Below are 144,179 nucleotides of genomic sequence, written 5' to 3' on the forward strand. Positions count from 1 at the left end.
CAGGCTGCTGCCGCTTAAAATCAAAAAGGTGGCAGAGCAGTTTTTAAACTAAATCTTGGGGGAAAGCCGACAGGAGATGAAATGTCTCTGGTTCGGGAGGACTTGTCTCAAAGAGATGAAGGGTTAGCTGCTATTTTTCTACCGGGTAACGGACCAGAGTTGTCCATTGTGAAGGTGACAAACAGTATGGACTGTCTGCCAGAGTCTCGAGATGGCAGGAGGAAGGTGGCGGGCCTAGCTTGCCTGGGAAACTATAGATGTTTGTATGCAAATGCTAGAAGTGTTCGAAGTAAAATTGGTGAATTGGAATGCTTAGTGTTGGGAGAAAACATAGACATTGTGGATATTTCAGAAACTTGGTGGAATGAGGAGAATCAGCGGGACACGGTGATTCCTGGATATAAGCTATATCGGAAGGATAGGGAGGGAAGGGTAGGAGGTGGGGTGGCTCTGTATGTCAGAGAGGATATACGGTCCAGTAAGACTGAGGTCAGAGAATTAGATTCACTTTTAGAAATGTTTTGGGTTGAAATAGAGGGCCCAAAAGGAAATTTAACTATGGGAGTTTGTTATCGCCCACCAAATCAAAAGAGAGAGGACGATTATAATATGATGGAAGGCTGATGATGGAAGGCTGTGTCGTAATAGGTGATTTTAACTACCCGCAGATTGATTGGGTCAATATGTGTTCTGTGTCGTAATAGGTGATTTTAACTACCCGCAGATTGATTGGGTCAATATGTGTTCTGGTCGAGAGAAAGAGATTGAGTTTCTTGATGCTCTCAATGACTGTGCTATGGAGCAGATGGTCTCAGAACCTACCAGGGGTGGGGCAATCCTGGATTTGGTCCTAAGTAATGCCCAAGACTTGGTGAGAGATGTAAAAGTGATTGCGCCACTTGGGAGCCATAATGTTATTGATTTCACCGTTTGTATAAATAGGGAGTTGTCCAAAAAGACCGCCACAACCAAGTTTAACTTTAAAAGGGGTAAATACATTGAGATGAGGAGGCATGTGAGGAGGAAACTGAAAGGAAAGGTACATACGGTCAAAACCCTTGGAGAAGCTTGGATGCTATTTAAAACTATAATCCTAGAAGCTCAGATAAAATACATACCACAAGTTAGGAAAGGCACAAACAGGCATAAGAAAAGGCCTGCATGGTTAACAAACAAAGTAATGGAAGCTGTAAAAGGTAAGAAGGACTCCTTTAAGCGGTGGAAAACCAGTCCAAGTGAGATTAGTAAAAGGGAACACAGGCTGTGGCAAATCAAATGCAAGACTGTGATCAGGCAGGCAAAAAGGGACTATGAGGAGCATATTGCAAAAAACATAAAGACCAACAATAAAAATTTCTTCAAATATATTAGAAGTAGGAAACCAGCCAGGGAGGCAGTGGGGCCCTTGGATGACCATGGGGTAAAAGGATTACTGAAGGAGGATAGGGAAATGGCTGAGAAGCTAAATGAATTTTTTGCCTCCATCTTCACTGTGGAAGACGAGAACTTTTTGCCTGCCCCAGAACCACTAATTTTGGAAGGGGTGTTGAAAGACCTGAGTCAGATTGAGGTGACAAAAGAGGAGGTCCTACAACTGATAGACAAATTAAAAACTAATAAGTCACCGGGTCCAGATGGCATACATCCGAGAGTTCTGAAAGAACTCAAAGTTGAACTTATGGATCTTCTAACAAAAATCTGTAATCTTTCATTGAAATCTGCCTCCGTTCCTGAGGACTGGAAGGTAGCAAATGTCACCCCCATCTTTAAAAAGGGTTCCAGAGGAGATCCGGGAAATTACAGGCCAGTCAGTCTGACTTCAATACCGGGAAAGTTGGTAGAAACCATTATCAAGGACAGAATGAGTAGGCACATTGATGAACACGGGTTATTGAGGAAGACTCAGCATGGGTTCTGTAAGGGAAGATCTTGTCTCACTAACCTGTTACATTTCTTTGAGGGGGTGAACAATCATGTGGACAAAGGAGACCCGATAGATGTTGTTTACCTTGACTTCCAGAAAGCTTTTGATAAAGTTCCTCATCAAAGGCTCCTTAGAAAGCTTGAGAGTCATGGAGTAAAAGGACAGGTCCTCTTGTGGATCAAAAACTGGCTGAGTAATAGGAAGCAGAGGGTGAGTATAAATGGGCAGTCTTCGCAGTGGAGGACGGTAAGCAGTGTGGTGCCACAGGGCTCGGTACTGGGTCCCATGCTCTTTAACTTGTTCATAAATGATTTAGAGTTTGGAGTGAGCAGTGAAGTGGCCAAGTTTGCGGATGACACTAAATTGTTCAGGGTGGTGAGAACCAGAGAGGATTGTGAGGAACTCCAAAGGGATCTGTTGAGGCTGGGTGAGTGGGCGTCAACGTGGCAGATGCGGTTCAATGTGGCCAAGTGCAAAGTAATGCACATTGGGGCCAAGAATCCCAGCTACAAATACAAGTTGATGGGGTGTGAACTGGCAGAGACTGACCAAGAGAGAGATCTTGGGGTCGTGGTAGAGAACTCACTGAAAATGTCAAGACAGTGTGCGTTTGCAATAAAAAAGGCCAACGCCATGCTTGGAATTATTAGGAAGGGAATTGAAAACAAATCAGCCAGTATCATAATGCCCCTGTATAAATCGATGGTGCGGTCTCATTTGGAGTACTGTGTGCAGTTCTGGTCGCCGCACCTCAAAAAGAATATTATAGCATTGGAGAAAGTCCAGAGAAGGGCAACTAGAATGATTAAAGGGCTGGAGCACTTTCCCCATGAAGAAAGGTTGAAACGCTTGGGACTCTTTAGCTTGGAGAAACGTCGACTGCGGGGTGACATGATAGAGGTTTACAAGATAATGCATGGGATGGAGAAAGTAGAAAAAGAAGTACTTTTCTCCCTTTCTCACAATATAAGAACTCGTGGGCATTCGATGAAATTGCTGAGCAGACAGGTTAAAACGGATAAAAGGAAGTACTTCTTCACCCAAAGGGTGATTAACATGCGGAATTCACTGCCACAGGAGGTGGTGGCGGCCACAAGTATAGCCACCTTCAAGAGGGGTTTAGATAAAAAATATGGAGCACAGGTCCATCAGTGGCTATTAGCCACAGTGTGTGTGTATATATAAAAAATTTTGCCACTGTGTGACACAGAGTGTTGGACTGGATGGGCCGTTGGCCTGATCCAACATGGCTTCTCTTATGTTCTTATGTTCTCACATCGTTATATAAGAAGAAATTTGCTAAGTACCTGAGAGAAAGCCGCTATGGATTGTGCCAACAGAATAATAAAATTATCTTCAGAAACTGATGAAGGGATGTGGCTAACGTTTAAACAACTATTAAAAATACAGGGAGGAAAGGTGGAACTAAAGAATTACAGTATAGATATAATTGGTTTCAACTGCAACAAATTAAGAGTTTGGTGGAACAGGACATCAAAAATGAAGATATAAGACAAGAGCAAACAGAATAGGAAAGAATGCTGTTGGGCGAAAATGAAAAGTTGATTTCAAGAATTTATAAATTACGTATTATTGAAATGGTCTGCAGAAGATGAAGTAGTTAAATCTCAAATGATAAAATGGGCAATCAATTTTAATAAAGAAATACAAATGGAATCATGGGAATATTTATGGAAGAATTCTATGAAGATATTGACATGTTACAACATTAAAGAAAATTGCTTTAAAATGCTATATAGATGGTATATGACACAAAAAAACCTGGAAAATGAATAATCAAGTGTCAGGTAGATGCTGGAAATGTGAAAAACATGAAGGATCTTTCTATCATATGTGGTGGACTTGTGAAAAGGCAAGACAATTTTGGCAAATGATTCAGAAAGAAATGTCAAAAATTTTAGGTTATGACATTAAGAGGTCTCCAGACTCTTTTACAAATGGAAAGCTTTCCAAAACAAGATAGAGCGATGGTGTGGTATCTACTTTCAGCTGCAAGGACATTATATGTGCAGTTATGGAAGCAGAATAAAATACCAGAAAAATGGGATTGGATTTTAAAAGTTATGTCTTGGAGTGAAATGGACAAACTAACAAGAATCTTGAAAGATTATGACTTGGAGAAGTTCAGAAAGGAATGGGAGAAATTCCAAAAATATGTTGAAAAATACTGGAAGGTAAAGGGACATTTAGTGATTTTTGATAATAGCTGAAGTTTTGTGGAATAATGGACTAAATCTTGTTAAGAAATAATTTTTATATATTATAAATGAAGATGGACATGTAGGGTTTGATTTTTCTTATACTCATTCTTCTCTTTTCTTTTTTTATTGTGATAAGGTTTTAATATGAAGATTCTTGGTTTGATAAAATTATCTTGTATTTTTATCAATTTAAGTAAACACCAGCGGGGGTCATAAAAAGGGGGGACAGGAGGATGGGGGGAAAGTGTATTGTATTGATATATAATTGGTATTGATTCTTTTTAATTTTTGAATATTATAACAATATATTGCAAATTAATAAAATTGTTTTACACAATAGAATGCAAGGCAGCAACAACAACCAGAAAAGTAGCCATAAAATTAATCTCAGCATCAATAAATTAACTTTCTGATAAAACCATTCTTGGGAATGTGCCATCTACCACATGAGGGTATTATGACTGCAAGCAAGAATTAAAAGAAGTATATAAACTTCATATATCTATCTATCTAATTCTCAACATGACCACTTCTTTGGATATTTAAATCTAGAGAGTGGAGCTATGAACAGATAAGACAGATCTTTCTACAAACCTGAGAACACCCCCCCCAGGCTTTCAGAAAAATATGAAATCTAAAAAAAAATACAATGGGGCATAACTCCCAAAATAATAGGAATACCGGTAGCTTTAAGAAATAAATGCCCTCTGTGGCAGTTGCTAGCAACCACAACAGTATTGCAGCCTTCCAGTCTTTGTTTCTGCCACTAAAAGATGAGGGAGGGGCATGGTCCTTCCAGGACTGTTTTGGTCTTTGAGGGAGGATGCATTGGGGCCAAATCCGGCAGTATCCACCAGGCAACTTGCTGCCACCTGACTTGCATGGCTCACCCAATTGCTTGCTACTATTCAACAGCAGCCACCCCTCAAAAGCTGGCATGATATAGCAGTTAGAGTTCCAGTATAAGATCTGGGAGACCTAGATTTGTATCCCGCCCATCTGCCATGGAAGTTCACTGTGCAGCCTTGGACCAGTTACACATCCTCAGTCTAACTTACTTCACAGGATTGTTGTGAGGATAAAATGGAAGCGAGAAGAATGATGTAAGCTGCTTTCTGTGGAAAAAAGCAGGGTATAAATTGTTAAATAATAAATATTACAGAAGGGGAGAAGCCATTAAAATATTGATGGGTGTATTGGTGGGAGGGTGAAAAGGAGAAATTGAGGAAATGGGGATTGTCAAGAGGAGGGAAAATGGAAACAGTGTGTTGAGAAGGATAGAGGGGAATTGAGGTGCCCCCTACAAGTCCTTGCAGGTTTTCCACTGTGGGACTGGGTCTGGCCTAGCTCAGTGACTGGAATCACATAGAGTTTTGTCAGGGAGAGGCTGCCAGAGGTTGTGAAGGAGAGAAAGTGCCTATGTCCCTCCATATGTTCCTGTCCCTGAACCTCTCTCTAAGCAAGGGTTGAAGAAGATGGGAGGGGAAGATGGTGACCTGTGCGCTGCTGTGTCACTTCTGGAAGAAACCTGGAAGTGGCATAGGGTAGCTTTAGGAATCACCAGAAACTCTGTGCTACCTCAGAAGTGACACAGCAACATACAGGATGCTGCACCTCTGCATGTCCCTGATCCTGATCCTCCCACCAGTTGCCAGGTATGTCCTGGTAACCTTAAGGAAAACTGAAGACAGGTAACGGAAGGTTGGCTGGTAGGTGGGAAGAAAAGAAGAAAGCTGGAAAAACCACTACCTAGTGGTATGAGCTCCCCATAGAGATCTGGGCCCCGCAGAACCTGTTATAGTTCCACAGGGGCTGTAAAATGGAACTACTCCACCAGGCTTTTAGTTGAGGGAGTGGACATCTCACTGGATGTGCCCCTCCTGCTCAAAACTGCTCAAACAGTTTGAATTATTACTGAGCAGACCTAGTTATTTAAAATTTGATCAGACTCAAAGAAACTGTATTTGCCATCTTAACATTGATATATGTTATTTAACAGTTCTAAATCATAATTTTAGACTCTTTTAAAAAATCTGTTATGATTTTACGCTACAACTCACCCTGAGCCCACTTTGGCAGAATGGGCAGGATACAAATCATACTAATAAAGAGAAGGGAGAGGTGGTTGGAATTCTTGGGGAAAGCAAAGAGGAAATAATGGAAAATTATATGCCCCAACCTTGTGGGTCTCCTGCTTTTTACTTTCTAAACAGAGGCCACGAAATTGGGTTTTGGAATGCTGAACCTATAAAATCAAAAGTGGTATGTTTCTAGAGTTTCAGATAGGATTGCCAGCTCCAGGTTGGGATATTCCTGAAATAGAGTTGCCAGGTCCAATTTAGAAAATATCTGAGGGCTTTGGGGTTGGAGCTGGGAGATATTCCCATTCCCTAAAAATAAATAAATAAAAATACAGCAGTGCAGTTCCCTTGAATACAGTTTTCATTTCCTCCTTCTCTTTTTTGCATTCAATTGGTTCCACAGCAGCTGCACTTCCACTAAAATGAAAGTGAATTCACACACACATATACAAAAAAACTCTCTCACACACATACACACACACACAAACATACATAAAGCAACCAAAACAGTTTGCTTGCCCACATTTTTGTGATCTTCCCAGATATAAATAGCTTCACTCACCAGAGTTTCTGAATGTAACAATCTGCTGTATTTCAACCAATTTACAGAAAGAGAGAGTGCATTCACACTGCACTAAATGTGTTTTGCAACTGGATTTTTACTGGGTAAGAATAGCAAAAATCCACTTGTAGAATACATTATTTAGTGTAGTGTGAACTCGCTCAGAGAGTGTATCCCATACTCAGGTTCTAGTTAACTCTTTACTATCCCTTTTACTACTCAAACAGCTTCTGAAGGGAATGCAAAATGAACAGAGGGATTGCTCTCTCTCTCTGTCTCTCTATGCCCGTCTCTCTCTCACACACATGGCTCATCCTGCTCACCCCTCTCATAGCTTCAGTCTAGTTGAATTTGAAGGCACATACACCCCCAGGCCTCAGATTCAGTGGGAGCTCACAAGAGCGCAGCTCCTGAACCTTTCTGAGAGTTCCGCCTCCTCCTTCTGAGAGTTCCACCTCATTATCCATTGAATAGTATTGCGGCTGCATAGCAATCCCTGGATGAGCTCCACCACTTATTTTTCTACAAAACAACCCCTGCACACACCTAACAAAACAGAAGCAGTTGCCAACTTCTGAACCTGCCTCAGATCTAAAGGCATATCATGGCTGTTGGGGTGGGGCTTCCCCCCACTGGCCAGCTGGAGGAGCCTGCAAAACTGGGGGATCCCCCACCCAGATCGGGGGACTGGCAAGCCTATTCTGGAGATTTGGGGGGTAGGGCTGGGGGAAAGCATACTTGGGAGAGAGGTGTATAATACCATAGAGGCCAGAATCTAAAGCTGCCATTTTATCTGGGGAACTATCTCTGTAGTCTGGAGATCAGTTATGACTGCAAGAGAACTCATCTGGATGCTGGCAACCTGTGTCAGAGATGAATGGTCTTTCTATTGGGAAAAATTCCAAGCTTGAAAGTTCATGGACATTTGTAGTAGTGACAGACTTCACATTTCTGGGATCCAAGATCACTGCAGATGGTGACTGTAGCCATGAAATTAAAAGACGTTTGCTCCTTGGGAGGACAGCTATGGCGAACCTGGGCAGTATAATAAAAAGTAGAGACATCACCCTGCCAACTAAAGTCTGTATAGTTAAAGTGATGGTATTCCCAGTAGTAATGTATGGCTATGAGAGCTGGACCATAAGGAAGGCCAAGTGCAGAAGAATAGATGCTTTTCAGATGTGGTGTTGGAGAAGACTCTTGAGAGTCCCTTGGACTGCAAGAAGATCAAATCAGTCAGTCCTAAGGGAAATCAACCCAGACTGTTCACTGGAAGGTCAGATGCGGAAGCTGAAGCTCAAATACTTTGGCCACCAAATGAGAAGGGAGCACTCCCTGGAGAAGATCCTGATGCTAGGAAAGACAGAAGGCAAAAGAAGGACGACAAAAGATGAGATGGCTGGACAGTGTTACTGATGTAACAAACATGAATTTGAGCAGACTTCGGAGGATGGTGGAAGACAGGAGGGCCTGGTGTGACTTTGTCCATGGGGTCGCAAAGAGTCGGACTCGACTGTGCGACTGAACAACAACAACAAAATCATAATAGGTGCTCAAGTATTTTTATCTGAGGCCACTGAAGCAGGTAACTTATTCTAAATATATTGTGGCATTCTGGGCTTTTGCATTCTACAATGGATGCAAGACTGAAGAATTTGTTCTATATGGTAGGTTACACCAAGCATCATGTTTTTGACAGTTTTATCCTATGGCCTCAATACACAAGCTTTTTACATGTTTTTAATTAAGTGAAATCACACTTGCTGGAATTTTCCCTTCTATACAACTCCTGTATGAATCAAGACCCCAAAAGATCTGAAACTGTGAAGCTAAGTTATGTGCAATGTCTAAGTGGACAGAGATTTGTTTCCCAGGAAGACCAGAATCTTCCAGAGATATAAACAAAGATCTTCCTTTTGAAAATTACACTAGACTGTACTAAATATATGCTGAAAGGCCTAGTCTCAGAATTAAGTCTTTATTATTCTAGGTATTCTCAGGGCTTTTTTTGAGCAGGAACACACAGGAACGCAGTTCCAGCTGGCTTACTTTCAGTGAGTGTAGTCTAATATGTAAATGAATTCCTGCTGGGCTTTTTCTATAAAAAGCCCTATGTTGAGCAATGGTAACATCAGGAGGTGTGTCCTAATATGCAAATGAATTTCTGCTGGACTTTTTCTACTAAAAAAGCCCTGGGTATTCTCATAAAACCAAACTGGACAAATATATAAACACCAGAATGGCTTTCAGTTAGGCTTCCCAATCCCCAGGTGCCAGCAGGGGATCCCCTGGTTTTACAGGCTTCCCCCCTCCCCCAGCCAGCTGGCTGGCGGGGGAAGCTCCACCTCCACAGCCATTAGGCACCTCCAGGAACGATTCCCATAGGGAATGATGGGGAATTGATCCGCGGGTGTCAGAGGCTCTGGGGGAGCTGTTTTTTTAGATAGAGGTGCCAAATTTTCCATATAGCATCTAGTGCCTCTCCCCAAAATACCTCCCAAGTTTCAAAAGGATTGGACCAGCGGGCCCAATTCTATGAGCCCCAAAAGAAGGTGCCCCTATTCTTCATTATTTTCTATGGAAGGAAGGCATTCTAAAAGGTGTGCTGTCCCTTTAAATGTGATGGCCAGATCTCCCTTGGAGTTCAATTATGCTTGTCACACCCTTACTCCTGGCTCCGCCCCCAATGTCTCCTGGCTCCACCCATAAAGTCTCCTGGCTCCACCCCCAAAGTCCCCAGATATTTCTTGAATTGGACTTGGCAACCCTACTTTCAGTGGTTTACAAATAGGTACCTCTTGGCTGACCTTAGCTAAAGTAAACTGACTTCATTTAACAGACTGTAGCTGGTTGTATTTTGGGTTTTTTTATATGGCAAAACTGATGTTAGAGGGTGGCAGTGAATCTAGAGGCAAGCCTTTAATGGGCATGTTCCAAAAACATTAAACATGTTTTCTATGTATGCTAAGAAACCGTGGGAAAGAGAGATATTATGGTCTTACTCATGCCCGCCCTCCCTGTTCCTACATTACAATAACAGGAAGGCTATAAAATGCTTAGGGCAGGAACAGTATCTTGAACTGGGGTTGTGGATGGTATGAAGGCATAAGGGTGTTTTTGGAATAAATTATAATAGGGAACTGCATAGTATTAACACATTTCATGGAAATACATGAATCTATGGGAAGGCCAGCAGCCTTTTTATGTAAGGATTTGTCAGACACAAGGATCAACAGATTTAATGATGAATGCAAGTATGGTGCCATTAAATGAAAATAAACACGAGTACAGTCAAAAGACCACATGCTTGATTTCATCTAAATGTTTTGGATTTTGTATGATAGCAACTGGTGGTAATAAGAGAAGTCTTACTCCATTTCAGAGCCTAAGGTCTGTCACTATATCACTTGTATAAAAGGCTTAATGTATGAAGGAAAGGAGCTAGTGGCTCAAGTCTGTCTGAAAGCTATACTATCTGGCCTGTAAACTCTGCTCCATGATGTGAAATATTATGCAAAGAAGGTATTCTGCACATGTTCAGGGGATGGTGCTTTTCTATATTATTACTACACCATCAGGAGACCCACAAGGACTTGCAGGAGGGATCTCATTTTGGCCTCCCACAATATTTCTTCTTTCCTTTCCCTGAAAGCCCCTGTAGCCTCTCGCCTTTTCCTGCTTCCATCTCACCTTCCCACCCAACAGTCAAATTACCTTTTATCTGTCTGCTGTCTTAAGCTTTTCCTGCTTCCTAACCTGGCAGCTTGTACCCAGGAAAAATATGGCCCAGTTGCATGGTGCCAGACACTAGGCTGAGCTTAGTTGTGTGGTGCTGGCCTCTAGGCCAGGTCCAGTTCTGCAGTGTGTAAACTGCCAGTCTTGATGCAGAAAAGTGCATCTGTTCTACCCAAACTCTGCACAGTACAGGGGGAGGCAGTGTTCAAGCCCCATGCAAGGTGAGGTGGCACCCAAGTCTTTTGTGAGGTGAGGCTAACAGCACCCAGCCAATTGGGGGTGCCTCTGTTTGGGATGATAGAAGAGCCCCGTGGCGCAGAGTGTTAAAGCTGCAGTACTGCAGTCTTAAGCTCTACTCACGACCTGAGTTCGATTCCCGATGGAAGCTGGGTTTTCAGGTAGCCGGCTCGAGGCTGACTCAGCCTTCCATCCTTCTGAGGTCGGTAAAATGAGTATCCAGCTTGCTGGGGGGAAAGTGTCAATGACTTTGGAAGGCAATGGCAAACCACCCCATAAAAAGTCTGCCGTGAAAACAACGTCACCCCAGAGTTGGAAATGACTGGTGCTTGCTCAGGGGACCTTTCCTTTCCTCTTTGGGATGAGGGTGTCAACAGGCAGTCTTTATCTTCCTCTCTCCCTCCTTCCATTTAGGGTGGGGAAAAGGTGGGCCATTTTTCACTCCCAGTTTACCCTTGCTTCCTCCTTCAAAGGCCAAAATTTGCAGGCAGAAACCAAGGCTTGCTATATTATGTAGTTCAGTAGGAACAGCTACAGAGACTTATTTATCCTTTTAAACTGGGGTAAGACCTAGTACTTTTCAAATCCTTTCCAACCATGGTACTAATATGTATAAGCCCTTCTCATTGTGTAAGTTCCACTTAAAGATGTTACTTTAAAAAGTTAAGCATTTTTGCCTGCCACCAAACTGTGCCAGCTAAGTTTTAAAAATAAAATGTAAAAACAGTGTAAAAATTGTTCTCTCTATACATAAAAGCTGGAACACAATATCATGACAATGCATGGTTCCCCTGAAGTGATGGTTTCTGGTCTGGAGCTAAAATTACTAATTATATATTAGTAAAAATACTAATTATTATATTGTATCAGTAAATAAGCATAAATGAAAACTAGGGAATTCCCTTGCTTGAGGAGGAGGAGGAGGAGAAGAAGAAGAGGAGGAGGAGATGATGATTGGATCTATGTTCTGCCCTTCACTCATGGTCTCAGAGCAGCTTACAAGCTCCTTTTCTTCCTGTTCCCACAACAGACATGCTGTGAGGTAGGTGGGACTGAGAGAACTGCTCTTGAGAGAACAGCTCAGAGAGAACTGTGACTGACCCAAGATCACCCAGCTGACTGCAAGTGAAAGAGTAGAGAATCAGACCATGTTCTCCAAATTAGAGTCTGCCACTCTTAACCACTACACCAACTGGCTCTCAAAATAAATAAATAAATGAATAAATAACACTTTCTTCCAGCTCAGTTTAGCTTGGAAGATGGCTCCCAGCCTCAACATAGTTAATCTGACTACCTGAATCAATGTCATGGTAACATCATGACTAGACTACTTCAATACACTCTACATAGAAGGACAGCAGAATTGTCTTGGAAAAGGATTTGGAAATTGTAATTAATTTGCAATACAGCAGCCTGTTACTCAGTGGAACAGGCTGTAGGAGTCATTTAAAACCAGTTCTACAAAATGTGCTCAGGCTTCCATTTGGTTTCTAGACTGAATTAAAAATGATGCTATTGAGCTTGAAAACTCTGAATGGCCTAGACCAGAGTTGTTGAACTCATTTGTTCTGAGGGTCAGATCTGACATAAATGAGACCTTGTTGGGCTGGGCCAGGCCATGTTGGGCCAGGCCATGTGTATACCTATTTAAGATTAGATAGCAGAGATATAAATTTTATAAAGGACATAGACAAACACAATTAAATATTTTTTTAAAAAAAAAAAACCAAAAACCTTAAAGCATGCTTAGAACATTAGCACTTGTTGGTCTTAAAGTTGTTTCCTTTGTATCCCATGGAATATGTATCTGTTCTGTATGTCCTTTGCAATGTTCTAAAGTTCCAGTCATTATAGGGATAACACTGTGTGTAATGTACTGAGAACCGAGACGGTTGGAAGGCAACATTCTTTATTGTGAGCACATTACAAGAGAGACAGCACGCGGGCCGGGCCCCGCTTATATACATTGCCCGGAACTGCCCCCCTGGATTGACCCGGCCAATCCTGGTCCATCCGAACTTCCCGCCACAGGACTTGGTGGGCGGGGTGAATGGCGAGCTACATCCGGGGACCATGGGGTCGCCTTCTGTTGGGCTCGCCATGCGGTACACTCTAAAGTCAATACATAACACTGTGCTTGATTCCCTATTGTCTGCATGACCTGGGAAGAAGATACTGACTGCTGTCAATCAAGGTCTAGAAGCGGGAAAACCTGTTTTGCTTGTTTGGTCAGTTAGTCAGGTGATTTCCTTTGTTCAGGCAGAGAGGTCAAGAAGAAGGAGGAAGTAGCCTCCATTAAGCACATGATCTTCTAGTGTAAGCATGTAGTTCTATAGTGTTTGTTATTTTCACCTCCCAGTACCCTTTCCCTGTAGAAATAAATATGTTTTTGCTTTTTCATGTTAAATGCTTCTCAATGATTATTTGATCCAGTGATCCATTGCTCTGTTTGAGATAAAGAAATAGAATTTCAAACAGAATTCCCTAACAGTTGGGCCAGGCCAGGCCATGTTGGGCCAGGCCTTGTTGGGCCAGGCCATGTGTATACCTATTTAAGATTAGGTAGCAGAGATATACATTTTATAAAGGATATAGACAAACACAATTAAATATTTTAAAAAACAAACAAACTTTAAAACATGCTTAAAACATTAGCATTTGTTGGTCTTAAAGTTGTTTTCTTTGTATCTCTCCCATGGGATACAGGGAACTGAGCAAAGGAAGTTCTGGCTCTTTCCTTCCTTCCTCAGGGGACCAGGAGGGGGAGGAGCCTCAGTCAATAGAAGGAAGAGAGCTTGGCTCAGTAGCTCTGCTGTGTGATTGAGAAAGATTGGGAAAATAAGCTCTGCCTTCCCCTCTTCCTCCCCAATGGAGGAGCCTCAGCCGATGGAGAAAATAGAGTTTTTGTTGTGTGACTGAACAAGCCTTGCAAAGCAAGCTGTTATGCAGAAGGAAGCAAAAGATAGCGAGAAGGAAGCAGATAGCAGCCAATTGCTCAGGGGCCTGCTAGGAGCCCTCTGGAGGCCTGATTCAGCCCCCAGGCCACATGTTTGACACCCCTGACCTAGACCCAGGATACATCAAGATACAATTTGAAACTACTCAGAAGACCTTTATCAGAGGCTCTGTTGGATGTTCCTTGTCTTTGTTAACTAATTTCAGGTGTTCACAAAGTAGATACCAACACAGATACAAAATTACTAGAGGAAAAACAACATGAAAATACACAAGTAGATAACACAACTCCACTTTAGTGTCTATTGACTATTTAGGTGGGACATCTTCTAAAACTAATTTACAGCTAGGCTTCCCAGGCACCCACTGGGGGTGGCAGTTCCCCCAGTTTTGAGGCCCCAAACCCACCGGCACAGGGGGGATCCTTGCCCCCCAAAAATCCCATCATATGCTGCAGCACATGGTGCAATAATGTCACCTGGAAATGGCATATCATGCCAGGCACGTTGCATGAGGATGCTTTAGGAATTTGGGGGGAAACTCTATGGTTTTGCATGAGGACACTCTATCAATTTTGGGGGGGACTCTATGGCACCATAGAGTTTTTGCCAAATTGCTAGAGTAGCCCTGTGCAAAACCACAGAGTATTCCACAAATTCCTAGAGTGTCCCCACACACATGTGCAAAAAAAGTCCTCCATCAGCAGCCAGTGGGGTCTTGGCAACCCTATGTACAGCATTATTAACATATGGACTACCAGGTTTTTCCTATGTACTTGGCCTTGTAAGGGACCTGTATGTTTCATTTAGCATTGGAAAAAAGTTGCTTGTCTTTGTATAGCATCCAGTGATCCCTCTAAACTGAGTTAGTGTGAGCTAGCCCACAGTTTTTTAGCCTCTGGCTCACATATTTTTGTCTTAGCTCACAAAAAATAGCCCCAGAGCAAATTAATTTATGCCATAGCTCACAACTTTAATGCTAGTAACTCACAAAGTAGAATTTTTGCTCACAAGACTCCACAGCTTAGAGGGAGTATTGGTAACATCCATTTTTGGTTCCTTCTTCCCAGAGGACCACGGAAACAACCTAATACTAGACGAGGAACTTCTCATTTGGCTCCATAGAGACAACCTGGCTCACTACACCTAGCAGCTGAAGAGTTGTGTAAAGATTTCCGCTTTTACTGTGAATAGAAAGCTAGAGAGCCAGTTTGGTGTAGTGGTTAAGTGTGTGGGCTCTTATCTGGAAGAGCTGGGTTGGATTCCCCACTCCTCCACTTGCACCTGCTGGAATGGCTTTGGGTTAGCCATAGCTATCGCAGGAATTGTCCTTGAAAGGGCAGCTGCTGTGAGAGCCCTCTCAGCCCCACCCACCTCACAGGGTGTCTGTTGTGAAGGGAGAAGATATAGGAGATTGTAAGCCGCTCTGAGTCTCTGATTCAGAGAGAAGGGCAGGGTATAAATCTGCAGTCTTCTTCAAAAGACAGAATATACATGAACTTGAGCTGAACAAAAACATAATGGCTCATCAACAACAACAAAATTGCTCTACACCCTGTGATATTCATCATTCCTGTTTCAACAATATCTGGGGGAGGACATTAAAAATTGTGTGAAACGGTTTTTTTCCTTCCAGATGAGATCAAAAAAAAAAAAAAAAGAAGCATTGTCTTAACTTTGAGTTGACTTTATGCTATCAATGGGTACCCAAATTTGACTGTGTGGCATCTGGAAATTATTTTCTTGATTACATCATCACTCTTAAATTGGATTAGCATATAGACAATAAAAAGAGCAATACTTAAAAAAATGTGCCAAAAATATTTTGCAACCAAATGCTATCTATAACAATTTAGGTCAGTCCTAGGGGCAATAGTATAGAACTTTAATATTTTTAAAAATTGGTAAGTCAACATGAAATAATTGTGTAAAGTAATGAGAATGTAATGTAGTATCCACTGATATGAACCTTTGGAGTTTTTGCACCTGCTGGAATGGCCTTAGGTCAGCCATAGCTCTGGCATAGGTTGTCCTTGAAAGGGCAGCTGCTGTGAGAGTCCTCTCAGCCCCACCTGCCTAACAGGTGTCTGTTGTAGGGGAGGAAGGTAAAGGAGATTGTGAGCCGCTCTGAGACTCTGAGATTCGGAGTGGAGGGCGGGATATAAATCCAATATCTTCTTTTTCTTTTTGGTAAGTTGTTACCTACCCTTAATAGGCATCACGTTATTGGCTTGGCTCCAACAGAGCCAAGGATGAATTTCTGCCCATAGGAAAGATTTCTGCCCACACAGCATGACTTTATTACCTTTCATTCTTGCAGCACTCCCAGATGACTTCAAAATGATCCCCTGTCCTTCAGGAGCAGCATTTAGGGGACATATGGGGCTGTAACAGGAGATGGAAGGTAAAAAAGTAATGCTCCATGGACAGAACTCCTTGTGTTCATGGAAATGCTTGGCTGGATCCAAACCACTGGCTTTATTAACAACTTGCAGATAACTCATTTATCTGACACTCCTGAATTTCTTTCTTTCTTTCTTTCTTTCTTTCTTTCTTTCTTTCTTTCTTTCTTTCTTTCTTTCTTTCTTTCTTTCTTTCTTTCTTTCTTTCTTTCTTTCTTTCTACAAAGTTCAAGTTCTAGGGGATGGCCTGTCCATAATGAGAGAAATCAGAAAAATCCAGGAAAGAGTTAAGCTGATCTGATATTGTAGAGGAGGAAGTTTAACAATGTAATGATGAGAGACTGTGCTGAACTATATAAAGCTATGAGATCAGACTTAAAAACTCCACCTCAGAATCTTGAGCCACAAGCACAACTACCCCACAATGTACTGACATCAAAAGGGTTTCAAGAGAAGAAATACTTGAGCCTCAGCTGTACTGCAGAAAAACTAAAACCCAAGAGAAATTTGGAGAAACATTCGGCTTTACTCATAGGCAGGAATTGCTTTATAAACCACCACTGGGAATGATGTTACAGTGGAGTTCAACAGCAAGGGAAAGGAGGCAGATTTTTTGGACAGCATTCTGTGTTTTGAGCCTATTGGGTGAGTATTAAATCTTGGGAAACCCCTTAAAACTGATGACTGTTGTTTCATGCAGAGACAGAAAAGAGAAAAATGGGTGTTCCTGCCTGTGCCACAATTCTTGGAATATTGGAGAAAGTTTATGCTGTTATTGTTGTTTGTTTGGGAGCTCAGAACATCTTTGTGTTTAAACATGAATGCATAGCATGTAATAAAGAGAAGACGCACACCACTAGAAGCCCCAGAATTAATGGCATACAGAAAAGGAATTTTGCAGGTTGCTATAAATATAATAATAATAATAACTTTATTTTTATATCCCGCCCTCCCCCGCCAAAGGCCAAATATGAATCAGCCACCCATATACAGAGGTGAAATGTGGAAGTATATCAGATGCATATTTTTTGTTCATTACCTGGCAGTGACCCATATCAAAATTCCCAAGGATGGCTGGCAATTTCCAATGTACCTGGGACTCACATCCTTTTAATTCTATATAACAGGAAATCCCCGACCATTTGACTGAAAAAAATAGTTTATCAGATTCTACAAATAGTAACCTTGCAACTGTAAGGAACCTCTACAACCTAGGGCTTAACCTACACAGAAAAAAATTGTCAGCACTGGAAAATCAGTGTGGTTTTTTTATAGGCAATTCATTTACAAATGCCATTATCAGATCAATGTCAGACTTAAAAAGCAGTTAGAATCATTTATCAAAACTATTATTTATGCATAATCTTCCCCTCAAAATAATGATAGTACATTGGTATTTTGTATGTTTTCTCAAGCAGATCAGAAGGTTCTGTGAAGTGTCTGTGAGTAATAAAGCAGCCAGACTACTTTAGTTTCTTTTAGTCACTAGGTCCTGGATAGTAGATCCTTTCAAACAATTCACCATGTTGTGTTGCCCCCTTATAACATCTACTGCAATTTTTAGTACTCCAAAAATGATCATGTTTATGCTGATCTGAAGCTATCTATTTAAAGACATTTCATTTTTGTATTATACATCCACTAATCTTTAGGGCCAAGAATCTGTTCACTGCTTGTATTCATAAACTGTGAAGAATAGATGTGCATCTCCAAATGCTCAGGAACATGAATGGATCTGTGCTGAGAATCTGCCATTTGCCATGACATGCATAGCCACTGCTCATTTAGATACGTTTGTCTTCCCTAGTGAAACATATGCATGCATAGCCACTGCATAGCCACTGCTCATGCATAGCCACTGCTCATGTCTTCCCTAGTGAAACATATAACATGAATTGGTTCTTTTGGGCGGGGGGGGGGGGGCAACCTTCATTTCATCTTTGGCCATCCTTTTGATCCTATGTGGTTAACTGGCTCTTGTAAAATAACATGCATTTAGGCTTAGAAATCAAAATAATTTGTGTCTTGAGAAGAAAAAATAAAGACATACTTTGTGTGGCTCTAATGGGAATAGGTAAAATAATAGAATATGTTATCTTGAGCTATCTTTGATTTACAAACAGTGGAGTGATTTGCAGAAAAGTAAGAAATGACACTGTGACTACTCAATATCCTTGAAAAATCTGTTAGATGGTTTTGGACAAGATATACATACTTAACAGCTGCTGTATTGGCCAATCAAAAACAGACATTTGCTTTAATTCAAATAACATTTAGCTCCGACAATATCTTGTGCATTTTTAATTAGAACTGTTAAGAAAAAAACTCAGCAATAATAAAACTTCTGTGATCATAACTGGAAATGTGATCTAAGTACATTTTCATATGTGCTTCAGTCTGTTGTTAAAATGTGAAGACAGAATTATCTACAAGGTATCTTTTATATTCTTGTCATCCAGCATCAATTACACGTAGATATAACATGTGCAGTACAAGAAAGACTTCCATGTGCTTTTAGTGTCATGTGTGAAAATAGTCTCCTGACTGACTTCATAGCTTTATTTTCTATTTTCCCTGTATTTTATGGATTTATTATTTCTGCAATATCTGCAAGTACTATATTGAATGTAATTAGATCTCTCTGAGATGTTCTATTTCATTGGAAAAATAACCAACTCTCCAATCACCTAAAAAGAAACCTACAAATTCATGCTTCAATCCACCCAAGTTCACTGAGAGGGTAATGGCAGTCCACACATGGAAGCCTTTTCATGTTTGTGAGGCCAGTGTATATGCAGATACTAATTTGGATTTCTGGATGCACATTTCCATCTACTTCTTGATGCTCTTTGAAAAGTCTGAATATCTTTTTTTTTTTATGTAGATTGGAACATGCATCCAGGGCTACTAACTGCTATGTGTAACTAGAGCAAGACTGAATCCACAGTTAAAGAGGCACTCCAAAAAGTGCTTTTCATACCAAAAGAAGCTGCACAGTGGGTTCTGTTTTTTGGCTCCTATTAATACCTGGCAACTGTTCTCAATGAGGTTGTTTTACACCTGTGTGACTTGGCTCCTTCTTCTCCAATATGTTAGTAATACTTTGACTTCTTTGGCCTATTGCCTAGAAATGTGCACATGAGAAGTTCTATCACAAAGCTAACGCAGTGATAGCCTGCAAGCATACAGCATTTCATAGATAAACTTTCTACATTCTGCTCCTCAGTAAGGCTGAATTTCCACATTTGGGGGAAGGGGGTAGACAAATATACCATGCAGTCACCCTACCAAATGTCCCCCAACTACAGAAATTAAAAAAATGAGTAAATAATTGTCTGTTTCATGTTCTAATTGGATAATTTATCATGGGAGTATACCTGCAAATTACTCACATACCTTAAAACTTTAATCACCTAGCAAAGATTAATTCACCATTGAAGATACCACAAGAGTCATAAATACCCCTAGCATGTAGCTCACCAACACCATTTGCTTAGCTAATAGCTAAAATGCAGTAGATCTTCATCTGTTCAGTACCTGGACAAGAAACCTTCTGGAAAACATAATGCACACCGCCTTGAATTCCATGGTGAAGAAAGGCAAGATATACATGTAACAAATAGAGTCAGATTAGGTGAGACACTCCATTGTCTGATTGGACCCCTTCACTATATTCAAAATGCTAATATGAGCTGCATGGGGCCCCAAAGTGGATCCAGGTCACGTAGTGGGAAAACGGTATAATATTCTCTATCAAATTGATTATGCCAATCAAAATCAGCCTCCCCACCCACAGGCTTATTTGTCTTCAAAGAAAAAAAATGGGGGCTAATGATAATGTGGTGGGGGTGATCTCAATCAGCTTATCTTCTATAAGCATTTTAAAATGGTATGTATGTCTGGTATTTGCCTGGGAGAGCACTACCCTCTGCTGAGAATAACCTACTGGTGGTCTCTGGCCCTAAAGATATTCAGCTGTCACTGATCAGAGCCAGGGCTTTTTCAGCCCTGCTCCAACTTGGTGGAACTCTCTGCCAAATACTACCAGAGCCCTGTGGAACTTAATGCAATTCTGCAGGGCCTGTAAGGCAGAGATGCTCCACCAAACTTTTGGCTGAGGACAGCAATAGTTCCATCATAGCTGGGCCACCCCTCTTTTCTTTTCTTCCCTCTATCTTCACTTTGGTCCCCCCTCTCCTGCCTGCAAGACAGCAGCACAGTGGAGTAACAAAGGAATAGCTGATGCCATCTAAGATAATGTAGCCAATTCTCAGGGTTTTTTGTTATTCTGTTTTTAATATTTGTACATTGCCTAGAGCCTTACATTGTAGGAAACATGTGATCCATAAATTGAATATATAAATAATAAATAGACAAAATATGGAGGATCTGATAACAGATCTCATGTCTGGTTTCACCCTAAGAAGAAGAAAAATACAGATTCAGCTGAAGATGGATTTTTTTAGCTGCTCATCAGTTGGTAGTAGGAACCTAGAGCAGGCTTCAGGCTTCCTAAAGCAATAAGGAGCCATCTCATGTAACAAAATCTATTTTCTTCAAGGTAATTGAGCTGTTATTTCACACCAGGCGCTGAGCACCATTTAGAACCAAGTTCAGGGTCACCCAGCTTTTGGCAGGCTCCATGACCAACTGATTGAAGGCACACTCCTTTATGGTATCTAGGAATTTTGTCTCCTTCCCATGACCTAAACAAACATTTAATTAGTCAATGTGGAACTAGCTAAAGTGAACTATTATTATACAACTTTCTCCTTTAGTTACCTCTCTTATTTCTTTCCTATTTCAAGATCATTATCAAAGTTTTGGTCAGACAGTCAATAGTATGTCCCCAACAGTAAGAAACAAGAAACCCACTACATAACAGCCATCAAGAGTATTATATCGTAAAGCTTGGCTATATTGCAAAATTGATAACAATAGATTAGGTTGGTGGTCAACAACCCACAGATATAAATTACAATACTCAAAGGTCTTGTGCTAACAAACCACGGTTTGTTAGCACAAGATTTGTGGTTTGTTATGGCTGGAAGAGGGAGGGAGAAGCATTTAAATGCTACCCCCTCCCTTCTCTAGCTGAAGAGCTGTCCATTGTATCCTATGGGCCCATAGAATACAATGGAAAGATCAGGCTGCAGCTGTGGCACAACCCTAGAGAAGGGATTTAAAGTTCAGGGACAGTTCATGGGAGGCATGGTTTGTAACTGAACCATGAACCAGCCTGGTTTGTCATTTGGTTCGTGCCCATCCCTAGTGTGTGTGTGTGTGTGTGTGTGTGTGCGCGCGCACTCATCTTCAGGTCATTATATATTTCTGATGGTGCCTTCTATTTCAATCCTTAAAAGAGTTATACACTTCTATACATCATACACCACTATACACTGTTGACTTCAATAGGCTTAGAAAGGTGCAAGTCTGCTTAGGACTGCATTGCTATCATTCAACAAATAGTGCCTCATAGGACTACTATGAGGGAGAGGTGGTATAATTAGCATAATGTCCACATAATCTGAACATGAAATTTTGTACAAGTTACACAAGTGGGATACTAAATTTAATTTTGCCATTTAAAATGTAAATATACTTGAAGACTTGAATCCTGACCTCCTTTGCTGTTTCAGAAGGCACTTCAACCTCTGTAAGGGGGACAGTTTCAACAATTTCCCTTTATCTAGCACTGCTTTATCTAAAGTTTCCCATTATCTAGCACAGCTGCTCAAGAGAGATATTTGGGTTCTGCCCAAGATCTACATATACTGGACTTTGAATGCATTCCATTCTATCAAAATGTATACTAGAACAAAACATTAATAACATTGTTAATCATCATGGATTACATAGTTAATAAAAATAATAGACACATTGCTGGAACTGAGGTGTATTCCTATTGTAAACATTGATATTCTAACATTATTCAACCAACTATTCCCAAATTATTTCTGATTCCAAAGGTTGTAGATATTACAAACTCCAGATGTTCATATGATATGTTATTCATTGGCTGAAAAATAAGCCAGTGTGATATCAGTCTTTGGGCCAAACTTTTTAAAGTGGGGGGAAGCTTTATCAATTGTGTTTGAGCAAGGCTTAGTGTTGATTAGGTGAGGGTGTTTGCTGCCTAACAGGGTGATCTCATGGTTTAACCTAGCATGATTCTTATATCCTGTTTCCCTCCACCCATATTCTCTTTGCCCATTTCTTTGCTTCTTCTGTGACTGCAGACCCCACACCCATATCCTGTCTGGGGCCATGTAGAAAAGGGAAAACAGCCTGGGAGGGGGAAGGAATAGGATTTGATCAGATATTTCCATTGAAAAGGCAGCCCCACCCTTTTCCCATGGGGAAGGAGAAGAGCAAAGCTAGAGGGGTCATGAGTAATGTAGCTCTGAGTCCCCAAAGGTGGTGCACATTAAAACTGCTGGCAGAATATTATGTAAATAGTAGTAGGGAAACCATGTTGATTCAGTTTAAATTCTGGCCTCTTAGTTTCCATTAGTTTCCCATTTCATCTAACCCATGAAAGTCTGGATCTGAGCCTCATTACTGTCAGTACTGTATTGTATCAATGTGATGGTGTTTAGCCAGCCCAAGACTTGAGGGAGAAAAGTACTTCTTTCTCTACCTTCTCTGTCCCACGCATAATTTTGTAAACCTCTCTCATGTCACTCCACAGTCAACATTTCTCCAAGCTAGAGTCCCAAGTATTTTAACCCTTCTTCATAGGGAAAGTGTTCCAACCTTTTAATCATTCTAGTTGCCCTTTTCTGCACTTTTTCCAATGCTATAATATCCTTTTTGAGGTGCGGTGACCAGAATTGTACACAGTATTCCAAATGAGACTGCACCATCGATTTATACAGGTGCATTATGATACTGGCTGATTTGTTTTCAATTCCCCTCCTAATAATTCCCAGCATGGCGTTGGCCTTTTTTTATTGCAATCGCACACTGTCTCGACATTTTCAGTGAGTTATCTACCACGACCCCAAGATCTCTCTCATGGTCAGTCTCTGCCAGTTCACACCCCATCAAATTGTATTTATAACTGGGATTTTTGGTCCCAATGTGCATTACTTTGCACTTGGCCACATTGAACCTCATTTGCCATGTTGACACCCACTCACTCAGCCTCAACAGATCCCTTTGGAGTGCCTCACAATCCTCTCTGGTTCTCACCAACCTGAACAATTTAGTGTCATCTGCAAACTTACCCAATTCACTGCTTACTCCCAGTTCCAAAACATTAATGAACAAGTCAAAGATCATGGGACCCAGTACTGAGCCCTGCGGCACCCCACTGCTTACCATCCTACACTGCAAAAATTGCCCATTTATACTCACTCTCTGCTTCCTATTAATTAGCCAGTTTTTGATCCACAAGGGGGCTTGTCCTTTTACTCCATGACTCTTGAGCTTACTAAAGAGCCTTTGATGAGGAACTTTATCAAAAGCTTTCTGGAAGTCAAGGTAAACAACATCTATTGGGTCCCCTTTGTCCACATGTTTGTTCACCCCCTCAAAGAACTCTAACAGGTTAGGGAGACAAGATCTTCCCTTACAGAACCCATGCTGAGTCTTCCTCAATAACTTGTGTTTACCAATGTGCCTACTCATTCTGTCTTTGATAATGGTTTCTACCAATTTCCCCAGTATTGAAGTCAGACTGACTGGCCTGTAACTTCCCGAATCTCCTCTGGAACCCTGAACAGGATGGGTCATTCAGTAAACAATAACATAAGATTAGGACTGTAGAAGCCTATAACCAAACAGAAAACTTAAAAAAAAAACAGAACTGAAGCAAAACATAAATATTAACATGACACATTAAACAATGCAAAAATCACATAGTAGAATCCTACTTACAGCAAGCTATACAGAGTAGTATTAATCACAGTCCTTAATATTTACCCAAGTAACTCTGTGAACCATTTTTTACAGTGCGACCCTATTACCTGTGTAGAAGATTCTTCTTGAATAATTTAATACTGCACTGTTCGCAGAAAGTCATCCTTCCTAAATGCATCAGATAGACCATTCATTAAGTTGGGGGCCAAAACAGAGAAGTTGTTGATTTTGCCCAGGGCTTTTTTTGTATAAAAAGTCCAGCAGGAACTTAGTTGCATATTAGGCCACACACCCCAATGCCAAGCCAGCTGGAACTGTGTTCCTATGTGTCCTGCTAAAAAAAAAGCCATTATTTTGCCCATTTACAGGTTGGCATCTGCAGAAGGCTTGCTCATATGAGTAAAACTGTCATTGGCAGAATTCAGGGGAGAGGCAATCCCTCAGATAGGAGGGAACAAGGCCAGGAAGGACTTTGTATGTGACAACCAGTACCTTGACTAAGCCTTATAACTAATGGACAGCCAACTGAGAGTCTGCAGAACAGGATTAATATGCATATTCCATCTCACTCACAATAATAGTCAAGTTGCAGCATTCTGCACCAATTGGCGTTTCCAGGTTGATTTTGAGGGGAGACCAATGTACAGTGCATTACAGTAGTCTAGTTTTGATGTTATTGTGGCATGGAACTAAGCAGTCATATCTGCCATAGCAAGGTGAGGGTCTATCTTACAGGCTAGTCTGAATTAGAAAAAAGCATTTTTTGCAGCTCCTTTAACTTGCTTTTAAAAAACCAGCTGGCAAATAAAAGCTGCTTCCATACAGGCCCTTCATGGCCTTGGTCCCTCACAAGGATTCATCCCCACATGAAATGCAATGTGCTCCCACAATTTGGGGAAACTTCTACATGTCATCATGTTCTTCCTAAACACAACTGGTTGGGTTCCTGGGCCTTTTAACATTGAGACAAAAGAAAGAAAAATCTCTTGTGCGTCTGGGAAGGTGAACAGAGCTGAGTTCAGCCTTAAAAATGACAACATTCAGCTTTGTATCCTGCACACCCCCCCTTTGCAGACTTCAGTTTACCACAGCTGGGCCACAAGTGGGCCCAACATGATTGCTGGCACATCAGTACCTCTGTGCTAACACAACAGAGGGGCAGGGAGTGGGAATCAGGCACAGAACTAAGCAGCATGGGGACAGGGAATGAAGGCACCATCTTTGCCTGCTTCTACCTCACTTGCTGCTGCTTCCACAGCACAGTTCAAGTAGCAAGAGAGAAAAGGCAAAGTTATAAACAAAGCAAAGTCATAAATAAACGAACCAATGGCTGCTTCTGTGGCTCCCTTGTGGAAACATCTGAAGATCTGGCTACAAGTGTATGCATCTGTTATGGTGGGAAGTACGCTCTCCTCAAAACAGTGCTGGGAAGGACTTTTCTTACAGGCTTAAAAGGAAGGAACTGCAGCAGGAAGAAGATAAGAAAGAGGGACTAGCAACTGATTGGAAGTATGACATGCGTTAGTAGTACTATTTATTTTAAAAATGCTAATATGGCAAGCAAGCACTATTGATAGTTAACAGAGTGACCATCTTCATTAACACTGATAGTGTATCTAACAGAGGGAGCTCATACCTCAAAAATCTTGTTCATCTCTAAGGTGCAACTCGAATTTAGCTGTTCTAATGTAGTCCAATACCATTCTCTGAAACTATCTCCAAACAGTTCTTAGCATTATGGTTTTACTCATATTTTCTCACCAGTTCTTGTAACAACCCTGTAATGTATGTCAGTATAGCTAAGAAGCTCTCCACTGTGCCAAACTATGAGGGCACTTGCACTTAGGAGAATAATAGATGGTAATCCATATTATGTTTCAAAAACAGTTCAATTGTTTTTCATCAATGTTTGCTGTTGTTATTTTTATTTAAATAAGGAGATTTTTACCAAAAAAGCCAATGAAGCCTGTTATGGTATGTTCTGTCAGGGAATATGAAAAAATGTGAGCTCACAATTGATTATGTAGAGGCAGGGCTTTTTTTGAGCATGAACGCCCAGGAACGCAGTTCTGGCTAGCTTGGCATCAGGGGGTGTAGCCTAATATGCAAATGAGTTCCTGCTTGGCTTTCTCTACAAAAAAAATCCTGTGTGAAACAATGGTGATGTCAGTGGGTGTGGCCTAATATGCAAATTAGGACTGCTGGACTTTTTCCTACAAAAAAAGCCCTGTGTAGAGGACATTAAATACACAAACTTCCTTTGATAGGCTTGAGGCCCATGGTTTCACTCCACAAAGATTAAAGTTTTTCCATTTGTCCTTGTGCAGACAGATCATAATACAGAGCTTCTTTTTGACCGTGTGAAGACAGATCATATGTTGATGCTTTTCAGTAACTATTTAATTCAATCTGGGATAAATAACTTTGTGTCAAGTTATTGTTTTCTTTGAATAATCGAGGGGCAGGACTCTGAATAAATAGTGTTTTGCTATAGTTTGAAGAATGCAAAGAACATTCAAATCCTGCAAAAAGGTTGTTCCTTTCTTCTCTCTCTGACAACTAGCTGCTCCAGATGCTAGTTATTGCTCAAGCTTATTGCTTCTACTTGGCTTCCATTGCAAACCCCAGAGTGCTATCAAATTTATAGCAATAAAGAAAACAAGCTATGCAGAAGAACAGCTGTGATTATTTGGGGAACCCTCCCCAGTGATACCTCAGGGCTCATCTTTCAGTGTCCCTTGAGCTGGAACCTTGCAGAAGACTTTGATACTTTTCAGTATTAGTTTGAAAGTTACAGAGGAATAGAGAAGTAGCAAGTCTTCTTTGGCAAGTCTTGCTCATTTCAGCACACTCTGGACTACAGCACTGGACTACTGAATCAGTTTGGTGTAGTGGTTAACAGCATGGACTCTAATCTGAGAGAATCGGATTTTATTCCCCCACTCCACCACCTGCACCTGCTGGTGTGACTTTGAGTCAATCATAAGTTCTCTCAGAGCTGTTCTATCAAGAGCTCTCTCAGCCCCACCTACTTCATAGGGTGTTTGTCGTGGGGATGGAAGGGAAAGGGGATTGTAAACTCCTCGGAGACTCCAAGTGAAAGGCAGGATATAAATCCAATCTCCTCCTCCTCCTCCTCCAATTGTTAAATTCACTCTGTGAAAGAAACTGATCTTTTGGTAGTTCTGCCTACTCAGTTTTTTAAGATGAAGAAATAATTGCGACCTTCTTTTATAGTGTTTTCAGGGAAGCAAATCTTTTCCAAGAGGCTCTAGTGATTTCTAAATACCTGGGAAACTTCAAAAGTTTTTGTCAGGCTAATTGTAGTAGTTTGGGAGGTCAAGCTTTAGAACTGTAAACATGTAAACGTGCACACAAATCTTAAACATACACACATTTCTTGAATTTATTATCCTTCATCATGGAATCATGCCTCCTGGTCTTGAAGTGCAGAAATGGCTTTGGGGAAACAAACCAAAACATTTTTTAAACTATTTATGTAAAAATTGAGCATAAAACTAAAGTTCACATTCATAGGTAACAACATCTGCAGGCTGTGTTTAGCTTTCCTTTTAAAGGTCTCAAAATACATTTTATACAAATAAAAGGATGGAGAATTCAATTTTTCACTTCTTTACTATATAGCATGCTGAGCATTTCTAGAAATCTCAACAGTTATTTTGCCATATGTATAGCTAATGATGGCCACTTTAAAATCAAAGAAAACCAGCGTCTTCTTTTACCAGCCTTGTTCAATCTAACATACTCCAAGCCTCAACTTTCCAATCTGGGACCCACCTTTGATGTCCAGGTGGCAACACTGGACCCACTGAGCTGCCAACATATTAAAGAAATCACATGACATCAGTGTGTCAGTACAGGAAGAACTAATGTTAAGATCTTTCTGAAAGGAAAGGGGCTCCCCATGGAAAGCATGCACACATGGAGGCATGGGAACAGGACAAGCCTGGGCCTGGGGAAAGCAAAGAAAGCAAACAGAGGTATTGTGAGGGGGGAGGTGTCTCTGAGCCTACCTATATGATTTCATATCACTAGCCAACTGGTCCTCTGGGGGGGCACCTTGATCTCCAGGCCTGCACACTGGTGGCAGATCTTTCCAAAAAGCAGCAAAAATTCCATCTCTGTATCAGGTGAGGTTCTGCAACCCCACTGAGGGTTCCAAGTTGGGTTGAAGACCACTGAGTCATTGAACTGAGTGGCTGATTTCCAACTACAAAATCTTTTCATCCTAAAATGACTCTGCCTATTTTGCCTTTGTTGGAGGTGTAATAAAGCTAATTTAAATTGTTACCCTTTTAAAATCTCACCGACTTCCTTTTTCCAACGTCTCTTAAAGAGGCAGTGGTCCGGCCCCTCTTAAAAAAGCCTAACTTAGACCCAGCCGAATTGGCACACCATCGACTGGTCTCAAATTTACCCTTTTTGGGGAAAATTGAGAAGGCAGTAGCATTACAGTTACAGAGTTTTCTGGAGGATGCTTCCGTCCTAGATTCCCACCAGTCCGACTTCTGGCCTGGTCATGGGACAGAGACAGTTCTAGTCGCCCTAGTGGATGACCTCCAGCAGCATCTGGATCGAGGTGGCTCAGCGGTACTGATGTTGTTAGACCTATTGGCTGCATTCAATATGGTCGACCATCAGTTGCTAGTCCACCGCCTCACCGACACAGGGATTCAGGAACTAGCCTTCAGTGGCTTTCCTCTTTCCTATGTGGTTGGGGACAAAGGGTGTCAATTGGGGGAGAGTCATCGCAGAGACACCCACTTAATTGTGGTGTGCCTCAGGGGGCGGTTCTATCCTCAACACTGTTTAACATTTACATGCAACCTCTTGCCCAGACGTATGGGCTGGGTTGCCATCAGTACATCAATGACACACCGCTCTATCTACTGATGGACGGCTGACCTGGCGCTGTCCCAGAAAACCTAGATCAGGCATTGAAAGCTGTGGCTGGCCGGCTTAACCTGAGTTGACTGAAGCTGAATCCAACAAAGACAGAGGTCCTTTGCCTGAGTCGTGGCGGCCTAGGCAGGGAAATCCCCCTACCAGCCTTTGATGGGGCGCCACTGTCAACAGCGCCCAAGGTCAGAAGCTTGGGGGTGCTGTTGGAAACCTCCCTGTCAGTGGAGGCCCAAATAGCAGCAACTGTGAAATCTGCCTTTTTTCATCTGAGGCAGGCGAAACAGTTGGTTCCCTTCCTCGACCGTCGCGACATGGCAACTGTGATCCATGCAACGGTCACCTCGAGATTGGACTACTGTAATGCCCTCTACTTGGGGCTGCCTTTGTTGTGAACCCGGAAACTCTAGCTAGTGCAGAATGCGGCTGCTAGGCTGCTATTGGGGCTGCCCAAGTGGAAGCACATACAGCCAGCACTGCAGGAACTGCACTGGCTACCAATAGCGTACCGGATTCGTTACAAGGTGCTAGTTATTACTTTTAAAGCCCTGTATGGCCGAGGACCCATTTACCTGAGTGACCATCTGTCCCCGCACGTTTCCCAGCAGGTACTAAGATCTGGATCCTAACATCTAGTGATCCCCAGGCTGAGGGAGGCGAGATTAGTGACCACCAGGGATCGGGCCTTTTCAGTGGCAGCCCCATCCTGGTGGAATCAACTGCCGGAAGAGGTTAGGGCCTTGCACAACCTCACCTAGTTCCACAAGGCCTGTAAGACCATCCTCTTCCAGCAGGCCTTCAACCAACCATAGGAGAATTCTGGAATAACCGCCATCCTGTAACTATGAGGAACATCTAATGTGTAGCACCAAGCTGTATACTGTTTTAACCTATGTGTTTTAATTTATATATTTATGTGGTTTTACTGTTTTATGCCTGTGATGTAAACTGCCCTGAGCCTGCCTTGGCAGGGAGGGCGGGGTATAAATTGAATTAAATAAATAAATAAATAAATCCGTTGTCTTCCTTCCTGTCTACCTAAGGGCTACCAACTATTCCATTTTATTCTTTACTGTGGTTCTTGAAGGACAAACTGTTAGCTTTGAGGGAAGAAAGATAAGCTTTGCATGAACCATACTGTTTATGAAGGTTAAAATAAGGAGCATGTAGCATGATCCTAAACAAGTTTACTCAGAAGCAAGTGCTTCCCTCATAAGTGCACTTGGGAATGCAGTCAATCTGTTTAAGAGATCAGTTGTATATTGGCTGTGTGTGGGAAGAGACTATTGTACAAATTTTTGAATACTGTGAGATGTACTTCTGGCAATGGAGATCCATCGACTCAAGTTCATCTTCACTACATTATGTTGAACAAAATAATGAGTAACAATACATCATGCTACAGAGACAACAATTGGGCAGGCATGTCATGAGCCAACACTGAGTGTCTGGATTTGATTTGGTTGTATTCAGGTTTGTTTGTTTTTTCTGGAAAAAGAGGTGCTAAAACTCTTAAGAGGGAGATGAAAGAGAAATACATTTTTTGAGGATTCTTTGAAACATTATTTTTGTGCACTATGGACTTACCTCTACTTTAAAGCAGTTTCCAAACTTTACACAGTCAAGGAGTGTGCAAGGAATGCCCTGCCAAGGCCATGTGGGCCTTAGTGCAGGGGAAGAGCCAGCCAGGGGTACAGCCAAGAAACTTCAGCTCAGGCCCACTGGGCTGTGATCCAAGCTGCACTTACCTGGGAGTCAGCATGTGAGTAGCAGCCAGAAAACATTAGGTAGGCTGCAGTTGATTTTCTCTCTCCCACCCCAAACTGCCCCAGACTGTCCCCAGGCTCACAGCTGCACCTTGCCCTTGGCGAAAGCAACAAGTCCCCCTGTGCTGTTTGGCTGCTTTCCCACTCACCTGCAGCCACTACCAGGTATCCCCTCATTTATATATTATTTTAATATTTTTGTGACATCACAAGTGACATCATGCTCCCCCTGTGCCCCCATGAACCTTTTAACATTTTTTGATAATTTTCTTTCCACAAAGAGATTCTGGAACTCTGTTCCACCACATTCCCCCAGGGGGGGAAAAAAGCCCTGGTCATATTGAAACATTTACTAGATCTCATTTAACCCTATTATTGAGGTAAACAAAATGGAGTACATCACATGCTCTGAAATATGTCTACATATGCCCTTAATTCAAATTAAATTTTCATCTTCAATGGATTTGGCTTAATCCCCCCCCCCCCCAACAGCAACTTTGGCTCCCACCAACTAATAATGATCAACTCTCTTTCCTCACATGGGGTTATGGCTACTGTGTGCACTGCAGTTCTAATGCAGCCCTTCTTAAAACTGTATTTAATTTAATTTAATTTTGTGATTTATACCCCTCTCTATCCTGCCATAAATAAAACAATAAATAAAACATATCCAATTAAACATAACGAATTTAAGATATCTCAAAAATATAATACATACAGATTAAAATAAGAAAACCGTAACTCCAACAATGGTACAGCCTGAGGCCATAGTTCAGCAGTTTTTACAATTTCAACTAATTAACACCACCTAGCACAACTTCAGGTCATTGACACCACTTAAGGTTGTGACTCAGACCCTTGACCCATCTGAAGCACATGGATAGTAAAGTGTTGGGGAAAGGTTTCAGAGGACGCCCAGTAGATTAAAAGCTTGGCGGAAGAGCTCCGTTTTACAGGCCCTGAAGATATGCAGGCCCCAGGCCATATAGGACCTTAAAGATAAGGACCAGCAACTTGAAATGGATCCAGTACTCAAGGGGGAGCCAATGTAGTTCACCCATGTACTTATCCTCCTCAGGGGTATCAAGTGGAAGAAGTATGCCTAGATACATGTTGCTGGTAAAGTGTTTTACAAATAGTTTCATGCAGCTAATGTAAAGCAACCTCTAAAAAAGGCAGTAAGATGAAAAAATTCACAAAAATAACACCTAGATGTCACCTCTTAGCCAATACATGAAATATATATAGATTAAAGTGGAATGTTTGCTTGTTTAGAATGTTTCCATGCCATCTCTTTAGTCCTGCTCTATCTTCCCTCTCTCTGCCATTCTGCCACCTAGGTCAGTTCTCTGCGTTTTCTGCCTGATATAGACTGTAAACCCACTCAGCAGACACCCCATCATTTTTGCATTCACTGTACCTCCCAGCACATTGTAGGAGGCATGTAGAGATGGGCATAAACTGGTTCACAAACTGAAGTTTGTGATGGATTTTTATCAGTTCATGGTTTGCGAACAATTAAATTTGTGAATTGCCTCGTCCCAGCCAATACTAGGATCTAGGCAATGTACAACAAGAAATACACATAAAATCAATAAAACCAGTAAATTTTAAAAACAGTTGCAACCCAATGGACATTTTTTATAATGTGCTATTGTTCTGCTTTCTAGGCATTGGGAGCAGTCCCCCCTTAAGTGGAGGGGGGAGGGTGCTAGCCCAGTAAGTGTTGCTTTCCTCAAGCAAAAGCCTGGTGGAACATCTCTGCTTTACAGGCCCTGCAGAATTGTAAAAGATCCCACAGGGCCCTGGTGTCTTCCAGCAGAGAGTTCCACCAGGCCAGGGGCAGGACCGAGAAAGTCAAGTTGGTACTGAGTTCTGCTGGGCTTGCAATTCCCCTTGCTTGGAGTGTGATTGTCTTGTTGAACTGGCACCGCCCAAATGGCACTGGGTTCTGCAGGACACTAATACATTGCACTGGTTCTGCTGGGCTTGCAAAAATGCCCCACCACCTTTCCACTGCAGCGATTATCTGGTTTGACCCTAGTCACATTGTCTCTGGTTCTGTTGGGCACATTGCATTGGTTCTGCTGGGCTTGTACAAATGCCCCCCCTTCAGTTTCTGCTGCAGAGATTCTCTGGAACTTTGATTCTGTTCTGCTAGGCTTCTATTGCCCTTGCTTCTTTAACTATTTTCCCTCCATTGAGAACAATGGAAGATGAGGCTCTTTCTTAGGAGGGGGCCATAATTTGAGCCCCATAAATCCAATACTCATCTGGCTTGGAGGCCAAGTAGAGGAGAGGCAGTTGGAGATCCCTGAGAATTTGGTGTCTCTAATGCACTGGGGAGCCATTCTACTACAATATGAACCTCACAACCCGTTTGTTTAGCTCTTAAATTTTCATGAGCTTGTGGTTTACAAACTGGGCATGCCATGAACCATAATGAACTGTATTTTCCTGGTTCATGTGAGAAAAATTCTCTGCTTTTATGTGATGAATTTCTGTGCAAGAACTGCCCACTATGCTGAGAAAGCCACTGTAGAAAAAGATTTAAATTATCTTCCATTTCCACTTACATTCAGCTAGAAAAGGTTAAGCAGAAGTTGTTAGTATTTATATAGAGCCATTTGTATATCATGCTTTGCAAAGTTCGTTGAAGTATAAAAAGACACTTAATCCAACAATACACACCTAAACACAGTCATATCCTTCTAAATCTATTGAAGTCAATGGAGTCAGAAGGGTATGTTTTAGAACTACACTACAAGCAACTTATATTCAAAGAAAAAGTGGCTGCCACTCTTTGTTATGTCTAAAGTGTAATCAGTTGACACACAACTCCTCACCTCTATTCTTCCTTTCCTTCTTCTTCCTCCTTTCTTCCCTTTTCCCCCTCCTACTGTTACTTCTTACTAATTTGACTGAATTGCTGAATTTATTCAAAACTGCTAATTTTAGAAGCTTTTCTTACAGCTAACTTTGCACCAACAAAATAATATGTTTAATTTTCTGGATTTCATAGAGGAGTGTCACTGTTTATTCTTCTTATTAATTCACTCTCCATTATACTTAAAGATAATGGAACATTTCATAATCTCCTAGTTTAAAAGTGTGCTAGGTGCTGTGTCAAACACACAGTGGCAGGCTCCCTTTATGGAGGCTTCACAATCTTGATGTAAACAAACTCAGCATAAAGGAGTGATACTCAGTAGTTTGGAAGCCAAATGTGGCTTTTCTGAGCATCATTCCTTAAGGCAGCATCCACCCTGTGTTTCAGGAATGTGGGCAGACCCCTTAAATAGCTAGAACTGTGGTTGGCAGTTGGTTCCCACCTTGAACCAGCTGCCAACAACAGAATGGAAAAGCTATAAACCTTCCTGAAGCACATGCTAGGGATGGAAATAAAATGTGGAGGTATTTTGTCAATGGTAATTATGAATGTGGCTCTCTGTGACCCACAGATAGTACCACTGCTATTAAGTTTCTTGAAATGCAACCCACAGGTAAACTTCAGGAGAAAAGTTTTTCCTCCTGACATATAGTTATATGAATTTGGGTGAGAACTTTTGTCACTTCCTGGCTCTTTGTAGTAGCTGGGATGTGTGAACAAACTTCTGCTATTTCAGTTATTATCTGCATTGGAGGATTTTACAAAAGGGGTAATTTATGCCTGTATTTAGTTTTCTATAATAGGATATTACATGCAGCTTGGATAAACAATGGCCTGTTTAGTAAAATGTGTTCACAGTGCTGTAGGAAGGCTAGCCATTATTATCCACTAATTAAAGAAGAAGAGAAGAGATTGTATTTTTACCCGTCCTTCAGTTGGAGTCACAGAATAGCTTACAATCGCCTTTCCTTCCCCTCACAACAGACACCCTATGAGGTAGGTGAAACTAAGAAAGCTCTTTTGAAAACTGCTCTTGAGAGAACTTGTGACTGACCCAAGGCCATTCCATGTGAGGGAGTGGGTAATCAATAAACCTGATTTTCCCCTACTGGAGTCCACACTCCTAACTACTTAACCAAACTGACTCTCCAAACATATATTGGTGCAGAAATTTCCATGAGTATCACCCACCCCTTTGATTTCTATATGGTAAGCTCACTTACATTATATTAAACTGGTCAGAAATGAAACCTAAATTGAAAACGTATTTAAAGCTTGATCAAAAGTGTCCTTTTCTATAGCTGACCTAGACTTAATAGGGGAAGATTAAGCAAAGAGAATGACTGATACCCACATGACTCTTACATGTTTCTCTTATTTGGAGAAAGCTTGTCGTCTGTATGAAACAATCACCTTCCTCTCTTTGCAAACCCAAGAATAGAAACTGTGAACTCTGCTTTTGCTACTACATTGTAGATCTTCCTTGTAATTAAAGCAAAGTTTCATACAAATCTATGTGTTCTATTGGCAAGAGTTACTTTAAATGGCTTCTATGCTCAGCATATCCCATCTGTTGAGGTTTCCTGTCTGTACTTAAGACAAAATAGAATGTTTGTGATGCTGTTTTAAAACTAGCCCTAAACATAGTACACATTGGGTGCCAAGTCTCAGCCTGGCATCAGTATAAACTGTAAATCTCTTGACCTGATTTTCTCTTATGAAAAACATGATTCCATAAGCCTTTTCAGTCCCCATGAAAGGGCCCATTGCTCCTTCCATATCCCTTGGCTGGTAGCTGGAGAACAAAAAAATACCACTGCTACTGGATTTGGGCTAATTGAACAAGGATAGCTAATGTTTTGAGCAAGTCTGCCCTGAACATGTAGCCTGTGGTATTTTTGTAGCCTATGTCCTAAAATGGTGTGTAAATGCTTTACAAATAGTTTAGATCCTTATAATCTATAACAATATCATGGTAGTACTGGAATGCATTAAGTCTCCATTCTTCTGCAGGAAATGATTTCAACTACTTTTGTATGCCAGCTATCAGCCTTTGTTTCATTTGTTTGTTTCTGTTTTTTTATTATTGAGAGCCAGTATAGTGTAGTCGTGGTTAAGAGCAATGGACTCTAATTTGGAGAACTCTGTTTGACTCCTCACTCTTCCACATGCAGCCAGGTGGGTGGCAACAGGTCAGTCACAGCTCTCTCAGAAGTCTCTCAGCCCCACCGACCTCACAGGGTGCCTGTTAGCCGCCCTGAGCCTGCTCCGGCGGGGAGGGCGGGATATAAATAAAAATTGTTGTTGTTGTTGTGGGGAGAGGAAGGGAAGGCAATTTGTAAAGCACTCTGAGACTCCTTTAGTAGTAAAAGGAAAGGTCCCCTGTGAGTCAACCTCGAGCCAGCTACCTGAAAACCCAGCTTCCGCTGGGGATCGAACTCAGGTCATGAGCAGAGCTTAGGACTGCAGTACTGCAGCTTTAACACTCTGCGCCATGGGGCTCTGTATTAGTAGTAAAAAGCAGGGCATAAAAACCAACTCTTGAACTCTTCTTATTTCACCCTCTGCTTTTTAGAGTTGGAAGGGACTTCCAGTGTCATCTAGTCCAACCCCCCGCACAATGCAGGAAACCCACAAACAAAAGGGAGTTGTAGCCATGAGGAAAGGGGAGGGAGCTTTTAGTACATAACAGTGAAGCTGATGAGAATTGGAAACATACATTAACAAATATGCAAGCAGTTTTTTCAGGATGATCCTGATGACAAATTTTTATTAGTATGGTGAATCATAGAATCATAGAGTTGGAAGGGACCTCCAGTGTCATCTAGTCCAACCTCCCACACAATGCAGGAAACCCACAAACACCTCATTGCTGTCAGATGGCTATCTAGCCTCTGTTTAAAAACCTCCAAGGAAGGAGAGCCCACCACCTCCCAAGGAAGCCTGTTCCACTGAGGAATCGCTCTAATGGTCAGGAAGTTCTTCCTAATGTTGAGCCGCAACCTCTTTTGATTTAATTTCAACCTATTGGTTCTGGTCCTACCTTCCAGGGCCACAGAAAACAATTCCACACCATCCTCTATATGGCAGCCCTTCAAGTACTTGAAGATGGTGATCATATCACCTCTCAGCCACCTCCTCTCTAGGGTATACATCCCCAGCTCCTTCAACCTTTCCTCATAGGACTTGGTCTCTGGACCACTCACCATCTTTGTTGCCCTCCTCTGGACCCATTCCAGCTTGTCTATATCCTTCTTAAAATGTGGTGCCCAAAACTGAACACAATACTGCAGGTGAGGTCTTACCAGAGCAGAGTAAATCAATACCATCACATCATGTGATCTGGATGCTATACTTCTGTTGATACAGCCCAGAATTGCATTTGCCTTTTTAGCCACTGCATCACACTGTTGACTCTTGTTCAGCGTATGATTCGCTAAGACCCCTAGATCCTTTTAGCACATACTACTGCTAAGACAAGTCTATTCCATCCTATAACCATGCATTGGATTTTTCCTACCTAAATGCAGAACTTTACATTTATCCCCATTAAAATTCATTTTATTGATTTTAGCTCAGTTTTCCAGCCTGTCAAGCAGTGGTGGGATTCAGCCGGTTCGCACCGGTTCTGCAGAACCGGTACCTAATGTGCTATCAGTTCGGCAGAACTGTTTGTTGGCTGGGCGCCTGATGTTGATTTTTATTACTTTTTTTGGCCATCGCTGCTTCCCCCTGGCCTGGACAATGGAGCCTCCAGCAGCCCGCCGCATCGCGGCGTGGCTGCCGGGGAGATTTTGCCCCCTCCGGAGGAGAGAGAGGGCAATCTAGCGCGCTTTTTGCGCGTTTGCAGGGGGCGGGGCTTCTGTGTGCCTTCGGAAGCCTCCGCTCCCTTCCTCGCAGTTCTCTTGAGTTGCTCGGCGAGAGGGAGCGTTCTTTCGACGCTTGCAGCCGGCATCGGGAGGATTCGCTGCCCGGTGGGTCGCTAACCTTTGGTCGCCTGGCGACTGCCAAACGTGCGGCCCTCGCCGCGCCCCCAAAGCCCAAGAGGGAGAGGCGCGAGGCTCAGTCCCCCTCCCCAAACCTTGCAGAGAGGCGCCTCTCGGGCAACTCGGGACACGCATTCGCTCCACCGCCCGGGAAATCTCCACCTCCTATAGCCGCGCGTGCCACCATTGTGCACCAGCCTCGTGCTCTCCCTTACCTTCTCCCCTCGGGATGCCCGGGCGGCGGTGGCCTCCGTTGGAAGCAAGCTGCTAGTCCCTCACAGCTCGGCAGCCTGGGGAACTTCTGCCTGGCCCGTCGCATGCTCCCGGTCTGTCTCTCCCACGCTTCCAGTGAATGTCAAAGAAGTCAAACAGTCCACCCCTCTCGTAGTACCTCCGGAGCTTGCAAAAACAGCACCACCCTGCACACAGCCGAGCCAGAAGCCGGGGGAAGCCAGAGGCCTGCCCACCTGGCTGGCTCTCGGGCGGCTGCGATGCTGGTCCCCGCGGGGCTCCAAAGTCTTCATGGCGGGGGAGAGGGGGGGTTGGACATTAACTTCTGCCCCCCACTTGCCTCACAGACACAAAGTATACTACAAGGGGCAAACGACAGATTCCAAGGCCAGTTTTATCATTACCCCCCCCCCCCAAAGCTCCTGCTATGAGGCGAGGAAAAGGAAAGGTCCCCTGTGCAAGCACCAGTGTTTCCGCCTCTGGGGTGACGTTGCTTTCACAACGTTTTCACGGCAGACTTTTTACGGGATGGTTTGCTATTGCCTTCCCCAGTCATCTACACTTTCCCCCCAGCAAGCTGGGTACTTTTTACCGACCTCGGAGGATGGAAGGCTGAGTCAACCTTGGGCCGGCTACCTGAATCCAGCTTCCGCGGGAATCGAACTCAGGTCATAAGCAGAGAGTCCAGACCACAGTACTGCTGCTTTATCACTCTGCACTATGACCCCCCCCCAAAAAAGAAACACACACCCAGTAACGCAGAATGTTCTGAAAGCCAACAGAAACTAAAACTATCCACATCTCCAGAAGAGGCCTCTGACAAAGTAAGAGTGATTTCTAGTACTCTTTTTTAAAATCCATATTTAAGTAGACCCAGGACTGAAGATGCACAGGACTGAGAAGAATTAAACACTATACACTATAATCATTTTTTGTACTTAAGCTTTCTGTTCTGTGAAAAAGAAAATGCCCTTTATTTGAAGCTAGCCTGGCTGTCTCAGAATTCTGGACTGTGAATTTCCTTACCCAGTTTAAGGCTAGTGAAAACTTTATTCTGCGCACTAATTATGAACAAGATGGCAGGTTGAACTCTGGGTTTTACTACTAAGTAAACATGGAAGTTAAGCTTGATTCACAGTACATTATTTTTGTGGTTGGTTCACAGGATTGGTTGCCAGCCTCCAAATAAGACCTGGAGATCTTGCAGAATTACAATTGATCTCCAGATCACAGAGAGAACAGTACCATTGGAGAAAATGGCTGATGTGGAAGGTGAATTCTGTGGCATTACAACCCACTGTGGTCCCTCTCCTTGTAAAACTGCTCTTCCCAGGCTCAAATCTCCAGAAATTTCCCAACCCAGAATTGGCAACCATTTAGAATCATAGCATAGGAAGACACCTCCAGGGTCATCTAGTTCAACCCCCTGCACAATTCAGGAAGTTCACAAAAACCTCTCTCCACGCTCACCCCAGTGACACCTACTCCACACTCAGAAGATGGCAAAACACACACACACTCCAGGATCCCACTCCAAGCTTGCTGGGGGTAAAGTGTAGGTGATTGGGGAAGACAATGGCAAACCACCCCATAACAAAAAGTCTGCCAAGAAAACATCATGATGTGACATCACCCCTTGGATTGGTAATGACGTGGTGCTTGCACAGGGGACTACCTTTATGTACACACCACAGACAGCATTCCTATGTGCACTTACCTCTGTGTAAGGCCCATGGTATGCATTTGGTCTTCTGGATGAGCAGAGTGGTAAAGCTGCAGTACTGCAGTCACAGCCCTCTGCTCACAACCTGAGTTCGATCCCAGCGGAAGCTGGTTCAGGTAGCCAGCTCCAGGTTGACTCAGCTTTCCATCCTTCCGAGGTCGGTAAAATGAGTACCCAGCTTGCTGGGGGGGAAGTGTAGATGACTGGGTAAGGCAATGGCAAACCACCCTGTAAAAAGTCTGCCGTGAAAACGTGAAAGCAACATTACCCCAAAGTCAAAAATGACTGGTGCTTGCACAGGGGACTACCTTTACCTTTATATACATATATACATATACATATATATACATATATATATATTAGGACATAGAACCTGTTGTTAATTTATTTGAATCCCACCACTGCTGTCAAGGTCATCCTGTATCCTGTTTCTGTCTTCTTCTGTGTTTGCAACCCCTCCCAATTTGGTATCATCTGCAAATTTAATAAGCATTGCCTCTATTCCTTCATCCAAATCACTGATAAAGATGTTGAACAAAACAGGTTCCAGGACAGATCCCTGAGGCACTCCACTTGTCACTCCTCTCCAAGAAGATGAGGAACCATTCACAAGCACTCTTTGGGTGTGATCTGTCAACCAGTTACAGATCCATCTAACAGGATCCAAACCACATTTTACCAACTTGTCAACAAGGACAGTGTGCGAAACCTTATCAAAAGCCTTACTGAAATCAAGATAAACAATGTCTACAGCATTCCCCTGATCCAGCAAGGTAGTCACTTTCTCAAAAAAAGAGATCGGGTTAGTCTGACATGACTTGTTCTTGAGAAACCCATGCTGGCTCTTAGTAATCACATCCATTCTTTCTAAATCTGCAGGCATGTGTACTACACACATATTGAGTATTATAATTCAGGACATTCAGCCTGCTGTTTCAAGCACTTGGCTCTGAATATTTGTTCTAGATCAATTTTAAGATAAGCCAGGCTTCTTGGCAGACAGACCCTATCCATTTGCACAACAGAATGTTCTTTTAATAAGGCTTGTGGTTATAAATAAACAACTTACCCAAACATAGGGAAATAATTGATTTCTTGTTCTGTGTGTAATCTCTTAAACTGCAAATAAATAAATAAATCAAAAATCAAAATGAAATTAAAAACCCACAAATTATTATAATTACCAATTTCAAACTTTAAAGGGGATGATTTAGATAAATCTTTTTTTTTCATTTAGTTAGATATTTATACCTTGGTTTTCTCCCCAACAAGGACACAAAATGGTTTATATCTCCTCTCCTTTAACCTCACAGCAACCCTGTAATGTAGGTTAGGCTGAGAAAGAGTGACTGGATCAAGGGCTCCCAGCAAGCTTCTATGGCAGAGCAGGGATTCAAGCCTGGGTGTCCCAGATCCTACTCCATCAGCTACACCACAGAGGAACCATGAAATCAAAGTCTTTTAACTAGAGCACCCAATAGGTTATTCTAGAATTATAATATTGTCACATAAAGGACATTTTCAAAGAAATAAAAAGGCAGACATTGTGATATATGAGAAGGAGCATAGAAGTGGAAACTTTTTAAATTAGAAGTTTATTTCCTCCAAGTGCAATTTCACTCACTGAAACATATTCCTCCAGACTGGCCAAAGATTCTCTAGTATGTTTCAATCCCCAAAACTACACAATGTAAAAACAAAAACATTATCCCTCTCAACAAACACTGAATATGAAAACTAAGATTATAAAAAACACAAAATAAAATAAACAAATATGAAAACTACATATTTGGGGGGGAGGAACCTAATGTGATCTTATGTAAATAAGGGGAAAGTTATGTGGAGTAACTCAGCAAGTGGGCTTTGAAAAATTCAGTAAGTTTAAAAGTGAGTTCCACTTCAAACAGTTTGTGAATGCCTGGTTTAGTCAATATCTGAGAGTAGATCCCTAGTAAATCTCTTTCTTTTCTTTTCCAGAAGATCAAGTTTCAGGTGATGGTACAACATCCACTCCTACTGCATTAACTTCTTATTCAAGAGTTTCCACCAATGTAGCATCAACAGCAGCAATCAACTCCCTTCCAACAAAGGCTTCCACTGCCCCTACAAATAGCGCTCAAACACCAAGAGGTAAAAGGGAATTGATATTGGCCAGATTCCTAATCTTCCTCTTTGTTTACAATTTACTCAGTAAAAGTTTTGCACCTACCACAGAGAAGTACAACAGAGGCCATTTTCAGCAAGTGATTCTTAAACTGAAAGCTGCAGACAGACAAAAGTTCTGATGTTTTTCAGAACAGCAAATGTGACAGATCTGCAATCTTAGAGTCCTGAGGCTTGAGAAATCTGTCACAGTCTGCATTGCTGCCCTGACCTGGGTGACCTAGGCTCCCCAGTCTTGTCAGATCTTAGAAGCTAAGCAGAGTTGGCCCTGGTTAGTATTTGGATGGGAGGCCACCAAGGAAGTCCAGGGTTGCTACACAGAGGCAGGCAATGGCAAACCACTACTGAATGTCTCTCATCTTGGAAACCTTACAGGATTGCTATAAATTGGCTATGACCTGACAGCACTTTCCACCACCTGCACTGCTATCCTTTGTAGAGTTATGCTACTTAAATCCTATAGTCTGAATGAAATTTCAGCAGTTTCCATACTGGATTGCAGCTTTGAGTAACTGGGAAGTCAATCTTCCACACTATAATCCTGACAACACTTACTATAACAAATTATTATGGAATTCCAGTCATTGTCATGCTATGGATTGGTTCTAGAAGTTCTCACACATTCATATTTGTTCTCTTTCCTCTCCCTGTCTACCATCCTCAGCTATTTCAAATGTCACCACCAGCCCTTCAAATCTCACTTCAACAGAGAATGTAACACTTGTTACAAACCCCCCAGCAGCAGGCAATACAACATCTGCTCACAGCAATGGGACAATCACCTCATCCCTGACTTCATCTACACTTCTGCAAGCTGTTTCTTCAACTGATCAACCAAATAACTTCTCTGACTCACTTAACACAGCCCAAGCTGGTGACAGCAGTATGATGGTAAGAAGCATTAAGGATTTTGACTTCTGATCAAAATATAAAGGAAGGGGAGAACAGAATAGTCTCAGTGTTTGGAATTCTATGTTAAATCTGTGATCAAGTCATTCATTCATTAGATGGTCTCACTTATTAATAAGTACATTTGTTCAGCCCCCATTGGGAAATATTTGCAAATTCTAACCCTCTTCCAGTCATTCACATTATTAGGGCTAAGCCAAAGTGATATTATTAGACTGTGATTCTTTCAGGAGCCCAAAGGCATGTTTACAACACTGCTGCACTGCACTTCTCACTATTTCCCTCAACACGCATTCAGATTCTCCTTCCTGGCACCTGGCATTCAGATGGATGTCCAGAATGGTGATGATGTTCCAGAATGAACAGCTCTGGTTTTCTGCTGTTGTCATACTGTTTGCTTTTAGTTGGGACATAGGAGTTACTACATAGCCCATCAGAGAAGATTATTTGATGATGTCACTAAGGCGAAAGGAAGTTAATGCAGGTGGAGGGCAATGCTTCCTAAACAGGCATTGCCTTTTCTTTGAATCAGATTTGTTCACTCTTAGATATATCATTACATAGCAAATATTCACTTTTTCCTACGAAAAAAGATACATTTTAATGACAATGCAGTTGGCGATTGGAGCTATGGAGGTGTTCCAATTGGCATGAAAAAAATAAGAATTGGGGGGGGGGTGTTGCAGGAAACCCCTGGAGTATCACTTTTGTACAAGAAATGTGTGCTTTTGGACATTTAATGCAGCCATACTCTTAATGGATGAATTTCCAGTTCAGTTAGAAAGGTCCCCTTTGCATCTGAACATATCTCTTGACTTTGCTTTCTAAGCTATAGTGAGTTCACCTTATGCTCACTAGTGATGTGCCTTTCCTTACTATCTCCTAACCACAGCAGATGCTGGGATGATTTCAGATTTCACATTCCTCAGCCTGCAAGTTCCCATTTCAATTTCATTTTCCCCTTATACAGATTTAATTTGAGAGGCTGTACTTTCATACTATAATCTATTTCTTCATACCACATTATCCTCAAATACGTATTTTCAACATTAGTTGTTGAATACAGCATTATACATGTATTAAATGAGAAATGTACACTGTATGTATAAATTGTATATAAAATGTTCAATAAGTTTACGCAGTGCAAACAAATCTGCAACACCAACAGACAATAGCGGACAACTGAAACTGTTGACAATAATGTAAAAAATGTTAAAAGAAACAAAAATAGGGCATTTTCACTCATTCTGATGCAAATAGAAATTTTCCATGAAGAGATGGTTTGTGACTCAATAGTGTATGCCTTACCATATTTTGGGAGGTAGATTCAGAGGAATTGGGTATTTGAACTGAAACTGGTGCTACAAAATCAAGGGCTTGTTGGATAGTATAGACATTTAGGACATTTATGGTGGTTCTATCACATGACTCAAAGATTTCTAACACCCTTCTTTTTGAAATGATAACAGTGTTGTTTCATTCTGTTTTCTAGGGCAACATCACATGCTTGAATATCAAACAACTGACTACTTCTCATGTGATATGCTTGAAACTCAATGAGACCTACTCATGTGTAAGTAACATCCAGATGGACAGAATCTATAATAACAAGAAGATTCTGGATTTATAGCCCACTCTCCACTCCGAATCTCAGAGTCACAGAGCGGCTCACAATGTCCTTGATCTTCCTTCCCCACAACAGACATCCTGGGAGGTGGGTGGGGCTGAGAGGACTCTCACAGCAGCTGCCCTTTCAAGGACAACCTCTGCTAGAGCTATGGCTGACCCAAGGCCATTCCAGCAGGCGCAAGTGGAGGAGTGGGGGAACTGACCTCCGCTCCTCCACTGAACTGACCACAATGCAAAAGGGTTTAGGGGCAGAGCTTGTTGCTGTAGAGGCCTTTCCCAGGTTAAGAAAAGAGTACTTAATGCTTGTACTTTGTTTTAACTTGCTTTGTAGTAAGAGGTGCCTTTTGACGTCTTTGCGCACACAAAGGATTTCAATTTTAGCTTGGCCCATCTATGCTCTTCCATTCCCATCACAGCTTCTGAAATTTGACACACACACACACCAGATTGGGGTGCATTGCCTAGGTGCATCTGCATATAACATTTAACAATTATAAAAGGTTATTGATTTCATTAAGACTTTTCAGGGTGCTGAGTGTTTTACAATTCTTATTTCATATGTTGTCACAACCATGCAGGGAAATTGGTCCCTGGGTCTGCCACATTCCAAACAACAGATTAACTTGCAGTTCTTTGTAGCAAGATCCTCAGGCAAACGACTTGCCTCCCCTCCCTTTCTTGCTCAGATCTCCTGTAGTCCACCTACCTGAACCTGGAAGACCACTTCATTCAGCCAAAATAATATCCTTGTTTTACCCAACACACACAGTTTTTATATATAAAGGGGTGAATGGCACACTTCTTGCTACTGAGACACCCTTCAGTCTCTGATCTATGTTATTTGGGATTGTTGATTTTGATGGGATGAACATATGAACATATGAAGCTGCCTTATACTGAATCAGACCCTTGGTCCATCAAAGTCAGTATTGTCTTCTCAGACTGGCAGCGCCTCTCCAGGGTCTCAAGTCTCCGGTTTTTCACACCTATTTGCCTGGACCCTTTTTTGGAGATGCCGGGGATTGAACCTGAGACCTTCTGCTTCCCAAGCAGATGCTCTACCACTGAGCCACTGTCCCTCCCCTGGTTATAGAACTGAATTCATTTTATATTAATGATTAATTTAGACTGAAGAGAGATCAATAGTTCCTCAGTTAGATTTGGACAAAGAGAGCTCAGTCTTCACATCAAGCTAAAGACTTGCTGGAAGTACATGGGGTCCCTTCCAACTGATGAAAAATTAATGCTGTATCAGTGGAAGAGTGACACTGAGTCTGTATTCACACTGAGTTCTTGTCTTCCATCCTGTAAACCCTCTGTCAGCTAGCATTATAGAAGGCCTGTTTACATTTGCTGGACATTTATCAACAATAATCATGCTGAACAGCTCCCTAGGGAGTGTATAGCTGTAACACTAGAGCCACCTAGTGGAAATATCCGTGGAAAAGCAAACCTCATACAGTTGGGTACACTTAATGCATTTGTTCTCATGATCCTTAAAAAATCAGTTTATCTATACCTCACTCTATTTATTTGTTAACTGGTAGAGTCTGTTATATCAGTGCTTAGAGACATGAAGCATTTATCACTTTTAATTACAAAGCTGTATACATTGTTATGTGTGCCCTGCTTCTCCTCATAGTGAGAATTTACAGGGGCTAGTGTGTACCTGAGCTAGTTTCTTTCAGAGGACAGAGCACTGAAAACTTATGGCATTTTTGTGGCATTTGCCCTGTTTACAAATATACAATCTGAGCAGAGGTAGAGAAAAACAGGCACTCCTACAGGGCAGCAGATCTGCTCCCCGACATCAGATTTCAATAAAGAGAGAATCCTCCAAGGTACTCCAGCCAACCCTCAGCAGTCACTTTCTGATTCTCTCTCTCTCTGTCCCTTCCTGGATCAAAACTAAACTTTCTTTACATCGACACACACATGCCATCATCACTTTAAGCTAGGATAGAATTTTATCTCTTCCAAGTCCTAATGGAAATGAGCAAAACAGTTCCTAAACTCTCAAGGCCCATTAAGAAAATATCTAAATCATTAAGACACTTTACTCAACCGTTTGTCACATGGATTAGGATTGCCAGCCTCCTGGTGCAGCGGAGAGGGGATTCCATGCTCACAGCTGGCATTTCCTGACATCACTTAAAAATGTTTGTCAACATGATATCATTTCTGGTAAAACCTGGAAGTGGTGTCACACCTCTTCAGAAACTGACTTCTTGTTCCAAACTTCTGTGCAAATTATCTGTCTTGGAAAAGCTTCTCTGGTGTCTGGATGGGGATCCACCTGGCCATGTCATCAGGGGGGAAAAGGCCACCACAGCCCTTATTGCTCAAGCCCCAGACCCAGTCAGAGAAAAATTGGCACCTAGAGCCTACTTACCCAGACAGCTCAGGCAATGTCAGGGGAGAGAAAGGTGGCAAGGCCATCAGTGCTGGCCACCCCTGTCAGACCCAGAGGCAAGGAATAGACAAGTAAAGTTGGAGATCTTTATTCCAGCATCATAGGCAGATACAGGCATTGTTGGAACTGGCTCTCCTGCCAGTTCCCTGCTCTTATAACCCCTTGCCTTGACCCGTTACAATTCAAGCCAAGCACGCCAAGCTGCAGCAGGGATTTTGCGCGGGTTCCCTCCTACTCTGTCATCATCCCAGGTGCTTGTTATCTACCCCCTCGGCCACATCTCCACCAGCTCCCTTGACCTTGGTTGCATAGTAACGTGCGAGTTTCCAGACATGCCACCCTCCCTCTAGATAAGCAACAGGGATGCTTCAAAGCAGTCAGCTAGCATAGCAAGCACAAGCGTTAGCATTGTATAACTGTTAGCAATTTGGATACATGTGGCAAGAGGAACAAAGATGGAGTGACTCTTGACAACCCCAGAGTTTCAAGTGGCAGGAACAGACTCAGCTCAGGCCCAGCAGAAAATCCATGATGTGGCAGGGCAATGACTGACCTCCACAAAGGCTGTGGCCCATGCAGGTTGGCAGCAAGCTCCACAGCCTCACAGCAGCAGCCGTGCCACAGAGCAGAAGCAGCCAGGTGGTGGTAGCCTTCCCAAGCCTATTCCCAGCCCAGATGTGGTTGAGACAAGTGCACCCCATACCAAGGAGTGATAGGTGCAGGGTTCAGCTCTGCAGTCAGCCCAGGAAGCTCCGAACATAGAGTGATGGAGCAGCCCTGATGGACATAATTGGGAGTCCTGGGGAAGTGAGGAAGGAGGGACTTGGGCAGAGGAAAGGAAAATAAAAGGAGGGCCCCAGTTGGAGGTTGGAAAGGATGACAGCTGGTCACCAGGGCTTTTGCCAGTGGAGTTTCAGCCAAGGGGAGGAGAACAAGGGTGAACCAACCCCTCCCCTGTCTTTCTGAGACCTCTAAGGGTACTCCAGGGGCCAAAACCATGACAGCCTGAAGGCAGAATGATCTGCAGAGGGAACATGACACCCAGCTTCTCACTCTATCTCAGCTATTACATACTGGGAAAACTGAGAAGTGTGTCTGGGTTGTGAGCAGATATACGACTGATAAATTTCACTGTTTTACCATTGGCCTTTCTTTCTTTGTAAATTAGTTTACGTCTCTGTTTAAAACAAAGGAAATTTTATCATTCTCTCAACAGCCCTTCCCATGCAAAAAAAAAAAAAAAGGAGCATTTTTGCTTATGTCTACTTAACAGAAGTGTGTGAGTAGTCTGACTGGATTTTATGTTAAATCCTTGTGTCCTGGCCATAAGGCCTTTTGTGCTAGATAAAATTCTGTGTGGTATAACATTTTTAAAACTGTGTGAAGAACAAGATTTTAGAAAGAACAATGATAAGACCTGCTGGATCAGACCAATAGTCCATCTAGTCCAGTATCCTTTCTCACACAGTTACCAACCAGTTCCTCTGGATGGCCAACATCAGGATATAGAGGCCAAGGCCTTCCTCTGATGATGCCTCCTGGCTCTGGGATTCAGAGGCTGTGCCTCTTAATGTAGAGCCTTTTGTCCCAATATGCATCACCTTACACTTACCAGCACTGAACTTCATCTGCCATATTGTCGCCCACTCATCCAGTTTGTGGAGGTCCTCTTGTAGCTTTTCATATTCAGCCTTGGTTTTCACCATTCAAAATAATTTCATGTCATCCAAACTTGGCCAGTACACTATTCACCCCTTGTTCTAGATCACTGATAAATAAATTAAATAGTACCAGCCCCAATACTGATCACTGCTTATTTCTCTTCATTGTGAGAACTATCCATTGTTTCCTACTCTTTGCTTCCTGCCATTTAAAAAAAAGTAAAGGTAGTCCCCTGTGAAAGCACCAGTCGTTTCCGACTCTGGGGTGACGTTGCTTTCACAACGTTTTCACGGCAGACTTTTTACAGGGTGGTTTGCCATTGCCTTCCCCATCTACACTTTCCCCCCAGCAAGCTGGGTACTCAATTTACCAGCCTCGGAAGGATGGAAGGCTGAGATAACCTGGAACTGGCTACCTGAACCAGCTTCCACTGGGATCCAACTCAGGTCGTGAGCAGAGGGCTCCGACTGCAGTACTGCAGCTTTACCACTCTGCACCACGGGGCTCTTTCCTGTCATTTAGCCAGTTTTTAATCCATAAGAGAACCTGTCTGGTTATCCCATGACTGCTAAGTTTACTTAGAAACTGGAGAGCCAGTTTGGTGTAGTGGTTAAGTGCGTGGACTCTTATCTGGGAGAACCGGGTTTGATTCCCCACTCCTCCACTTGCACCTGCTAGCATGGCCTTGGGTCAGCCATAGCTCTGGCAGAGGTTGTCCTTGAAAGGGCAGCTGCTGTGAGAGCCCTCTCCAGCCCCACCCACCTCACAGGGTGTCTGTTGTGGGGGAGGAAGGTAAAGGAGATTGTGAGCCGCTCTGAGACTCTTCGGAGTGGAGGGCGGGATATAAATCCAATATCTTCTTGGCGAGGTACCTTGTCAAAAGCCTTTTGAAAGTTCAGGTATATATTATCTGCCAGGTCACCACTGTCTACATGCTTGCTCACTTTTTCAAAGAACTCCAAAATGTTGGTGAGGCAGGACTTCCCTTTGCAGAAACCATGCTGATTTTCCTTCAGCAGGATTTGTCCCCCTATGTGTCTAGCAGTTCTATCTTTGATTGCAGTATGGTGGGGAAAGGAGGAGGAGGATGTCTGCAGTGTGAGGCACAAGAGCAGAGTTATGAAATGCCCATGCATCTCTGTTATTCTGCCACTCACTTCTGCCACAACATCTGCAACCCTTGCTCCTGTTCCTTTCCCCTATAACACCTGTACAGAAACACAGATACAACAGCAGTTTTGCCGGGGCCTCTTTCCCCTTCATTTTCCTCCCTATCTAATCTGTTCTGTACACAGCTTAGCAGGAAAATGAGGGAATGCATGTTAAAGGGCTAAAATAGTGAACAGGATATTATATAACAAGGAGCTGGCTCATTCTGTTTTAAAAATGTGGTTGAGGTCCACCTTCCTGCAAATGGTGGCAATTAGAAGAGTGTTTGGATGAATGCTTCACCTGCAGCCACCAAAGTTTCTCCGTTAAATTGGATTAAAACAGTTTTTGTTCTCCAGGTTAATGGGAAAAGCCCTTCAAAACCATGAGTCATAACTGGAATTAGCACGACATCATGTGGATATCTGTCTTTAAAGTGGAGGATTCCTGCATTCCATGCGGGTGGGGTGGGAATATCTGTGTGGAAGCAGCCAAAGTCCAATTTATTTAATAGGACAAATCCTAACAGCTGAATCAACCCTGGCGATCAATGGGGTGACAGATGTCACAGCCAGATTGCCCTCACATCCTAAATCCTAACGAAACTTTCCCATGAACTAACTTTATATCAAGAAAATGTAATCTCAAGAAAACGTAGACCAGGTCTGTGCTTAGTGGGTAAATACTAATGTTCTCTTGTTTTGCTTGGAGATGGAAAGCTGGAGCCTGAACATAACAGGAAAAATGGGCAAAGAACATTTGCCAGATGACTTAATTCTTTCAGAAACAGCTGTATTTTCCATGTTGCAACTTCCCCAGTGGACATTTGGGAGCAATTTGTTTATAGTTCTCAGTAATCGCTTGTCACACCATGAGGAAAGCCCAATAGTGGAGTAATGCTAACCATATATATAAAAGAGTAGGATGATAATAAAAATCACAAGAGCATAGATATGGCATGTGAAACTAGTAACTGTGGTAGTATAGCACAATGGCTAGGAGACAGAGCTATTTGAACCAGGAAGTCCCTAGTTCAAGGTTTACTTTTACTATCAACTTATTAGACAGGCAAGTTTTACCCTGCAGTTCTGTGTGTACAATACAGGGATAACATTACTGACCAACCTTAACCGACTCTTGTAAGGCTTCTGAGACAATTAAATGCTTTGAAATTCTAATGAGCTTTATAAATAGCAACTATTACTAATGCTTCGGCTTTTGCAAATGCACTGTGAAAATAATTCTAAGCCGGTCTAATCAGAATCTTACTTGGGTCTATTGCCCCCAGATAAGTGTTCTTAGGATTCCAGTGTGTGTCAGTTGCTACAAAGAAGGAAAATTTGTACACATGGGTTGAATTGTATCATGTTAATAGATAAAAACAGGGATGGAAGAAGAATATCAGGGATGGGGCAGGAGAAAAGTAAAAGTGGAGCAATAACTAATGTCAGACATAGGCAACCCAGGAAAAATAAATAAGGCTCTGGACACAGTAAGCACCAAATAGCTTATAACAAAAAATCATTTGGAGAGTGGAAGCAGGGCAGGCAGGAAGTTCCACCAGTCTAGATAAGAGATGTTCAGAGAGAATGGCTTTTCCCAAACAAAACAATAGGCAGCCAACAAACAGCCTGGTTCAAACAATGATAAATTTTGAACATTTTAAAAAGGAAGTGCACAACATCACATATATAGCCCATTCATTCTCAGTCTTTTCCCCCCAACATTCTGCTTGGTCCCTTTCACAAATGCTGAATAGGAATATACACTTGGGATGGGCACAAACTGTCTCATGAACTAAAGTTTGTGATTAATTTTGGCCAGTTTGCAATTCACAAAGTGAAATTCGTGGCAGGTCAACTGGCATGAACTTTCCATTAACTTCAAACTGTTCGTGGTGGTTCATGACAGTTCATGAACAGATATATTTCCAGACAGGCTGTCTCCACTCGAATCTAAATGTTTACCAAATATCAAAGCAACATGGGGGCAGAACTTGGAGACCATGGAGAGAAGCATGTGTGACTTTGTTGTCTTTAGTCTTTCTCTGTGACTTTGTTGTCTTTAGCTTACATAGATCCATTCTATCCACTCCTGAACCCTGTGCCTGAAAAATGACCACCTGTCATTTTCCTAGAAAGCATTTTCCTGGGGGGGGGGCATAATTCAGACCCTGGAAATCCAATCCTCATCAAACTTGGATAGTAGGTGGAGGAGAGTCAGCCAGAGATACTCTGCAAGTTTGGTGTCTCTTGCACTTGGGGAAGGGGGGGAGCATCCTACTGCATCACAAACCGAACCAGTTTGTTTGGAGCTAAAAGTCTGTGATGGTTCGTGATTCATGAACAAGGCACATCACAAACCAAACTGCATTTTCCTGGCTTGTGCCCATCCCTAATATGCACTGTAGTTGGAAATTTGTCACTGCATTAAAAGAACAACATCGCAATATTAATTTTGTCATTATTTTGTCCATAATCTTCTGTTTGGCTTGAAGACAAGTAATCAAAAAGTATTTGGAGGAGCTTTCTTGATAGACAGATTATCAATATATCTAATTCATAACGTTGTCCCATCTGTGGATACCTAAATTCAGAGACTGGAGCGGTTTTTATTCTCCAGGTTAATGAGCAGATAAGACAGATATTTCTACTGAGAAAAGGACCAGGTTTGCAAAACACACAACAAAAATAATAGGAAAAGTACCTGTACCTTTAAGAAAGGAGAGCTCAGTTGGCCATTGCAGCCATAACAGTACTGACAGTCTTCAAATCTTGATTTCTGTCAGTAAAGGCAGGGAAAGAGGTAAGGTTCTTTCTATGACTGTTTTGGCCCTTAAGGAATGCCTCATCAGGGTCAGCAAGCAAAACCCAGGGGATCATGTGACTTGAATGACTCACCAAGGCCCAGCTGCTTGCTACTGTTCAATAACAGTCACAAAAGCCTGTGTTGTGTAGTAGTTAGATTAGGGAGACCTGGGATCAAATCCTCACTGTCATAGACCTTGGGCCAATCATACATGCTCATCCTAATCTACTTCACTGTGAGGGGGGAAATGGAGGAGAAAATAATTATGTAAACACTTTGGGCCCCCATTTTGGACAAAGCTGGAGTATAAATCCAATAAATAAATAATATAGCTAAAGATTGGGACAGATAAAAGGAGGGTTAGTTGGTCAGTATGAAGGAGAGGAGAAAACAGGGAAAGAGGGCAATATAAGGCTGCCAAAAGGAAAGAGGATATAGTATGGGAAGGGAATACAGGGGAAAATAAGCGACCCCTGCAAGTCCTTGTAGGTTCCTCACTTGTTACAGTCAAATTCAGATGTAACATTCACACTCTCAAGTGTCACTTGGGCAAATTCTACACCTATCCTACAATTCCAAGATTTGAAGCCTTCCTCAGACCTAAGGAGGCCTTCCTCAAACTTCAGTAGCTCTTCCATTGCAGGAGAAAAGACTCTGGATGAATGCTCCTTGGAAGATGGTTGGATCCATCCCACTATCTGAAGTGATCCAAAGAACAGAGGTGTCAAGTGAGAATAATGTGGATCTCTGGGTGGAGATTCTCCATTCTGAACCTGTCATGGATGTGACTTTCCATTTGTAGTTTACTTTGGCATTGTCAACTTTTTCTATAATGAAAGCTGGTTTTTATGTTGGTGTTGTCAACTTTTTCTATAATGAAAGCTGTTTTTGAGTAATGACAAATATTTTGGGCTACCCCCATGTTGCCTTGTTCTATCCTTGAAACAGAACATGAACTAGTAAGAGGACCAGAAATGACACTATCAGCATTGCGATGAAAAATTTTATGAAATAAATTTTGGGCATTGCTATTTTATTCTGGTTGTCACTTGATTTTTAAAACTATTATTGTAAGTCAGCTTGAAGGAAAAGGAAAGGCAGGATATAAAGATTTTAATACTGAACTACTTGTTGGAGACTCCTGATTTATACAATCAAGAAAAACCATGAAAAAACTTCTGAGTCATCAAACCTGCCCATGCTAGAATGTTTTGCTACTTTAGAATATTTATTTTTAGTCCTGTTCTAGCTGAGTTTGGCCCTGATCGCAACCCAGAGGACATGTATATATTGTATTCCAGAAGTTCCATCCTGTTTGAAACACAAATTGGCTGAAAGGAGGGAAAAGCTTTCTCCTCTTTCTCCCCCATCTCCTCCCACTTAAGAGTCATAATTGTTGGAAGGAAGAGGGACTTTATTTAAATCACTGTGTGGGAAGACTTTTCCCTTTGTGAAACCTGTGATCAAAACAACCATCTCAAGTGCTCAGGGCATTTCTGAAACAGGAAGACAAGCATTTTTTTGTTATTTCTCTCATCCTCTGCCTGGTGACAATGAAAAAAGAGATGATTCTTGTGATGGCAAAACAAAAAGTCTGCCTTTGCCTCATTCAGTTTTCTGGTCTTAAAGAAGGCACTTCTTAAAAAGATTGCAATTTTATTGATCAGCTTCAAAAAATTAGACTTCTAACCCAATAATTTTTTCAATAGATATCCATAGATGTTAACTGTCTTAGTCAAATTCTATCTTTTAGGGTGATTTACCTACCACTGGGAAGCCTGATCTTGTTCACCCATAGTAGCGATCATAATACAAACCAACTAATATCTGTATTGTATAATAAAAGTTAAAGAGAAAGTCAGCTTCTTTTTTTATAATAGCTCCTTTTTCTTTGGCCATTTGTAGCAAGAATTTAAAGAGAAGAAAGGAACCCACTTTAAAAACATGATTTGTGAAAAGGAGTCAAATCAGTGTGACATCAAACTGGCAGATTCAGAGTTGAACAAGAAATGCATACTGCTGGTTGAAGTTAACAAGAAAGGTCAGTGGGGATTGCTTACAATTAAGATGATTTGAATTTACTAAGTTTTTTCCCCTGCATTTTAAGGACTAAGTGGTTTGCTATATCGGGGGATTTCTGTTTCTGCCTGTTTGGGTTTAGGAAATTCCTTGCTTCACCCTCAGAGTGGAGAGTGTTGAGTTGTTGACCATCAGATAAAATGTAAGTACATAACTGACTTTGGAAAGCAAGATACATCTTTCAGACTGGCTTTTCTCACCTTCTCTGTGGCATCATCTGTGCCTTTAAAATGTAATGTCTTTGTAGTGTCCTTGACATTCTTACAGTCATGAGTATATCAAAACTAGTATCTCATGTTTGGGATATGTTACAATAAAGCATTAAACTAAAGTTGTGTTTGAAGAATATTTGACTGATGGCTTTGGAACTTGCCAGCAAATCATTTCTTCCACTGAGCAGCCCATTCTAGTTATTACTTCTTGCAAATAACATTGACAGTTCAGCACCAGCATTGTATTACATATTTTTCTCAGTAAAGATCATAAGTATTTTCACATACCGTGCCAAAAGCTTCTGTAGTCACTTTGGGATATGATTGTAAACTAGGGTTGCCAACTCTGATTTAGAAATTCCTGGAGATTCCTGGGGGGGTGAAGCTTGGGAAGGGTGAGATTGGGAAGCTGAGTGAGCTAAGCTGAGATGTGATGTCCTAAAGGCTTATCCTCTGAAGCTACCATTTCCTCTTGGGGAACTGATTTCTGTAGAATGGAGATTAATTTTTCCAGCCCCCACCTGGAGGCTGGCAACCCTATCTACATTGACTATAATGCTTACTCACATTACAACTGTTTTCTGCATGAACAATAGTATCACAGGCAATGTGTGAGAGACTCAATAAGAATTTTAATTTTATACATGAAAACATATGATGCCTTTAAAGCATCTTCCCTTTTTGAAAGTAATGCATACCAACTATATATAAAAGATGGATACTAGTTTAGCCATATAATTAATCCAGCTTTTTGATTGTTTTGGAACCTACAGGTGCAGATGCACTAGATGCTTTCCTACAGAAACAAAGTGCTTTGACACAGGTAATGAATGTGGGAAATGTGATAGGTGTAGTAAAGAATCACAGTATCAAAGTATTTTAGAAGTTGCATGAAATGCCTTAGGAGCTAATGTCTGTCAAGGAAGTTGTACAGATGTATGGATTTGGTTTTTTCCTGTTCAAGAACCTAAAACAAGGGCATTATAATCACAAGCACACACCACTACTGCATGGAAGTCTGGTAGACCAAACTACAATTAACCATATTTACTCTTATAACAATGTGGCCATTTAATTAAGCACCTCCAAAACAATCACACTTATATTGTCTCAGTTTTTCCCTCATAAACAAATCTCGATTCCTCTTTTCTTGTTTTGGGTAGCCCATATGTCTCTTTCCTAGTGGTATAAAGAACCTTTTATTATAAATTATTTGTCCTACCAGATTACTGATTGATACTTGGTAGGTTTTTACCCAAAGAAGTAACTGCCACCAAGGTTACATGAGGGTCAGTGTTTTCAAATATTTTCCTTCAGAAATGGCACTTTAGGCACACTTAAACAATTAAACAGTGTTCAGATTTATTTGAACAAACTGGCAGGGAAGGGAATCGATACTTACATAGTGTTTAGGATTTGAAATTGATAAAGGTTAAGGTAGTCCCCTGTGTAAATACCAGTCATTTCTGACTCTGGGGTGACGTCACATCACGACATTTTCACGCAGACTTTTTACAGGGTGGTTTGCCTTCCCCAGTCATCTACACTTTCCCCTCAGCAAGCAGGGTACTCATTTTACCGACCTCAGAAGGATGGAAGGCTGAGTCAACCTTGAGCCAGCTACCTGAACCTAGCTTCCACCAGGATTGAACTCAGGTCGTGAGCAGAGAGTTTGGACTGCAGTACTGCAGCTTTACCACTCTGTGCCATGGGGCTGCTTTGGAATTGATAGACAAAGTTAAATTTATTTACAGAACTGTATCTTATAGCGCTGAATACACAAGAGATGTTTTGAGACGTAAGGCTGTTTTGCTTTCACTGAAAGTATTACAGACGTTACAAAGCTTTTGCTTGAATAGTACTAGTTCTTTATGTTTCCTTTTGAATTTAATATTTGTTGGTCACACAGACTTGAGAATGTGCTCAGCTTTATCCCTTTGTGTTTAAGATGAGGGTTTTCCTACTAAACCCTTTTCTCTGTCAAGACCATATTGTCTTCTCCTTAAGATCAATAATTCTGTCTTTTGGCATGTTTAGGACCTTTCAATGCCACTTCAAACCATTTGCCAAATCCTTATCTTCCAGATTTACAGTCTCTTCAGGCTGGATATTAAGCTTATAAGTGGAGAACTACTTCTCTTCTCAAGTTGTGTTTTTTTTGTTTTACACACCAAGACTAAAGTATTTGAACAGTCTCTTCCAGAGTTTATCCTTTTTCCAAAGCCACATCACACTGGCTCTGAAACAGACTCCACTTTTCAGACTCCTCTCACCAGACCAGAGAGTCTCCCAAGCCACCACTCTCTTTTCCAACCAACTCTCCAACTGCCTGTCACATACCCCTCTACATTTAGCTGCAGTTCTTCAGTCAAAGCAAGTTCCATGAGCTGTCAATCAGTTCAGTTAGCTCACTCTCCCCCAAGAAGTACTTCCTATAAGCATGCATCTGCTTGCTGTCCATCACAACTTCATTTCACGATATCGTAAGATAGCAATCAGTAATATAGGGCAGCTAAATTTATGAGGATACCATTTAAGAAAAGCTATTAAATGCAAAATATTTTCAGAAAGTTTTGCACTGGTACCTTGAAAATCAAGATCTTCCATGTGGCTGAACATTCAAAATATCTGAAACCAATGAAAAGGCATGGATGGCCCAGGTTAGCCCAATCTCATCAGATCTCAGAAGCTAAGCAGGGTCATCCCTGGTTAGTACTTGGATGGGAGACCACCAAAGAAGTCCAGGGTCTCTACACAGAGGCAGGCAGTGACAAACCTCCTCTGTTTTTGTATCTTGCTTTAAAACCCCTACAGAGTTGCCTTAGGCTGGTTGTGATTTGACAGTACTTTCCACCACCATTAAATGCAAGAGGTTTTCAGGAGGTTTTGTACTGGCACCCTGAAAATCAAGATCTTCCATGTGGCTTCTTGCTGAACATTCAAAATATCTGAAAGCAACCTTTAGGTCTACATACATATGTGCTCAGCTATGACACATGCTATACTTGTCTGTTCATCATATGCCAACTTTTTCTGTATGTATGAGCCTTAAACAAATATAACAAATAAAAATAATTAAACACATTATTTATTTAAATGCTTATATCCTGCCTTTCCCTCCATTCCCAGAAACTCCAAGTGGTTTCATATCATTTTCTCTTTGACTGTATAAATGGGTTATATGAAAAGATCTTCAGAGAGAGATACTATGGTACTATGTAATCATCACCTTTGAGTTCTGCTGTGGAGGTGTGTGGGAGTGGGGGTGTGATTGTCTGCTGCAGGGATTTGACCAATTATATTGCTAGGTTTATAACATAGTGCTTTTAATAATGGTCCCCAGTAGTAATTCAGAGCACTTTTTTGGCCCTTGACATCTTCAAAGCATGTTAATACTTTAATTAGTGAATCCTCATGACTCTAGTGAGGCTGCTCTCTGCCTGTAAAGCTGGATTCCAGGCAACTGTAAAAATAGCTCTGAACTGCTAAATGTACCCATAGCCGCTGCAGGTGTCTTGCACTAGGTCTTAAGGAAGCAGAGCTCTTGTAATGGATGAAGAGTAACTATTGGGGATACTTAGAAATTGGATGTGAGAGAAGAAATTGTAAGAATCATTCATGAGGCGAGATGGGTGACACCTAGGTAGGGTAATAGAAGACTGGAAGAAATGATTAAGCTGCAAAGCACTTAACAGTGTGCAAGCTATTCTTTAAACTGATCTAGGCTATTTTTAAAAGGAAACATCATACTTAGACTTTTACAATTAAAAATTAAGAGAGTATGAAAAAGGTCGGATTCAAAGACAAATTTCATTTGACTCAGATGCTTTCAGTATCAGAAATAAAACTGCAATATTAGAGAATCAGTCTGTTAGCTGGTTTTCGTTGGAAGTTCCATGGGAACTTTGGGGCTGCAATGTTCCCTCTCTCTATTTAACTGGGATTAAATTCTGTGAGGGTTTTTTTCCATATTTCACCTCTCTCGCAGGTTTCAGAGATATGGGAGAATAGGTGCTTGTTCTAGAGTCTGTAGGCAAGGGAAACTAAATCATCTGCCCCCCAACCTTATCTCACTATGCTCCATTTCTTTCAGCACTCCCCCCCTCCCAATGTAGCTGATGCCCCATACTGGTTCAGGGAAAAAATAGGCTTCAAGCACCTGACCTGTACATTCTAGTTTTGTTTAAAAACAATTCCCCATACAGTACACACCCAGTTCTGTTATCTGTAATCAGAAAGGAATTTGGGGGTGGGGGGAGGTTGGAAAGAAAGATTTTTACTTTAAAAGTGAAAGTGCTGTTATGTGAAATTTCAGACATTGTGACAGTTCAGATCATGAATCAGCTTTTCTCTGAGTTAATTTCTTCCTTCAACAGATGATCTGGTCTTTTCTCCTAATTGATTTCTCATATCTTGTCTCCTTTGGTGAGGTCAGACTGAATAAGGCAGATGCTTCTGAAAATTTTATCTATATTTCTCTATCCATCCCTCCTTGGAATTAAAACTGAAAAAAGAAATTGAACTGAGTATTTTGGATATAAATAGGAGTTCCTAAGAATGTAACATGTTTCCTGTTTATCATATTTTTGGCTCTGTTTTATGTTTTTCCAGCTAGGGATACAATATGAAAAACATGGTATTGAAAATCACAAGAGCTATACCCGGAAGACACTTATTGCCTTGGTTACCACTGGTCTGCTGCTAGCATTTCTGGGATTGGCTGGATACTGCCTTATGAAACGACGGAGCTGGAGCCCCATGGGAGAAAGGCTGGTTAGTGCTTATAGGTGGCAAATCAAATAGAGAAAGTTCTAAAATGTGAATCCATTGTGAAGGACAGAGTGCCAGTATTACTACTAATTCTAGAGAATCACCACTGATTAAGACCTTGAAAAAGCCATAATCTTTGCTAATGGTTGAAGTACATGGATGAAAATGAGAAACAGCTACAAAGCTTACAATTTTATGGCTTTTCCCATAGCTTCTGTATACCAAGAATATATTTTAATAAGCTAGGAAAATTGAAGACTTTGCAACAGTCATGCCATCAGCACCAAATAGAGTTCCAGGGCCCCAGAACATGAACTCTTTAGAGGGACCTCCAAATTAGTCCATAGCTTCCATTACCATCTAAGGTAGGGGTATAAGACCAGTAAGTAATTGTACTGCTGTCCAATAGTTCCAGGAACAACCATACTGTGTCCACATTGGGAATAACAGAGTCATAGTCTGCATCCAACTGTTAGTGGATATTGGGCTGCTGATGTGCTATGGCAATCATCTGGAAATAGATTTTCCTGTTGGAACAAGAGAATCTAGCTGAGAATGATCACTACAGCCCATCAATGTGTGGATGAAGCTATACTCTTTTTCTCCCCTTCTGATAATATAGGCTGTGTGCCTGTCAACTGTAGAAAATATATATCAGTATTGTTTTCAGCTTTAATCCTTTTTTTTCCCCTCAGTGATTAAAAATATACAAGTCATAAATACAAGTCATAAATACCATATTTGCTCCTGTATTGTTAGGTTTTAAAATCAGGTTCTACAATATCAGTAGTAAATAGACCCCCACAAATTATTAATGAAGGGGGCATGGTCAGTGACGTCACTTCCAGTGATGTCACCAGAAACTGTGCCAACCCCATGCATAATTAATGAAGGGGTGTGGCCAGTGACATCACATCCAGTGACATCACCGGAAACTGCGTCATCAGGTTCATGGCCCCAATGACATCACCCAGGTCATGACTCCAGAGTCACGTGACTGGAAACTGTCAAATGGAGGATGGAAATGACTTATTTTGGGGGTACCACCATGATGTAGCCACCCCGCATATTTAATTAAGTGCCTCCCATCAGGAGGTGTCCTGTCTAGCCTCACCCCCACGTAACCTAGCCCTGCCAGTCACCATCTATGCCCCACCATGACATAGCTACCCTGCATGTTTAATTAATTAAGCACCTCCTCCAGGAAATGATGTTATTGACTCACACCACATGGCATAGCCAGGCCAATCAGCATCTACTTCCACCCAGCTGTGACGTAGCAACCCTGAATAATTGAGCAGGCTGGAAATCACATATGTAGCCCCCTCCCCTTCCCCCTTCTCCAGCGCCACCCATGCAGCATCATTGAACTTCCACCTGTGGCACCCCACCCCGGAAATTGGGGGCTGCCACTGAGAAGGCCTGAGTAGGTCCATGTGACCCCTCTAACAACACGCCCAGTCACCCCAGCCAATAGCAAATAAGCTGGGGCCCAACCCCACCCCCACCAAGTTATTTTAGAAAAGAAGCAATTTGTGCTTGAGCACACGTGCATAGGCTCTTGCTGAGAACATGGAAAATCCTGCCAGGTCCCAGGTAATCATCACACCACCGCCATTGGGGAGGCCTAGCTTCAACAACATTGGTGCTCCTGCCAGGCAACTGGAATTTGACATCCCTTCTGCATCTACTACATACTTTGGTGGAGTTGTCCCTATTCGCTGTACTTACCTGGTCTCCAATGAGGCTGCGGAGATGCCCAAGCACCCTGCAACTCCAGAGGTAAATGGCAGAACAGAAAATACGATGATGCTTGGGGAAGCCAGCATGATGTGTGGATGGAGCTTTCCAGCCGCCCTGAAGATGAGATGGACTTGGGAATGCCCAACCCGCTGTGGTGTATTTACCGGGACCCTGCTGAGCAGTTTGAAGATGCTGATGAAACTCCAGAGGGAGGTGAAAATGAAGAGGTTTTAGACGAATCCATGGAACAAGAGAATGCGGTGTCAAACTCACAGGTAAAGCAGTGTTTGTGAATGGGTGTATAATGAAGGCAGGTGATGGACTTTTTCACTGAGCTGTTCTTTTTATTTTATTTTGACAGCTTGATGAGAATTTTATCCAGACTTTCAGTAATCTTCACATCGGTAAACCTGTTGACGTGAATCTATCATGTGCATCGTGTTTCTGTACCAAAGTTACCCAGTGCAACAAGAAAAGGAAGAATAAAATGAATAATAAGAGGAAGAGGTAGTTCTGTTACAATAAAGACATTTGTTTTATAACCTTGTGTGACCATTTCTGAGTTAAGCAGGCGATGATGGGGGCAGTTGAAGAAGAGGATGTTTTAAGGCAGATGTATTATACACCCAGAGAAGCAGGGAACTTTGGCGGGGTGAGGCCTCTCTTCCAGGCAGCCAAAAAGCAGTGTAAAGCTCTCACTCAAAATCATGTTACTAACTGGCTTTCAGAGCAGGATGCTAACACATTGCATAAGCAAGCCCGCGTCCACTTTAAAAGAAACAAGACCATGGTTTCTGGTCTTGATGCCCTTTGGCAGGCGGATTTAGTTGATATTCAGAAATTTTTCAAAAATAATGATGGCTACAAGTACATTTTAACAATGGTTGACATATTGTCTAAATATGCCTGGGCTTTGGCCTTAAAACACAAAACAGGGAGGATGGTGTCGAAAGCCCTTAAGGAAATTTTCAAACAAGGTAGAATACCTGCCAAGTTTCACACTGATGCAGGTAAAGAGTTTCTAAACCAGTCTGTAAGCAGCGTGTTAAAGTAACACGGAGTCCACCACTTTTATACCCATAATGAAGTCAAAACAGCTATTGTGGGGCGTTTCAATCGAACATTAAAAACAAAAATGTGGAGGTATTTTACTGCCAACAACACCTTCAGATATATTGACGTCCTGCCGCTGCTTATTAAAAGTTACAACCACAGCTTTCACAGGACAATCAGAGCCCGTCCTGTGGATGTAAACCACACCAACACTCATACCGTGTGGAAAGTACTTTATGGAGACTGTGTTGGGGCAAATGTAAAGGAGAGGCCTTTCATTAGAAAAGGAGATCATGTGCGTGTGTCTAAAAGCAAAGTAGTTTTTGTAAAAAGATATGAACGGAGTTTCACAGGTGAACTATTTATAGTAGAACAGGTCATCTGTAGAGGCAAGAGGCCTGTGTACTTGCTCAAAGATTATGCCGGAGACCCCGTCATAGGCTCATTCTATCCTGAAGAGCTACAAAAAATTAAGAGCAAAGCAGACACAGTGTATCGAATTGAGAAAATCTTAGCCTCCAAAGGCAGAGGAAAGAGAAAACATCTACTGAAGTGGTTAGGGTGGCCTGATAAATTTAACAGCTAGGTTCCTGCTTCTCAACTCTGTGATCCTATATTAAAAAAATGGCTGACAGCGGCTTCTTTACCACCCTCCCTAGCAACGCATGCGCAAGTGTTTTTCCACAGAACACTACCGCAGCCTTTAATAATAATATTTTATTTATATCCCACCCTCCCCACTGCAGCAGGCTCAGGGCAGCTCACAAAATATGGCATAAAAACAAGGTTACAATAATAAAACATCATATCCTACAATATACAATTCACGATATTTGCTATTACATTAAAAACATTATAACTAAAACCATCAATTAATTAGATTCTAACATTTTCAGGTGCTATATTCTAGATGTTCTCCTCTTGTAATTTATGATGACCGTATATAATAGGCTAGGATCCATATTAAGAGATGGCCAGCTGAAAGAGAATTGTCTTGCAGGCCCTACGGAATTGAGCAAGACTCCGCAGGGCCTGCACCTCATCTGGTAGTTGATTCCACCAGTGTGGAGTTGCGATTGAAAAGGCCCTTTCTCTTGTCATCTTCAATATGGCCTCCTTCGGCCTGGGGATTGTCAAAAGATTTTGTGCACCTAATCTCAGTACTTTCTGGGGCACATATGGGAAGGGACGGTCCCTAAGGTAGGCAGGTCCTCGGCCATATAGAGCTTTAAAGGTAATAACCAGCACTTTGTAACAAATCTGGTATACAATTGGCAGCCAATGCAGTACGCGCAGCCTCGGCTGTATGTGCTCCCACTTCGGGAGCCTGGCCGCTGCATTCTGCACTAGCTACAGTTTCCGGGTCCGGCACAAGGGCAGCCCCATGTAAAGGGCATTACAGGAATCCAGTCTCGAGGTGACTGTTGCATGGATCACTGTTGCCAAGTCGTCACACCCTAAGAAGGGAGCCAACTGCCTTGCCTGCATAAGGTGAAAAAAAGCAGATTTAGCAATAGCAGCTATCTGGGCCTCCATTAACAAGGAAGGCTCCAGTAGTACCCCCAAGCTCTTGACCTTGCACGCCACTTTCAATGGTGCACCATCAAAAACTGGAAGGGGAATTTCCCTTCCCAGACTGCCACGACTCAGGCAAAGGTCCTCTGTCTTCGTTGGATTCAACTTCAACCTACTCAGCCTGAGCCAACCTGCCACGGCTTGCAGCACCAGGTCCAGATTTTTGGGGGTGCAATCAGGCCATCCATCCATTAGTAGATAGAGCTGGGTGTCATCAGCATATTGATGACACCCAAGCCCATACCTCCGGTCAAGCTGGGCAAGGGGGCACATGTAGATGTTAAACAACATCGGAGAGAGCACTGCCCCCTGTGGCACCCCCACAATCAAGTGAGTGCCTCTGGGACAGTTCTCCCCCAATCGCCACCCTTTGTCCCCGACCATCAAGGAAAGAGGAAAGCCATTGCAACGCCAACCTCCAAATCCCTGCATCGGCGAGGCAACGGATCAGCAACCGATGGTCGACCGTATCGAACGCAGCTGATAGATCCAACAATATCAGTACTGCCACGCCACCTCGATCCAGATGCCTCTAGAAGTCATCCACCAGGGCGACCAGGACAGTCTCCATCCCATGACCCGGGCAAAAACCGGACTGGTGAGGATCTAAGACGGAAGCGTCATCCAAATAACTCTGCAACTGTAGTGCTACTGACCTCTCAATGATTTTACCCAAAAATGGTAAATTCGAGACCGGCCGATAATGTACCAAATCGGCCGGATCTGATGACACCTTTTTCAAGAGAGGGCTGATCGCAGCCTCTTTAAGAGGTGTTGGAAAATGCCCCTCTAAGAGGGATCTATTTACGATGTCCCGTATAGGACTTCTAAGATCCCTCTGGCAAGATTTAATTAGCCAGGAGGGACATGGGTCCAAATCCCAAGTTGTTGGGTGAGAGGATTCTGTCAACTTCCTCCAAGCTAAGTGTGTCAAAGTGATCCAGAACTGAACAAGAAGACAGGCACGGAGCCTCGAGTTCTTGTACTGTATCCAATGTGGCAGGAAGGTTGTGGCGGAGTGATGCAATTTTATCTGCAAAAAAAAATCACAAAAGCCTCACAACCAATCTCTAATTCCCTAACATTTGGCCTGCCTTGAGTCAGTGTCGTAAGATTCCGAATTTTCCTAAACAATTGTGCCGGGCGTGAATTTGTAGACGCAATCTTGGCCACAAAGTAATTCTTCTTTTGTGACTTTAATTGCCATCTCATAGGACCTCATAAACTCTCTATAAGATTTTCTAGTTGCTTTATCTCAAGTACGCTGCCATTGCCTCTCTAACCGTCTGAGCCCATGGAGCCAGCTTAACAAGGGGGTGTAGAGGGCATCGAGGTGCGATCTTGTTGATGGCCCTGGATAGTCGGCCATGCCAAGACTCAACCAGATCATCAAGGGAATCGCCAGGGAACCAGGGATCCCGTAGAGCCATTTGGAACTGCTCAGGGTCCAACAGACTTCTCAGGCAAGCCAAAATAGGCTCTCTGCCCAAACGGGCTTGGGGTGGAGCATCCACATGAGCCTTGAGGGCAAAGCGGTTCGACCATGGCACCGCCTCTGCAGTAATACCGACCACCAAAACCCCAGCTGCAAAGACCATATCTAACATGTGCCCCGCCTGGTGAGTGGGTGTTGTAACAAATTGGGAGAGTCCCAGTGTTGCCATGGATGACAATAGATCCATCACCTGACTGGAGGTCGCGTCATTGGCACGGACATTGAAATCGCCCAGGATCAAAAGCCTTGGGTACTCCAATGCCAAGTCTGTTACCGCCTCCATCAGGGATAGTAAGGCGCTGGCCAGTACGTTAGGTGAACAGTACACTAGCCAGATCGCCAACCCCTCCCCCACCTCCCACTCCAGACCGGCACATTTTATACCATTGATCATTGGATTTTAAACAATTTATTGGTAGCATATGGTTACAAAACTTATCTATTTCTTAATTTTTTTTCTTTTTTCACATTAACCCATATGACATTTCCATCCCCCCTCCCTCCAATGTTGACTTCCCCGAGGTTATAAGTTCAAATCCATACTAAAGGCACTTCTGACTGCTCAAAGTTCCATATATATATTCTTACAACTAAAAAATTGTCCAATATTTCTTTACTTTCCAAGTTTTCTCCATATATCCTTTAAATTTTCTCCACTCCCTTTTGAATATCTCTAGATCATAGTCTCTTAGTGTTCTGGTTAATTTGTCCATTTCACACCACGATAAAACTTTCATGGTCCATTCCCATTTCTCTGGTATTTTTTCTTGCTTCCAAAGCTGCGCGTACAAAGTCCTAGCAGCTGATAACAGGTACCAAATTAAAGTCCTGTCTTCTTTTGGGTATTTTTCTAATTGTAATCCAAGTAAAAACGTCTCTGCAATTTTCTTAAAATCATAGCCCAAAATTTTGGTGATTTCTTGTTGTATCATCTTCCAAAATTCTTTCGCTTTTTCACATGTCCACCACATATGGAAGAAAGAACCTTCATGTTTTTTACATTTCCAACATCTATCCGACATTTTCTTACTTATCTTAGCCAATTTTTTCGGAGTCATATACCACCTATACATCATTTTAAAACAGTTCTCCTTAATGCTTTGACAAGTTGATATCTTCATTGAGTTCTTCCAGAGGTGCTCCCATGTTTCCATTTGTATTTCTCTATTCACATTAATTGCCCATTTGACCATTTGAGACTTTACTACTTCTTCTTCTGTAGACCATTTCAATAATAACTTATATACTTTTGATATCAATTTTTCATTGTCACCTTTCCAGTTCTGTTTGTTCTCGTCTAATTCCCTCTGATTTTATGTCATTTTCCATCAAGCTTTTAATTTGTTGCATTTGAAACCAGTCATAATTGTTATTTAACTCTTCTGAGGTTTTTAATTCAATTTTGTCTCCTTGAATCTTAAGCAGTTGGTTATATGACATTTCTCTTTTTTCTTCAGAATCAGCTGTTATTTTTATTAGTTCTGCTGGCACTATCCATAGTGGTTTTCTCTCGTCCCCGTATTTCTTGTATTTTATCCAAGTATTTAGTAATGTATTTCTGACATAGTGGTGAGAGAAAAAACCATCCATTTTATTCTTCCCATAGTACATGTATGCATGCCAGCCGAATCTATTTCCGTGAGCTTCTAACCACAAAGGTTTTTTGTCTAACAGCATTATCCAATCTTTTATCCATGTCAAACAAACTGCATCGTGATATAGTCTTAGATCGGGAAGTTGAAAACCTCTCTCTTTGGCATCCGTTAAGATCTTCATCTTTATCCTTGGTTTCTTTCCGGCCCAAATGAAATCAGAAATTTTCCTTTGCCATTTGTTGAATTGTTTTGCTTCTTTTACAATCGGGATGGTTTGAAACAAATACATTATCCTTGGCAAAATATTCATTTTGATTGCAGCTATCCTGCCCAGTAAGGATAAGTTGAGTTTATTCCATTTCATCAAATCTTTGTCCATCTTACACCACAGTTTTTCATAATTGTTTTTGAATAAATCAATGTTCTTCATTGTTATCTCTATTCCAAGGTACCTAACTTTGGTTGTGACTTCACAACCTGTCACCTTTTGTAGTTCTTTTGTTTTATTTGGTTCCATGTTTTTACAGAGGAATTTCGATTTCTCCTTATTTATGTATAATCCTGCTAGTTCTCGTACTCTTTTATCTTAGCTAACAGCAGTGGTGACACTTGAACCGGATTCTCCATTATGAACACTATATTGTCTGCAAAAGCTTTGTATTTATAAGAGAATCTTCTAATTTTTAGACCTTCTATTTTTTCATCTTTTTGAATTTGTTGTAACAGAATTTCAAGAGTCATTATAAACAACAATGGTGATAGCGGGCATCCTTGCCTTGTTCCTTTACTCACTTTCAATTCTTTGGCAAGGTCTGCATTTATACACAATTTTGCATGCTGATCTGTATATATTGCTCTTGTCATTTTTATAAATTGTTCCCCTAAATTAATTTTTTCCATTACCGCAAACATAAAGTCCCAATTTAGGTTGTCAAAGGCTTTCTCTGCGTCAACGAAAAATAAGGCCACTTCTTTTTCCGGGTGCTTTTCATAGTATTCCACGACATTAATAACAGCTCTTACATTGTCCCTTATTTGTCTTTTAGGAAGAAATCCCGCTTGGTCTTTGTTTATAAAGTTGGTCAGGTATTGTTTCAGTCGCTCTGCTAAGATTCTTGTATAGATCTTATAGTCATTATTCAACAATGAGATTGGTCTATAATTTTTTACGTTTGTGCTATCTTTATCTTCCTTAGGAATCAAAGAGATTACAGCTTCCCTCCAGGTCTTTGGGGTTTTCCCTTCTTCTCTTATCGTGTTTAACAACTTCAACAGTTTGGGTGTTAATTCATCCTTAAGAGATTTGTAGAATTTTGATGTAAATCCATCTGGCCCTGGAGCTTTACCCTCTTGCATTGCTTTTATTGCTGCTTCTATTTCAATTTTCTCTATTGGGTCATTTAAGATCTTTTTCATATATTCCGTCAAAGGTGCCACCTGAATGTTTCGTAGATACTCTTCCACTTTTTCTTTACTTACGTTCACACCCTTGAATAAATTTGCATAGTATTTAAAGAATTCTCTTTTAATTCCTCCTTGATCCACTACTGTTTTCCCATTTGCCGTGATTTTATTTATAGTCTTATTTTCTTTCTTTCTTTTAATTGCCAGGCCAGGTATTTACCAGGTTTGTTTGCACTTTCAAATGATTTCTGTTTCAAATTTTTTAAATTCCATTCTAGTTCTTTATTCAGCAAATGTTTAACTTGGGATTGTAATATCGTAATTTCTTTTATTAATTTTTTCTTCCCTGGTCTTTTTTTTAAGTCCTTTTCTTTTTTATTTATTTCATTTTGCAGTGCTGACAGCCTTTCTTCTCTTGCTCTTTTGTCTTTATTATTCAATGTAATTAATATACCCCTCATTACTGCTTTATAAGTGTCCCATACTGTTTGATACTCCATATCATCCGTTTCATTTATTTGGAAGAATGCTGCAGTCTCCTTTTCTAAGAATGACACAGTGTCTTTATTTTGTAGTAAATCCTCGTTAATTCTCCATCTTCTTGATTTTCTTTGCAATTTTGTGGACCAGCATATTGGATTATGGTCCGCCCAAACCTTTGGAAGAATCTCAATTTTTTTTGTTATGAGGCCCAAGCCTTGGGAACCCCACAACATGTCAATTCTGGAAAAAGAATTATGCCTTGCTGAGAAAAATGTATAGTCTCTTACCTCAGGGTTGAACTTTCTCCAAATGTCTTCTAGATTTTCCTGTTTAATCAACTCAAAGAAAGAATTGGGCAGCTTCCCTTCTTTATCATTCTTCTTTGGACTTGATCTGTCAAGGTTATTTTGTATTGTCCCATTAAAATCGCCCATCATCAATACCTGGTCATAGGTCTCTTCGTCCATTTGTCGATTTATGTCTTTAAAGAATTTGTCTTTCGCTCCATTGGGTGCATAAAGTCCTAGTAATAACGTTTTTTTCGCCTCTATCGTCACCTCAACAGCAATATATCTTCCTTCTTTATCTTTAAAGATTAATTTTGGGTCAAGTTGTTCTTTAATGTAAAAAACCACCCCTCTTTTCTTTTGCTCTGCTAGTGAAAAAAATTCCAACCCCAAATTTCTATTCCACAAAAATTTACTGTCCTTGCGTTGTATATGAACTTCCTGTAAACAAATTATATTACATTTTTGCTTTTTAATCCAATGAAATGTTCTCCTTCTTTTCTGTGGTGAATTTAGTCCATTTATATTCCAAGATAGTAATTTGTACTCCATTATGATGTTGGTTCTTTATTTTCTTCAAAAAAGCTATGCATCTCTTGTTCACTTCTTATTGTAATCCTTTTGCCATTTTGTTCAAATCCAAGACCCTCTGGTATTATCCATCTATATCTTGTGCCCTCTGCACGCAACTGATCGGTTAGTTTCTTGTACTTTTTCCTATCACTGATCACTTCTCTTGGTAGCTCTTTCATTATTTTAACTCTGCTCCCTTCTATTGCCCAGGCTTTTTGGTACCCTTTCCTCAAGATTTTCTCTGCCACCTCTTTTGATCTTAATCTTATGACGATGTCTCTTGGCAGGCCTTTATTTTTCGCATAAACTGAGTTGACTCTGTAGGCACCCTCCAACATACTCTTAAATCTGTCAGGGTCTTCTTCTATGTACTCAGTGATGATATCCACCATATAGCCTTTTAAATCTGTCTCTTCTTTTTCAGGTACCCCTCTTAGACGCACTTGTGACTCCAGCAACTTACAGTCGTGTATTATGACCTTTTCTTGAATTTTTAGCAAGGCAGAGGCCTGTGTATCCACTTTCATCTCTACCTCTTTCACTTTATTTTGAGTCTCTTCCTTAAAACTCTCTATCTCCTTCCTAAGGTCTCCAACTTCTTTTTTAATATCTTTTTTTATTGCCAAATGCAATTTGTCCATAGCTTTTAACATTTTTGCCTCCAGAGCGTCAAATTGAGACTGCATCTTGTCAAATGATTGGGCTCTTGCACGTGTTATTCTTTCTACTGACATATAAAAAATCACCAAACCTTAAAAAAAATCCCCACATAAAGTTTATCATCCAATCCAATAGCTTAGAGCCAGTTCTTTCAGATGAGACTAGTTTCGTTTTTCTCCCTTCTTCCTGAGCAAAGATATTGAATTTTAACAATTTTGACAGTTTTTCTCCCTTTTAAAATGGCAATCGTTATTTCTCTATGGTACAGTTCCAGCCTAGAGAGGTCTCTCTTCGTCTTTCTTGGTCTGAGTCTTGGACTCAATTCCTTCCTAGTTCAAAGGTCGGATGTCACAGCTCTTGTTATCCTTATAGGCTCTGATTTATTGTCCAGCCCCTTTTAGTTTCACTTCCTGTCACAGCTTAGACTGATCTCGTGTCTAGTCTCGCAGTTTTTTGAGCTGCATAAAGAAACCGCAACCACAAAAATCCACAACAATATGTCTTTTCTCCAAATATCTTTGAAGGCAATTATTTTTACGGCGTTCAATTTTCACAAGCTGAATTCTTTTCCTACTATGCCCCCACTCAGCTCAGTTCATTCAAGGTTCTGCAGTTTATGGGCATATATACACGGCAACTCTCTTTTCTTTCTTCTGCGTCACCAGCCTCCGACTGCCAACTTTCACTCTTATCTTGAAGGTTTTTTTTATTTTTTGCTGTTGTTCACTTCCAAAGCCACAGAGCTCAGCTTAACAAGGTAAAAGTTTTTTTTTTCCATTCAATTATGCTTTGCCTTCGTCTGTTGTTAATCCACTCAGTGTTTAAACTATATTCAAAGTCTCTCAGAGTGAAGATAAGAAAGATGAGTGTACCTTTTAGATGTTCTCAACTCCCCCGGCTGCTATTTTCTTGCAATTAAAATCAGTCCTTCTAGAGTGCTTGGATTCCGACAGCCTTAAGTGACCGAAGTCACTTTAGAGTCACTGCAGACGATGGTTGACAAATTCCATTGCCGGACATCAAGAACTGAAGGAGTCAGCTTCCTGACTCCTCCAGATCGATATCAACAGCATTAAAGGAAGATAAGTCGTCTTGGGTTAACCCTTGCCTAGGGTTAATGAGCATAGACCTTATCAGGGGTCTTTAATACCCTGAACAGTGACAATAAAATCCCCCTCTGTTAGGGAGCTGCAGACTGTCTTCCAGCCAAACAGGAAGTCCTACCATTGATCATTGGAGTCGGGAGAGTCCGGAAGAAGTAATCGTCTCGTATGAATAGTGACACCCCTTCCCCCCACCCACTAGTCCGTGATTGGTGAAAGACTGAGTATCCTGGGGGAGCCATCTGGGGGAGAGCTACAGTCTCCCCATCTTGTACCATCTCATAAATGGCTTTTATTCACAGCGGGTCAGAAGAATGCACCAAATCTGAACTGGACCTATTCCAAATAGCCCCAACGCAAACCAGCATTGAGAGATGTCTATATATTGAAGTTCCTCCCCTGACTGCTTTGTCAGAATCAGCGCCACTTGACTTTTTCATCGCTGGAAATGGAGATTATATGGATTTAAATAATACCCTGCTTTACCTGTGCTGCAAAATTGTGAAAGAAGATGGGACAGACCTTGACAGAAATGCAAGGGTGAGTCTGGTGAATTGCCCTATTGCCTCCATCTTTAGCCAGCTGGATGTGACTCTGGGAGACAGGCTCATCACGCAGTCGCATAACACATATCCATACAGAGGGTTTATAGAAGCTGTATTGAATTACACCAATGATACTCTGAACACTCAGTTCTTTGCAGGCCTGTTTTACAAAGACACAGCTGCTCAACATGAATCAACTGCCCTGGATGGAGACAACACAGCGTTTGCTAAAAGAGCAGCTTTACGGGCTGAAAGCAGAAAAATAGATTTGCTGGGTCAGCTTCACAGAGACCTGTTTTTCCAAGAAAAACTGCTCTTAAATGGCGTGGATGTCAAAATTAAACTGACACGCAGTAAAAATGCTTTTTGTCTCATGGCAGATGATTTAAACAGGGGTTGCAAATTAAACATCTTGTCTGCTTCCCTTTTCGTCAAGAAAGTCAGAGTAGCCCCTGGTGTCCGTTTAGGCCACACAGAGGCGCTCTTCACAGCTAATGCCAAATATCCTGTGGACCGCGTGGGCATCAAAGTGTTTAGCATCCCTGCAGGAAGTTGTGTCAGCAACCAAGAGAATTTGTTTGGGGGGCAATTACCCAAGCTGCTGGTTATTGGACTGGTGGATAACGAGTCCTTCAGCAGGGCCCATAATAAAAACCCATTTAACTTTAAGGATTATGACATCAATTTCTTTGCTCTCTACTTGGATGGAGAACATGTACCCACAAAACTACTGCAGCCGGACTTTGGAGGTGGAAACTGCGTGAGGGAATACATGCAGCTGGTTCAGGCTACTGGTAAACATATGAAAGACAGATCTTTGTTAGTAAACCACGAGGAGTTTGCACAGGGCTACGCGCTCTTTGCATTTGATCTTTCCCCAGATCAGGAATGTGCAGACCACTATTTCTTGATTAAAACTGGGAACCTGCGGGCTGAAGTGCGGTTTGCTAGAGCATTGCCTCACACTGTCAACATGATTGTCTATGGTGTTTTTGACAACATTATAGAGATAAACCACAGGCAAAATGTTTTGTTTGGCTATATGTAACATGGACACCCTGCAGCTAACAACTGTGTTATCTACTAACCCTTACACCAAAAAGACTTTCTTGGGAGTGTATCCAAGCAACTGGCTCCCCAAACAGAGAGTGGATCAAAGACCAGCAGGGCTAGTTGTAAATATCCACCCACATGACCTCCCTGGAGAACATTGGCTTGCCATATACTTGGGTGCAGCGAGTTCTTTGATTCGTATGGACATGCGCCTAGCAGTGTTTTATTTCCTAAATCCATTGTGAGATTTTTGAGAAAAAATGCCAAAGAGACTGCATTCCAACCCAGGCAACTATAGGCATCTGACTCTGTGGTCTGTGGATATCACTACGTATTTTCTCTACAATTGCGGAGTAAAGGACTTTCTTTTGAGCAGATTCAAGAGCTGTACTCTGATGATTTAGCACAGAATGACCAAATGGTGGAGCAATTTGTAAAAAAGAAGGGCATGCCCAGGCCTGTGTATCTTGTGCAACTTCTTTGTGCAACCCCAGGCCTGTGTATCTTGCAGTGAGTACCACAACAACAACATTGTATTTCAATAAAGCACCCCCTTATGGGCTTAAAACCTGACCTTTTCTCCGTTCATTTTTTAAAAAAATCTAAAAAACAAAATTTCTTTTAATTAAAAAACATTTATTTACATGATTACAAGGTTATTCAGCCAGGGTGTGTGACAGCTTTGTGTTTTATAGATGCTCTATGAGACAGCTGTGGCATCTCTGGAATGGAGGTGGGGTTCTTTAGGTATTCCAAAGCATGGCGATTAGCCGTGTTGCCTACAACAGAAGATGGCACATTTAGTTCAGCCATAGCCTTCATGAAAACATCCCAGTCTTTAGGCTTGTGATGTCTAGGCAGATCATGTGTTTGAGTGACAGCCTTCACCAAATCCATAAGATGAGATCCCTTTATATTTCACCTCGATATACAAAGGTTCCATTGCCATCCCAAGAAGAAATAATTTTGTTCTGTTTCATTTTGTTTAACAGCATCTCTGCCCGGTTCTTAAACCTGTCAGGCAAGCTGTCTATTATTTCTTGGAAGACCACATCAGAACTTGTATTGGTTTCTCCAGAGGCTGTCTCTGGATGAGGCAAAAATAGGTTCAGTTTAGATTTTTCAGTTTCCCCCTGCTTCACTTGAGCTAAATATTTTTGCAGCAGAGTTTCAAATAGGCTTACTTTTTGAAACTCTGTTAAATCTTGCCTTCGAAGAACACCCTTCATTTCAGTATCTAGGGAATGCACTGCATTGGCTCTGATGTTCTCTTTAAAGGGAGGGGAGTTGCTTAATTGTTCCAGCTGATGGCTAGGAACCAAGTACATTTTTTCTGCATATTCCATCACCTGCTTGTTAAAACGCTAGTTAAGAGAGGAATAGCAAAGCTTAACAGAGGCCCTATAAATCAGCCAGATTGTTTCACCAGCTGTTTCCTCTTTCAGTGGTACTCTCTTGTTTTTAATGAAATGTCACCTTTTCCTCAACATGCACACGTGGTGAAAGAGGAATTGTGAGGAAATGACCCCTCTTTCTCCACTACTATAGTCTCAAGCATGGTTGCCAGGGCGCCTGGAGAAGTGAGCTTGCACCCGTCTGGCCAGAGAGTGCGAGTAAAGCCATCCAGGAACTGAATGGGACTCATGTGTACAAGCAGCCTAAGTGTATAAGTGTTCTAAACAGGCACAGAGTGCTTGCCAACATGCACGGACGTTTCCCCGCTACTGCATGGAGTCCGCCATGGTGGGGAAGAAGCTGCACCGCCACGGAGCTGTCCAGGCGACCGGTGTTGAAGCGCTAAGCATGGAAGCCACTGTGTTTCGCTAACACCACTTGTAGCCATCTTCCTGCCTGGCTGGACTTCATTCCTTCTCAATGGGAATCTCACGTACACACCTTGAGTCATTCCTAGCCCGCAAGCAACCCATCCATTTTATGAATGGATTAATAGCTCGACTGTTGATCCTAATTGCTCAGTAATATCCTGAACAGTAGCTCTGGTCTAGGAGATGATGAGAAAAGAGGAAGGATCTCTCCTGTCACATCCAAGCCTTTTGTCTACACCGGGGATACCTAGGTCAATATCTGATTCCCTATTGTCACATTCCCAGATAATCCCATCTCATCCCAAGCACCCAGCCATTTCCATACTGATATCACTGGAGCCGCCCCAGGCCCTGTCGCAACCTGGAAGTTTCCAGGGTGCCCAGGACAAAGGTGAAGTTCATTGTCAAAGCATACACCCAATCAGGTGTCACCAAAGACTCACCATTGGTTCAGCCGATGTCCAGCCTTCGTGGTCATCAGCAGAACCTCCCAGTCACCTCCCATCCCCTCGGGACTTAGGTGACTCTTTATAACCTGTGGACTAGCTACCCACAGGTGTGCTTCTATTCAGCAACCCATTTCCCGCTGTGTAGATCCATCCCCGATTCCTGATCAGTTTCGGGTCCTCCTCCATTCCCTCACTTGTTGCCATTGGAGTCTTCCTTGGAGTCTGCGAGAGGTAATATCGCCCTGTATGTCTACCCTTATATGTACCCCTATCGATCTATCTTTATTTCCTTAGACCTGTGTGAATGTGTGATTGTTTTGTATTTTTATCTTGTATGAAAGAACTATTTTTCACAATAAATTACAATTGATTTTATTAAATTAGAGTCCTTTTATAGAGCATTTACTCTCTGGATGATTGAGCCTGGTATACATTTGGTAAAAAGATTCCTATTAAGCCAGGTGTCCACCTAACTAATTCCCCAACCTCGTTTTGAGGGCATTTGGCTTAACAGAATGTTCCCTTTTAAAGTATTGAGCGCAATTTCTGAGAGAGCTGCGGCCAGATCATCTGAAGCTTAGCATAGAATGGCTTTCTTTTGTTGTGGGGTAGTCTTGATAAGTAGTTTTAGGAGGGGCAGATTCCTCTTTATACGGCTGGACATATTGACCCTTTGGAGGATTTGGAGGTGAGAGACTGTTTAGTGTACCGTCTGTTTCCTTTTGTGACCACTGGGGGCTTGTTTTGTTTTTAAGACATACGCAGCAGGCCAATGAATCTGGCGTGCACGCATTTAAATCCACCACCAGATACCCATAAGATTTTTGTGTTGCATCCTCAAAGGCCTCCAGAAAAAATTGGGACTTCCCCAGGTATGTTTGGTGGGCTGAAGTAGCAATCTGTAATTTGTCCCTGGGGTTTTTAAACAGAACCAGGTATTTTGTATTTAAACTTACGGTTCTAATGCTTTTTCCATGAAAGAAAATATTCTGAGTAATAAATATAATGCTCAGATTCCAATGATGTAAAGGCTCTCTCAGTTTCAGGGTTTTGACAAGCAGAGTCCATCAAATCATCCACTATAATCAGACTTACTTTATTAGAGGGGAACAGTTGATCATCATTTAGGGTTTCAGACAGCCCTTCAACAAACTTTACAGACATGAATTTACAGAAAGTACATGTTGAGCATTGTCCAAAATACTTTTTACAAGGACGCTCTTGCCACAATTGCTAGGCCCTGCCAGTACTGCAGAAAATTGATGTTTCCACCATACATCCATTTTTAAAACCATATGGCAATGTTCTGTATTTGTCCACAAGGACCCTCTTATCATAAATGACTTTGAGGGTTTTCTTAAGTGACCCTATCTCAATAAGCCACTGATTCTTTTTCCTTATGATGGAGGGTTGCTGGATTCTGATCTCTTTAGATGCCTGCTCGTCGGTGTAATCTAAGACCAGATCCTTCAAGGTGTTAAAGTTAATTTTTTCACAATTAGAAACATTGAGGGTGATGCCTTTGGTTTTCATGCACACCTTTCCACCCAACAATTTGTAGCCATAGGTTTTAGAACCTGCTGACGTAAACTCTGTGATATATTCATCTGGTGGGAGATCGGATGTGAGATCACCTAAATAATGTCTGAGAGCCGGAATAAAATCCCCCTCCCGTCTGACAAAAATGACTGAATTCGTGTCATGGTAAATGACGCGGTCCTGCAGCCTGTCTAAATTTCATACAATTCTAGCCATGCATAGGATGTTGTAAAACATGCAATCAGAAAATTCGTGTTGCCAGCTAAGGTAACTGTATCTTTTGCGTGTTTCCAGGACACGCTTGCTGTTTTATCGTCAATTATGTGAAACCCTGACACATCATATGCTGGAGAAAAGGCAAATTCTAGAAGCTTGGTAGCATCCCTCACTATGGCAGTGTTTACCAAGTTTGAACGCTGGCCAAACCTGCCCCACAAGAAATTTAAAAATAATTTTGCAATCTGCCTCTTTGCAGGATTGACAGCTATGTGTTCAGGACTCAACTGAACACCCTCTTTCTCTAGGTAATCCTGTATGTATTTGGCCCTTTCCCCCTCATCTGTACACCAGCTAGGATAGCCAGAAGACTCCAGTTTTTGGCAAAGATGCACTTTAATGTATTCAGAAAACAGGTCTTCAGAGCTTTCCTCAAAATGCCACACCTCGCTAATAGACATGATCTGATACCCCTTCTCAAGGGCCTTCATCACTTCCACTGTGCACCACACACCTTCTAGCACTCTTTCCAGTGAAGAATGCATACAACGCTCTTGTTGCTTAGTCTCTGCACATGTGCAACAGAGGGGGAACAGAAGTTTGCCCCCCACCTTGTAGAGTAACACAGGGAGAAAGAGACGTCGAGGTGGCACCACCTTCAGTTTGATCAGGCCAAAGTATTTTGATTCTGGGGCAAAGTCCTTATAAATAATTTGGGGGTTTCCAATTGGATATTTCTTTGTCTTGTTGACAAAAGGGTACAGGCTGGTGAAATCATACTAATGTATTTTTTCACCAACTTCAGCATTGTAATAGAGGTAAATGGCATTTGTTCTGCCCCCAAAGGGAGCATCTCTGGGGATAGATAGATAGATAAATTTATTGTCATTGTTCTCCACAAAAAGAGAGCAACGAAATGAGGTGCTCTTCCACAGTGGTGGGAGCAGTGGTGATGGAAATTTCTTCTCACTCAGAAAGCCTCCAACCTCCCTGTCAGCTGTAACCATCTCCCTCCACTCGTGTTGCCATATGGACCTAACAGCGTACCCATGGCTTTTCAAGTAACTTTCTTTCCTCAGGGTTCTATAGTGTAAGTCAGCAAAGGATGAATCTGTCAGTGGGTTTCTATCATTGGGGCTGTAGCATGTGGGGCAACCATGGAAAAAGCACCCATTAAATTCAAAGGCTGTTGGCCACCCCCCAACCACCGCATAACCATCAAGAAAATAATTTCCTACTTTTAGCTCGCCATCTTTCAGGGCGTGCTGCATCTGGAGACCCTCCTTGTGCTCAATATACATTAGCCACTGTACGGATGGGGTTGAAAGACGTTTTTCTTGCCTGTGGTAATGGTCATGTGGCAGGAGGGCAATTGTATCAGGTTTCAAAAACATGTACCTATACATTGCCATGCACAACCCGGCAAGAGTTATGTGGTTAAAGGGGTCAATTTCTGAAATGGATATAATTTCCTCCCTGTACAAGAGACAGGCCTTTCTCAGGATTTTAACATCCTGTTGACAATAATAGGACAGATCTCAAACGTCGACTGCGGGGTGACATAATAGAGGTTTACAAGATAATGCATGGGATGGAGAAAGTAGAGAAAGAAGTACTTTTCTCCCTTTCTCACAATACAAGAACTCGTGGGCATTCGATGAAATTGCTGAGCAGACAGGTTAAAACAGATAAAAGGAAGTACTTCTTCACCCAAAGGGTGATTACCATGTGGAATTCACTGCCACAGGAGGTGGTGGCGGCCACAAGTATAGCCACCTTCAAGAGGGGTTTAGATAAAAATATGGAGCACAGGTCCATCAGTGGCTATTAGCCACAGTGTGTGTGTATATATATATAAAAAAAAATTGCCACTGTGTGACACAGAGTGTTGGACTGGATGGGCCGTTGGCCTGATCCAACATGGCTTCTCTTATGTTCTTATGATCTTTTTTTAGGTTAAATTCATTGTTTTTGTTCTTCATGTACCAGGAATTAAACTCTGCTTTCTCACCCTTCATCATGCTCTCAACACCATAATCCTCCATCCTAGGCATCGCCCCAACATACTCCCAATTAGCAGCTGTGTTAAAGTAATGGGGGAAGAACCCCTTACATCCAGAGAAGCCCATGGCCTGCGGCAATTTGGCCAGCTTCATTGGCAAGAAGTTTAAGCTATTCAGAAATCTGATGCCTAGCTTCTTAACCATGATGCACATGAGCTTCCCCCCTTGTGTAAGCGGTTTGACTTCCATCTTTTCTACTAATAATTGCCTAATGATAAAGTAATTATCATACCGCTTCGCATTATGCGCTAGGAAGTTATATTTCTTTAATTTCTTGTCGATGAGTTTTTTAACAAAGCTTGACACACAGCCCTCCCCCTTTGAATTCCCAGGTATCACTTTCCTCTAGCCCCATTGCATAGGTATAATTTGGAATATGTATGCCAGTCTCTTGCATACATTCGAAATCGTAAAAAATTGTTGCCAATTTCAACCTTTTTAAGAGAAGGCATGAAACAGCGGTGGCTATTTATATCCCCAACATGCTCTTTGCATTGCTTGCACCAGCAAACACAGTATGTGTGCTTCTTTGGAGCATAGGATTGGAATGATTTACAATATATTTTGATCCATTGGCAAGTTTGCAAGATGTCGTTCCCACTCTCCAACTTTTTCTAGGTAAACCTTTGGTGTGTCAGGGCTAGGGGACGGTTTTTGTGGGGGTGACGAGGGGCCTTGTTCAGCAGCAGCATTGTTATTTTCCAAATTGGAGGTGGCAACAGGCTCTGCCTCTGTGCTTAGAGGGGCACTGTCATGACCCAGACCTGCAGGCAGCGACGGGCAGCTTCTGTTGCCCTGGCAATCGGCCAGGACGCGGGCTGCCGTCTGTAGTGCTTGCAAAGGGAGCTCAAGCGTTATCTTAACAGTCCTAATTGGTCTTCACCATAAATCAGTCCAGCCGAAGGGAGTAGCAAAGCACGGTGTCAGGAATGCAAAGGGTCAATAACCGGGGAAAGCAAGCCGAATATATCCAAAGTACTTAGCCAAGTCGCAGAGTCAAAGCAGGGTCCAGTGTCCAGTCCAAAAGTCAAGCCGGGTCGGGAACAGACAGGTTTGCTCAGCAGGCAAGAGGGTGCAGGGCGCGGTCACGTCCGAGGGTGATCATTTGTTGCCAGCACAGTTTGTACTGAGGCCAGGATTCCAGATATACTGTGCTGGCTAATTAGCTTGTTAGTATTCTGGGCTCAGATCCCTCCTAGCACGCCTGCGTGCCTCTCTACGCCTGTTCCTGAACTCCAGCCGTCTCCTCTCGCGTAGCCGGTCTCCAGGTGGTGGTGATTCAGGAGGGGATGAGCTAGTGCTTGGTGTAGCCTGATCGGTTCCAGGTGGCCCCTGCTGCTGGCTTGCTCCTTCGGGACTTACGTCCGATGTTGGTAAAGGCATCTGCACAGCAGGGGCTGGGTCTGAAGCAGGCACCTGCTCCGAGTCAGCAGGGGCAGGCATGACAGGCACCATGAACTGAATTATCATTTGCACACTCAGAGACAGGAATTGCATTGTTATTCGGCAAAATGGAGGTGGCAGCAGGCTCTACCTCTGTGCTAAGAGAGGTTCCATCACCTGTGTTAACATTTGGCCTCTCAGAGGCCCTGACTCTGCTAAGAAACCTTAAAAGAGAGTCACTTTTTTTTTGTCTAGATTTAAACTTTTTTTGCATTCTTGAGGCGCTTTTTAAGGAAAAGTTGCCAAACTTTTCTCAGTTTCAAATGCTTGCTTTTCCTTTGGTATGTGTGATGAGGCCCTCTAACCTGCCCCGCACCTATCTGCAGGGCTCCCCCATTTGGACATACAGTAGAACTTTGTAAAATTCTTTCAGAGCCTTTCCAGAAACCAACAAGGCTGTCTTTTAAAGCAGCATTTAAGGGATTGCAACAGCCATCTAGCCCCAAAGAATGAAAGCTTGTGGCTTGGCCGTTAAGTATTTGCACAGCAGCTGTTGTAATGCCAAGCAATTTCAACACAAGCTCACATATCTCGCTAAAAGGGACATCTGTAGTGATATTAATGCGGGGCTGACAGCCTCTAACCTGGCTTGCACCCCTTTCCCTGCTTTTACACATCGAATCAGTTTGTAAAATAATTTCAGAACTTTTCCAGAAACCCATAAGGCTGCCTTTAAAAGCAGCAATTAAGGGGTTGCAGGAACTGTCTATACCCAATGATTGAAAACTGTTTGCATGGTCAGCAATTGTTTGCATTCCAGCTGTTGTAGCCACCAGCAATTTTAGCATGCGCTCACATGTGTCCCTAAAAGATGCATCCACATTAGCATTGTCAATTTTCTGTTTCTTAGAGGGTGGTTCAAAAGCACCCTTTTGTAGGTGTTTACAGTCTGTTTGGTTTGTGTGTTTTCTTTTCACTTTACCACATCCTTTTGGCTAGGGCGAGGTGAATGATCCTTTCATGGAAGTCTGCTGCTTGGATTGCTGTGCTGATGTTTTGTGGCCGCGTCCAGACCTCAGCAGGATGGAGATCATTGTGCTCTGAGGATATCTCTGGTTTGTGACATCTTTAGGAGAGAAGATTGAATGAAAATAAAATACCAGCATGGCCAAGTCTCAGCAAAAATATTATTAACACAGCAAACCAAAACAGCCATGCAGTTTATACACACACACACACACACCTTTCAGGGTTCCTTTGTGTTTCATAGTGACCCTTAGCATTTGCTGGCCTACTATGTTTAGCTTTGAGCCCACATGTGCTTCATCAGATTTGCGCTTTTTTTTCATCTACAGTGCCGAGAGTTATTACATGGGCACAAAGTTAAAAATCATTTCCCCACCATATAAAACTTAAACATTAAGCTTGCTTTTTAAAATGAAAATCCAGAACAGTGAAGCGAAACTTAAAATTTACCAGACAGTGGTTTCAGGTGTCTCTTGGTTTCCAACAGGGATAAGGGAGGAGGGAAATTTTCCTTAGAAGGCCCATTATTATCTTTGTCAGGGGCATGCTGCCCTAATGGAAAAAAAATTAGCTTTTTCAAACTGGTTTTTTAAAAAGGAAAAAGCCCTTAAATTAATTCACCCTCCACCCTCATATACAAAGGCAAATCAAATATTTACTACATGGTATTTTTGAACGTATCATTTTCCAGCATTCTTCACAGCTATGTGGCCTCCTCTGGCCTGCATATTAAAATGCCAAAAATATGAAATATAATGCAACCACCCCATTTTTAAATTATCCCCCACCACAAACCCCTCATATAAAAACAACAGCAAACTGATTTTAAAACTGAGAGGAATGCAAAATATACCTTTGTTTTTTGAAGACTTTTCTTCTGCCATATTTGTTCTTTTTAAACCCTAAGATTTACAAACAATATTGAAACGAACTGATCACAAATAAACCTTTTTACAGCATTAAATTATTATCCCCATTTATGAAGCTTAAGACAAACACTCAAGGTAAAAAAGTCTCCCTTTAGTGCCTCTCTGTGAGCTGGAAAGGGATGTGACTGGCCACTTAATTTAATCAAGAAAAACTGAAACAGCCAATACTCCCCCTCCCCAGTCATTCATTTTCAGCCAAAGGAAAGAAAATGGCCTCTTTTTTAAAAGCATACTGTAAAATATATAAAACAAACCTCTGCCATTCAAAAGAGCCATCATAAAGGGTAGCTAAATACCCTTGCAGCTTGCAATGTCTGTTAAATTAAAAAAACAGGAGTAGATCCCCTCTTTCTTCTCATTAAGCATGCTTGGGGCAAACAGGCCATAACTAGCTGTTTTACAGGCAGTGAAAGAATTCAAAGAGACAAAATTTACAAGCAGTATTAATTTCTAATAACTTAGGAAAAAGAGTAGCACATGGCTTACCTGCAGCCTCAAGATAAAGATGTCTTCTGACCTTCTCCTACTCTGGCCAAAAAGAATGTGACTCACCCCCTAATCTAATCAAGACCAACTGGCCATTACTGTGTGTGAAGGAGCGCTGTGATTGGTTCCCCCAGCCATTTGACTTGCTAATCCAATAGAAATTGTCCATGAATTGTAAAGGTAACCAGTTTCCATCCATGTGACTGCAAAATCCCCCCCTTCCTTTCCCCTCCCACACAATCTCAGAGAAGAAGCAGCCATGGTTTCAGGAAGCACATGGGAAAGAATACACTGCAAAATATATATATATATATATATATATATATATATATATATATATATATATATATATATATATATATATATATATATATATATATATATATAAATGCTGGCAGATTTAATCAGAGTGACTTATTATCCAACTCGGGGTTTGATTGGGACTGACCAGAGCATGCTCTGGATACCTTAAAACACATCGAAGCCTTATATTTTGCCGCTGAAGATGATGCCTTCTTCAAAAAATGAGGATTACTTCGCATTCTGTCCCTTGCGGACAGGTTAGGCAGCAGAGCATTAGTTTGAGAGTTAATAAAGGATCACACAGGGAAAAACCCCTTCAACCATAAGTAATTCTTTCGCCTCAGAATTAGTGAAGGAATGTTGGGGGATTGAAAGGTAAACAGAATCCTCTGCATTTGAGACTGATCATTAAGAGATTCAATGGTAATCAAGTCAATTTTGTGATAGTTCAGATGAAGAAGTTCACGGAGATGAGATTTAACTAAAAGTTTACTTCTCCGGCATGGGGTCTTCCTGCCATAAGGACAAACTGTGATGCATACCTTATTGCGCTGTAGAACCAATTGTTACACGTTCCTTTCATGGCCCACACTGACCTTAAACGCCGTAAAGGAGCTCGAGGATCCACATCCTGTGTTGCAGACGGACACCACTTTAAAGGGGCTAAAGCTCCAATAGAGGTATCATCCAGCTGGGCTAAGTGAACTTTATCCATTGACACTGATAATCTCTTTATTTCCAAAGAAAGGTCAAGAATTTGATTTTCTAATCCCTTTAACTTTTTAAAGATACATTCCACTGTGCTTGCAATCAGGGTAATTGGGGCGAGCTCGTCTGAAGACATGGATCTTTCTTCATTATCACAGCATATTTGTAACTCATGCTGTCTCTGCTGCACCTTTAAAGCCCCCACCCCAGACTGGAGTTGAGAGTCTACGACATCTTTGTGGTCAGACTCATTAGTCAGTTCATTAGTCAGTTTCTCCTTTTCTGCTGGCTCTAACTCGTCTTCTAGAGGGGAGAAGCGATTTGATGTTTTAATAGCAAATGATGGCAGAGCAGATTTGGACTTGTTGTTTAAGGTAAAAAAGTCCTCTATCCTTAACTGTTTGCAAACTGGCAAAGAAACAGATTCCTCCTCCACTTCTCTTGGCTGCTTGCACAATGCCATTAAGAGGGTTCTGTTGGATGGCAATTGGCACTATTCTGATAAAAAATATATAAATAAAACAAATACCAAACAACTAATGTCTTAAAACTTACAGATAAAAATCACAACATCTGCTAAGAATATCATGAAATGTCTTTAAAAGCGACATTTGTCAGAGCCAATGCTGTACCCGACTGCACTCCACCATGTTGCTTTGCAGGAGTTGACTTAATTTCAGCCTTCAGTTAGATTCACAGTTCAAATTAAGAGACTCTAGAAAAACTTGTCTTTGAGGGACAACGTAAGACATCGTAAAACTTTGTAAAACATCAGCTGTAGTTCGTTAGCTGCAGCAGCTTCTGAGTCAGAAAGGGAAAGCAGAAGCTTATTAACTGATTAAACAGACAGAGCTTGAAAAAGACAAAATAAAATACCAGATAAATGGGACTGGATTTTAAAAGTTATGTCATGGAGTGAAATGGACAAACTTACAAGAATCTTAAAAGACTATGATTTGGAGAAGTTTAGGAAGAAATGAGAGAAATTTCAAAAATATGTTGAAAAACAATGGAAAGTAAAGGAACATTTAGTGATTTTTGATAATAGATGAATGGAGTGGAACAATGGACTAAAGTTTACAAAGAGAAAATTTTTCCTTTCAAAAATGAAGATGAACTTATAGAGTTAACTATTCTTATTTTATGTTTTTATTTCTTCTGTATTGTCATAAGATTCTAAAATGGAGATTCTTGATTTGTTAAGTTACCTTGGTTTGTTTGTTTTTTAATTTTAAGTAAACACCGGCAGGGGTCAAGATAAAGGGAGGGAGGAGAAGGGGGGGAAGTGATGTATTGTTTTTATTCTGTATTATTTTTAAAATTTCTTATAGACTTCTATAACAATATATTGCAAATTAATAAAATTGTTTTAACTCGAGAAAGACAAAATAGCTGCACCAAAAATTTAAAGTGAGGTGATAAGATAAGACTATTTAAAAGCAATTCTATCAAGGCAAGATAAAAGTTAGAAGATTGAAAACAACTTAGCGTTTTTATTTCTGATGCAGCATATATCTTCAGATGTATTTAATTGAGACTATGGGAGTTGGAGGAAATGAAACTACGTCCAACAGAACCTTATATTTGCTCCCCAGCTTCCTTAGGTCATTATGCTTTCTGTGGCAAAATGCCCCATTATCTATCAGACTTAACCATTCCATGTCATCGCAGGGCATTTATGTTGGCTAGACTAAATGCGTTTCCCTCCAAAGTTTTACAAGGGAAATATCATTAGGCGACAGACTCTGTTCCTGTGGAGCAAATATTCCCGACTCAATTCAGCATATATTGCTTGATTGTTCCTTTTATCATAATCTCTGTGAAGATTTATTTTGCAAGCTTTTTTTTCTCCCCAGATTTGTCTATTCTGCCACCCTGTTATTATTTATTGAACAATTCTGAAAGGGAGGTTAGTGAGGCTGTGGCAAAATTTTTGGCTGACATTCTTAAATTTAAATCTGACCATGTATGAATGCATCTGTAAGCTCGGTTTCATTTTGATTTTATCTCCAATGTTTACATTTTTATATTCTGTGCATTTTTATTTGCAACTGTTATGCCATTATAGGTTTGGTATGGTATGGTATTAATCAGAATGCAGCTTCCTCCCCTGCAACACCCCTTCCCAAACTTTTTTTTTAAAACAGTAGCCAGTAAATATGGGGGCTAACCATCCTAGGAATTTTTAAAATGCTGCCAGATTTCATCAGAGTGCAGGCCCCCCCTCCCTTGCAACCACCAGCCCTTCATTTCACGGGGGCATGCCTGGGCATGTAATAATAGCACTGATGTCTTTAAAATGGTTCCTTTTTATTTACAGGCTTTTTTTTCATTTACAGACAGTGAAAAAAGGAGTTGCAGTCTATTTACAAGGTTTATTTCAGAAACAGACAGTAAAAAGCAGCTGCAATATCTCTTTTATTTACATCACAGAAATGACATTTTTTCTGGTGCAGAAAAAATGAACGAAAATGCAAATCTTTGATATAGCCTTGAACATATTTAACCATTGCACTGTCAGAGTTTTTCAAAATTGTTTCAAGAGTTTTGCGTGAATCTGAAGCGTCTCCAACTTTATTCAATAAATAAAATATTTGGTCCGTATTCTCTTTAGTGAAGAGCAGACATTTCAATGAATAGGCAACCGAGGTCACAACTTGCATTATCGAATGTATTGACATTTCATCAATTACAAATTTCACCTTGCAGTCTACTATTTGTTCAGACCAAGAAACACATGCATGAGATTTCTGTCCAGGCAATTGAAACTGTCATCCTTCACAAGAATCACATAAAAATTCATTGATACAATGTATTGTTATTGAATAGACCACAGCACGAACTAATGCAGACATTGCTGATTTCCGTTTTCAGGTGGTATACAGTCAGAATATTCAAAAACTTCCATTTCTAAAAGCGTTCTCATGGCAATGACACGTCCCCTGGGTGTCATGCCAAATGGAATTTTTTACTGTTCCTGTTAAAAAGACATTTGTTTTAACTAAAAAGACATTTATTTTAATTTTACAAACCTTGACAAGCTTCACACCCACCACACAACTCAACAACTGGGGTCCACACCTGCGTGGAGATCTTCGCCTCTGAAGGCTCTGTGGCTTCAGCCAATTTTAAATCTGGAATTTGTGGCTCAATGCCGGCAGAATACTAGAAAATTAAAAGCAGGGTTTTTTTCAGTTAAAAGCACTATGCAAAGTCTGTTTCCAATAACCTTTTCTACTCCCACCCACCCCCCATCCCCCTTTCCCAAATTACCTGTGCCATAGAGTTCTCGCTTGGAATCAGCTCTTGGGAATCAGGAATCTCTTGGAAAACCTGGGTGCTGTAGGGAATAAGTTCCTGAGTGTCTGGGAAATCTTCCAGGAGGCCATTTTTAGCTAGCATGTCAGCTGCTGTCTTCCCGCTGTCCATACTAACATGTGTCTCTTCGTCAAAAACAGGCCCCGGGAAATGGAGCCAGGAGGCCATTTTTAGCTAGCATGTCAGCTGTTGTCTTCCCGCTGTCCATACTAACGTGTGTCTCTTCGTCAAAAACAGGCCCCGGGAAATGGAGCTTTGTGGGAACAAATTCTTCATCCTCAGAACTGCTCACATATCTCCCTTTAAAATTTTGTCTCACCAATGGCGGCAGGCTGGAAAGTACCAAGGGTCTGGCAGGAGTTTCCATGTTCTCAGCAAGAGCCTGCGCATGTGTTTTCAAGCTCAAATGGCTTCTTTCCTAAAATAACCTGGTGGGGGTGGGCCTCAGCCCATTTGCTATTGGCCAGGGGTGACTGGGCATGTTGTTAGAGGGGGCACATGGACCTACTCAGGCCTTCTCAGTGGTGGCCCCCATTTTATGGGGAGGGGTGCCACAGGTGGAAGTTCAATGATGCTGCAGTGGGTGGCGCTGGAGAAGGAGGCAGAGGAGGGAGCTACACATGTGATTTCCAGCCTGCTCAATTAATATTCAGGGTTGCTACGTCACAGCGGGGTGGACGTAGACGCTGATTGGCCTGGCTATGCCACGTGGTGTGAGTCAGTAAGGTCATTTCCTGGAGGAGGTGCTTAATTAATTAAATATGTGCGGTAGCTACATCATGGTGGGGCATAGATGGTGAATGGCGGGGCTAGGTCACATGGGGGTGGGGCTAGACAGGACATCTCCTGGTGGGAGGTGCTTAATTAAATATGCGGGGTGCCTACATCATGGTGGTGCCCCAAAAATAGGTCACTTCCTTCCTCCATTTCATGCAGTTTCTGGTCACGTGACTCTGGGGTCATGACCTGGGTGACATCATTGGGGCCATGACCCTGATGACACAGTTTCCGGTGATGTCACCTGAAGTAATGTCACTAGCCATGCCCCCTTCATTAATAATGCATAGGGGTCTATTTACTACTAATATCCTTGTATTTCTACTGTACTAATGGTTGTTTCCCATTATTTAGCTAACAGATTGTGACAATAAAGAACATGAAGAAAGAGCATATTTTCCTTGATACATTTGTTAACTTTTATTTCTGTTTATTCCATCTTTAAAGTTATTTTTACCCTTCTAAAGAGCTCCTAACTTCACCAGTTCTATTCAAACGCCACTAGTTATAGTTGTATTTTCCTAAGTTGTGATGTCCAGCTATTGTTACATAAATCCAGTAGTTGAACTGTCTAACTACATATTATAAGTTTTGTATCCTTCAACCCCCAGTACCCTCTTCTAACAACTACCAGAGAAGGGCAATTTGGAGAAGCACCAATTTGGGCAAGCACTCAATCATTCTGCACCCATTTCCATTTCAGCTCCAATCCCAAAGCAATTTTAGCCCTCTTGAGTTTTCCTTATAATCTAAATCTAGGAGACATGTACATCCGCAAAAGTAAACTCCCAAGATAAATGGGATTCTGTGAATAACTGATAGTGCAGTCCTAAACAGAGTTATATAATCCATGGATTTAGAAGTGCGTATGTTTAGGATTGTACAGTGAATTTCCCTCATTCCTCTTGGCGGAGAGGGCAGGGTATAAATCGAATTAAACATAAACATATGGTTGCATGGAGAATAAATGATTGAGCACATTAACTATGTGGATGAACAATGTCTGTAGCTTTGTAGAGTCTCCATTTGGATTGGGACTGTGCAGGGATAGGAGGGACTTCAATACTTCCATCCCCACATGTCTTTGTTGATTGAAACTGCCTCCTCCCACACTAATATAAGCCCTTTAAAGGAAAATAAAGATGGACATTTGACTCAAGGAAAAACCATATTGTCTTTTGAATAAGAAAACTGGATGCACCAGACCAGGATACAAAGCTACTTCTGTTACAATCCTCAGGCAAACCTTCTCTTCTTTACTATCTTTCTTGAAGTCAGTTTGGTTCATTTTAATTGCCATCACCTATAAACAACAGTAAGAGCCACCATATCAGGTTCTTGGGTCTTCCTGTTTCACATAAATTGATATCATTACCTACTGAACATTTTTATAACAGAAGATACAGCCAGTGTTCCATTCATGTGAGGAATCTAACCAGTTTGTTGCTCATTTTATGCTTTGTCTAATTTCTCATTTTGTTATTATTTATGCCCCCCATTTAGGGTGAAGATCCATATTACACAGAAAATGGTAGTCGTGGCAACACTGTGATATCTGTGGCTTCTCAAGAACAGTCTGACCTGCAGGATAAACCAAACCTCAATGGAGGAGCCCGAGAAAATGGGACTGGCCAGCCAGCTGCAAAAAATGGACAGTCATGCAAGCCCCATGTTGTTGCTGACACTGAACTGTGAAATATGCCACAGTCAAAAGTCTAATTGAAGTGGCTTGAAAACCCAGATTAGAAGGCTAGAGAAGCTAAGAAGCAAAGAGTATTATAAATGGCATCATAATCCTGTTTTATTTTGGGGTGGGGGTTTTTTGCAAAGGTTTCAAAATCCCATTTTAAAGCATTTTTCTTTTTCTAAGGGCTGCCACAGAACTTAGCTTTTGTTTCCTTAGCAAGTTTTTGTTTCCTTAGCAAGCTACTTCATGGAATTTCTTATCAGAATGGGCATATATGTTTTTACTTTCTATTTCAGACCAAAAATTATGAGTGGCCTTCACAACTATCCCTTCAAAGAAAAGAGAGGGATTTTGCCTGGAAATCTGTGGCATATTGATTATTGCCAGGAAATTGTTCAATAGCTCCAGTGCTGGAGGGAGGAAGACCTTGTAAAGAGATTTAACTTTAAATGAATGGTGGAACATTTTACACTTGAGTCAGTAATTCTGATTCATGCCATCATTTTTATGTGAATCACAGTGCAAGCCCATGCATATCTACTCAGAAGTAAGTCCTCTAATATTCAACTGTGCTTACTTCCAGATAAGTGTGCATAGGAATGCACCCTCAGTCTTGTACAAGCTCTATTGCATGACTATATGGTGATTCATCACAACCTGGATCAACAAACGTTTTGAACATTTCAAGATGTGGAGACTTGCCTTTTAGGTGAATACTGGTACATTTATTAGACTGGCTTTACCAAGTTAAACTACCAAAAAGATCAGCCTGATGATTTTAAAAAGTATCAAAACCCCACTAATGATGTTATTTCTTTGGTTGAGTTCTACTTCTCATTCAGAAATCCTTCTTTGCTTTTTGTGTTACATTGTTCACTGGCAGAAACTCTACAACCTATCAGAAATTCAAGGATTACCTAATCTGACAATCCTTGAGCTACATAGAAAAAGTTCTTTATTAGATTTGCTTTTCAGCAGAAAACTAGGAGGCCTTCCAGTTAAAAACATTATCAAGTGTAGCAAGACAGTTCCAAAACCAACACTGGAGTGCAGCAGGCAAATGGCCTGAAATTGCAAATATCACTCATGTGTTCTGTCTGTTCATGAGATCTCCATGGGGACTCAGTTTTCATTATCTATATAAGAACAAGCAAATAAAAGCAGTGCCATAGGCAACTTATGCTTGGCTTAAAGCAGATAGCGCAATCCTTAAAAACTTCACCATCAATTCTATTCATGTTTAAGTTCCATTGAAATGAACTGGACAAAGCAATCACAAGTCTTATTAAGTGCAAAAGGATTTAAGCAAAACTCAGAATGCAGACCTAACAGATTTACACCTTTTAAAAACCATTGACTTGAATGAATTTAGAAGACTATGCATCTTCTTAGGATCACATTGTAACATTCTTTGGATTGGATCTTCAAATGTATTTCTTAAAAGAATGTTTTGGGAGTGAACTTACACATTTAAATCCAAGTTTTGGCTTAAATAACTTTTAATGTCTCAGGTTCTGTGGATTGGTTAAACCCAATATATTAATTGTTCCCTTTCCTTGCACGGCTAGAAAGCTGTTTTCCCATTTTGTGTTTTATTACCCTCCCCATGTTCAATGATATCTAAGCTTTTTTTCCAAGGGTAAGCCTGCTGGTCTGCAGAACAGTTAGATTCAAACCAGTAGCACCATAGTAACCAACAAGATTTTCAGGGCATGTCTTTCTACTCTAATCAAGCTGATTACCGTATGTTTTATACCTTTACATCCTTTACAAGCGTTCTTTACAACAACCCTTTCATCTTCTGATTGGAATATAAAGATTCACAGATCTCCATTCCTACTTGTGGCTGATTAAAGGAGCTTTGAGTCTCGAAAGCTTATGCTCTGAAAATCTTGTTCATTTCTTAGGTGCTACTGGACTCAAATCTAACTGATCTAAGGATTTGTTACCAATGTATTTGGGGTATATAGAGCACAGAATGGCCATGAATGTGGTTAGGCTTTGAAATGATTTTTTTTTTTTTTTGCATGGCCAGAATGGACATTACTGTTTTGCATTTAAACCTCTGGACCATCATTAGGAATAATATAGAAAATTCTAGCATAAATTGGAGGCCACCTTATTCACTTTGAGATATCATACTGTGGCACCAATAGATATGGAACACTGTATTCAACAACTGGTGACTGAGTATTGACTTAAGAGAAAAATCTCTTTCTTTTGAACAACTGAGCAACTGTGATTCTAGAATTCTCCTCATCTGTAGAGACATCATTAATATGCCTGGCTTTGTTCTGTTTCAAGGTTAACTGTGGCATGGAGGATAAATCAGAGGTTAACTTGGGTGTTTGCATGTATAGGGAGTGTCACATCTTGAATGAATATTGGCAGGCCTTATAAAAATAATAGAGATGCTGGCTTAAAAAGAAGTACTGGGAATGAGAACAGACTGATAGATTAATTTCATTTAAAAATAAGTAATCCACTAGTTTTTGGGAAGAAAGAAATCCGCATGAGATCCAAAAAGGGAAAATATTTTACTCTGCATTCTGATGTGAATTCATCCACACCCTTTTTATCATTTTTGAAGGTCAAAATATTGGCCACTTAACTGAGATCCAAGCCTTTTCCACTGGGTTATATGGTATAACCTACAAATTCAGTTCAAATTCAGTTCAAACTAAATAAGTTTATGGCAAGGTATGGTGAACCTTTAGACTTACTGAGATCCACTGGACAGAAAGTAATTTAGGACTGATGGTGCTGTTATGATTTCAGGACTTGATTAACCTATGTGGCATTCAGCAACAAATGTCTTTTATAAGGCAGGCTACAATGCAATTTACTCTGAATAAATGGGTGGGTTAGTCACAGTTTTCTGTCTGAACGCAGACTCAATCTTTTGCTGTGATTCTCAAGGTAGAGACTTGCCGCATTCACAAGTAAACCAACTGTCTTGGCTTCACATCACCTTTAATAATTTCATTGGTAATGGATTCTATGTCTCAAAATATGTAAAGATTTTTAATGTACTTTTCAGCAGAATATCTTTGTTAATCTATTCTTTTCCCATCATATATCTAGAATTTTGAACTTTCCCCTGAACCTTCCACAAATAAGGACACAAGAGAACCAAAGCTTGAGTTTAATCAGTTTATTTAAATGACTGTCATAAAGTGTTACTTTGTTAGGCATGGGCTACACTAGGCAGCCTTTCATGGTGACCTCAATTTGGTAAAACCACCTTGGCTTCAAACCCAGCTAGCAGTTTATGTGCCAGTTTTATCTATCCTTACCTGAATGTTAATTGTACCAACAGGTGCTCAGCTTCATCTCCCATTCCACCTATCCACTGTGTGCTGAGCAGACAAGTGTTTGGTGATGGTTGCTCAGCACCCAGGGATTCTTTCCCAAACTATCTTCACTACAAATTATATGATAAGATGTTCAAAAACACCCCCCATCATTGCATGAGAACTCAGGGTGCTCACTGTTTTATCCAACCTGTAACAAACAACCCACTCTATTCCAATCAACCTAGTTATGGAGCAGGGGATGTATGTGTTGGGGGGGGGGGGGAGTATTTGTGAAGTTCCTGCATTGTACACAGAATTAGACTAGATGACCCTGGAGCTCCCTTCCAACTCTATAATTCTATGACCAGTCCCAGCACCAGGCCTAATTATCCCAAGTCTTCCTGAGGCAACATGAAGCAGGCAAAAAAGAGGTTCCCCAGAAGCAAATTATGTGAGATCCCAAAAATACCTCTTCAGCCTTGAAGCAACCTGCTAATCCCATGTTGCCACAAGCAAGGGTGAGTGGGCAACAGCATGCAGCAAAAGCTTTGTGGTGGGGTTGGAGATATACTTTTAAGCTCTCCTTTCTGCCATTCCCCATAGTTGAGTAATTTACTGTTTCAGCCAATCAAATGCCTTGTGCTTCATTTGCTTTAGAAGGTGCCAGAACAACATGGCCTAATGGCTGAATGTACACATGGACCTGATTTTGGTGACAGCAGTCTGTAATTATGATGGAGTCTTTGGCCATGATGTCAAATCATAACATCTGTAAGAACCCAGTAATGTCAGTAGGCTATACCACAAAGTCTGTGGTTCCAAGTAGGAGTACAGACATACAGTCCTCAGTCATGTTCCAGAGAACTCTTAGTTAAGTACACAGCAACCTTCCTAGACTGCAGTTCTAAATTCTTATTGAAATCACTTATGTATGTGTGCTGGTTTGGTCCTGGTCTAGGAGAAAAGCCAGAAGGAACCAATGAATGTGTGTCAGCCAAGCCTGTAGCAACAGGAGGGCTTGTGGGGGCACTGCCCCTTGACTTCCAGGCAGGGCCTCTCCAACTCCTAGGGGGCTCTCTGGGGCACAGCCTACTTTTTTCTTTTTCTTTTTGCCATGGCTGAGCCAGTGAGGTGTCATCTGCAGCAGCTGGAGCTGGGAGAACTAAGTAGGGACAAAGTACACTGCAGCAGCAAAAGCAGCAGATGGAGAGGAGGGAGGTGGAGGAAGCTGCATGGAATGGGCCAGGGAGTGGAGGAAGGATGAAGCTGCTGACTGCAAAACACCAGGGTGGGGGAGAAGAAGGTGGAAGAAAACCCCACTGCTTGCACACAAGGTGCAGTCCCTTCTTGACTGCAAAGTTTTAGGGTTGGCTGCCTTGATTTGGCCACATTCAGAGCCTCCAGCTTTTGTCCCTACTCCAGAAAGCTTCTGAGAAGCAGCAAGCCCCGCAGTGGATGGGAAAGGGTGCCCCCTGAACTTTTCAATCCTGGCTACAGCCCTGGTGTCAGCTACGTAAAAGGTGGAAATCACAGGTGGTATTTCCCCATCAGTAAATCCAGCAGTTCTGGAGGCCTCACTTCAAAAAGGATGTGGACAGTATGGAGCAGATGCAGAGGAGAGCAAATAAGAATGATCAGAGACCTGGAGACCAAGCCCTATGAGGGAAGGCTGAGGAATTTGGGAACATTCAGCCTGGTGAAGAGAAGGTTGAAGGGGGCACATGATTGCTCTCTAAGTATTTGAAGGGCTGTCACATAGAAGAGGGCAGGGAGCTGTTCCTGTTGGCAGCAGAGAATAGGATTTTCAATAATGATTTTAAGTTAAGGGCAGGAAGGTACCGGCTGTATTTTAGGAAAAACTTTACAGTAAGAGTTGTTCAACAATGGAATGAACTACTTAGAGAAGTGATGAGTTCCTCCTCACGGGCAGTCTTTAAGCAGCGCTGGACAAAATTGTCATGGATGCTCTAGGCTGATCCTGCACCGAGCAGGGAGCTTGGACTAGATGGCCTGTCTGGACCCTTACAATTGTACAATTCTATGATTTGCCTGATCCATCAGGGATGGGACTAGAAAGAAAAAGATAGCCCTGGAAAAGGGCCCTGCCCCTCTAGCTTTCCCTGGCCGTGGTCCCAGATGCAGGAGCAGCCTGCCTGCTCTGCCCCTCTTCTATCTACTCAAAGGAAGACGGGAAGAACAGGCAGCCTGATGGGCCAGTGACTGCACACAGCATCTTCATCACATGAGGCTCAGGTGGGCTATGTATAGCCATTCTGCGACTGGGCTGGCCAAGCCTTGGTGTCTGTTGGGGAACTTATTGGCCCACTAGGAAAAGTCTCAGTGGTTACAGTGGCCAGTCTGCCTCTGATGTACATCCTGAACAAACCTCATCTGCAGAGTCTAGAAGAGAACATAAAGGATTCTCTCTCAAGCACACACACACGCAGAGAGAGAGAGACAGAGAGAGAGATCATGAATGTTTGTGTTTCCATCTCATAGACTCAATCAGGAAAAAAGGAACTACATGCTCCACTGGGCAGTCAGAGGAAATTCCCCTGCAAAATGGAAAGAATACAATTTATATCTCTGGCATGATGACATTGTTTCCAATGAGACTTGGAAGTGACTCCATAACACCAGGGGAGACTCTAATATTCACGAAAAGCTATGATTAAACCATAGAGATTTGAGAAAATACTAGAGTGTCACCCCAGCAAATTGATATCAGTTCCAGATTGTCCTGGGACAATGGGAGTGACATCATAGCTCTATGGATTCCAGTCACGCACACCCCAACTGTGAGTCCTGCCTCCACATGCCTAGCAACCCTGTCTATAATATACTAATTTATTTTTATTAACATATCACAGCTATATCACAGCAGAACATATCTACCTACAAAAATCATTTCCAACTAATTCTGTTTTGCATAATGCCCTGAATATTACAATATAGAGGAGAAAGCTATTCTCAGATATTAGGTACAAATTTAGAATCTACTATCTGTAGAAAGAGAGTAGGCATTATACCTATTAAATAGAAACCACTGGAGAATATGAAAATATGTTTGTTTATTTTTTGTTAATTTGTATTCTGCCCTTTCCCACAAGCAGGCTCAGGGCGGATCACAACATGAGTTAAAACAGTTAAAAACTACAAGCTAAAACCATAACATACAATAAAATACACATATCAAAGGCAGTGGTTCCCATTGGGTGCATTCTATATATCAGTACAGCAGTAGGCCCAGAGATGAAATAATAAATTAAGATAAAATAATATAGCATCATGGAAGGCAAGGGAGGCCAAGCAGATGGAAATAAGGATGTCCACTGCCTCAACCAAAGGGCCAGCGGAACAGTTCTGTCTTGCAGGCCCTACAAAATGGCATCAAATCAGGTAGGCCCCAGATCTCCACAGGAATCTGATTCCACCAGGCTGGGGTCAAGGCCAAAAAGGCCCTGGCCCTGGTCAAGGCAAGCTGAAGATCCTTTGGGCCAGGGATGGTCAAAAGGCACTGAGAAGCAGAACGCAGAGATCTCTGGGGCACATATGGGGAAAGGCGGTCCTGCAGGTATGTTAGTCCCAGACTGCATAAGGCTTTAAAAGTTAAAACCAAAACCTTGAAGCGGATCCGGTACTCTGTTGGTACCCAATGCAATTGGTGCAGCACTGGCCAGATGCTTGCCCACAGAGGCAATGCAGTTGCCAGCCATGCTGCTGCATTTTGCACCAGCTGGAGTGTCTGGGTCAGCCGCAAGGGCAAGTCTGCATAGAGCCAGTTACAGTAGTCCAATCTGGAAGTGACCGTCGCATGGATCGCTGTAGCTAAATCCTGGGAGGACAGGTAGGGCATGCTGTTATATAATATGGGCATGCTGTTAATTTTGTGTTAAATACACTAGCTGCCAAATTGCCAAAAAAGAAAAATGTCAATGGGAGAAAGTCTCTTTCACCCAATGCCCAGAACTTCAAGAGGATTTATCACTTAAAAGCTTCTAAGGTATCCATAAAGCAGAGGCTTTCCTTTCCTTACAGAGTAAATGAGTGAACATTAGGCTTGCCAATCCCCAGGTCCCAGCAAGGGTTCTTCCGCTTTCCCAGGCTCCTTCCTGCCCCCAGTCAGCTGGCCGGCAGGGGGAAGCCCCGCCCTCAGAGGACCATGTGACTTTCCACCTCCGGAGGCTTCAGTCTCCGATTGAAAGGCTTCCTCTTGGGATGGTGTGTCTGTGTTACTTTGGAGAAGTTGACAGCAACTCGTGAGTAGAGAGGCCAATCCCTCGCTTCAGAGTCACCAGAAACGGGGGGGGCGGCGGGGGGGGAGGGAAACGTCTGCTGAGCACTTCATTATTCCCTATATGGAGATCGATTCTCATAGGATATAATGGGGAATTGATCTGGAGGTTTCGGGGGCTCTGGGGGAGCTGTTGTTTTAGGTAGAGGCACCAAATTTTCAGTATAGTATTTAGTGCCTCTCCCCAAAGTACCCCCCAAGTTTCAAAATGATTGGACCAAGGGGTTCAATTCTATGAGCCCCCAAAGAAGGCGCCCCTATCCTTCATTATTTCCTTTGGAAGGAAGACATTTAAAAAGGTGTGCTGTCCCTTTAAATGTTATGGCCAGAACTCCCTTGGAGTTCAATTATGCTTGTCATACCCTTGTTCCTGGCTCCGCCCCCAATGTCTCCTGGCTCCGCCCCCAATGTCTCCTGGCTCCACCCCCAAAGTCCCCAGATATTTCTTGAATTGGACTTGGCAACCCTAGTGAACATTGCTATGAGACATTCACAACATCATTGTAATTGATTGTAGTTTGGGCTCAAATCAACACAAGCAAACAAATCAGAGGCAAGTTTGGGTTTTAATTAGCTTGTTGGAGCCCTGCTGTCTGCTGGAGTGGGGGGGTGGGTGGAAATGGAATAATCTTGTGTGTCTTGCCTTTCAATGGCTGCTAAAGAGGAACTCTGTGCATGGATTTAGCTTTAGAGTGACATTTGAGGTCAAACTCCCAGGTGCTCTTGTTACTTCCATATGAGATAACCAAGAAAAGTTCACCAAATTACTATGCTACTGGATCCTTAATCTAACAATCCTACCAGCAATCTGCAGATGTAATTTCATAAGTGACAGCCACAGGCTGAAGCTGTGGCATGGTTGCTGATGGGCTCTCTGAGAAATCTGTGTTGCTCAAATTTTGTTCTCTAACATAAATGAAACCTTTTGAGCAGTAATTCAACTCAATGCATGGGTAGCTCAGCAATCACATGACACCATAGCCTGTGGCAGCTCAGAACTATCTAAAAACTGCATCTACCCTGGTCTGTGGCATTCAAGGGATGGGCCTTGATTTGCTTCACATTATGTTCATTGTGTGGAAGCTGCAGCCGTGCAGATACCTTCCTGTGTCACTCCAGTCACATGAGAAATCCCTAACCAAATGGAACAAATCTATGCTCAGGTTCCTCTCCATACCTGCATTAACCCTCCCAGAAACTGGGTCTATGCAGATGACAATAAGCAGAAGGTAGGCTTCTCTCTCATGGTCCAGGACTTCCACATCATGAACATGATGTAACAGAAGACTAAGTTGAAACTAATAACAGGAAGTTTAGTTTATTCGGGGCTTTTTTTTAGCAGAAACGCACAGGAATGCAATTCCAGCTGGTTTGGTGTTTTGCAAATGAGTTCCTGCTGGTTTTTTTCTATCAAAAAGCCTTGACTCTAGTGACTAATCTTCAGGTATCTGAGCTTATGACATTAAATTATACTCATTTTGCAAGTTGTGGTATGGTGACAGTTACTTCCAAACCCAGTGTATAAATGCCCTGGCCTTGATAGCCCAGGCAAGTAATCAGATCTCAGAAGTTAAGTAGGGTTATCTCTGGCAAGTACTTGGATGGGAGACCTCTTTGGAATAACAAGAGTCAGAAGGGCAGGGGCACACTTTATTCAGCTACTTCTCCGAATATCCTCCATGCCTCCAGTAGGGGTAAGTTACCAGAGGTCACCATGACTTCCAAGGGTACACACACACAAGCACATAAAAATACTCCCCAAAAGCCAGTGTTTACATTATACCTCACCTGCTCTCCTGTTATATGAAATCATGTAAAGGCTCATGATACGGGAGGTGGGGATGGAAGGAAAGCTTTAACTTTTGCACCATTATCTTATTTCAAAAGTGGTAGAGAGGGAAGGAAAGGAAAGGTCTCCTGTGCAAGCACCAGTCGTTTCCGACTCTGGGATGACATTGCTTTCACGTTTTCATGGCAGACTTTATTTATTTATTTATTTTATTTCATTTGATTTATATCCCGCCCTACCCCACCGAAGCGGGCTCAGGGCGACTTTTTACTGGGTGGTTTGCCATTGCCTTCCCCAGTAATCTACACTTCCCCTCCCCCAGCAAGCTGGGTACTCATTTTACCAAAGGATGGAAGGCTGAGTCAACCTCGAGCCGGCTACCTGGAAACCCAGTTTCCGCTGGGGATTGAACTCAGGTCATGAGCAGAGCTTAGGACTGCAGTACTGCAGTTTTAACATTCTGTGCCATGCGGCTCTTAGGAAGATAAAGGTAGTCCCCTGTACAAGCACCAGTCGTTTCCAACTCTGGGGTGACATTGCTTTCACAACGATTTCACAGCAGACTTTTTATGGTTTGCCATTGCCTTCCCCAGTCATCTACACTTTCCCCCCAGCAAGTTGGGTACTCATTTTACTGACCTCGGAAGGATGGAAAGCTGAGTCAACCTGAGCCGGCTACCTGAAACCAGCTTCTGCCGGGATTGAACTCAGGTCATGAGCACAGAGTTCAGACTGCAGTACTGCAGCTTTAATGTAATGTAATGTAATGTAATGTAATGTAATGTAAAATTTTATTTATATCCCGCCCTCCCCCGCCGAAGCAGGCTCAGGGCGGCTAACAGCACTTCAAGTAAACAATACAATAATAAAACATTAAATTCACATTAAAATTCACATTACCACTCTACCTTCCCACCCCACATCACCTAGGGCTGTTAACTCCAGGTTGGGAAATTCCAGAGATTTGGGGGGGGGGGGGTAGAGCCTGAGGAGGGCAAAATTTGGGAAGGGAAAGAACCTCAGTGCCAGAGACTGGCCTCCAAAAAGCCATTTTTTCCATGGGGATAGATTTCCTTAGTCTGGAAGTTAGTTGTAATTCCAGCAGATCATACACACACTTGTTTTTTGTGCCCAGTGTACTTCTCCAATATTTTCCAACCTGCAGCTGGCAACTCTAATGGCAGCCTTCAGCCTTTGTTTTGGTAGGGTGAGATTTTCTCAAACATACCACATGCTTTGGTGTTTCCCGAGCTTGTAGATAGCCACTTCTTCCCTCCCCCAGCTCCCCACTTGACCAAATAGAGGAAGACATAAGGCAAGGGTGTTCAACTCATTTGTTATTTATAAGACCTTGTCAGGCCAGGCCATGTCAGGTCAGGCCATGTGTGTTCCTATTTAAGATTAGGTAGCAGATATATAAACTTTATAAAGGACACAGACAAACATAGGGCGTTTTCGCACTGATCTTAATCGGCAGCGACGCCCCTCTTCACCGCGCAGGATCTGTGCGGATTTCGCACCAATTGCCGTGGAGCACCCGGAAGAGCCGCAAAGTCCCACGGCTTTTGCGGCGCAAATGGAAACTGGTTTTTGGTGGTTTCCATTTGCGCCACAAAAGCCGCGGGACTTTGCGGCTCTTCCGGGTGCTCCACGGCAATTGGTGCGAAACCCGTGCAGATCCTGCACAGTGAAGAGGGGCGTCGCTGCCGATTAAGGTCAGTGCGAAAACGCCCATTGTTAAAGATTTTTTTAAAAAAAATTAAAATAAAACATGTTTTAAACATATGCACTCATTGGTCTTAAGAGGGTTCATTTGTATTTCTTCCATGGGACCCAGAGAACTGGACAAAGGAAGCTCTGGCTCTTTCCTGCCTTCCCCAGGGAACTAGGAGGGGGAGGAGCCTCAGCCAATAGAAGAAAGAAAGACTTGGCTCAGTATCTGTGCTGTGCGATTGAGACAACTTGGCAAAGCAAGTTCTGCCTCCCCCCCACCTTCCTCCCCAAGGAGCTTCAGCCAATGGAGAAAATAGAAGTTTTGCTCTGTAGCTACTGTGTGATTGAGCAAGCCTTGCAAAGCAAGCTGTTATGCAGAAGGAAGCAAGAGAGAGGGAGAAGGAAGCAGATTATAGCCAGTTGCTCAGGGGGTTGATAGGAGCCCCCAAGGGGGCCTGATTCAGCCCCCAGTCACATATTTGACACCCCTGACATAAGGCCTCAAAGACAGTCACCCTCTTAACTGAGGCCTTTGGGAACTGCAACTTGCTGTCACTAGCCTGCAATTAAAATAAATGTAGGAGAATAAAATACAACTCCAAGACTTAGTCTTTCCTAACCTAACAGTTTAGTAAACACTCTGACACAACTTTATAAGGCAACATTGATATTTTGGTAGACCAAACTTAAACTGAACCCACCTTAGGTAAATTTCTCAGTCTAGAAAAAAGTGCCTTTGTCTACTGTGAGGTATGAAAACAAAGCTGATCCCAAAGTGTGTGAAGCCAAAGGAAATGCAGTGTATGGCGCCAGAAGTGCAGAGCAGGAGAGAAGTTCAGTCCGGAAAAGACTGTGCTTGTAACTACAGGAAATTTTCTCTGAGTTTATAAACACAGACAGGCTTGATTTGAACAAAGTTGATGGCTATTACTCCTTCCTTATCAACCATGCATGTCTTCCTTGGAAAAATTCTTTTTCAATCTCTTGTTTTTTGGACTGACTCCAAATAACCCTTTAACCCTGCTTAACCTCTAAATTTCTGTGCTGCTAGGAGAATTTGGGAGAACCAAACAAGAGCTTCATCTTGTTAAAATTAAAGGTATCCCCTTTTTATTAAGTCTTAAGGTCTGGTTCCTCATTGAAATGATGTGGAAAGGGTAATATACTAACCATACATGAAAAAAAGTGTTAGTCAGGAAGTGTTTTAATTGAGTTATTTTATTGAAATGCAATTATGCTACTAAGTGCTATACAATTATCCCAATGGTAGTTTGCTTTGTACCAAGAATGGCGTAATTTCAGTCCACTGAATCTCTGAGAATTCAAGATGCAGAACTGGGACTCCTTATGGCTGGTGGGCTGTTAATATTGGGACTGAACAACAATCTTCTCCAATGCATTGTGAGGAATATTCATTAGCTCATAAGTAGTGGGGTTTTAAAAAATAATTTAATTTCTTGCCATACATAGTGAAAATACACGTACAACTATTTCCCTTTTTGTTCATGTTTTCTATAGTGATGGGATTTTTTCTGTTTTCTGGACTCACGTCATTTCCAGTTTAAAAATGATAGGTAAATGCTGTTCAGCTCAATTCACAATGTTTTGGTATATGTGAACTTTCTCACTGAGTTTTCGGGAGGGGGGGGACATGCCTGTTTGCCAAGAAATTTCTTCACCTTGCTGTGATGGCTTACATGTACTGAAGATACCATCAGGATTAGGTGAGAGCCCCTTGGAATTTCAACCATCTTCCTTCTTCCCAAAACCCACATGGGGCAAAGAGAGAACTTTAGATAAGGAGATCAGTACTAGTCATTGGGACCAATTTCACCTCAATGAAAGGAAGGTATCTTGGACTGGGTTACCTTTCCTACTAGCACTTATTTTGAAAGGGAGGGCCAATATACAGAGTTAGTCCTGTATAGGGAAGCACAGAAAGTGTTTAACTATATAAATGAAACTGGGATTTAAAAAAAAATGAAGGCAAAAACTGATTTAGGTAGGGCTGCCAATTCGTCATTGGAAAATACCTGGAGGTTTGTTGCCAATAGAACATCTTTTTATGCATGGTCCTAAAGCTTTGGTCTAATCCAAGTCTGGACTTGGTCTGGCCTCCATGGCATTGCAGCCTATTGGGGTCCCTCTCCTCCCCATGATCCAACCTCCAATCTCCAGGAGTTTTCCAGTCTGGCTCTGGCAACCCTACTCTCCTATCCCCTGCCGGTGGCCAGGGAAGATCTGGCAACCCTAATATCAACATTTTGAATTGGCCATAGAAGCACGCTAGTGTAGATGAGAAAAGACTGGAGTAATAAAGTCCCTAAGACACAATATTCTAGCCACATCATTTTGTAGCCACTGTATCTTCCAAACAGTTTTCAAGTTGAGCGACCCCAATTAGAATGCATTCCAGTAATCTAATCTAGAAGTTAGCAGGAAGTTTACTGGGTTACCTTGGACTACTTGCACATTCTAATCCTAACCTATCTCACATGATTACTGAGAGGGTAAAATGGAGAACAGGAGAATGATGTAAGCTTCTTTAGGTCTCCATTGTGGAGAAAGATGGGGTATAAATAAATAATAAACAGCTGAAGGTGGGGGAGCAGATAAAAGGTATGTTGGTTGGTAAGGAAAAGTAAGTGTACCCCTTTTAACTTTATACTCACCATTAGACGCTATTAGGGAATACCAAATGAAGCTAGATTCTGTCTTTCTTGATTTGGGTCTTTTGTAATCAGGTATACAAATAGCTTCTGTAAAGTCCATTTGGCTTCGGAAATACCAAATAAATGGCATTTATTCCGTGTTTTTTTCAGCTTGGGGAAGCCAAATGAACACCCCTAGTCTAGAATCATGTTATACACTGTAGAACAAAGTAGGAGTCAAGTGACACCTTTAAGACCAACGAAGTTTTATTCGGAATGTAAGCTTTCGTATGCATGCATGTTATACACTGGTTGGCCTGATCTAGAACTTTAAATGGGAACCACCAGAAGTCAAACCCAAAACTACTGTAAATGGCATCATTTTTTCACAACTGACTTGCAACTGCAAAAAGATATAAAACATTTGGTCATAATAGTATTATAAAGGCCTGGCTCAAAGTCTGTTGTTAACATCAATGGGTTTTGTGTTTTTCCTTTGGAAACTCTTAATAATCCTTCCTCCTTATTGGTGAGATTGGAAGCTATAAGGATTTCCCAGCTGGGTGTAACTGAATAAATGTGTGTCTGTCGGAGCCTAGTAATGACAAATTCTAAGGAACCATTTCCAGTCTGAAACTCATTAATAATCTGTGGGTTTTGGCAGTGCAGAAACACTCTGCCCCTTGCTGGTGTTAGCAGGGAGTGTGGGATTCTCATATGAAAACAACAAGCTGATTGCCAGTCTCCACAAGATGGACTCATTAAACTGCACATTTCATTTTGTCCATCCTTATCTTATTAGTAGTCTTTTGAGAACAGAACAGCATGCCAATCCCATGCATGCTTACTTAGACATAAATTCAATTGAATTCAGTAGGACTCTAGTAAGTATGATCAAGAATGCAACCATAGTTTCTTAAAGGAAACATACATTTGTTATGGCTTACTGGCAGCAAGAAATTCCAATGTAGTTTTAGATGGGCAAAGATCTCAGTGTTTTTGTTTTTATTTCATCTCACCTGGTACTTCTCTTCTGCCACATCAACAGTTTTACTCACCATGCTGCAGTATTTCTACATAGCATCAAATAATTTAATGGGATTATTTAACTACATTTGTTTCCTGTTAGCCAAGTGTGAACACAGCTTATAATTCCACCCTTATAAGGTTGCTAGTTCTAATGTAGGAAATTCCTGGGGTTTGGAAATGGTGCATGAGGAGGGGGAAATCAGCAGAGAACTATTTCACTTGGAATCTATGGTATAGATAGCCCCTGATCTGTCATTTTCTCCAGGAGAACTGAACTCTGTAGTCTGGAGATCAGATGTAATTATGGGAGAATGCTAGACCTCCCACCTGGAGGTTGGCAACCCTACCTCCATGGAAGAGTTCTACTACCTTTAACATAAACCTAACTTGCATACATTTAGCAGAGGACAAGGACAGTTGGATTGATTACCCCACCCTTAACTGCCTGAAGAAGTCTCACAATCACCTGCCCTTCCTCTCACCACAACAGACACCCTGTGAGGTAGGTGAGGCTGAGAGAGCTCTGAGAGAATTGTGACTGAATGTTACCCAGCTGGCTTCATGTGGTGGAGTAGGGAATCAAACCTGGTTCTCCAGATTGGAATCCGCCACTCTTAGCCACTGCACCAAACTGGCTCTCATTTGCCCCATCATTTTATCTCCAAGCTGGGGGGGGGGGGGAATCCCTTCTATGTTTCTGCATGTCAGAAAGAAGTTAAAATTAGAGAAGCCCTGCCAGAAAACAAACTGCCAAATTTAAGCTTGTGATCCAAGGACATAACAATGAATGGCAATGAGGCAATGGAGGGAGTGGGGGGGGGAGGGGAAGTCTAATTACAAATGAAAATCTTAAGAGTCAGTGAGGAATATGAAATGCCTTTTCCTGCTGGTTTCTGCTCCAACACGAAGACAAGATGTACTAAGTTACTTGAGTCCTTGTCATCCTTTACATATTGCAAGTTTGAAACAGGGTGTGCTGAAGGGAGGAAACTTTTCTTTAAGGAATATGTGAAGCTGTTTTCCTTCACACAGCCTGGCTCAACTACAAAGAAGGTCATATCTTTACAACCACATCTGCACTATGATAAATTGCATGTTTGGACTTAACATTATTTCCTAACAGATGTAAATAAGAACAAAATGTGTTTGGACTTGGATTGGCTGGTTGAATCAAAGTCTTTGTGTGAGTTGCAAGTTGAGGAACACCATAAATACTAGGACTATGGCAGAAGAGCAAAACAGTTCAAGCACAGACTGTCCAGAGAAAAGTGGGGCAGCTTTTGGATTTACAGTCACTGTTCCCTCAGAATTTGGATTTTTGCATATGTACTGTGAAGTCATGTTAAATTGCTCACGTTAAGCTTCAGCTACACATGCTCCAATACCCTTCAGTGAGTGCACATCTGGCTTGCCAGTCATGAGCAAAGAGCTGATGGTTTGGCAAGCAGTTTGGATGCATCTATTTGCTAACCTCCAAGTAGTGGCTGGAGATCTCTTGGAATTACAACTGATTTCCAGTTGACAGAGATCCCCCAGCGATCATTTTGTAGAAAAATAGGTGGTGGAGCTCATCCAGGGATTGTTATATAGCTGCAATACTATTCAATGGACAAGGAGGTGGAACTCTCTGAAAGGTTCAGGAGCTGTGCTCCTGTGAGCTCCCACTGAATCTGAGGCCTGAGTTCCCCTGGAGAAAATGGCTGCTTTGAAAGGTGGACAATGGCATTATAACCACTGAAGTCTCTCCCATCCCCAAACACCACCCTCCCCAGACCCCACTCTCCAAATATCTAGGATATTTTCAACCCAGACCTGGCAATTCTGTTTCTTCCATGATTACAGTTACCCTACCCATCCCCTGCCAGCGGCCGGGGGGGACCAGGCAACCCTATTACAGTACCTTTTTACAGCACCTTCCCTATTATTTAAAAAAGTACAGAGTCAAAAGGGGGGGGGGATACAGTTTCAGATTTTTTAACTGAGAGATCACTAGTGTACAGAGACAAAAGGGGGGGATACAGTTTCAGATTTTTTAACTGAGAGATCACTAGTGTCTCTGCGTATGTTTGAGGACTATCCATGAACTTAGCTAATCTTGCAATCATTTCTTATGATCATAGTTCAAATAGATTCCCCTGATTGTGCAGCTGCAAGAGGTAGGCAATGTCAGCTAGCCGATATACATAATTTTGAAAAAGGGATGGACTACAATTTCCTGTTTTACAATACAAGTGGTTTAATGACCCAACCATACCTCAGAGGTATGTGTCTCTTAAATGTCCATCAAGATCACTTAGTTTTTGGACTTGGCAAAAGCAGCCACAACCTGATTACCAAGCAGGTGCAAATCTCCTTCATACAAACTTTAACAACCACCAAGGTAATCTGATGAGGAGCTCACTGTATATGTAAGCTGTTCAAGTCAGATCTCCTGGATATTGTGTTCATGTTTAGCAGTAAGGCAGTATGATTTGTAGTCGAAACTCAAATTGTGCGGACACATCTAGTCAGAAACTTATATGTAGCAGATCCATATGTAGCAGATTAGAATGATTTCAACAGTGTCAGGAACAATAAAGTAGAGGGCAGTATTTTGTTAGTGTGGTTAAATTTAGCCTGAACCAGTTTATTTATTTATTTATTTATTTATTTATTTATTTATTTATTTGGGATTTATATCCCGCCCTTCCCACAAGTGGCTCAGGGCGGCTTCCAGTGGGTACCATGTCATAAAAATAGCCAAACACAAGAATAGTTTACTAATGTTCATGCATTTTTGTGTTCCAAGACCCAAGACCCTTACAGTTCTACAAGTGGTGACAGAGCTGCTTGCTTCATTCTCTGGATCCATCATCTACTAAATACCATAGACAGTACAGCAGTCTTTTTACCACTTTCCAATGAGCCAACAGACTGATTCAGTTGTGATGGCCCATGTCTTCCTTTCCTTGCTGAAGCAACACATCACAGCCTGAGCATTTACTCAAGAAAGAACTCAAAAGCAGTTGCCTTGGGCCTATCCTGAACTTCCCTGTCCTCTAACATCTTCAGAAGAATTAACCCCTATTGGGCAATGCATTTCCTAATCTGCACAGCTCATTCTGCTCAGAGACCAAAGGCATCATGGCTGCCTAAGAAACTGTCTATCAAAGGATATATAGTGCCGAAGGTAATGCTGTGAGTAAATCCTGTGATCTCAGTACCCATAAGGCTCTAGTAGCCGAACAATAAAGAAGCTCTTCTGTGAACACAACTTCTGTTCATCCTTTGTGGCTCCCTAAATGTCTTGGCCTTGGCAAAAGGCAAAAAGATATTTTATATTCATGTATGGATTTTGGTTTCTGAATATGCAAGCTGGCCAGCTGTGGGGAGCTAGGCAAATCTCAGTAGCAATGGGATTCTTAAAGTACATTCAATCAGCATACAACAGTCATTTGACAGAGAACATCTGACTTAGTGTATCAATTCTGACAGTGCCTGTGTACAACCACTCATGATCCCTGAGGAGCTCTACTGCAAGCCTTGCAAACAGCAGGAAACGGTGGTGTCGGCATACTGCATTTCCAGAGGATGGGTGAAAACTTTTGAAAACAGTGCCTTAGGAGGGAAGGTAGGCAGAACTGTTGTTGTTGTTAGTATTATTATTAAATGTCACAGTCAGACATTTGATTGGTAGATGGTGTTCTGCAATTTGAGATCTGGCCAAGTTCTTGGGAATTCCAGATGTATCTTCACGATTCTTGCTGTTCCATGCCCAGATACTCAATGCTCAGAATGTCAAAGTGTTTCTCAAGACTTCTAGGCATTCCTCCAAGGACTCCAATGACAACTGGCACAATGGTCATTTTCTTCTCCCAAAGGCGCTCTAACTCAATTCATAGATGTGACAGACTGTCAAGTGTTAATGCCTCACAGATTCTGAGAACCTTTGAGTGACAGGCTATTCATGCTGTGGAGAACATCAGTTAAGAAATGACAGTTGTGAACTGACAGTGGAAGAATAGATGGTTTGGCACTGACTGAGAACTGGAAAGGAGGCTGTCAGAGTTCAGGCTAGGAGCCAAGCGTAAGCACTAATCCAAGTAGCATAGTCAAAGTCCAGCTCAAGGGTCATTGAATGGAGTCAATGAGTCATCAAGCAATAGGTCCAGAGGTCAGTCTTAAAAGCAATGTCTACAAGTCCAAGGGTTGTCTGAGAGTTGGTCCAGAGTAGATGTGAGAGGCAGAGGATGGTCTGAGGAGTCACAGCAGCAAGGCAGGATCCAATCCAGTGGTCACATAGTCCTATTCAACTTGTTGCTTACAGACTGAACAGTCTCTCTTGGCTGGTTTTTATACCCATATGCTTAAGGATTAGGTTTGCAGCCAGCTGCTTCAGGAGAAATCTTGCAATCAGTCATCTTGGCTAGCAAGCAGCTGGTGTTGGGCCAGGAGGTATGCACTTTGCCATCTCTCCTGTAGTTCTGTTCATAGCCTCAAGTGGGTGATGCTGAAAGGCTGGAAATGATCAGCTAAGTTTCACCCGTTGATTCAAGGCTGTCAGTGGCTCTACATTAACTGTTAGCTGTGAATCCTGACAAGCCTGCAGCTTATCTTCCTGCTTGCCAGCTTTGCTGACTCAGAGCTGACTACACAGGGGGCTCCTCAGCAAGAAAGAAAGAAGGAGAAAAGGGGAAATCCTGAGTGTGAGGGAGGGGAAAGGAACACATTGCCATAGTAGGTCTTGATATTTCATTATCTTCCCCCATTTTTTTTTCTATACTACTGTCGTGGAATGATGATGACGATGACAACAACAGCAGCAGCAACAACAATGGTGATGGCACTGGTGGTGATTTTGCTGCCAAAATCCTGTGCCTTTATTAACTGCCCGGTAAGCAACAGTGTTGTGAAGAAAGGTTTTTCCCCCTTCACATAGGGATAAATAAATGGAGAAATCTTTGCTTGCTACCTTTCTTCCCTTCAACTTGCTTTTAAAAATGGAAGAGTCCTTCTGAAGGGGGGGGGGGGGTACCATCCAGAAATGGGTGGATATATACTGTATCTTGAGCTCACTCTTGTACAAAATCAGAGAGCTCTCCCAAAACTAATAAAATGGTGTAATAACTGGCAAAAATGGGAAGTTATGTGCACAGAAAAGATGATCAGAACTATTCTGTTTGGGAGAATGATCAAATTGTTGTTCTGGTTAGATAACATCCCTTGCAGGCACACACCCTGTGAGTAATTATCTCTTCTCACTGCCCCTCTGCCTTCTGTTAGTCTGTTAAATGAAACCAGACAGTGATAATAACTCTCAGATAAGAAGGTTCCTGACAGCTCAAATTTTTAACGTTCACTGTATTTACCAATGGGTATTGGATAAGTTCTTGATTAGCCACTAACTGTACATCCCTATATTTCACCATCCTCTTGTCAGGCTCATGTTCCCTATCAGGAGAACAAATTCTAAATGGCATGCATTCTCTCTTCATACCTTCTTTATATTAGCACATACATATCTCCTCATTAATGTTTGCCTTTATCATACAATAAAAATGTGTTGATAGGTTAGCATCCTCAAAAGGCAAACTGTTATCTAACAGAACTGTGTGTAGGTGAGCTAGAAAGAGGAGAAAACAAGTGGTAAAATAATAACAATAAATACATTCGTAATCAACAAAACACCATCATTCTAGACTTGAAGGCAAGATACGACTGAATGTTAAAAGAAGGTATGTCTCTACTCAGGTCTACTCTTTGATTTTAACTTCTGCTTAAGGCAATAGCCCTTTAAGCAATGATAGAGGGCTCTTTTTCTAGCAGGAGCTCCTCTGCATATTAGGCCATGCCCCCTGATGTAGCCAATCCTCCAAGAGCTTAGAGGGCTCTTAGTACAGGGCCTACTGTAAACTCCAGGAGGATTGGCTACATCAGGGGGCATGGCCTAATATGCAGAGGAGCTCCTGCTAGAAAAAGAGCCCTGGATGAGAGAGAGATACATACATACATGCATACATATATACATGCTCATGGAGGCTTACTTCCAGGAAAGTATGCTGCACATCCCCTAGAACACTTAGTCAGATTTCATATTAGCAGTGCAATCTTGTGCAGAGTTTCAGCAGTCTAAATCCATTTATTTACATCTGCATATGATTCACCATTATTCACTCGCAATCAGCATCATTGCTTTCAGAACTGCTTGTGGTTTGTGCTTCTCCCTCTCAACCTTCTTCCATCATCACCATTTACCTGCTTTCATCAGAGGCAGAAGTGAGAAAATGAGATTTCTAATATCTGGGACAACTGGATTTGATTCTCCTCCACCTGTATCTGCTGCAAAGCCCTTACGAGAAAACATTTATAGTTTTGGAATTGGATGCCATCACTCTGTACCTCTATATTCAGACCTCCAGGGTATGTAGTATAGGTCATGAGCTACTGCTTGACTGTTGTGGCTAAATGAGGAGAGTGAACAAATTTCAGCTGAACCCTGAAAAGACAAGTAATGCTGTCTGGGAAGACTCAGATCTTAAAGGCCAGTTTGGTGTAGTGGTTAAGTGTGCGGACTCTTATCTGGGAGAACCGGGTTTGATTCCCCACTCCTCCACTTGCACCTGCTAGCATGGCCTTGGGTCAGCCATAGCTCTGGCAGAGGTTGTCCTTGAAAGGGCAACTGCTGTGAGAGTCCTTGAAAGGGCAACTGCTGTGAGAGCCCTCTCCAGCCCCACCCACCTCACAGGGTGACTGTTGTGGGGGAGGAAGGTAAAGGAGATTGTGAGCCGCTCTGAGACTCTTCAGAGTGGAGGGCGGGATATAAATCCAATATCTTATCTTAAAGGCATTGTGCTTCCTACTTTTGATGGGGTTCAGCTGACCTTTGTTGAGCCTAGGGGTTATACTGGACACAGCATTAACAGTGTTGAATAGGGATGGGCAGAAACCAGCTCAAAAACTGAAACTCATGATGGATTTTGGCCAGTTCATGGTTTGTGAACTGAAATTTGTGACACAAATATGAACTTCCTACAAATTTTCAAGCATTTCATAGCAGCTTATAATTGATGTTTTCAGACAGTCTCTGCTCAAACAAAATGTTTAACAAACTTCAAAGCAACAAAACAACTTCAAAGCAATGGAGGGTGGAATTCTCCAGTCTTGGAAACACCAATAGGTTTCCTGTGCATTTGATGTGTCTGACATTTTTCCCACAAGCATTTTCCTGGGGGCATCTTTGCAGAGCCATAACTCAGACCCCCCCCCCCCCTAAGTCCAATCTGCATGTAGAAGAACATCAGGGAAAGGTCACCTGTTAGTTTGATGTCTCTAGCTTGCACAAGGCCCATTCTATAAACTCCTGAACCTTCATCTGTCTTCCCCAGAAAGCACTTTCCTGGGGGTACCTTCTTTGGGGGACCATAACTTGGACCCCATAAATCCAATCCTCACCAAACTTGGAGGGCAGATAGAGGAGTGTCAGCCATAGATCCCTTGTGGGTTTGGCGTCTTGCACAAGAACCATTCTATACACCCCTGAACAGGGCCAGCTCACCTACTAGGCAAACTAGGCAGCTGCCTAGGGCGCCGGGAGGGTGTGGGTGCCGAATTGGGCTCCCCCCTCCCAGTGCCCCAGGCAAGCACCTAGTTTGTTTGCCTCCTCTGCCTGCCTGCTGCTGCCACCTGCACCACCTTTCCCTTCCCATCGCCTCCCCCTCCCCACACAATCACAGCACACCGCACCTTGGTCCTGTTGGCTAGGATGCGGCGTGCATCTTAGCATTCGAAGTGGTCTTCGAATGATAAGAGACATGCCAGGTCGCGACCAGTACAGCCCAGGTGCAGTGCACTGTGATCGTGCAGGGGTGGGGGAAGTGACGGGAAGGAAAAGGAGGGGTGAGTGGCAGTGGCAGAGGCACGGGTGGGTGGTGGCGATGGCGGGTGGCAGGCGGGCGGCGCCCTGGGTGGTGCAACAGAACACTGTGTTGCAGTGCTCGGGGGGGGGCACCTGCCTGGGGTGCCACACACCTTTGGGCCAGCGCTGCTTCTGAACTTGTACCTGTCAAATGACTGTTTGGCTCCTAAAAGTTTGTGACAGTTTGCAGTTCACGAACCAGGCGTGCCATGAAATGAGCCGCATTTTCCTGGTTCATGACCATCCCTAGTGCTGAAGCAGATTAATGCAGCCTGGAAGATGGCTCCCTACCTTGACTTGGCTGATCTGTCCACCTAATGTGGGCAGAAAGGCAGCATGGTACAACACAATCTCGTCAGATCGCAGAAGCTAAGCAGAGATGGGAGATCATCAAGAAAGTCTCTGCAGAGAAAAGCAATGGCAAACCATCACTGCTTGAAAGCCACTTATCATCATAAATTGGTTGTGACTCGACAGCATACATGCATGCGTATTATATTGTAGACGTAATTCTGTATTGTAAATTACCCTGAATGAATGACAGAAAGTCATACATAAATGTGTTGGGTAAATAAATAAATGTTAAAACGGGTGGGATTCGAAGCCTCAGTAGGTGCTGATACATGGTACAATGCTGCCATCTGCTGCCTCATCTTTGCAACCACAAATATTTGCATAATTTTATTGGGAAAACTTTGAAGTCTGTTAAGTTATTTTTATGTTCTCTTGTCGATATGTCCACCATTGAAGGAGTTTGTCTCAAGAAATTTTAGACTCTGCAGAAGTATGTGTGACTATATGTGTGGTATGCATGGGGAAAAACTCAGATAATCTCCTGAAGGAGGACAAGCTATTAGCAAACGTACATTCCATATTTACTACAGTTTCAAAATTTCAACAAAATCTACAAGTTCCACAACAAATGTACATGCATTTCTCTCCTTCCAACTACCTTTTATGTCATACACTCACTAGCCTAATTTGAAAGTAACTGTGAACACAAGTACAGTGTACAGTGCACATTTGTTTTTTCTTGATATATGGTTGAGTAGTTTACATGTTTCATTCATGTTCATACAGCTGAACATGTGACTAAAACTACACATTTATCCAGATGCTTGTCCCTTGTTTCATTTATAAAGTACATGCACAATGATTCTTTCTTATGAACAGATGTGTGCATGCATATGCAGGATATAAATGTATTTCATGTAACATGGAACTAACCTTTGTTGTTGTTGTTCAGTCACACAGTCAATTCTGACTCTTTGTGACCCCATGGACCAAGTCACACCAGGCCATCCTCCAAAGTCTGCTCAAATTTGTGTTAGTTACATCAGTAGTGCTGTCCAGCCATCTCATCTTTTGCCATCTCCTTCTTCTTTTGCCTTCTGTCTTTCCCAGCAGCAGGATCTTCTCCAGTGAGTGCTCCCTTCTCATTTGGTGGCCAAAGTTTTGAGCTTCAGCATCTGACCTTCCAGGAAACAGTCAGGGTTGATTTCCCTTAGGACTGACTGATTTGATCTTCTTGCAGTCCAAGAATTCTCCAGCGCCACAGCTCGAAATCATCTATTCTTCTGTGCTCAGCCTTCCTTATGGTCCAACTTTCACAGCCATACATTTCTACTGGGAACACTATCACTTTGACTATACAGACTTTTGTTGGCAAGGTGATGTCTCTACTTTTTATTATACTGCCTAGGTTTGCCATAGCTATCCTCCCAAAGACCAAACATCTTTTAATTTCAAGGCTACAGTCACCATCTGCAGTGATCTTGGATCCCAGAAATGTGAAGTCTGTCATGACTTCCATGTCTTCCTCCTCTATTTGCCAAGGAGTGATGGGGCCGGATGCCATGATCTTAGTTTTTAGGGACTAACCAACCTAACTGCTATGCTATTATCTACCCCATTGCAATTTGTACAGTTGTGAACAAAAATAGTTGGTGCAATACTTTCCTCTAGTGGACCCTCTCTAGTTGTTTCTAATTATGTAATGTTGGGCTGTATTAACAGTAGTGTCCAGATCACATGAAGTGATAGTATCACTTTACTCTGCTCTGGTAAGACTTCACCTGGAGTATTGTGTTCACTTTTGGGTGCCAAATTTTAAGAAGAATATAGACAACCTGGAACGGGTCCAGAGGAGGGCAACATAGATGGTGAGGGGTCTGGAGAACAAGTCCTACGAAGAAAGATTGAAGGAGCTGGGCATCCTTAGCCTGGAGAGGAGGCAGCTGAGAGGTGATATGATCACCATCTTCAAGTACTTGAAGGGCTGTCATATAGCGGATGGTGCAGAATTGTTTTCTGTGGCACCAGAAGGTAGGACCAGAACCAATGGGTTGAAATTAAATCAAAAGAGTGTCCAGCTCAACATTAGGAAGAATTTCCTGACAGAGCAGTTCTTTAGTGGAAAAGGCTTCCTTGGGAGGTGGTGAGCTCTCCTTCTTTGGAGGTTTTTACGGAGGCTGGATGGCCATCTGACAGCAATGTGGATCCTGTGAATTTGAGGGGGGGGGGGGCATATTTGTGAATTTCCTGCATTGTGCAGAGGGTTGGACTAGAAAACCCTGGAGATCCCTTCCAACTCTATGATTATATGTCATTTTCTGAGTCAATGTAAATAATAATCTATAACTGCTCAAACTTTATGCTACCATTTCAAGTTCTAATGAGTTGGAAAACTCATTGAGCCAAAAGTACTATAAACACTTACTAAGAAGCAGTTCATTTGGGGTGTCTTGGCAGGAGTCCATAGTATGTTAACCCCACACTCTTGTACAGCATTTTAGGTGACTTTCATGTAATTGTTTGACTGCTATATGTATATATTGTCCATAGAGACTGGAATGTTTTCACCAGCGATGACAAAGGCATGCCTTTACCCTTTTCATGTGAAAAATTATAATATGCCCCAGAATCTTTGGCACCATCTTCAGGGCTGGTTCACAGCCCAAGCAACCGCACACCATCACTTGGGCACCAAATCACTTGGGAGGATACAACAATTAGCATCCATCTGCAGTCTGCCTTGAAGTGGCATGGTAGGATGTGCATGTTCCACTTGTGAACAGTTGTCACCAGGCTCCAGCAGACCAGGCTTGCTGGGTCTCCTGCTTCAGCAGGAAATATCCTGGTTCCACCACCATTCAAGTAAGTGACAGAAGGAAAATGGTAGGGAAAATAGGGAGTGGTCAGTATCCCACTGACATTAGGTCATTTCCAGCATGTCCCAAAAGTGACATCATTGCATTAAGCAATGCTCTAACTTTTGCCCCAAACTCTATAAATCATAAAAGTTTACATGATATCATGGCAATGCCAGCAAGCCCCCCTGCCCCATACAACAAGTTTTCTGATGCTTACCAGCAGGCTGGCAACCTTACACCAGTCTAAAGAGACCATGCAGGCACATGGCCATGCTATGCTCCCATAGTTTGTGGTGGTAAAAAAAGTTAAAATGACTCTGATTGTCATAGAGGTTTCTGAGGCATGCCATCACACCACATAAGGTGCCTGGCAAGACCAATGTGTGCCTTGTGTACTGCTTTTAGCCTGAATGGCACTGCTTCCTGAATGAAATTGCCGCATTCCCACTATATGCTTGACCTCTGTACTGTGAATAAGCATAAGTTCTGACACACATGGCCCTTGAGTCTTAAAAACTGGCCCTTTATGTGTGTAGTGTTTTCACATGCACACATAAAATATAGGCAAGGAAAAAGCCTCTGAATATAATCTGATTTCTCACAATTATCTGCAGTAAATTTCTTATCCCCAAAGGCTCATGGGATTATGAGAGGGTACAACTTGAATATTTGTGTCTTTTCAGACTTTGGAATAGGAAAGTCTGAAAAGACAAAAGTATTCAAGTTGTACCCTCTCATAATTCCATGAGCCTTTGGGGCTGCTGTATATCAAGGGAATTTTATTAAGGACAGATGCAGAAGATTTCAGAGCGGTAGCCATGTTTGTCTATTTTAGCAAAATAAAACAGAAGTACAGTGGCACTTTAAAAGCCATCATTTATTCCAGCCTGAACATTTGTGTGTTAGAGCTTACTTCTTCAGATGCAATGGGAATTTTATATGGGAAAACACAGGAGGTTGGGGAGAAGACTTTAAAAATAAATATCTTATTTAAAATTGTATAAAAATCTTATAGAATCTCAAAATTATTTCCATGCTAGTCTTCTGGCTTATTTCAGCTGCAGAAAAGCAAGGCAACAGCAAACAGGAGCTGTTGAGTCAGAGTAGTGGCGTCAAACTCATTTGTTATGAGGGTTAGATCTGATATAAATGAGACCTTGTTGGGTTGGGCCATGCGTGTCATAAAATGTAATGTCAGGTAGTGGAGATGTAAACTTTATAAAGGACACAGACAAACACAAGTAATGGGTTTTTTTAAAAAAAAATTAAAATAAAACATGCTTAAAACATTAGCACTCTTGCAATATTTTGTTTATTTAACAATCTTGGATAACTGACACCTCTTGCTCTGAATTATTGCATCAAAATTTGGAAACTATGTGCTGTAGCAATCTTGAGTATGCTGCTCAGGTGTTGTTCAGGTATGTAGCTGTTAAGCTGCAAACCTACTTTTGATTTATTGACATTCATTACAGAAATCTCATGGTCATTGCTTTGAGCCTAAGGCCCAGGGGAAAACATGAAATGGCTGGGCATTGCAAGCTTTTGTACATAAGTTGCTTTGTGTGCTGGTTAAGAATATGTGAAGGCAAAATTGCACAGACTGAGAGCTATGTTTTGTCTACAAAACAAAAGTCTTCCCCAGAGAAATAACTACGACTCCCATGAGGCAGTGCAAGAATAGAGAGACAGCCATATATAGTGGCCACTATCAGCCTACTATCTGGGAAGTCTAAGTTCAAAATTCCCAATCAATCAAAGGAAATCAAAGGAAAGTATGAAATATGAAAGAAAAATAAAAGGAGATGGGCTGGGTGAACTTGTTCTGGACACACTCTCAGACAAATCCACCTCACTGGTTTGTTGTTATTCCTCATCTAAATAATCCACTTGCTTTCCTACTGAGAAAGACTGGATCATAAGGGAGGCAAACCCAGTTGCACCCAGGAGAGCCCTGGCATAACAAGCCCAACAACCAGGTGTTGCTTTTTTTTTTTTGTAGCAAGAACTCCTTTGCATATTAAGCCACACAAGTTAAGTATGTCCTGTAATAAGAGTCCTGTATACTCTTGAAGGATTGGCTACATAAGAGGGATGTGGGCCTAATATGCAAAGGAGTTCCTGCTACAAAAAAGCCCTACCAACGACAAACACTCTCTCTGTGTGTGTAGCAAGGCAAAAAGCTCATACCTTGAATAAAATTTTGTTGATCTTTGTATCTATCTCACTGGATTGAGGGAACTGGGCAAAGTAAGGGGACGAGAAGCAATTAGAGCCTCAGCCAATGGAAGGAAGAGATGCTTGACTCGGTAGCTCTGCTGTGTGATTGAGACAGCCTGGCAAAGCAAGCTCTCTTGCTCTGTAGATCCTGTGTGATTGAGAGAGACTGCCACAGCAAGCTGTCTTGTTCTGTAGCTCTGCTGTGCAATTGAGAGAGCCTGGCAAAGCAATCTGCTCAGCCAATGGAAGGAAGAGATGCTTGACTCGGTAGCTCTGCTGTGTGATTGAGACAGCCTGGCAAAGCAAGCTCTCTTGCTCTGTAGCTCCTGTGTGATTGAGAGAGACTGCCACAGCAAGCTGTCTTGTTCTGTAGCTCTGCTGTGCAATTGAGAGAGCCTGGCAAAGCAATCTGAGATGCAGATGCAAGCAAGAGAGGGAGAAGGAAGCAACCAATTGCTCTCAGGCCTGATAGGAACCCTGTGTTAGAGAAATGCAGGGTGCCTTAATTAACATTCAGGAAGGCTATGAAGAGAGAACATTTTTTCCAGGGAATTAAGCCATAAGAAGGGACAAGATATAGATATTTGGATATCCTGAGTTGGGCTATCATGGTCTGAGGATGTGTACCTTAAGTTGATTGGAGGCTCACCTGGTACCACTTCTGGTGTCTTTCCAGCCCTGGAGAAAAATTCTTGCCTTTAAGAGGATTGTTCTGCACTGTCTCTCTGTGTTGTTGTTTTGTTTTCTCTTCTCTCACGGTAAAGTTTGATTATTGGGTATTTGGATTTTGTTTCTTATTTTTGTTGCTAAATTTTATTACTATTTTAATGCTTCAGGTTATAATTTTACACCTGTTATTCTGTTATTTTATGGGGGGGGGGGTTCTTGCTATTTTAGATTATGAACTGAATTTTTACATTTTGGTGATTTTAATTGTTTGTATATGTTAGTCAAAAACCATTTTCTGATTGAAAGCAGGATACCAATTTTATTGATATCAATGTATGTATTTTATTCTTATGTTGTACATCGCCCAGAGCCTGGCACTAGCCAGGATGGGGCAAAATGATGATGATGGTGATGATGATTTTAAAAAACTAAGATGGCAGCTGGGGCCAAGAGAGTCATTTATAGCTTTGGCAGATGTGCCATTTGTGCCCACAGATGGATGAGAGTGATTTGGCAACTGTCTTTTTATTTATTTACCAATTTATTAAAATATTTCTATGGCGGTATTCACCAAAGCCCAAAGATAATTAACAACTTTTTTAAAAGCATCAATTAAACAACAAAAAGTCTGGCGCAATTAAAATCTCAAAGTTTACAGGGGGGGAAATCCAAGAATAGCTGCAGCTATCCATCACAAACCAAAAGCTCTCTGGAATAGCAGTTGTTTTAACAGATGTCAAAATGCCCATTCCAGGATCGCAGGGATACACCACCATCAACAACTCTATCTTATCTATGTTCACCTTCAAATAGATCTTCACTGTGCTCAAATGCTTTGTCAGGGTTTCAACACCCTCCTCAGAATTACATGGAAATGACAAATAGAGGTATGTATCATCACATATTGTAAACCATAATACACATGAATGCACAAAGCAGCCTTATACAGTGATCTAACAAAGTCGGCATTGTATGCTTTGAATGGCAAAATTGTAGTTGCCTGCATACATGTTGTATTAAGAAGGAAAGAATATCAAGACTATCCAATATCAAAGACCATCAAAGAATATTCAATTCCAATGCACTCAACATGGGTCTGTCGGAGCGGGAGTAGCAGAGTGAGGGAGATGACTTGCCCGACACAGGGCTTCAGGAAAGAAAATCAGGCAGACACGTGCAACTAGTGCCAAAAGGTGTATTAACATATATACACGACAAGTGCTCTCTTGTGCAGTCTATACAATATCACCTCCACGGACAAAGTGCTTCGCCTAACCACCATCTCACAGGGAGAGACCTGTGTGATGCACACACAGATCATATATAGTCCAAGCAGCCAATCCTGGCCATGCTGACTCAGCAGATTGCATCACTTGGCTTCTGCCGGCTCAAGCCGGTCTGCTGATCAGGTCACTGTGACCTAGCCTGGCAGCTAGATCACCAGCTGTCATACTGTAGCTGTCAGACTGGGTTTATGTAGATTCTTGCTCCAACACACCTCCTAATCTATTTAAACCCAGTGCACCAAAACACTTTACCTCCAGTTCCTGCATTTGAGGCTCTGCCTCCTGACTCTGCTCGTCAGGCTCTGTGCCAGCATTCGGCTCACCTTCTCCAGCCCCACTGGGTGCCACCTCCTGGGCTGGAGTTCTGGGCTGCGCTCCAACATCGTTATCGCTACTTGGCAGCAGGACAAATTGTTTCTGCAAGGAGTGCAACCTTGGCCAGCTGCTTTCTTCATTGAACTGGGCACTCTGACTAAGTGTTATCTTGCTTTTGCTATTGCAGAAACGATAACACCTGGCCCTTGGCTTGTAGCCCAGAAAAATTAGGCTCTCTGCCCGGACATCCCCCTCCCCGCTACTCGTGGAGTGGATGCCAACCCGAGCCCGTGACCCAAAGACTTTTAAAGAACTCAAATCTGGGGTCTTGTTCAGCAGTAACCTGTAAGGCACATTTTTCACAGTATTACACCAAACCCTGTTTTGCAAAAAAACAGCTGCATGTATGGTTTCTGCCCAATAGGTCATTGGCAGTTGTGCATCCTCTAACATGCAATACATCACATTCTGCAATACAGCCCCATGCCCATTTTCTCGGGGCGTTGCCGGGTTCGTCAGACGGTGGGCAATGCCCTTGTTCTCCAGCCAACGTTTCATCTGGTTAGATAAGAATTCCCCCCCTCTGTCGGTTTGTACAGCTAGGAGATTAACCCCTAATTGTCTCTCCGCTGCTTTGACCCACTTGGTGAATGTCTTATACACCTCAGACTTATGCACCATGGTGAAAACCCACGCGTACCTCGTGTGGTCGTCGGTGGCCACCAAGCAGTATCTCCTCCCCGACAGACTCTTTGGCAATGGGCCAATAACGTCTAAATGGACTAGTTCCAGGGCTCGTGTGCTTTCCCTTGAGCTTTCTTTAGCAACAGCACACGCCTTGCTTTTGGTCTTCTTGCAGACCTGGCAATCCAAGTAACATTTGCAAGGATTTACTTTCAAACTAGGCACAAGCTCCAGGGTTTTCTTTAACGCCCTAAATCCGCAGTGCCCAAGTCTCCTATGGAGCATATGTATACAATTATTGTGCACAGGCTCATTCGACACCTGAGCCACCTGGGCACAATCACTCTGGACCACATACAGTTTACCTTCCCTCTTTCCTGTCACAAGCAACTTTCCCCCACCTCCCAGGATTTTGCAGCAGGTTTTCTCAAATCTCACCTGGTATCCCTGGTCAAACAGTGTGCTAACACTCAACAGGTTAGACTGCAGTGAGGGTACATACAACACATTTTGCAACATACATTTCAGTGCAGGAAATTCCACATTGCCTGAGCAAACAGAATTGGCAGTGATCCCATCAGCCAATCTCACATACTTATGCTCAGGACTGTCAATGTTTTTCAACAACTCCTTCTCGCAGCAGAGATGGCTCGTTGCCCCGGAGTCTAAAATCCAAGCAGACCCTGTGCTCTCTACTGCAGACGTGACCAGCCGGGTTGCTTCCTCACACGGGCTGGCGGTCCTCCGCTCTCGCCGCACACGCCCCCGCCTCTTCTCCCTCTCAGGGCAAGCTCGGAGCAGGTGCTGCGACGACCCGCATCCATAGCAGCGACGGACTGCGAACGCAGTCGGCTCCACTTCCTCCACCTTCGGACGCCTGCCAGCAGCAGAAGCTGGCTCATTCTTGGCTGTCTTCCCGGACACACCGATAACAGCACGCTGCCCGGCCGACACCCCCGGACGGCTCACGGCCGCAATTCTCTCTTGGAAGTCAAGCAGGTGGGCACAGACGTATTCCATGGTCAGGGTCGCTACGTCCACCGTCTCCAGAGAAGTTATCAGGGGAGTGTACTCAGGTGGCAACGACGACAGCAAAATGTACACTCTGTCGTCTGGAGCTACAGTCTTGCCTCTTGCCTCCAGCTCAACGAAACAGTCCGTTAGCCGTTTGATGTGATCTTTCACACACCCTCCAGCCGGCATAACGGTGCGGAACATCCTCCTTGTCAAGGCCATGAGGGAACCAGCAGTGGTGCTAACATGCACCGCACTCAACGCGTCCCAGGCAGCCTTGGGAGTGTCCTTCCCTCGCACATAAACCAGCTGGTCATCTCCTATAGATAGCACTATGTTGGCCAGTGCCTTATCCGATAACACAGTCTCGGCAGGAGATAAGTCAGCAGGGGGGTTACTCACGAACAGCCATTGCCCTTCACGCTTGAGGTAGTGTTGCATTCTCAGGCTCCACACCGCGTAGTTGGCTGAGGTGAGCTTCTCAACGGCTACTCCAAGCTGTTGCTGAGCCATCGTGCCGACTCCTCCTCACAGCTGGCTGCCGACGTCCCTCTGGCTCTCAAACAGAGAACGGTGGTGCTTCTGTGTCCTTCACCGGCGTTCCTCGCCTCCGGCTCTTTCCAAACTCACAGTCAGCTCAACTCTCAACTCTCTCCTCCGCGCAGCGGAAGCGTGCTGGGCCCATAACCCTGTCGGAGCGGGAGTAGCAGAGTGAGGGAGATGACTTGCCCGACACAGGGCTTCAGGAAAGAAAATCAGGCAGACACGTGCAACTAGTGCCAAAAGGTGTATTAACATATATACACGACAAGTGCTCTCTTGTGCAGTCTATACAATATCACCTCCACGGACAAAGTGCTTCGCCTAACCACCATCTCACAGGGAGAGACCTGTGTGATGCACACACAGATCATATATAGTCCAAGCAGCCAATCCTGGCCATGCTGACTCAGCAGATTGCATCACTTGGCTTCTGCCGGCTCAAGCCGGTCTGCTGATCAGGTCACTGTGACCTAGCCTGGCAGCTAGATCACCAGCTGTCATACTGTAGCTGTCAGACTGGGTTTATGTAGATTCTTGCTCCAACAGGGTCTTCTCTTGCTGATTTTCTGGAAATTTCAACTAGTGTCACATATGACTACCCTAACTTGGGTGGCCATGTTCTCCTGATCTCAGAATTTGAATAGGAGCCCAGCAAGGAATTCCAGGGTTGCTATGCAGAGGAAGGCAATGGAAAACCACCCCATTTGTCTCTTGACTTGAAAACCCTGTGGGGTTGCCAAAAGTCAGCTGTGACTTGATGGCACTTTACATACATAGATACAGGCCTCAGATTCAGCGGGAACTCACAGGAGCACAGCTCCTGAACCTTTCTGACAGTTCCACCTGCTTCTTCCCACTTTGTCCATTAAATAGTAGGTGCAGCTGCATAACAATCCCTGGATGAACTCCACCACCTTTTTTTTAACAAAACAACCCCTGCATAGATATGATGTACTATTGATGTTTAGAAGTTATTGATGTGTAGCACAATCATATTAAGGCTATTTTAAAGCATTTCATTGGTGGAAACCATCCATACACATACCCCATTGTCAATTTAGGCATAGTTAATGATGATGAACACCATTGGAGAAAATTTGCAACAGAAAACAGAAAAAGACTTGTAACATAAAGTAAGATTTGTCACATTCTCAATAGGTGATTTAAAAAAAAAAAGTCAGGTACAAAAAAACAGCAGAGAAGAAAGTAAGAAATGCCCCCAATGCATGTTATTAGAAGTAGGAAACCAGCCAGGGAGGCAGTGGGGCCCTTGGATGACCATGGGGTAAAACGATTACTGAAGGAGGATAGGGAAATGGCTGAGAAGCTAAATGGATTTTTTGCCTCCGTCTTCACTGTGGAAGATGAGAACTTTTTGCCCGCCCCAGAACCACTAATTTTGGAAGGGGTATTGAAAGACCTGAGTCAGATTGAGGTGACAAAAGAGGAGGTCCTACAACTGATAGACAAATTAAAAACTAATAAGTCACCGGGTCCGGATGGCATACATCCGAGAGTTCTGAAAGAACTCAAAGTTGAACTTGTGGATCTTCTAACAAAAATCTGTAATCTTTCATTAAAATCTGCATCCGTTCCTGAGGACTGGAAGGTAGCAAATGTCACTCCCATCTTTAAAAAAGGCTCCAGAGGAGACCCGGGAAATTACAGGCTAGTCAGACTGACTTCAATACCGGGAAAGTTGGTAGAAACCATTATCAAGGACAGAATGAGTAGGCACATTGATGAACATGGGTTATTGAGGAAGTCTCCGCATGGGTTCTGCAAGGGAAGATCTTGCCTCACTAACCTGTTACATTTCTTTGAGGGGGTGAACAAACATGTGGACAAAGGAGACCCAATAGATGTTGTTTACCTTGACTTCCAGAAAGCTTTTGATAAAGTTCCTCATCAAAGGCTCCTTAGAAAACTTGAGAGTCATGGAGTAAAAGGACAGGTCCTCTTGTGGATCAAAAACTGGCTGAGTAATAGGAAGCAGAGAGTGAGTATAAATGGGCAGTCTTCGCAGTGGAGGACGGTAAGCAGTGGGGTGCCGCAGGGCTCGGTACTGGGTCCCATGCTCTTTAACTTGTTCATAAATGATTTAGAGTTGGGAGTGAGCAGTGAAGTGGCCAAGTTTGCGGATGACACTAAATTGTTCAGGGTGGTGAGAACCAGAGAGGATTGTGAGGAACTCCAAAGGGATCTGTTGAGGCTGGGTGAGTGGGCGTCAACATGGCAGATGCGGTTCAATGTGGCCAAGTGCAAAGTAATGCACATTGGGGCCAAGAATCCCAGCTACAAATACAAGTGAACTGGGGTGTGAACTGGCAGAGACTGACCATGAGAGAGATCTTGGGGTCGTGGTAGATAACTCACTGAAAATGTCAAGACAGTGTGCGTTTGCAATAAAAAAGGTCAACGCCATGCTGGGAATTATTAGGAAGGGAATTGAAAACAAATCAGCCAGTATCATAATGCCTTTGTATAAATCGATGGTGCGGTCTCATTTGGAGTACTGTGTGCAGTTCTGGTCGCCGCACCTCAAAAAGGATATTATAGCATTGGAGAAAGTCCAGAGAAGGGCAACTAGAACGATTAAAGGGCTGGAGCACTTTCCCTATGAAGAAAGGTTGAAATGCTTGGGACTCTTTAGCTTGGAGAAACGTCGACTGCGGGGTGACAAGATAATGCATGGGATGGAGAAAGTAGAGAAAGAGGTACTTTTCTCCCTTTCTCACAATACAAGAACTCGTGGGCATTTGATGAAATTGCTGAGCAGACAGGTTAAAACGGATAAAAGGAAGTACTTCTTCACCCAAAGGGTGATTAACATGTGGAATTCACTGCCACAGGAGGTGGTGGCGGCCACAAGTATAGCCACCTTCAAGAAGGGTTTAGATAAAAATATGGAGCACAGGTCCATCAGTGGCTATTAGCCACAGTGTATGTGTGTATATAAAATTTTTTGCCACTGTGTGACACAGAGTGTTGGACTTGATGGGCCGTTGGCCTGATCCAACATGGCTTCTCTTATGTTCTTATGTTCTTATGTTGTTGTTACTATACTTGAACAAGCACAGGGAAGTTCCAAACGTTGAGGGAAAAGAGAAGATATGCAGTTACTGAGCTCAATGGACCAAGTTCCAAGAAACTTTCCATATTAGATGGTCCATAACTTTGCAAAGGTTCACCCTCCATCCTACTCCATTGAGGATCCAGTCCTGCAGGATTAGGCAGGAAAAAAAGCTTACCTGGCAGGAGATGGGCCAATCAGGTGGAGAATAGGTTGGCCAAAGCAGGCACTCATGGAACTGGCAAGACAAATGAGGCCAAAATAATAGGTTGGTGGGTGACGTCATCCTGGAGGACTGGTTGCTGCCTCAGGGGCTAGGCAGAAGGGTAGTTCCTAGGGTCACAGACATAAGTTCAATTCATAGTTCATTCAAGCTTCATAGTTCAAGCTTTCCTCCACCAGGCACAAGGATAAGGCCTCAGGCTCCTAAGCCTAAGAGAAGGACAACAGCAGAAGGGCCCCAGTTTAATGCTCAGCATTTCCATTTAAAAAGGGTCAGGTAACAAATGATGTGAAAGACTTCTACCTGAGACCCTGGATAGACTGGGCAGCGGCGGGTGAGGCATTGGCTGGAGCGTCGGCTGCAGTGCTGCAGGCTGGCGGCGGCATCGGAGGTGGTGGAGGACGTGGCGTTGTCCTTCTTGTTGGCTGAGTCTGCCTAGGGTTTGGGGTCTGCTGGGGCAGGGGTTGTGGAGCCCAGGGATTGGTCTTTCCCCTTTTAATTTTTGAGGGTGTGGGCCTGTGGGGCAACCTGGGTTTTTTATTATTACCCTTGAGGTTGGCACGTGACCATTTTGGAGAGCCTCCCCCCAATTTTCTCCTACTGGGGACATTGGTGTGCAGCAGAGGCTTTTGTGGCCATTTTGAGTTCCCTTTCCTCTTTCAGGGGGAAGCCATTTTAGAGTGGAGCTGCAGGAGGTCATTTTGTGGTCTTGTGCTTGCTATTTAGATGGCTGGTGGAAAAGGGTCGGGCAAGCCCAAAGGAAAAAAGCCAGTGCCTAAGGCGCCCAAGGCTCCTGTGAAAAGGCCACCACTGCCATTATCCTCTTCTGATGAGGAGGGTGATATGGTGGTTGATTCCAATATTGCTTGTAGATTGAGAGCATTGGAACAGGCAGCAGGCATCCTTTCTCCAGGTGGGGAGGATGGTGTGAGGCAATCTAAGAAGGGTAAGCAGGCGAGTATTCTCACCAGGCTGTCTATTCTTGAGGGCAGATCTGATGGAGTCGTGCTTGGCAGGGACGCTGGCCTTTGCGGTCCGGATGTGGGTTTGATGGCGGCGGCTGGAGCATCGGGGGTTGGTTTGCCATTAGTTCCTGCTGGATTCGGAGGTAGGTCGGGTGATAATTTACAGGCGGGGCCTAGGCAGGTTTGGCCATGGGGACAATGGAGGCCTGCTTCGGCGGCCGGGCAGGGCACTTCCATGTCAAGCGTGGGGGTGCCTGCCTCCTCTGCATTGGGTGCATTTCAGAATTGGGCTTGGCCATGTGGGCAAGGCGTTCTTAGTGTGTACCCGGGTGCAGGGCATCCTGGCATGGCTGGTTCCTTTATGGGGGCACCCTCAACCTATGGGATGGTGCCTTTTGCTGCTTTGCCATTCGGGGAGGTTGCCTTGTCACTGGGGGACCACTTGCTTCCCGCTACTAGGGAAAAAATATTAAAAGGGGAGTACGTGGATATTTTTTCTCTTCTCTTTCGGGAGGTTGAGAAAAAAGACAAGGAAGAATTGGATGAGAAAGAGAAGGAAAAATTGAAAAAATGGAAGGTGGACAGGACCTGGGCTAATTGGCTTCCTGGGTTCTGTATTTATGCCGGGGTGATTGTGAGGGCGCAGCCGTGGCGGGCAGCATCCCTGTTCCAGTATTTGGACATAATTTATAAAGGCTATACAGCCTTTAGTGGACCAGCCTGGTTACAATATGACCAAGAATTTAGGATGAGGGCTGCCCTGTATCCATCCCTTTAGTGGGATCGGATCCATCAGCAGCTTTGGCTGCACGTTATGTCCCTGGCTAGGCCTAATCTGGGTGATCACTCTGATAGTGGTCACTTGGTGAGTAGGTCATCCACATCCACTGGTGGTTCATCAGGCTCTCCGCGCGGTGCAGCGGGGCAGGCGGTTCAACCCCGCATGCTCTGCTGGGAATTTAGATCCCTTGGGGTATGTAATAGGAAGGCGTGCCAGTTCAAGCACGAGTGCCCCATGTGTGGTGGTTCCCACTCATTTGACAACTGCCCTAGAGCCCGTGGGCGTAAAAATACGAAGAAGCCTGGCAGGAGCGAAGGTGCCTTTCCAGCTAAGAAAGGGGCCCAGCCCGATAAGGCTGGGACCTCTTGAGCAGTGGCTGTCGAAGTACCCTCGAAGGGTTGATAGTTTGTATTTGTTAGAAGGTTTTAAAGTTGGGTTTAGGATCTCTTTTCAGGGTCCTCGAGTTCTGTTTATGTCAGGAAACCTTAAGTCAGTTCAGGGCTTGGAGCAGATCATTAGGGACAAGATTGCAAAAGAGCTGGCTGAGGGAAGGATACTGGGTCCTTTTTCACATCCTCTAGTGAGTACTCTTAGAGTCCCACCTTTGGGTGTGGTGCCTAAAAAGGCGCCTGGTGAATTTTGTTTGATTCACCATTTGTCTTTTCCTAAGGGGAAGTCCGTAAATGATGGGATCCCGGAGCACTTATGCTCTGTTAGGTACACCAGCTTTGACCAGGCTATTGCCGTGGTGAGGCGTTGCAGAGTGGGGGCAGAATTGGCAAAATGTGACATTAAGTCTACGTTTCGCCTTTTTACCTGTCCATCCTGATGATTTTGAACTTCTAGGGTTTTCTTTTGAGGGTCAATTTTACATGGATAGAGCATTGCCAATGGGCTGCTCTGTGTCATGTTCAGCTTTCGAGCATTTCAGCACATTTTTGGAATGGTCTGTGTTAGAGAAAGTGGGTTTGCAGGACGTCGTACATTATTTGGATGACTACCTTTTTTGTGGGTCCTGAGGGGACTGGGCATTGTAGGCAGTTGCTGTCTGGCTTTGTTGAGCTGGCGGCGGAGCTTGGGGTTCCTTTAGCGCCTGAGAAAACTGAAGGTCCAACCCAGAGGTTGACCTTTTTGGGGATTGAGATTGACACTATTGCACAGTTGTCTAGGGTGCCTCTTCAGAAAATAGTGGAGATGAGGGCTAGGATTTCTATCTTTCTTCTTCAAAGGAAGGTTACTTTGTTGGAGTTGCAGCAGCTAGTTGGGAACCTCAACTTTGCTTGCAAAGTGGTTGCTCCTGGGAGGGCTTTTCTTAGAAGGCTGTGCGATGCTATGGCAGGGTTACGCTTGCCTCAGCATAGAACTAGGGTCACCTGCAGCATGATGGATGATTTGAGGGTTTGACAGGAATTTTTAGAGTCCTTTAATGCAGTCTCTTTTTGGAGGGATGACATGAGGCTCAAAGCTGAGCTTCAGGTCATGTCTAATGCTGCTGGTTCCTTGGGTTTTGGAGTCTATTTCCGTGGACATTGGTGCGCAGATAGTTGGCCTGACTCCTAGGTAAAGGTTGGTGTGAACTGGGATCTTACGTTTCTTGAGTTCTTTCCTATTTTAGTCACGGTTTGCCTGTGGGGGAAGGATATGGCCAATCACACTGTCCATTTTTGGTGTGATAATATGGCGGTGGTTCACGTCATTAATTCCCTTTCATCCAAATCTGGCCGGGTTATGAGATTGGTGAGGGCCTTCACTCTGCACTGTTTGCAGCTTAACATTTTGTTTTTAGCCAAGCATGTTCCTGGGATGAGTAACGGGGTGGCTGATGCTCTATCTCATAAACAGATGGAGAGGTTTCGTCAGCTGGCCCCAGATGCCGACAGAGAGCTGGTGCCAATGCCCCAGGAGCTATGGCTGATTGGAGAGCCGAGCCCTGAGAGCGATAGGTCTAGCCATTGCGCCCAGCACCAAAAAGTCTTATGAACGGGCTGTGCGGCAGTTTGAAGACTTTAGGGCTGAGGTAGGGTATTGGCCCTTCCCGGTGGAGCATTTGCTCCATTACTGTGTTTCACTGCGAGGTAAGGGGTTGGCCGTGCGATCCATTAGGGGGCGCCTATCTGCATTGGCTTTTGTCAGTAAGGCGCTGGGTTATAGGGAAGAAAAAGCTGACTTTCGTATTCGAAAGATGCTGGAGGGGTGGGCCAGAGAGGCCGGTCCCAGGGTTGCTGCGCGGAATCCTGTGTCTCCTTTGATTCTGCGGGGTTTGAAGAGGGTTTGGGACATGGTGTGTGCTTCGTCATTTGAAGCATGTTTCTTTCACGCGTCTTTGTTAGCTTTTGGGGGGGCTCTTATAGTAAGTGAGCTGGTGGTCTAGAAACGATGTTTCTGGTAAGGCTCTGTTATTAAGGGATCTGCAGCTATTTGCAGGTAAGGCAGTCATCACTGTCCGTAGCTCTAAGATGGATCAGTTGCAGAAGGGTACCGTGCTTGAGTTGGGTAGTTGTTCAGAGCTTGAGCTGTGTCCAGTTATTGCATTAGCTGCTTATTTGGCAGTTGGGGGCCCATGGAGGGGTTTCTGTTTATACATTCAAATGGTAGTCCGTTGACGAAGCATCAGTTTTGGGCAGTAACGTCATGGGCTTTGGGTGAGTTGGGGTTGTCTGGGGTGCAGTTTGGGACCCACTCTTTTAGAATTGGGGCAGCCTCAACAGCAGCTGTCATGGATGTCATGTCATCCTTCCACTTCCATTCAGAGATTGAGCAGGTGGCGTTCCTCAGCCTATAAGGCTTACGTGCGATCTTTTATTAGGCCGTGAGTGACTTGGTGTCTGTTTATTGTTGGTTCTGTTCTTGTTTAACTGTTTTTTCTCTTTAGATGCTGTTGTTCCTGGCCAGAGGAGCCGAGTTCTCGTATGCGGCCATAGCCATGTGTTTTGGGCCGCTCATCAGGCTCGGAGAACTGCGGTTGGCTCTCAGCTGGGACTCAGCCAGCATGTGTGTATCGAATGGCGGGGATGCCGGGGCCTTCAGTGGCCGGGCCTGCTGCCTTCGTTGTTAAAAGATTGTGTGGGTCCTCCTCCTCAGGTTTTAATTGTTCACCTGGGAGGTAACAATCTGGGACTCTTAAAGGGCAAGGCCTTAGTTTGATAGGCTCGGGATGATTTCCAGCACATTCAGGAGCAATGGCCTGGGACCACCATAATTTGGTCAGCCATGCTGCCCCGCCTGGTGTGGCGTTGTGCTTGGAACCCTGCAGCTATAGAAAGGGCCCGGTATAAGGCTAATAAGGAGATCAGGAAGGTGCTGGAAAAGGGGTTGGGCCACTATTTGCCCCATCCCAACATTTTGTTGAAATTTTCGGACCTCTACAGAGGGGATGGGGTCCATCTCTCGGAAAAGGGTAATATGCTTTTCCTGAGAGATTTGCAGCAAGGGTTGCAGGTGGCTTTGGGCCTCCCGGTGGGCACTAAGCCCTAAGTAGAGACTTGGCCTTAGTAGTGACAGGTTTTGGGGGTTTAGGGCACTATGCGGCTAGGGGAGGACTGTGAAGCATCCCCCTTTTGGGGAATTTGGGATCTGGCATGATCAGCCTTTGGGTTTGAAGACCCGAGTTTGGAGAAAGCAGACTGTCCGGGAGGCTCGGCTAGAGGGTGCCTTTCTGGCGAGACGTGCATCTGGGTTTGGGCCCTCTGGTGCGTGCCTCCCTGCTGGGCCTGCCTGGAGGGAGCTGAGTAACACTTAGCTCCGGCTGGGGGGCTGGGTCTCTTGCCCATTAATGGCAGGGGAGAAGTCGCGGTGACCCCTAGCCCTGGCCAGGCCGCTGGTGGGGTACCCTTGCTGTTTATTAGAATATTGAATAAAGTGGCCCAATTTTATACCAATACTCTGTGTCTGACTCTTTATTCTGTCCTTGGGGAGCAACTGAGGATGATTACTTTGGGGCTCAGAATGGAGAATGTTGAGTAGAAGGAGACTACTGTGTACTATCAACCCCCTCCCATAGAGAGGTCTAAGCAGGAACAGTTGACCTCACCTGCCACACAAACTTCAGGAGGAGTGTAGGAAAGAACTATGCTAGACTTTGCTTAAAGAGATTCACTTTTGTGGCACTCATCCATGAGAGTCTGATACATGCCTTGACAGAACCAATAATAGCTTTAAATACACTTGTACTATGCACTTTTAAAAGGAAATATGCCCTACTTGTTGCAGAGTTTTTACTACAGGTGAAAGAAAAAGGAGAGCTGATTTTTATACCCCATTTTTCTCTACCTTAAGGAGTCTTGAAGAGGCTCAATCGCCTTCCTGTCCTTTCCTGAGCCAATTTGGTGTAGGAGAGCCAGTTTGGTGTAGTGGTTAAGTGTGCAGACTCTTATCTGGGAGAACCAGGTTCAATGCCCCACTGCTCCACATCCAACTACTGGAATGACCTTGGGTTGGTCATAAGTCTGTCAGAGCTGTTTTCTCAAGAGTAGTTTCTGTCAGAGCTCTCTCAGCTCCACCTACCTCACAGTGTACCTATTGTGGGAAGGGGAAGGAGATTATAAGCCACTCTGAGACTTCAAGAAAAGGGCAGGGTATAAATATAATCTCTTCTTCTTCTTCTTCTTCCCCACAACAGGTGCCTTGAGATGTAGGTGGAGCTGAGAGAGTTCTGAGAAAACTGGGACTGGTCCAAGGCTTCATGTGGAGGAGCGGGGAATCAAACCCGGTTCTCCATGTTAGAGTCTGCTGGTCTTAGTAACCACTACACTATCCTGGAAGCAGATATCTAGACTTATTAATGTGCAGTGAACCCAGTAGCTGAACCCAGTCAAGGATTTGTTGACTTGCTTGTTTGTTTTAAGTTCACATGCAGAAGTGGTGATGCATACAATCAGAGATAAAACTTTAAAATCAGACACAAACTGTGCACCAAAGATGTTCCTTAACAACTCCTGTTCTGCTTCTACTTCCCCTTCACACTGCAGTCACATTTCAAATATTGAGGGGAACAAGAGGGAGAACGTTATTTCCTTTGAAAAGGCTTTGCTTTCCCAGTTCTGCAACTGGAGAGTCTCTTGCTTCCATTCTAATATTATTGGATCCAGTGCTCACTCCATTCCTTGCTAATTCAAGGCCATCTCCAGGCTGGAATTTACCTGTAAGAGTTCTGAAGCAATGTTCTCTCGTGAAAATTATATAATGGGTTTTGAAGCTTGTAGAAGCCTCGTGTGAAACAGGGCATCATTTTGTGCCTGGTTGCAACTTGTTTCTACACTGACTGTTTGAAAGGAGTATTTGGAGCATGGGACTGTACAAAATGGCTTGTTACATCACTTCCTGGACCCACTACTTTGGAGAAAGTGGCATCAATTGCGATTTGAAAGACTTTGGGTATGGTTGTGGTCAGCATTCTGATGATAGAATATTTCTGTATTGAGTAGTAAGCACTCTATGAATTTGTATTAAATCTATTATTAGTGTTTTTCCTATTACAGAGGCTGGTTTTTCGTGGATGCCTTTGTGCTTTTTGCCTGCTCACCTGGAGGTTGGCAGCCCTATTTAGCATTCAGAATAAGCACCTGGTTTTTCTGGCCGTTTTGTGACACTGAATGTTGGACTGGATGGGCCATTGGCCTGATCCAACATGGCTTCGCTTATGTTCTTATATTCTGTTATCTTTTCACACACTCATATGGGTTGCTTTTTTCAAACATAGCAATACGTATTAAATGAAGGAGGGAAAATTCCTCAGTCATGAGAAGTCCTTTAAAATCTACAAATAATTTCACTTAATTTTTTTGAAAATTGGTTGGAATTGTTTCTTTTACTACTGGGTCTCACTACTTTCTTTATGCACAAGAATCATCAGAGTATCTTACCTCTTGCCCATCTTCTTTCCCTCCCATAATCTCTCTTTAAACCTCTTAATCGTTTCTCTTTCACTTTGGCAGTTGTTTACATCTTCTGCACTTTCTTCTGCCTGGCCTAGAGGCAGCTTTTTTTTTTGGCAACATGCTATCATGTGAAAGGATGATAAGGTGTCTAATTAATAGATTAATTAGCTGTACAACATTCTTAATAGCCTATTACAGGGGGCAAAATCATTCAGAGACATTTTCCCCTTGTTGTGCAGTATAATTTATGACTGGGTCATAAAATGTTTTATATGCTCTTCTTCTGCATGCTAAAAAGAAGTCATTAGTTTACATTTTCTGTTAGTTGTCTGAATAAATAATGGTTTTTAAAAAACAAGCTTTTGCAACTTTTTGTAGCTGGAGGGGTAGCTCTGTTATGGTAGCATAAGGAAGCACTACACACTGGGGATGAAAAGTGCTTCTTATTAATGAATGTGCTTTAATGGTCAGCATAAATATTGAGGGTGACAGATTACTCTCTCATCATGCAACAGTGCTTCCACTAATATTAAACTGTTGCAGTGCTTTTTTTCTGGAAAAAGAGGTACTGGAACTCTCAACAGGGAAATAAAGGAGAAACACATGGGTGCCCTTCATGGACTTTTAAACATTTTTGGAGAATTGTGTTTCTACAAGGAGGTTCAGGAACTCCATCCTACTGTGTTCCCCCAGAAAAAAAGCCCTGAACTGTAGCATGCCTTTTCGTCATATGGTTAAATCTTATCTGGAATATTGTGTTCAGCTTTGTTTTCTATTAGATATATTCTCCTCGAGACTCGGAGGAAGGCAGATGCTTGTTTCTTCGCTCCTAAAAACGCTAAGTTGTTTTCAATCTTCTAACTTTTATCTTGCCTTGATAGAAGGAATTGTTTTTAAATAGTCTTATCACCTCACTTTTAATTTTTGATGCAGCTGTTTCGTCTTTCCCAAGCTCTGGCTGTTTAATCAGTTAATAAGCTTCTGCTTTCGCTTTTTGACTCAGAAGCTGCTGCAGCTAATGAACTACAGCTGATGTTTTATAAAGTTTTACAAAGTCTTACATTGTCTCTCAGACAGGTTCTTTTTTAGAGTCTTTTAATTTGAACTGTGAATCTAACTGAAGGTTGAAATTAAGTCAACTCCTGCAAAGCAACATGGTGGAGTGCAGTCGGCTTTTGACTTTTAAAGACATTTCATGATATTCTTAGCAGATGTTGTGGCTTTTATCTGTAAGTTTTAAGACATTAGTTGTTTGGTATTAGTTTTATTTATTTATTTATTTTTATCAGAACAGTGCCAATTGCCATCCAACAGAACCCTCCTAATGGCATTGGGCAAGCAGCCAAGAGAAGTGGAGGAGGAATCTGCTTCTTTGCCAGTTTGCAAACAGTTTAGAATAGAGGACTTTTTTACCTTAAACAACAAGTCCAAATCTGCTCTGTCGTCATTTGCTATTAAAACATCAAATCGCTTCTCCCCTCTAGAAGACGAGTTAGAGCCAGCGGAAAAGGAGGAACTGACTAATGAATTGACTAATGAGTCTGACCACAAAGATGTCGTAGACTCTCAACTCCAGTCTGGGGTGGGGGCTTTAAAGGTGCAGCAGAGACAGCATAAGTTACAAATATGCTGTGATAATGAAGAAAGATCCATGTCCTCTGACGAGCTCGCCCCAATTAACCTGATTGCAAGCACAGTGGAAGGGACCTAAAAAAAAATTATATATACACAAACACTGTGGCTAATAGCCACTGATGGGCCTGTGCTCCATAGTTTTATCTAAACCCCTCTTGAAGGTGGCTATACTTGTGGCCGCCACCACCTCCTGTGGCAGTGAATTCCACATCTTAATCACCCTTTGGGTGAAGAAGTACTTCCTTTTATCCGTTTTAACCTGTCTGCTCAGCAATTTCATCGAATGCCCACGAGTTCTTGTATTGTGAGAAAGGGAGAAAAGTACCTCTTTCTCTACTTTCTCCATCCCATGCATTATCTTGTAAACCTCTATCATGTCACCCCGCAGTCGACGTTTCTCCAAGCTAAAGAGTCCCAAGCGTTTCAACCTTTCTTCATAGGGAAAGTGCTCCAGCCCTTTAATCGTTCTAGTTGCCCTTCTCTGGACTTTCTCCAATGCTATAATATCCTTTTATACTGCACACAGTACTCCAAATGAGACCGCACCATCGATTTATACAGGGGCATTATGATACTGGCTGATTTGTTTTCAATTCCCTTCCTAATAATTCCCAGCATGGCGTTGGCCTTTTTTATTGCAAACGCACACTGTCTTGACATTTTCAGTGAGTTCTCTACCACGACCCCAAGATCTCTCTCTTGGTCAGTCTCTGCCAGTTCACACCCCATCAACTTGTATTTGTAGCTGGGATTCTTGGCCCCAATGTGCATTACTTTACACTTGGCCACATTGACCGCATCTGCCACGTTGACGCCCACTCACCTAGCCTCAACAGATCCCTTTGGAATTCCTCACAATCCTCTCTGGTTCTCACCACCCTGAACAATTTAGTGTCATCTGCAAACTTGGCCACTTCACTGCTCACTCCCAACTCTAAATCATTTATGAACAAGTTAAAGAGCATGGGACCCAGTACTGAGCCCTGTGGCACCCCACTGCTTACCGTCTTCCACTGCGAAGACTGCCCATTTATACTCACTCTCTGCTTCCTATTACTCAGCCAGTTTTTGATCCACAAGAGGACCTGTCCTTTTACTCCATGACTCTCAAGCTTTCTAAGGAGCCTTTGATGTGGAACTTTATCAAAAGCTTTCTGGAAGTCAAGGTAAACAACATCTATCGGGTCTCCTTTGTCCACATGTTTGTTCACCCCCTCAAAGAAATGTAACAGGTTAGTGAGGCAAGATCTTCCCTTGCAGAACCCATGCTGAGTCTTCCTCAATAACCCGTGTTCATCAATGTGCCTACTCATTCTGTCCTTGATAATGGTTTCTACCAACTTCCCTGGTATTGAAGTCAGACTGACTGGCCTGTAATTTCCCGGATCTCCTCTGGAACCTTTTTTAAAGATGGGGGTGACATTTGCTACCTTCCAGTCCTCAGGAATGGAGGCAGATTTCAATGAAAGATTACAGATTTTTGTTAGAAGATCCACAAGTTCAACTTTGAGTTCTTTCAGAACTCTCAGATGTATGCCATCCGGACCCGGTGACTTATTAGTTTTTAATTTGTCTATCAGTTGTAAGACCTCCTCTTTTGTCACCTCAATCCGACTCAGGTCTTTCAACACCCCTTCCAAAATTAGTGGTTCTGGGGCGGGCAAAAAGTTCTCGTCTTCCACATTGAAGACGGAGGCAAAAAAATCATTTAGCTTCCCAGCCATTTCCCTATCCTCCTTCAGTAATCCTTTTACCCCATGGTCATCCAAGGGCCCCACTGCCTCCCTGGCTGGTTTCCTACTTCTAATATATTTGAAGAAATTTTTATTGTTGGTCTTTATGTTTTTTGCAATGTGCTCCTCATAGTCCCTTTTTGCCTGCCTGATCACAGTCTTGCATTTGATTTGCCACAGCCTGTGTTCCTTTTTACTAATCTCACTTGGACTGGTTTTCCACCGCTTAAAGGAGTCCTTCTTACCTTTTACAGCTTCCATTACTTTGTTTGTTAACCATGCAGGCCTTTTCTTATGCCTGTTTGTGCCTTTCCTAACTTGTGGTATGTATTTTATCTGAGCTTCTAGGATTATAGTTTTAAGTAGTGTCCAAGCTTCCCCAAGGGTTTTTGACCGTATGTACTTTCCTTTCATTTTCCTCCTCACATGCCTCTTAATCTCAGTGTATTTACCCCTTTTAAAGTTAAACATGGTTGTGGCGGTCTTTTTGGACAACTCCCTATTTATACAAATGGTGAAATCAATAACATTATGGTCACTGCTCCCAAGTGGCGCAATCACTTTTACATCTCTCACCAAGTCTTGGGCATTACTTAGGACCAAATCCAGGATCGCCCCACCCCTGGTAGGTTCTGAGACCATCTGCTCCATAGCACAGTCATTGAGAGCATCAAGAAACTCAATCTCTTTCTCTCGAACAGAAAAGCATAAAACATTTCTGAGAATCCAGGATGGATGTTTATTATTGGGATCCTGTGTAGTTATACCATCCAAGAATCACTCTGTGGTGCTACACTTGCTACACAAAGCTTATCATGGTATAGTATAAATAAAGGGGCTAGTACAAAGCTATGTGTGGTGGCCTGGGATAGATCAAAAGACTGAGGCAATGGTGCAACAGTGTGTGGTATGCCAATCCAACCATCATGTTTCTCCAAAAACACCTCTGCATCCATGGGAATGGCCACCACAACCCTGGGCAAGACTTCACGTTGACTATGTGGATCCATTTATGAATAAAGTATTCTTTTTAATAACAGACACATATTCCAAGTTGATTGAGGCACACATAATGTCTTCCTCTACAGCTAAAATCACTATTGATAAACTCCCATGTTCTACTTTTGGAGGGTTGCGTGAGACCATAGTAAGTGACAACGGGCCTCAATTCACTGGTGCAATTTCCCAATAATTCATTTATAAAAAAAAAAAAAAGTGGGCACATACAAATTGCACTCTACTGTCAGGAACAAGTCCCTAACAGTTATGGCTGTTGCTTTTACTGGTATTATTTCCTTTGCTTGTTAATGCTCCATTATTATCATGTTATTGTCATTTTAGTTCTATGATGTATTAACTCCATATTGCAAGTGTACCCCATTGATTTTTGTAGCCATTTGGTATTTTATGTTCTGTGGGATGTTCCAGATCTGCAGGTGGAAGAAGAGCATGGGGACACACCACTAATCTAGTCTCCCTGGGTAACGCTGATAGGAATCAACTGAACTGGGAAGAGTGTGTGGGATGTGACCTTGACTGGGAGCAACACTGAGGACTGGGGAAATAACTTTTTTATTAATTCAGAAGATATTTAGTGGGCGTAGGAGAAAGGGGAGCCATTATGGTGTCACCTATAAATGCCAGGGGTCTGAGAGTTCAATTTATTTTGGCAAGACTGGATTTTGTAATGCATGTCATTAGTGTGTGCTTCAAGCCTCATCATTAAAAGTTTCTTTTGAACCAAGCTAAGGAGCCTCGTTATTGAATTTGGGCAAAACCTTACACCTACTTCCAATGGTTAAGCTGAGAGGGCTGCACAAATTTTGAACGAGGAAAGTTATGGCTAGTGGTAGTTTAGAGACCAAATTGGATTGATTCCTTTCTCTGAGTTAGGTTTAGATGAGGCTAGCAGTGAAAACTGATGGAAGGAACATTAACAATATGAGATATGCAGTTGGTACCACATTACCGGCAGAAAACAGAGAAAACTTGAAATGACTCCTCATGAAGATTAAAGCGGAAAATGCCAAACAAAGATTACAGATGAACACCAGGGAGACAAAAGTAACGACTACTGAGGAATTACACAACTTTAAGGTTGATTATTTTAAAAAATGGAAATTAGCTCTATGACCAACCAAAAGGGAGACAGCAACCAAGAAATCAGAAGACTGGGAAAGGCAGCCATGAAACAGCTAGAAAAGATGCTTAAGGATATGTTGCTAGAATACAAACAGAGAGAGGTCACTATAATGGATAACACAACAAAAAATACAAACTAGTGACCAATTTACTAAGAAATATATAGAAACCAGTCCAAATGTCCAAAACATGTACATTCAAGTCCCAAAGTAGTGTGGTGACAAGCCAATCGATTAAGTACTTGTTTCTTTCCAGTCTTCATCAGACCTGGGACCAATATTGATTCAATTATATAGATTATTTCTATAATTTTTTAAAAAAGGGAACACAGAGCATCTCCAACAGCAATTTCACATTGGCTACAGCTCAGTGCAAGAAGCCTCATACTGAGCTGTAGCCGATGTGAAATTGCTGTTGGAGACGCTTTGCGTTCCCTTTTGTACATGTTTTGGACATTTGGACTGGTTTCTATATATTTCTTAGTAAATTGGTCACTAGTTTGTATTTTTTGTTGTGTTCAGGATATGTCGCTAGCAAGATCAAGTTAATTCATGCCATAGTAATTCCCCATTGCTATGTATGGGTGTGAAAGTTGGACAAAGAAGAAAGCTGACTAGAAGAAAGTTGATTCATTTGAAATGTGATGTTGGAAGACAGTTTATGAACACTGTAGGCTGCCAAAAATGGCTAGCTCAAATCAAGCCTGAACTCTCTTTAGAAACTAAAATGACCAAACTGAGGCTATTGCACTTTGGTTACATAATGGTTACATCATAATGTTAGGAAAATCTGAAGGCAACAGGAAAAGAGGAAGCCCCAAATGAGATGGATTAACTCGTTCAAGGAAGTCATGGCCCTCAGTTTGCAAGGTCTATGCTAGGCTGTTTAGAATGTTTTGGTGGACATTAATTCTTTGGGTAGCTATAAATCAGAAAAGACCTCATGGAACTTAAAACACATTCATAGCTATTTTCCTCCATTAGAACAATTGGCTGTGCTGCCCTTCTTTCCCTTTTTGAATTACAGACAGTAGCTAAAGAGTTCAGTTCAACTCAAAGTTTATTTTGATCCAAGATCAGCAATAATAAAGATAAAGACAAAAAAAAATTAACAGAAATAAAATATAAAATAATAAGAGACAGTGCGATGGTTTCGAAACAATGAGCACTGATTGTGAGAGGACAGAGAGATGGTGCGTTCCTCCAGCTGAGAGGTTCTTATTAAGACTTGGCCAGCTGTTTGTATATTCCAAATGGCTGAAAGCAAAACTTAGCTACTGGAAGAATCTGCAAGAAGAAGGGAGACGTAAAGTTGTTCGGATCTTCCTGGTAGAGTTGATAGGGTTGGGGCTGTATACTGGGATTGAATGTCATTGTAGAATGGGCAGTACAGAAGAACATGGTCAATAGATTCTACCTTTCTTGCGTGGCATAAGCAGAGCCATTGAGGGAGTGGGATATGATGGTATCTGCCTTCCAGGACAGCTGTGGGTAGAATGTTAAAGTGTGCAAGGGTAAAGATTCTCAAAGATTTGGAGATATCAAGGAAACTAAAATAATCTGCTGGTTGGAAGTAGTTGGTGTGCTAAATAATTGTATCTGTGTACTATCTTATATAGTCTTTAGTCTATAGGGGAGTTCTCAAGCTTTGCCAAGAGCTAGTTCATGGAGATGCTGTCAAATGCGGTTTTGAAATCCGCAAAGGCTCCATTTGATTTAGAACTGTACTTCTCCACTAGATGTTGCAAAATCAGACACTGGTCTATGGTGGAATAGCGAACTCTGAAACCTGCTTCCTCATCCATCAGGATGTTTTCTTGGTCTAACCAGTCAAGGAGTTCCAGTAAAGATCTGAGCATAGCTATATGACCATGGCCAATTGCATAACTAAGGGAATATTGCTTTGGAAGATTATTGTGGAGAGTCTTCAAAGCACTCTTACACTGGTCCTATTCTCTCTTGGCTTGACTTCGCAAACGAAGATTTAAGAAGGATGCAGTAGTCCACGTCTGCTGCAGGCTCGCTGGTGGCTGACAAGACCAATGCGGGACAGGCAGATCTGGCCACAGTGGCTGCAGGGAAAAGTCTGATTTGGGGTTGGTGCTTTAGCAGTGCGATTCTTCCTCAATCTCCTTTTGTCCTCAAGACCAGCTATGCGTGCGTTCTCAAAGGAAGAGACAGCCTGGTGGATGGTGTGCCTCCATGCTTTGCGATCTGAGGCTAGGTCAGACCACTGGTGATGATTGATGCGACAGGTGCCAAGGGATTTCTTCAAGGAGTCCTTGTACCTCTTCTTCGGTGCCCCTCTATTCCGATGGCCAGTGGAAAGTTCGCCATACAGAGCAATCTTGGGAAGGTGGTGGTTTTCCATCCTAGAAATATGCCCTGCCCAGCGCAGCTGCGTCTTCAACAGCAGTGCTTCGATGCTTGTAACCTCCGCCCTCTTGAGGACTTCAGTGTTGGTCACAAAGTCACTCCAGTGGATGTTGAGGATGGTGCGAAGGCAGCGCTGATGAAAGCGCTCAAGGAGTCGCAGGTGATGACGGTATAAAACCCACAATTCGGAGCCGTAGATGAGGGTTGTCATCACAACCGCTTTGTAAACATTGATCTTTGTGCCTTTTTTCAGATGCTTGTTGCTCCACACTCTTTTGTGCAGTCGGCCAAATGCACGATTTGCCTTTGCCAGCCTGTTGTCAATTTCCTTGTCGATCTTGGCATCTGAGGAGATGATGCACCCCAGGTAGCTGAACTGCTGGACTGTCTTCACAACTGATTCACCCACAGTGATGAAGGGAGGGTGATAATCTTCCTGGGGTGCAGGCTGGTGGAGAACTTCTGTCTTCTTCAGACTAACTTCTAGGCTGAATAGCTTGGCAGCCTCTGCAAAGCAGGACGTCATATGCTGCAGAGCTGATGCCGAGTGGGAGACGACTGCAGCAGCATCAGCAAATAGTAGCTCCCGGATGAGTTTTTCCATTGTCTTGGAGTGAGCCTTTAGTCGCCTCAGGTTGAACAGGCTGCCATCAGTGCGATAGCGGATGTAGACACCATCGTCATCATCTAGATCTACTGCGGTTCTTTGAAGCATCATGCTAAAGAAGATCGTAAAGAGAGTTGGCGCGAGAATGCAGCCTTGCTTTACACCTGTGCCTATTAGGAAGGGCTCCGAGAGGTCGTTGCAGTGTCTGACTTGGCCTCGCTGGTCTTCATGTAGCTGGATGATCATGCTGAGGAACCTTGGGGGACATCCTAAACGTTCCAAGATTTGCCACAGGCCTTTCCTGCTAACAGTATCAAAAGCTTTGGTAAGGTCGACAAAAGTCACATATAGACCCTTGTTCTGTTCCCTGCATTTCTCTTGGAGCTGCCTGAGAACAAATACCATGTCGGTGGTGCTCCTGTTAGCTTTGAAGCCGCACTGGCTCTCTGGGAGGAGTTCTTCTGCAATGGTGGGCACCAGTCTGTTCAGGAGTATTCTGGCAAGAATTTTGCCTGCGATGGAGAGCAGGGTTATCCCCCGGTAGTTGGAGCAGTCTGACTTTTCTCCTTTGTTCTTGTGTAGAGTGATGATGATTGCATCGCGAAAGTCCTGTGGTAGTTTGCCTTGTTCCCAGCAGGTGACAAGTACTTTGTGAAGTGTGCTATGTAGTACTGTGCCCCCATGCTTCCAGATCTCTGGTGGGATTCCATCAACTCCCGCTGCCTTGCCACTTTTCAGTTGCTTGATGGCTTTAACAGTCTCTTCTAGGGTGGGGATCTCATCCAACTCTGTTTTCACTGGTAGAAGTGGGGTGAGGTGGATTGCTGAATCTTGAACTACGCGGTTGGCACTGAAGAGAGCCTGAAAATACTCCGACCACCGGTTCAGTATGGATGCCTTGTCTGTGAGGAGCACTTGGCCATCTGCACTACGCAAGGGACTCTGAGCCTGATATGATGGGCCATATACTGCCTTCAGGGCTTCGTAGAACCCTCTTAAATCACCAGTGTCTGCACACAGCTGGGTTCTCTCTGCAAGCTTGGTCCACCACTCGTTCTGAATGTCTCGAAGCTTGCGCTGGACTTTGCTACATGCAGCGCGAAAGATTGCTTTTTTCCCGGGACAGGAGGGCTGAGCAAGATGTGCTTGGTAGGCAGATCTCTCTTTCGCTAGTAATTCTTGGATCTCTTGATTGTTCTCGTCAAACCAGTCCTTGTTTTTCCTTGTGGAGAACCCGAGGACTTCTTCAGAGATCAACAGGATGGTAGTTTTTAGTTGTTCCCAGAGTGCTTCTGGAGAAGGGTCTGTGGGGCAACTGGGGTCCTCAATTCTTGACTGGAGTTTTGCCTGGAAGCCAGCTTTAACTTCGGCTGACTGAAGGCTGCCAACCTGAAGCTTCCTCCGAGGGATACCTCCTCTCCTGGGTGTGGGTTTAAAGTGAAGACGGAGATTGCAGCGTACAAGACGATGATCCATATGACATTCCGCACTGGGCATTACTCAGGTGTGTAAGACATCTCGAAGGTCTCTCTGGCGCACCAGAATGTAGTCGATAAGGTGCCAGTGCTTGGACCGTGGGTGCATCCAGTTTGTCTTCAGGCTGTTCTTCTGCTGAAAGATAGTGTTGGTGATGGTGAGCTGGTGCTCCGTGCAGAATTCTAGCAGGAGGCGCCCGTTATCATTGCAGTTTGGTGTAGTGGTTAAGTGTGCGGACTCTTATCTGGGAGAACCGGGTTTGATTCCCCACTCCTCCACTTGCACCTGCTGAAATGGCCTTGGGTCAGCCATAGCTCTGGCAGAGGTTGTCCTTGAAAGGGCAGCTGCTGTGAGAGCCCTCTCCAGCCCCACCCACCTCACAGGGTGTCTGTTGTGGGGGAGGAAGATAAAGGAGATTGTGAGCCGCTCTGAGACTCTTCGGAGTGGAGGGCGGGATATAAATCCAATATCTTCTTCTTCTTCTTCAGTTGCCAATGCCGTGTTTGCCAAGTACTCCTTTCCAGGCTTCCGAGTCTTTACCTACTCTGGCATTGAAGTCGCCAAGGATGATCACCTTGTCCTCTGTAGGGGTCTTCCGTACGAGGTTGTGTAGATCAGCATAGAACTTGTTCTTTTCTGCAGGATCTGCTTGAAGGGTTGGGGCATACACACTGAAGAGTGTTGCATGCTGCTTGTTTTGAAGTGGGAGGCGCATGGACATGATGCGATCTGAGTGACCTGTTGCCAGGTTTTCGAGTTTGGAGGCAATGGAGTTCCTGACCATGAAGCCAACGCCAGAAAGGCGGCTCTCAGCTTTTGACTTACCCGACCAGTAGAGGGTATAGCCAGCACCATGTTCTTGAAGACTACCTTCCTCAGGGAAACGGACCTCACTGAGAGCTGCTATGTCAATATTCAACCTGAGAAGTTCATGGGCAACTAGAGCAGAGCGTCGTTAAGGGCGACCACTGTCCACTGCGTCAAGCATGGTTCTGATGTTCCAACACGCAAGCTTAAGTCTTTGCACACTTGTGAGGCAGGTGCATGCCTTTTCTTTGTTGTTATTTTTTGACTGCAAGTAAGGATGCCCGTTGACCGCGGCTAGCCAACTGGGGTGGGGGAGACAAGCTTTGTTTAGGCCACCTTATCTAGGCCTCTCTCCGTGTGGAGCAAGC

The 144,179-nt window shown here is 42.7% G+C and overlaps 1 protein-coding gene across 1 annotated transcript; it reads left to right on the forward strand.

Annotated features, from left to right (window-relative positions):
* Positions 1-16,508: 16,508 nt before the first annotated feature.
* Positions 16,509-89,691, forward strand: CD34 (CD34 molecule). The gene is made up of 8 exons (XM_060231257.1): positions 16,509-16,762; positions 41,474-41,626; positions 42,324-42,550; positions 44,061-44,141; positions 54,135-54,270; positions 55,294-55,343; positions 59,132-59,293; positions 89,386-89,691. The coding sequence occupies exons 1-8, from the start codon at positions 16,684-16,686 to the stop codon at positions 89,575-89,577; spliced, it is 1,080 nt and encodes a 359-aa protein (XP_060087240.1). The 5' UTR covers positions 16,509-16,683; the 3' UTR covers positions 89,578-89,691.
* The last annotated feature ends 54,488 nt before the right edge of the window (positions 89,692-144,179 follow it).

This window comes from Heteronotia binoei, chromosome 2 (assembly GCF_032191835.1).
Source record: "Heteronotia binoei isolate CCM8104 ecotype False Entrance Well chromosome 2, APGP_CSIRO_Hbin_v1, whole genome shotgun sequence".
Taxonomy (NCBI): Eukaryota; Metazoa; Chordata; class Lepidosauria; order Squamata; family Gekkonidae; genus Heteronotia; species Heteronotia binoei.

What these genes read in the sequence shown, in the direction of transcription:
- CD34 (XM_060231257.1), top strand. Translation starts at nt 16,684, where the DNA reads ATGATGTTACAGTGGAGTTCAACAGCAAGGGAAAGGAGGCAGATTTTT. An exon ending in CTGGTGACAGCAGTATGATG is followed by an intron (nt 42,551 to 44,060) that starts GTAAGAAGCATT and finishes TCTGTTTTCTAG; the next exon opens with GGCAACATCACATGCTTGAA. An exon ending in TCAATGAGACCTACTCATGT is followed by an intron (nt 44,142 to 54,134) that starts GTAAGTAACATC and finishes GGCCATTTGTAG; the next exon opens with CAAGAATTTAAAGAGAAGAA.